Here is a 133,917-nt window from a genome sequence, read left to right on the forward strand (position 1 = left end):
CTCACCATCACTTTGACAAGATGTTACATGTGGACATCTGTTCCCACCTTTTCTCTCCAGGGTTTTTCTGTGTCAGTAGTGCATGAACAGAGTAGCAGGGACTGGACTTGTAGATGACACAAGATTTTTTTATTCCCCTCATTCACTACTATAACTGCTTACACGTGGCCATAGGAAATTACTATGTACTATTTGTTAGTCACTTTGGTAAAAGTGCATGAAGAAAAACATGTATTATTTAGTATTGAAGTATTGAACAGAATCCATTCTCTGTCCTAATTTAATTAGCTATTAGGAATTGATTGGCTGATGGAAGTTACTGTATTACAACAAACAGGCATATACTGTAGGTTGTTGCCAGCCTCTATAGAGTTTAAAAATCAGTTTAGAAATTTTTTAATGGATCCAACAGTCTACAAATGTCAATCAGAGAAGGGCACATAGCCTGGAAGGGGTTACCAATTCAGGACTTGTATCTTCAATCAAAGGCATTTGGGAGGACAACACAAAGAATACTTACTTGCAGTCCTTGAACTCAGATAAAACTGAACCTGCAAATTGTTATCCAAATTTTAATTATGTATGGTAGAGATGATTAAGGGAGCAATAAAGACAGAGTGAGTTATCTTCACTGAGACTGAAAGACTTGTGATAACTCCCAGAAACATATTTCACCATCACACCATTTTATTGACAAAAATACAACATCAAAAACAATAATGTAAATACAATACATAAATAATTTAATTGTAAGTAAATGGCATTTCATTTATTGAGAAGGGCTCCTTCAGTTACTGTATGTGAGTAGCAACCCTATCACAGTGAGGATGCTCTTATTTTAAGTCTGTGGAGAGAGCGCACCCCGCTAGTGGAAATGCCATCGAAGTGGGTGGGCACACTTCCCTCATCCCCACTGCAGTATAAGTATGGAAACGATACTTTCCTACCGGAGTTGATTTTAGGAGAGATGAACGTACGGATAATGAAATCACATCCAGCAATGAAACTGTTTGTGGTGAGTAACTTTGGACGATGCTTAGTTTGTTTTCTCTTGGGAAAACAGTTGCTGCCCTTACGCTACAGTAGGAGTTGGGTTATTACTTGTGAATGCCTTCTTTTTGTGGACAATTTCGGCAAGTGAACTATTGAACAGTATGAATTTCGGTCGTGGATTAAACTGTATCAAAGAATTATCCATGTTTACTATAAAATATTGTCTATTCCCGTAAGGAGCCAGGTACATTAGGCTAGCCTGTCGTTTTCAATTATAAGCGATGTATTTATTTATGACCAAGATGCTTACCAATCGTGCGTGATTATTCTGAGCTGCTGTCCCAACGTACATCGGTTTACAATATCACTGATTCACTGAGTTATAGCCTATAGTTGTAATAGTAGTTTAGATGTTCTATGTAATGTTGATAATTTGCATTATAGCCTAATTCACTTTACATTTTGAGCAACTTTATTAGTTAAATTTAATTAACTAATCAAAATACATTATGTACCTGATTGATATGATGTTGTGTTATCTTTTTGACTTCATTTTTATGATGTAATGTAAATTTTAAAGGCATATGACCCCGGTAAAATTCCTAGATTCAGGTGTGTCTTACTTTAAAGTGCCACAACCTGTGTTTGCTGAATTGGAGCCTTTGGATACCAGTTACTTCCAGGTCTGATGTGTTTTGCATGGCCTCCGGTCACACCATTTGCATATGTGATGTTTTGTGTTGAGATGTGAATCAGAGTAGAAACTGAGCTTAGACTATGTGAGAGGAACAGTTTTACCTTTCTGAACATAGATAAAGAGAGATGTTTTTGTGTGTGTGTGTGTGTGTCTGTGTGCATGTGTGTGTGTGTGAGCCTCATTTGACGTGAGGCTAAAAGTGAGAGTGTACACAGGCATCCTCCCACAATAGAGTCATTTCAGCTTGCTTGATGTAAATAATGTATCAGAGTCTGTTATCTCTAAGTTCTTTATCTTTATGCCCTATGTTCCAGGATGGCAGTTAAGTCTAACTTCCCTAAAAAAAGCCGCTCTCACAGAGATCAGAGTAGAGTATCAAAGGGTCACATACTGTATATCTGCACAACCCGATGCCCTGTTTATTAAAAAAGGAACACTCCTGAAAAGAAATTGAAGTCTAGCTTCCCCTTTTCAACTGCTTGAGATTAAGTGCTGGTCAGCGTAGTCTTTCCATCTACAGCAATACTAATACCAAGGTGTGCAGGTGTGTAGAGAAAGAGATGGAAAGAGGGATAAAGAGATAGAGATAAAGTCCTATGTCACCTCTGCGTGGGAGTTGCTGTGAAAATGTATTAGCATGGCCAATGCAATGCAAATGACCAAAGAGGAATTTTATCAACTTGGTCAAATGGAAAGGAATTTAATCAAATTATGTTGCATTGCATTGGCTGTAATGTTCCAGCGTAAACAGATAAAACACAAAAACATTTTCCTAGTAGTTCTTTTAGTTATTTGTTTATTTGTACACACAAGCAGTCATAAATTGAATGGTTACTGAAAGAAAAAGCGTGAATCTAAATCTAATCTCTTTAGCAGTGATGTTTATTTAATCTTACAAGGCAAACCTGTAGTAGCAGAGGTTTGAGAGTATTACAGGTAGAGATAAGGAGGAGGACTAAGAGGCTGTTGGTTATTGGATAGTAACGTTTTGGAATGGTGCTATTTACCATATCCATGGTAAATAGCACAGTGATTCTTGGACACAATATGGGTCCTGATTGAACAGTTATGTGGGCTATACCTGAGGGTGGGTGTGTGATATTGTAAGATCTACAACATCTTGTGACCCCAGGAACTTCACCATAGATGTGTCCAAGAGCATTAAGACTCATTAACATAACACAAGCTGTTATGTCATGAGGCTTGTGTATGTACAGTTTAGCTGTATCTTCCTTTTTTAGAAAGGACTGCAGTGCTGGGTGATGCTGGGTTTCCCGTGTGATTGTACTGAACAGGTGGCTTCGTTATAGGAAAACCAATAGCGCACAGGTGGTATCTGTAAGTGTGTGTTTGTGTGTGTGGGTGGAGGGGGGGGGGGTCTGCATGCACATGTGCCTGTAACTGTTCTTGTGTGTGCGTCCATACCTGCTATGGTATTATGCTCTTATCTTGCTAGATTAATTATCTGCAATCAACAGTCAGCACTTCAAATCCCACACAGCGAATGGTTTAAAAACTGGGAGTCAGATGGCTGAGCGGTGAGGGAGTTGGGCTAGTAATTAGAAGGTTGCTGGATCGATTCCCTGCCATGCCAAATGACGTTGTGTCCTTGGGCAAGGCACTTCACCCTACTTGCCTCGGGGGGAATGTCCCTGTACTTACTGTAAGTCACTCTGGATAAGAGCGTCTGCTAAATGACTAAATGTAAATGTAAAACACTGAGTTTCTCTGAAGTAGGCTGGAGTCTTGACAGAGCGCAAAGTGTTACTATCAGTGGATTGAGATTATGGATTGAGTTGTATAAAGTTCTGTTTAGGTGGTAAATCACACCCTAAACCCTGTCCTGTGAAGTTCATATAATTAGGGCTCTGAATGCTAACAAACTCAATAGCATCTCCCAGAGCTCTGGGTAAAGAATCAATCAGTTCAGTGAGATTGAGGGAATGTCCTGTGTTTCAGCATACTTTGAAATCAAACATTCCTCTCCAGGCTGGCTACAGGCCACTGAGACATCCTCTGTAACTTTCCCTCAGATCGTTGGAACGGTGCAATTATGGTTGTTTGATGCCCAGTAGCAGCATGTAATTTTGGTTTGCAGCCATCGACAGATGCTAACTTCTAAGGAAACACTGAAAAGTGAAAAGTTCAACATCTTATTTACTGCTTGATGATTTTCTTTTGCATTCATGAATGATGAATCAATAGGACTTAAATACTTCATTCACCTGTAGGGATGAAATAATTCACATGATAATGAGAGGACTTGATTGGTCAGGCCTGCTTAAAGTTTGATGTGGAGAGCAACAGAGTGGTCGAGTTAACAGGGAAACTGATGTGGAGACAGTGGTCATGTATTCTACAGGACGGGGGTCTCTGGGAAATCCCAGTAACCTTTCCTTTGGCTTTGGGTGAAGGGCAGGGCATATATAGAGAAGTGAGGAAAACTGTGTTCTCAATGGCTTTTGCACACATGGTGGTTTGTGTGTGTTGGAGGGGGGATGGGGAGGGAGAAGTCCACACATCAAATTGTTTTCAACGATGTGCCGCCGCCACATATAGACCCCCTGCAACAGACCTGGCTTCTGACTTTTTGGCAACAGTATGGGGAGTCAACAGGATTTTTCAGGGTCCGGATGTTATTTGTTGGTTTTTGGGGCTTCAGACTTGCATGCAAGTCTTTTTTTTTGGTTCTATTTACATGTGTATTTCACACTTTTGAAAAGAAAGTATTGAACTGCCATGATTCTGTACTTAAGAAAGGTGTTTGGTGTAAGTTTTTTCCATTTGAAAATGATTTGGCTGTATCCTTCAGAATCTTGAGCCATGTTGTCAGTGACATAACTAGAATGACACATTGTAAAAACATGCCGTTAAATGCTGATGTCCTTCTGTCTCATCTCTTCCTCCTCTCCCTTCTCTTCCCCCCTTCTCTCACTCTCTATCCTACACTCCACCCCCTCCCCCTTTCCTGTCCTCTCCTCCCCCACTCCCCCCTCCTCCCCCCTCCTCTTCCCCTCCTCTCACAGTTCTTCACAGCATCCCTCTCTTGGGCATTCCAGCCGGCACCACGCCCCAAGTATTCTCACCTTGACCCCCTGACCTCTGAACTCCTCCAGTGTGACCAGTGTCCTCCCGGCACAGCTGTCTGGCACCACTGCACCGCAGACGAGCCCACTATCTGTATGCTGTGCCCTGAGCGCCGGTTCTCAGACGACTGGCACTGGGGCGAGTCGTGTCAGCGCTGCACGTCTGTTTGCAAGGAGAGACAGCTGGTGAAGAGGGAGTGTAATAGCACCCATGACCAGCTGTGTGAGTGTGGACCTGGGTTCCACCTTGTGGTAGAGTTCTGCATCAAACACAGCACCTGTGCACCTGGAAATGGAGCCGTCATTCTGGGTATGTTTGTCTGCGAACTGTCCATCCCGTTTTTTGTGATTTTGTATCATCTTCTTTCATCTATGTTTCATGTGTGTATGAAGCTCACTTACACTAGTTACTAACTTTAGTTTGTTGTCTTTTGCCTAATTCAGTCACCCAAAAGTGTGGTTACTGTTCACTGTATGTAACTTCATATTAAAGTGGTTAGGTAAGTTATGAGTTAGCTTGTTTGATTCTGATCATACTGTTTCAATGGGCCCAAGTTGTAATTAGTTCCTTCTTAGAGGGGATGTGTGTATGTGTGTGTAACTGACACCTTCTAATTAGGAAGAATAACACTGCCTGCTGATATTCAGAAAAAATTGACATCCTGTTCTGCATGTGTTCTCACAACCTTACCTCTATAAGATGATTCTGCTGCAACCTTAAAACTCTATAGCTGCAACAGTATCATCTTGACTTTGTAGTCCTGATGGGTAGTCTCTTATTCTTCTTGTGTATTAATCCCAAACTTCATCCCATTATGTTCTAGTCTGAGAGTTGGGCTAGAGTTGGACTTCCAACTTTCACAAGTGACTGTTCTTTGGGTCAAAGAACTGTATTTTTTGTACAATACACGATGATTGGAGATTTTCAGGTCACTAAGTAGACATTTCTTCTCTCTGTCTGTCACATCAATTCCCAGAGGGAAGAGTTTTAAAGTATACATATCTAAGTCCTTCAATTACATTACCAGAAAATAAACCCTACATTTAGGCTTCCAAATGTAAAACATTCATCCTGTATACTGCAAATACCTTGTAACCAAAGTTGGACTGTTTCTCTCTCAAACTTTGGGTGTGGTTAAATTGTTATACCTTTTTCCAGGAGAGGGCAATGTAGTCATTTCCATTGAAAGGTCTTGGCTGTGTTGTGTTTTTGATTCAGGTCATGGCATTGTACTGAATAATTTAGAAACAAAGTTGTGGAAATATTGACAGAGAGAGAGAGTTGAAGGCAGCATGCATACAATGCAACTTTGTCATAAAGTCATGGCTTGAACTGGGACTGGTTCGTAGTGCTCCTCTGTCATACCTTCTCCATGGTTGATCCCTCTTGCATTGTGTATTGTGCTGTGAATACCCAAATAAGCAGTCTGGTTTGCCAACTGAGTAATGTTACCACATAGTATGTCTTAATGGCTGTATTAGTCATACTATGTTATGGCAGATTCTAAATCTTTGTCGGCCATTCTAAATGGTAGTATGGGTATTGAGACACATCACATAACTTGTATCTGGATGTGAATGACTGGAAACAACAGTTTAGGTCCTTCCTCACATCTCACAGAGGAACGTTTGGCTTGCTCTGGCATCATCATCTTAGATTTATTGTGGCTTTGAGACTAAAAGACTGCTAACCAGAAACATCCTTCCATCCCTGGCTCAATCCTTTCTCCTCTAGATTGCATATATATACAGGGTCTGCCCATCTGTGGAGAAAGGAAGTTTAATATGATGTATTCATATAACAATGACCATTGTAACTCGAATGTCCAATTACATACAGCAAATGGATCTCAGGGAAATCTTCAGTGGTTTAGTGCTAGATTGAAGCTTCCCAAATATTTAGGACACTCAACCCCCCCACCTGTTTCATAAAGGTCAAACCCAATGCATGAAGAACTGACATCTCTTCTGTCAAGTAAAAAAAGAAGGAAGATGTGGTTATTGCCTCTTCTGAAAAGGGATCTGTGAATAGTAACTAGAGAAATGACACATTTGAAAACAGGATATAGAAATGTCTAAAAAAAGAATTGTGTCAGAGTGTGTACCAAACAGTATGTTTGTTAGCAGATAGTATGAACCAACTTGGTTTCTGTCAGAAGCTTTGTATCCCTGTAAGATGACCTTCCCGGCAACAGACGTGACTGCATCATGACAGACTGGAAAGCTAAGAAACTGCTCACTGCTGTATTTACACAACCAAAATGTGACACAACCCTTTTTGATGTTTTATCAGCGGTTCTCAAGTTAATTGTCCTGAATGGTTTGTATTTATGTTGCAGGCACTCCACAGAGTGACACCGTGTGTGAACCTTGTCCCCAGGGCTACTTCTCCAGTGTGGCCTCACCCACAGAGCCCTGTGTTCCCCACACAAACTGCAGTGAGCTGGGCATGAGGAGCCTGCGGGCTGGAAGCACCTCCCAGGACAGCCAGTGTGACAACCAAGCCAAGAGTACAGACCTGGAGTGCTCCAGACAACACACGCTCTGCCAGACAGGTGAGTCTTCCTCACCCTACAAGTACACATAATTAAAGCTAATGCTAACTAAACCTATTCGGAATAGCAACACTGACAGGACATTAGGAATTGGAAATCAGAATCTGTGAGCCAAATCAAGTGTACAGAATAGTTTGTAGAAATGTTGGGATTGGACGTGAACTGCCCAACAATTTGTCCATGAAGTGGAGATTCACATGAACAACACAACACTGACTAACCACTGGCATAATTGACCTCCCGAGAACATAGAATCTGAGCAGTGTCTCTTCACAAAAACTGTTGCTCCAAACTTCTTTCAGTTTCAGTTATTAGATTATTTGCAATGAATTCTATATTCATCTTGAAATTAAATGTAAAATTTAAAGCAGCTAAAAGTTTTGACCCAATGAGTAGACAAGATTTGGGAAATGTGGGTTTCTTGATGTCTGTCTGATTTAGAGTACATGCAGGAAATGGGCCAGTTAGCCTTTTGTGTAGAAGATACACACAACAACTCATAGTTCAAACATTACTCAGTATTCCAGAACATGCTATGGCACAACGTGTGATTCTTCCGCAAGATTAAACAAAGTCATGAGAGGAGTAATCTGTCAACTGTTATATGCAAGCCAGTCAGTCAAGTCTTAGTTCTTAATTTTCCCTCCCTCCCTGCAGACGTCACTCTGTGTGAGGAGGCCATCTTCCAGTCTCTGGCGTCCTTGCGTCTGTCTTCGGTTCCCCTGGAGCGCCTGCTAGACAGTTTACCAGGACGCAAGGTAGACCGGAAGAGCCTGGAGAAGCTTAAGAAGGCATGTAGCCCACAGCAGCTTCTACTGCAGCTACTGCTTCTGTGGAAGGAGCAGAACAAAGACCAGGACAAACTCTATGGCATCATACAAGGTCAGACTTAAATAAACATATTCAAAAAGGGCACCTCTTTCAAACAATTATAATTTTGTGAACGTGGAGCAAAAATATTATGTGTCTTATGAAAAGAGGAGAGAACTGTAGAGTAAATTGTAAATACTATTTTCAAAGCTTTCTTAGGATATTTGCATTTCAATGTGCGCTGATGTTAATCGGATTCTCTCCTTTTTCAACCAGGTGTCAAACACTGCGAGAGGAGGGTGTCCCGCTGTACGGAGCTGAAGAACCTGACCCTGAATGACCTCATGGTCATCAGCAACAGCTTACCTGGGGTCAAAGTGTGCAAGGAGGATGTGCATGCAGTGGTCACTTCCTGTTCTTCCCAACAGTACATCCTACAACTACTTCACCTATGGAAGAGACAGAATGCAGGGGTGGAGCTGGCCAAGGGTCTGTCCCACTGTCTGAGGACTCTACGGGGCCAGGGCTCTCCGCGACACCTTCTCAAGAGCATCAAGAGGATCAGCCGCATCATCAGCAGCTCGTCCATACACAAAATGTACGAGAAAATGTTCCTCAGCATGGTTCAAGATAGCTCCTGCTTCAAAACCAAGCCTTTCAATGAATAGTAGTTAACCACAGGACTGGGTTGCGTGAAGTTCATTATTTACCTGATGTAAATACTCTGGATAAGAGGAATGAAGGGAAGGGAGGTTATCTTGCTTCTCACTGTTTAACTTGGAAGGAGTTCCTTTCATAATGAAATGTATCCCTCCGCTATTTTGTTTTTGGACTGCTGACATTGAAACTGTTTTCACTTTTTATAGGATGTCAGCTTCTTATGAATGTACAAAGGAGTGCAATTATTTTCTATTTAAAATGTTCTACTTGGCTGAAATTGTTAAAGCTTGTTTTTATACATGATAACAAAACTGGATACTAAAGGCTACAAGTTACATGTTTGACATTGTGTGTTTGTGTTTCATGTTGTGTAAACATCTTTACTGTGCATTTGCTGTGTGACTTTGTGAACACTACGCCAAACTATCGCCAAACTATCAGAATAAAAATGTTCTTAGAATAGTTGTACCCTCTACAATGTTATAGCTTGACTGATACTAGTATATTCACTGACTATTTTACTGCAAGCTTGACTCAACATGTAAGTGCCACTGTATTTGTCATTGGGTTATATTTACACATGAACCAATACTTCCACATTCACAAGTATAGGATAACTCCTAGACTGGAGTCTGTCTCCCATATCTTTTTCTCTTTTTGAGAGTACAAATGTGTGGGCTTATCCCGCAGTGACTCTAATTAAAACTGTGATTATCTTTGTCCTAAGAAATAATCTGCGATAGTTGACAGTGTAGAGAAGTATGCATCTCATTTACAATTTTTTAATAATTATTTTAGATTTTCTTCATGTGCATACCACATATGGAATTATATGTAAATAGAAATAGAATTGTCCCAAATATTTCATTTTTTTTAATTTCTAACTTGTATGACACATTTGTAATATGACACATTTGATCTCTACCACACCTTATCCTAAACAAAATAGTATTAGAAGGAAGTATCGCTACATCCTCTTGGTTGCATTTCAATTTGTTGTATGTGCACACAGACAACACCAGCTTTCACTTTCCCCTATCCAAGGAAGTGATTTGACCTTTTGGATAGATATCATCCCTTTCACTTCTCTAAATGTGTATTTCCATTTGGCCCTGGCCTATAAAAACAAAGATGCATCTTAGTCAAACACATCAGAAGTCACTGTGGAGGACATCCTGCATACCACTCACATAAACATGGTGAGTTGAAGATATGGCTTTTCTGAAAAAGGGAGAATTTGCTGAAAGCATAAATGCAATGACATTGCACAATAAATTAGTCTACCAATGATGCAATTTATCATTAGTTGATCTATGATGATTTCTATTTGTGGACGACTGAATTCAACTTTACATTTGAATAATATAGTATAAATAATAGTATTGTAGTAATATATTATTGAATTATTTATATTGTTAATTTGAACAATTTATCCTCAGTGGTTTCTCATTGTGCTGATGTTTACCTTTATGGAGTACATCGGTGGGACTACGAGCTATGAGCACCTAGACCCTGTCACCGGGCAATCAATCACCTGTAATCGTTGTCCAGCTGGATATCACATGTCTGCTCACTGTACCGCAACCTCACAGACAGAGTGCCACAGGTGTCCACCTAACCACTACACAGAGTACTGGAATTACCTGCCCAAATGTCTGTACTGCAGTACGTTTTGTGTACATAATCAGTTTATAAAGGAGGACTGCTCATCAACCCACGACAGGGTGTGTGAGTGCAACGAGGGCTACTACTGGTTCGCAGGCATGTGTATCAAACACTCAGAGTGTCCCGCTGGCTACGGTGTCAAAAGGAGAGGTACATAAGATAGATCTATGTCAAATACTTGAATGTAATAGATGCGTTCACCGGTTTAATTGAAATCAAGTTTACCTCAACTTGAGGTCCTCAAGTATTTAACATTGCATAACAATTACGCATATGTGCTGATTTCTCGAACCATGGCTCAATGTGTCAACACCACTGTGAATAACCCAAATACAAGTTCAGAGTGTTTTTTTGAAATAATTAGTTGAGTTATATTACACTTAAATTACGTTACCAATCCAGGTAAACAATGTACATTTCTCCTCAAAGGTACCACAAATTTGGACACCGAGTGTGAGCGGTGCCAAAAAGGCTTCTTCTCCTCTGTCTCATCCTCGCACTTGGAGTGTAAAAATCACACTGATTGCGCTTCTCGTGAACTCAAAACCATATTCAGAGGCACAAGCAGGCATGATAATACTTGTGCTTCTTGTGAAAATTCTACAGATGGAGGTAAGCTTCACAAAGATAGCAATTTTGAATTATTGATTGTAACGCAATGTTTATATGGCGTTATCAGGGGGTTTGAGTTGTTTGCAAGATGTCTCTCTTCCTCTCAAAATAGACTTTACACTTTTTCCCCCCTGGGCAGGTGACAGGACACATACCCGAACTATCCTTCTTCACTTCTTCTCTCATCAAAGAATTCACCGACCTAAGATGAAAGAGCTGCTCTGGAGGTTCTTGCTCCCACATACCAATCAGCAGGTCCAGATACAGTTGGACAAACACTTTTCCAGACAGAAAGAGCCAATCCTCAATCTGATCAGACAAGCTCCAGAAGAAGACCTCAAGAGACTCCCTGAATGGCTGAGGAAATCCAATCAAAAGCACATAGCTCAACAACTAGAGAGAAGGATTAGAATTATGGACCAGCATTGTCAGTAAATCTAGTCTCAGCAGTAAAATGTGGCAAGACTTTGTGTTATTACTCTTACTGTTGTAACCTGATCAAAGGACCATGTTGACATCCTAACTATATGTTGAATATTGGATACCAATTTTCCTTAAATAGCAGTCTGGTTTGATTGATCACAAGTACAATGAATGTCTTGTGTTTGTTTAGTCTCTCTAAATAAGAATTTAACATTAAAATACCACCCATGACAAAGTATGGAATACATTATAACATGTACATGTAGTCATAGAAACAACAAGTCACTCCAGTTCCTTTTCCGTACTCCTTATGCCAATGCCTCATCCATATTTAACATCTTCATTTCTGGTTATTTTCCAGGCTACAGCATTACTCTAACCCATAGGTTAAAGGCTCCACTGCAAACCGCCATAGCCTGCTAACCCAAAACTCCAATTTGAGCTTATCCCACAACATCGATATGTCAGGTGTTCCATCCCTAAACTACTTTCAAACGTATGTTCTTTAGACCAAGTTCTCTTCTGGTGAGACTAAACTACCTACCCTGACCTTTGAAACTAAACTCCAAGCAGGGCATTAAAGCTTGCTTTCATTCAACGTCACGCCAAGTGAATCCAGATTGCATTACGGCACAGAGGCAAAGCAGGGAAACCACAACATAAACCGTAATGCTTTAGCTGGAAGAGGAAGAAAAAATATCTATGCAGACATCATTGGGAAATCAAGGTTGAAGGCCCAACCTTATGAGAAAAAGGCCTATGATAGATAGTATTTGTGTCCAGCGATTTAAGTAATTTCTGTGTGTCACATGATGGTGGATCTCTAATTCTGAGTTACTTATAGAACCTCCCCCAGTTTTTTTTAACACAAACATCATAATTGCTTCAAAATCTATTTAAAGATAGACAAAAAAATAAGCAGATTAATTAGGGAGAACTGAAACAATTTATTTCAATGGCAGGACTTTCCCCTGGTCAGGAAATGGAGGGATGTGAAAGCCCCTGAGGATGCCAGGCTACAGTGGGCCACTGCTGTTTTGACCAACACAAATTTGTTTCCTGGTTATTTTTGACTCCCATCTGCTATGGCACAATCACACTGGTAGCATCTGGTAGCCTTCTTCCTGTGCCAGGAACACTGTCACCAACATATTTCCAAAATGTTGTTGTTGGTGTGACTTGTTTTTCGGACAAATCATAAGGCTTGATGAATCTGCCAAAAATAGGGTACAAACAATACTTGCACTGCTATGAGATAAGGAGCCAACTAAAGATAATTTACAGTAAGCAACACATATTTAACAATAAGGTGTAAAAGCAGATCTAATCCTAGCATATTTTTTTGTCTGTCTTTGAACAGTTCCCCATGCCCCTTAAAAAAGGTCAACTCACATGCTTTAGGCCCTTCCATTTACAGCCACTTCCATTTACAGTACACTGTCTGGAATATTGTAAAACAAGCCAAGGACAAACAATCACTGCATAGTGTAGAGGTAAATATATACAGATAAAGTTATCAAAAGCTATGCACAAAAACTAGTATTTTTAAGAATGGGGTGTATCTGTAAAATACAGTAAATATGAATTTTCCAATTCCAATAACAATCTTTCAACCTGAAATGGACAGACAATCAAGGCAAATAACAGTGTCAGCTTTGATCCAGGCTTAAGATCATGTAAGATTATAATCATACAAATGATATTGGCTTTTAAAATATATAAGGGCTATTGCTTCACTATATATCAATACATACATGTGTTATTGCTACTATACATGTTGACTAATTATTACCAATAAACAAAAGATAAACATCGTAAGTTAAGTCCATTAAGGCCTGCCATATTTGCTTAATGGTAAGCGATTACAAATACATTCTTTATAAGAATTTAAATGTTTACATTTACAAAATACTACATGCAGAGGGATACTTTGCAGTGTAAATCTTGTTTTCGAGACCATAAATGAAGTATTCAAAGTCTTTTCCATTGTATGCATAGAATGCATGAGTCAGGGGCACCAGTTCAATGCTTTGACGCTGCAAAACAAAAGACAAACAAAGATTGCTGGACAAATTCCAAATTCTTGTTCACCATGATCAATCAGCAATTGGATTCCAAGACCATACTCCAATTGTAAAACTGGGATCAAATCATAAAGATTAAGTAGGTACACGTAATTGTGTAAAAGCTACTGAATGAAAGGTTTGGTGGGATTTTAAACTAGCTTGTATTTATCCATTTACTCAAGATTAAATCACCTAAAGGCCTTAAGAAAGAGGAGCAGTGGTTGAGGTAACAGCAGGCACTGACATCTATTGGCCATTAAAGGCAATTGCATTTTGGGTGCAGATCAAATAAAAAAAAATTGTATAGCCCTTTTTACACGCAAGCATGTCACAGAGGGCTTCACATACGCCCATAGAACTGCCCCTCAACCAACCGAAACCCTCAAGGAAGACAAGGAAAAACTCCCAGAAAAACTCCCAACGGGAGAAAAAATGGAAGAAACCTTGGGAGGAGCACAGGGTGCACATTCCAGTGTTAAAGAAAATGTGAGTAGTTCCATTTGTTAGATATGCTCCATAGGTTAGCTATAATGCTCCATTTGTTAGCAAGCCAATGTTTGTGTGGCACAGACTGTGCATAGGGCAGGGACTGTGTGATCAAGAATGTGTACTTTGTGTGGAGTGCATGTGTGTGTGTGTTTGTGTGTATGATGAGTTTGCATCTGACCTGCTGTAGAATCCGGCTGACAGAGGAGAATTTGCTGAAGTGTTCCTGGGTTGCTATCCTGGACTGTTCACAGATGTCCTGGTCAGGAAAACCCACAATGGGGTACACCTGAGAAGAGAAGCATTGCTAGTACTGGCCAGTACATACTGAATAGACATGAGACATGAATAGACTGAATAGACACAGACAATTTTACTGATATTAAAACAAAGTGAATTAAAATGAAAAGACTAGACTATAATGCAATATGACATGAAAAGTAACAACAAGACAACATGGGATCAAAATTAAGGAAAGAATAGATGAGGAAAGGGAAGAGAAGACCGCTCTTTACCAGGAGGTTTTCATCCACAAAGAACGGATCCGCGGTCACCTTTTCAAACTTCTTGAGAGGGAACTCTGGCAGGCGGTCAGGTATGAACTCAAACACATGGTTCTTCCTGTGACAAACATAAAGCAGGAGGGCAGTAGTAAAGTAGTAGTAAACCACACTTAAATACACTTTTCTAGTTATCGTGATTCAATTAGTATTTCAGTCAACCAATGGTTTACGCAGTGAAATTATTTGTTAGAACAATGTCTGTGTTCATCTTTGGTGGTGTGGTTCTACTTTAGGAAGCCATTTGACCAAGAATACAGAGAAAACTTCACATGATGTGGAATCTTATCCATCATTAAGGGGCATATATATCCAGGGATGCAAACACATGTATGGTCAAAAAAGAGAGAAGTAATTATAGCCCTCGCCCCGCAGCAAATATCCATATCCTTACTTTGCCACCAACCCCCTGACATCCCTGGCCCACCCCTACATGCACATTGAGTAAAATGACATTCTAAAGATCAAAATACACCAACACTTATTTGGAACATTCTATTTCATTTTTTATTCCGATACATAAACTCTTATTAAACTATCTAGCACTTCTTCTGGTTTTACTCCTTCCTCTTCTTCCTGGCCACCAAAGGGCACTAAATGTTGATGATCCAAGCCAACTCCTTCAGCTGAGTAGCCTGGGAATGGCCCCTCACCACAGGATCAATGGAGGACAAGGCCTGTAGGGTCTTACTTTTGAGAGGTAGTTTATTCTACTTGCCACAAGCTGTGTATGGTCACCCCAATAAAATCCATGACAGTAGGCGATTTCTTTAAGACTGCAAGGGAAACTCGGCTTCCCCTAAAATGTCAAAAAAATGTATGGTCAAATATTTACTATTGTGTTAACATTTTGAATTAGAACACGTTCATCTCGAAGACGAGTTCGTTCAGAATCAGATACATTATAGTAGCAGGTCGACTGACTCGATTTCCTTCTTATACTTTCCCATAGCGTCACAGTGCATTTCTCTGTTGAAGCCCAGTATCCAGGGACTTGAATGGGGCTGCTTTGAACAGTTTTTTTGGTGCTTCAAAACTATACGGTCACTGGATAAATGCTGCAATTATCTCCCGGAAATGAGTTTCTGCATTTCGGGATGTCTGGATTTTGTACTATAAAAAGTCGCCGAAGCTATTCGAGCTCAGTCCTATTAGCGGATTTTGCAAGTGTAGTCAAAAGACAAACTGCTGCAACCTATTTCTTGGTATTTGTTGACGAAATTGCTAGCCATTGCTAGCCAAATTGATGAGCCTGCGTTGTTGCCAATGACACACACGACCTGCATGACCCACAAAGTTTGCGGCCAATGTTGAGTGAGTGAATTGTCATGGTGATTACAGTTATTACAGCTCCTGATGGAGCTTTAGATTGGACACGCACCAATGAAAACTTGCTTGTATTGCGTCTAGGTCCGGATCTGCCTATTGAGTCACCTCGCCATAGACAGTAAAAGATACGCAGCAAGAAGACACACGAGTAGGCTTGCGCACATACTGCTGATTTGCTTATTTCCTATTTACTTGTTTGGTGGAGGCAATCCAGAATTACTGTTGGTGCAATTATAATCAGACCCCCCCCCCCCCCCCCTTAAAAAAAACTTCGGATCTGCACGATTCACACAAGTCACCCAAACTGACGTGAAAAAAGCGGGAGGCGCCGAAAAGCGCGCCGTTTGCATCCCTGTATATCGATACTATTGGACCTAAGGTTAGCGCTGGGATGGAAGCAGCAACCAAACCAGCATGATGAGATAGCAAACCCACATCTTGATGGGAAGAAAGCAGAGGCAGATGCAGTAAACTCTAATCAACTACAGCAGTGTTGGGTGCCTGTGTGGGAATTTCTAGTCTTTTAAATAGACCATATGTCCAGGCACAGGGCCTGTAATTGTTGTATCATACTGAGGATGCAGCCAGTTTATTGTCAGGTGATGCCAACAAATGACTTTGGCTTTGAGAGTTTTCTACTCAAGCTTGTATTTCATGTTCACATCATCTTTAATGTTGTCTTGGATAAGTAAAGACTGTATTTTGTGACTTTTGGGTGTACCACTAATATAACCTTTTTGCATTAGTAATTTGTGCAACTTAATTTATTAATTCAAAGCCACTGCTGTTTATCTTCACTTGATACACAAAGTAAAATCAGGTTCAATCTTGATGAATGTGCTCTTGCAGGACCTATATAATTTTAAACATTTACATGTATTCATTTAGCAGACGCTTTTATCCGAAGCGACTTCAAAGAGAGCTTTACAAAGTGCGTAGGTCACTGATAATAACAACAAGATAGCCCCAAAACATTGCGGGTAGCCAAAACATGAAGCACATATTGTGAACAACCAAAAATAAGTGCCAAAGGGAAGAACCATAAGAGCATGTAGTGAAGCAAGTTACAATTAAACAACATGAATCGCTATAAGTGCAAGTGTACCCAGGGACGTGCACAGGAATTTTGAAGGGCAGTTGCTCTGGCCTGAAAAAAGGGCATCCCCCCTCTTGTTGCCCATAGGCTTATCGATTGGAAGTGAATAAGGCTACTTTGTAAAATGTTTTGGCTGGCAATTTTTAAAATCTAAGTCTAATTCTGCAGCTGTTTAAAGTGACTATTATTTATTCATTTTCCTCAGAGGGGCACTTTGACTCGAGGAGGGCAAACGGGCAGTTGCCCGGGCAACCTTAGCCATAGCCTGTGCACGTCCCTGAGTGTACCTGTAGAAAAGCAACAGTAAAAAATAAGATAAAATAAAATAAAATGTTAACGCACCATGTTACAGTCAGCTGGATGTAGTTGAGGAGGTACTTTTTGCCAGCACAGGATTGGCAATTTCTGTTGCCTTTTCCATGACAGAATACGCACCTGGGAGAACAACAGGTTAGGCCACGGAGATGGCAGCACTGTCGGCAGGGCTGGATTAACAAATTCTGGGATCCTGGGCACAAAGGCATAATGGGCCCCTCCCACCCCTCCTATCAACTCAACCACAGCTAGTTATATATGTAAAACTATGTTGGTTACAAAATTCAATTGATTGCAGCCAGCAGCGAACATAATAGCATGTAATAATACATGAATAAGCCTCTTCAAGGCTCAACATTAAGGCTTGTCCATTTGTCCGGGACAATTGGATTTTTTTGTAGGGCAAGTGGAAGAGAAATGTACTTGCTTTATTTACTTATATTTACTCTTTTTATATGGCTCTGACCTAACTATAATTTCCGGAAATGTCCATGTGGTGCCGACATGCTGAAAAAAGTTAGAAAGGAAACCAACCCGGATAGCACACATATGTCTTGCCGACGTTAGTTAGCCGATAGTTTTTGAAAAACTATAAACAGTATTTTCATACGCATTCTCAATGTTTATTGAAACCAACATTTGATAGCTTTAAGGTGTAAGTGTTTACATGCTAACTGGTATATTTGTTTTTAATGTATTGCTAGTCGTCGTCAGCATGGGCGTATCTAGCCCTATAAGTTTCATTAGCCCCCCCAAAAAAATAATAATCTTTTATTTTACATCTAAATGTGTTAATTTCTCTTCTAAAACCCACTAGAGGACACTATTTAAAAGGATATTTTCAAAAATGTATACTGTGGAACATGCCCCCAGACCCCCCTAGTTTTGCTGGGTCACAGGAAAAATAATAGGTTTTATCTAGGGGCTTAGCCCCCCCCAAAAGTGGGAACCTAGATTCGTCCCTGGTCGTTAGTTATTGCGCTAAGAAAAGGACATGGACCTGAAAATTCCGGTGCCATATTTTCAGGCGGCGTTGTTAGCTACATTAAGACCGCGTTCTTGACTTATTTTATTTTTTTAAAGCGCTGCCGTCAGCGCCTTTTTACATGCAACCCTATAGGAAAACAAAAAAGGCTGACACCTTTTTTTAAAAGCGCTCAGCCCGACGCCTTTTTGAGTTCAGTTTTTCAACTTTTCAGAAAAGCGCTGGGTGACGTCAAGCGCCTATTTGACAGCTGACCAGTCAGGACGAGGAGAGTAGGGACGAGTGTACCTTCCCTAGTAACCTTCTACCTTAGTTACCAGGCTATGGCTAAGGCTATGACCCCTCAAACACCAAAGCTAAAGCAAGTAATTGGATGCATTGCATTTTATTGGCCATAGTAGCTAGCTGTCGATAAGGAACCAACGGATAATAATGTATCACATTGTATTGTATAAAATATATGATTCCCATTCAGGTTACAAAATTCTCGTCAGAAAGGCACTTGACGTCACCCAGCGCTTTTCTGGAAAGGCTAAAAAGGCTAAAAAGGGGCTCAAAAGGTGCTTTTGTCTGACAAAATAAGCCAAGTGTGAACGCGGCCTTAGGCTGCTTTCTGAAAGTTTGATGCGTTTGCTACCTGCGTTCCAGAACAATTGACAGTTGCCTTGGCCAAAAATGACACGTTCTACTGTCCACCCTAGTAGAGTCAAGAAAAATCACCCTCATTGCTAACATTAAGAGACGAGCTAGCACTAAGAACAGGTGCCTCCTTTGACGAGCAACCAGCAACCTCCTTTTTAAAAAAAAGCAGTCGATAGAAAGCACACTTTGTAAAAGCGCTGCTCTGCTCGCTCTGTTTCTCCTTTTTTTGCTTTCACTACATGCAGGGCCGGCGTTTGCTATAGGCGAACTAGGCAGGCGCCTAGGGGGCTGATATGATAAAGGGTATGTCATCTGGTATTCACACAATTTAATTGGTCAATTTATCACCCTTAAACAGTGAGTGTTTAAACACCCCTTACAAAAAAGAAGTATACTTCAAGTTTATTTTGTAAGTATACTTAGTATAAGTATACTATTATCATGTTACTTAAAATATACTAGCAGTGTACTTATTTATATACTATTTTCGTACTAAGTAAACTGAATTGGCCTACTTTTTAGGTAATTTAGTACACTTTAAAGTACAAGGTTTTCAAGGTTTATATTTTAATACTGTAAAGTAGCCTGAGTAGTGCACTTTCAGTTCATCAAGTATACTTCCTAAAGTACTTCAAAGTATACCTTGGAATACTCTAAAGTAACATCTGTAGTGCATTTTCAGTTCATAAAGTATACTTCCTAAAGTACTTAAAAGTATACCTTGGAATAGTCTAAAGTAACCTGTGTAGTGCACTTTCAGTTCATGAAGTATACTTCCTAAAGCGCTTCAAAGTATGCTTATGCATACTCAAGTGCACTTTCAATTCATGTAAGTATTTCAAGTAAACGTAATAAATTTAATTTTTCTATTACTTACTGATATATTATAATGTTTAGGAGCCCTCCAACGCCTCAGATTATAAGTCACTTAACGAGAACGGGGGCCCTTGCAAAGTTACACTGCAGATTCTTAGCTGAAAGATGCTATTCACTGTGCAAGTGTTAATGTTACAAGAATCCAGCTCTTATGAAACGTAACAGTCATTTAACTCATGGTTACAATGGTAAACCACCACAACAATGACCACACAACAAAACACTACATTCTAAGCAGACACATTTAAAAAACGAAATTCATGAAGTTACATTTGCATTTCGAACAAACAGCAAACTTATCAGCAAATTTTAACACTATTGATGCCTTGCATCATGGGAATTGACCAGCCAATGAGCCACACTATCTTAATTTGTTCACGTCGTTATTTCGTTCTTCAGTCAGTTTGACAGTATAACCTTCAAATGCATAATGCAACCCTTCTGTCTGCTTCTTTCTCAAGTAACTTTTTTGTTTTTTCCGTTAATACTCCAATTGATAATTATTATTATTATTATTATATGGCAACAACGGTACGAGCTTTCTGATTGGCTAATGGGTAATCATGCCAGACGCGTATTGCCCTCCTCAGCGGTCAATACAGCTCCGTATTGCCCTCTGACATCATCTTCAAAATGAGCCACGAGTCAGCTGCTGAGTTTTACTATCCAGATGATGCTGAAAAGATTTGTAATCGAAAGTGAGGATGAAGACTAGACTCTTTTAATCACTTGTATCGTTATTTTGTGTTGAAATTAAAGCCATTTTAGCAGAACCATGTTGTCCGCTTTCTATCAAAAGTAATGAGTTGCTAGGCAACACATGAAACACAGCGTGAGAAGACTTGAAAGCTAGCTACAATTAGCCTAGAGGTACCATTTATTTTCGTTTACAAAATGAAAAGAAGCTAAAAATGCCATATAATAAAGGTTACAGCTTCAGTACCAAAAAAGATTCAATATGCAATGAATAATAGATTTTCATAGACATGAATAATTAGAATGAGATGAATCTAAAAAATGTAACCCCTAATGTACTTTAAAATTATTTTGACTGTTTTTGCTGTATAATAATCGAAAACGTACATCCTACTCCAGAAGAAATGTATACCATTTTCTGTTTCCAAGCATACTTCTTAAAAGTATATAAAAAGTGAACTATTTTCAAAGCATACTTAAAAGTATATCAAAAGTGAACTATTTTCTAAGTATACTTCTTACAAAAGTGAACTATTTTCAGCCCTCTGTGACATGCTTGCGTGTAAACCACCACAACAATGACCACACAACAAAACACTACATTCTAAGCAGACACATTTAAAAAACGAAATTCATGAAGTTACATTTGCATTTCGAACAAACAGCAAACTTATCAGCAAATTTTAACACTATTGATGCCTTGCATCATGGGAATTGACCAGCCAATGAGCCACACTATCTTAATTTTTTCACGTCGTTATTTCGTTCTTCAGTCAGTTTGACAGTATAACCTTCAAATGCATAATGCAACCCTTCTGTCTGCTTCTTTCTCAAGTAACTTTTTTGTTTTTTCCGTTAATACTCCAATTGATAATTATTATTATTATTATATGGCAACGACGGTAGGAGCTTTCTGATTGGCTAATGGGTAATCATGCCAGACGCGTATTGCCCTCCTCAGCGGTCAATACAGCTCCGTATTGCCCTCTGACATCATCTTCAAAATGAGCCACGAGTCAGCTGCTGAGTTTTACTATCCAGATGATGCTGAAAAGATTTGTAATCGAAAGTGAGGATGAAGACTCTTTTAATCACTTGTATCGTTATTTTGTGTTGAAATTAAAGCCATTTTAGCAGAACCATGTTGTCCGCTTTCTATCAAAAGTAATGAGTTGCTAGGCAACACATGAAACACAGCGTGAGAAGACTTGAGAGCTAGCTACAATTAGCCTAGAGGTACCATTTATTTTCGTTAACAAAATGAAAAGAAGCTAAAAATGCCATATAATAAAGGTTACAGCTTCAGTACCAAAAAAGATTCAATATGCAATGAATAATAGATTTTCATAGACATGAATAATTAGAATGAGATTAATCTAAAAAATGTAACCCCTAATGTACTTTAAAATTATTTTGACTGTTTTTGCTGTATAATAATCGAAAACGTACATCCTACTCCAGAAGAAATGTATACCATTTTCTGTTTCCAAGCATACTTCTTAAAAGTATATAAAAAGTGAACTATTTTCAAAGCATACATAAAAGTATATCAAAAGTGAACTATTTTCTAAGTATACTTCTTACAAAAGTGAACTATTTTCAGCCCTCTGTGACATGCTTGCGTGTAAAAAGGGCTATACAAATACATTTGATTTGATTTTCAAAGAATACTTAATCAATACTTATATCAAAAGTGTACCATTTTCTAAGTATACTTCTTAAAAGTAAATCAAAAGTGAACTAAAAGTGTACTATCCATATTTTAGTATACTTATAGTAAACTTTAATATACTTCTTTTTTGTAAGAGATCGGACAGTTGTCTTGCTCATTTTAATTTATTTCAGTTACACAACATGTCGTTGAGGGCCCCCTGGTTACCCCCTGGTTGCAATTTTTTGGTCAAGTTTTATTGTCAGGAGCACAGAACAACACAATGTCAGACTGGGCACTGAAATTCTTGGGACAAGACAACGCACGCAACCTAGCATTACATAACAGCAACCTAGCATAACATTACAACACACCAGATTTTGATTTCTTATTAATTAAAGCAATTTTCATGTGTTTTGGCTAGTGGTGGGCCGTTATCGGCGTTAACGTGCTGCGTTAACGTGAGACTCTCATCGGGCGATAAAAAAACATGTCGCCGTTAATCTATTCTCAAAGTTGGGTCGGGAGCTGGGTCTATACTACGCAAGCTATGATGACTTTCACCCTGATATTTTACCGTGGATGTATACCTAGCCAAATTGCACTGTAGGGGGCGAGAACGAGACTTCGAACCTGTGTGGATGCATTGTGGATGAAATTACCACATCAAACGTAACGTGCTAACATGCATGCAGTTATGAAGCCGCTGGGTTTGCTTCAGGGAAAATGTTTTTTTAAGAACCTTCCCAATGGAAACCCCGACAAGATTAAAGTTGTTTGCACCTTGTGTAATGCGAAATTAGTTTACTGTACGAGTTCTTCCAGTCTCAAATACCACCTAAACGCAAAGCATCCCTTAGCTAATGCGGACGATGCCGGGCCAAGCACTGATGTAGCGCAGGGGAAGAGTCGTCGTCAAACTAGTAGGCTATGTTTGAGTGCAACCGAGGCAAGGCCGTCAGCACAGCTTTGTCAACCAAGCTAACTAATCTCCTCGCTCACCTGGTTTGAGAAACCCATTCTCAAAGACTTTTAGTCATTATTTGGGTAGCACACATTCTGAATGCCTTCGGCGGAATTCAAATGAGCCATTTTAATCTAGATTAATTCCAAGATTACAGTGACATTAATCTAGATTTAAAAAATCTGCCCAGCACTAGTTTTGGCACGTTTGCAAAAGAGTAAGTATTGTCTACAATTGGGCACAATAACTACATACACATGGATGCTGTTCAAAACTGATGAGTGGATTCTCAGTGGCATTGTCACACTATTCACAACTTTCAAAACATTATTTCATTGTGTGAGCCATTACATGTAAAATTATTAATTCAATAGTTAAATAATTCACCTTTTTCTTTCATTTAAGAAAAGTTGAGAAGGGCGATTTTTGCTAAAATTGGAAGAGAAGATAGGCTGATAGGCTGCAGAGAATATCTTTTAGAAAGAAATGCATTTGTGAATCTAAGCACGTCAGGAAAGTTCCCAAAATCCACACACAAATGCAGGGATTTGTAACTCGTGTTTGTCCGATTTGTAACTCGTATTCTTCGATTTGTAACTCGTGTTCTCCGATTTGTAACTTGTGTTCGTCAGGTTGCAAAAAAATGTAATGGGGTAATTCATTTGTGAATCGCGTTACATTTATTTGTGAATCATGAAATACATTTGTGAATCGCGTTACATTTATTTGTTAATCATGAAATACATTTGTGAATCGTGTTACGTTTTTTTGTGATTTATGAAACTAATCTAACTCCATAGTTCCTCAGTAAAAATTGTCCTTCTCAACTTTTTTTTTTATTAAAGAAAAAAAATGCAGTGGTCTCTCAATGTTTTCCAGAGCTATATGTCTGACAGATTATGTTAATTGAATTAATAATTTTGCAGGTGATGGCTCAAAAAATGAAAGAATGTTTAGAAGATGTGAAGAGTATGACAATGCCCTTACTGTCCTCCAGGTGTGTTTCTTAACACATGTCGACAGCCAGCCTAACTCTTTTCATATAGACGCAAAGTCAGGATGTAGCTTCCAAGCTCCAGGTTTTTTTTTATGAAACAGAGTAAAACTGAAAGTATACAAAAAACATGTTTTACAATTATGATATTCAATTACAATCCAATTTGCCAGAATAAAGGTATAATAGTCTCTTGAGGTCTTTGGTGCCATTTCGTTGAAATAGCTTAGTATGCTAGCACATTTCATGGCAGCAGGAAAAGTGATATACAGATAATCAGAGAAATAACTGAAATTACTAAGATCTATCATACTGTAGCGCCCCGCACAGACAGATGTGTGTGGCATGTTGGACTGTTGTGTTTTGTGGTCATTGTTCAGTGTTCGCTGGGTCTGACATGCCAATCAACCTGCTATCTGCCAATCACAGGAATTCACAGAATGTTCGGTTGCAGCAGGGCATCCTGATGGTTGGTGGAGGGGCATGGGGGGGGGGGGGGGTTGGGCTGAAGGGATGGGACATTGTTAGGACCAGGGGCCTGTACTACGAATCAAGATCAGTTACCCGGCTACGCGAAGCCTAACAATCACGATATGCGGTGCTACGACGGCAGTTATCAACTCTCTAACTCAACCCAGATCTTTCCAATCTAGAGACGTGCGCGTTCACATAAAGGGGCGGTGTTTGCATCGTATGTCCAATTGCAAACATGGACAAAACAAGAGCCATGCATAGGCCATGTGTTGTTTTTAGTTAGGCATTTTAGATAAGTAGATTCATGTCTCTTGTATGTAATGTTTCTGTGTATGGGCAATTGCGCCTGAAATAAACATTAAATAAATAAAATATAATACAGGCAAAATTCAACAAAGTCGCAGCTGCCAAGCTGTCAGAAAATAGCATATGCTGTATATGCGTAAGCTACATGATTTATTGAAGATGTGACCATAATTACACGTGTGCATTCCACAACGTTAAACTTTTATTGCTGTATTATTTTAGTTTCAACCCTGCAGTGGCAAACGATCGTAGGAGCAAATACAAAATAAATATAAAAACATAATTCAAAACGGTAAGTAGCAGTAGGCAATACTTGCACATATTTTAAGGCCAACAAGTACAACGCTAAATTGCCTGAATTAGTCCCTTTTGTAGGATATTGTATAGCTACAAAAGGCCTATAGAGGAATGAAATTGCCTGCAGCCAACAGGAAGAAAAAATAGGCAATGGGGGGAGGGGGGTGACTTCATTGACTTCATTCCTGCTCCAGCTATCAGGGTCACCCCATGATGGAAGGAGTGGAAGGGGGCATTTCTTCAGACCCTGGTGGCAGCAGGTTGGAAGCCCAGTTATATGTATATTTCAAGTAATCTATGTGACTATGTTCATTCAACAATTATTTATGAATATTGTAGCAGTGAAATGTATTACTGTTCTCTGCAGTGACAGGAAATACAGTGGTGTTGCTGCCACCACCCACTGTCGTCCCACTGTGCCATACAGAGGTAACAGTGAAAATAGTAGTCATACGCCAGTATGTATGCCGTATGTGGTAGCTGAATATTGATCAAATATACCATTTACTTTCTCAAGTGGAAGTCCTACATGATCAGGAAACTGTGTCTGCCTGCTCATTTTGGGGGTACACTTTTGAGTTTTATTTACCACTTGCAACACAGATGGTGAGAGTGTGTGAATGTGTGGCTGTGATTGAAGTGTCTGTAATGACTTACTAATGGTGGTGGTCTCAACATAAGACATAAGTCCTTAAAGTGCTCATTTCAAATATGACTCAATTGATTGAATTGCTATGGTGTTAAACTCAGCAGGAAGAGGAACTTCTTCCTCCCCCTGAGCATAGGGCCTCCACTTCAAGGCCAAGACAAAGACACAAGGTATAAGCAATGAACCACAGTTGTCAAATGGACACCTTCAACTTTCTCCAAGTGTGCCTTGCAAAGGGACAATGTTCTTCATTTGTTTCAGGTTGGAGCAGACAATGTGAGGGCCCTGTATAAAAGAACCTTGGAGCTCAATTATAAGAGGCTTTTAATAAAAAAAAACAAGCTGGAAACTAACCCTAACTGGAATATGAGAAGAGATAGTACATGACTGAATGAAAGAAACTTAACGTAGTTACACTGACATATTTGTCTGTGTTCCTAGGGGAGGGAGAACACATGAGGATGTATTTGTTAAACTTTTGTCTACGTTTTGATCTTTTTATACCTTTTTGTGGATTATTTGTTGTGCCTTTTGAATCTTTTGTGGGGATTTTCACCACTTCTCTATTTCAATGTCCTATTTATTAATTTTGAAAAATGCTATTAAAGTGAATGAAACATCAAAATTCAATGAAAGTAGTGAAATGATCATGTATGTATCACTTGTGAATAGCTTTGTACAGATACTCATAGTTCTTTTTGGTTTGAAAGGTTTTGGTTGAAAGAAACCCCAATTTCTGAAATGGAAATTATTAGGAAATGGGTCAAAGCAACCCAAGGACAAAAGGGTTAAGGGGAGACACCCCAGTGAATAGGGACATATCAACATGAAACCTCCCCAGTTGATAACTAATAGTAGGTCAAATAATGTTTTCATTACTAGTTTCCTGTAAATGTAGGCCTATGTTTAAATGAGCAAATGATTAAGTTGTCAAATATGATATCATTTGCATACATTTCCTGAATGGAAATCAGAACATAGAGTGAAAAACCTAGTTTCATTTTGTCAACATATTAGAGTCCAAAGTTTTTACAAAGGGCACTTTGGATATCTCGTTTTCATCACTCCATTAATCAGAATATGGTGGCAACAGCCATTAAAGAAAATCTGTTTTTCTTTGCGCAGCAGACCGTGTTCTTGCTCAGGTTCTCCGCATCACTCACACTATAAAACTACCCATAGCGAAATAACGAAACGCTATGCATTCAGTCTGTGTGGGACTGAGTGCACAGCTTCAATGAGTTGCATTGGCAACATACGGCTCAAGAAGCTGGCAATATACGTAATTCCCTCTGCTAAGAATCTATGTCTTTCAGAAAGATACTCATGAGGGAATGCGAAAGGGTTTTGTCGGTCTCTAAATGTTCTGGCTCTTCTGAGCACCTCTCACTATCCGCGCACCAAGCTCCACAGGATCTTCTATGAACGGTGACGACATGATCGTCAAGAATGAGTTAGTGGGCGGGGTTTTTATACCGATTGATCTCTGATCTCCAACTTAACCTGCTACCGACTAGGTTAGCCGTTCAGCATGTGTTACCATGGCGATCTACCCCGGTAACAAGTGATCAACCGTCATATTACAGAAAACCCTGGGTTGAACCTGAAGTTACCTCGCTAACACCACATCTTGATTCGTAGTACAGGCCCCAGGTTTAACCTTTTAGTTCTCTCTATTACACCTGGGTTTCAGAGAGCTGGTCGTGATTGTTCTGTGTGTGCTAGTACCATTCTGTTATTTGATTTGGCGTACAGTAGGCTACGGCCAAACAGCCTGTGTTACCGTGAATAAACGATTCAGATTCTCTAACGTCATCGCATGCCTGTTGCTTTCGGACCTAGGGTAGTCATTACAATACAATTATAAATATAGCTGCAAGCAGCGATGCGGGTTCCTCCGCAAAATGGCAAAATATTATAAACTTGTACACTGTCGAAGATCGAGACTTGGACAACAAGAGAGCAAAACTACTTCATGTTTGGCCAACAACAATAGGCTGAGCAGGGATTTGAACTCATGAGCATAAGGTTACAAGTCAGTGTCTCTAGCCTCTCTGCTACACACCAACCGCTGAGATTTTATGATTAGTAAGGGCTCATTATTAACTTTCCATAGGATATTGAAACTCTTCTTGAGTTGATCTCTTTCCAGACTCTCAGTCAATGCACAATTAACAATAGTCATGTGGGCAACTGGGCTAGGGGCAGAGCTCATATTCAACTCCTTGCGAGAATAGCCTGTGACAGGACAGCAGCCGACTCTCTGGTCACATTAAACTACACTACATGCACAATCAGGGTGACCAACAAGATTACATTAACTAACCAACAATAACATTACAAACATCTAACTGAACAAACACAACAACTGAAATCCCTCGCAAGGCTGTTGTAACCAAACTATTTTCCACAGGTCTTTGCGTTTTTGGACATGCCGCACTGCATGCTGGGTACCCAAGGGTGCTGACGCTGATTATCTAGCTGTGCTCCAACTGCGTGATATGAGTATTAGTTTTTTGCCAGCTTTGGGACAAAGGTTAAGAAAATTTGACATTTCAAGGTTAAATTACATAAAATTGCCCATGGTATTTCAGAATGATGTCTGCCTGTTTAACTAAACAAGTAATCAAAATTATGACTGGCCAAAAGACTGTGCCTGAATTCAAACCAGTGACATTACACTTTGCAGGAAAACGTTTCAACCCATTGATTTCTGTCAAAAAAAAAGAAGCCGTATCTCCTGTAGCATGGCTTGTTCGATTCGGCCAAAGCTTAAACAGCTCTAATTCAATGATGTTTTGACATATCAAGGTGAAATTTGCGCATGGTACTTTAGAACGATGTCATCCTGTTTAACTAAACAGCATGTGAAAAATAAATTCTAATTTGGTGTGAACAAATACATTGTTCAGAGATTAGATTTCATTGTTTTGAAAAAAACGAATTCTCATTCAAGATTTGAGCGAAAGCAATTGAGAAAAACTGTAAACGTGACGATTACACTTAGAACAGTGTTTCTCAACTGGTCTAACCTCAGGACCCACATTTCTCCTTGGTCATACATAAGTCATGACCGGGAGGGGGGAAGGGGGGTGTTCAACTTTGTATAACTCCGGACGGCTATTAACTTGGTGTCTCACGGTGAATGCGTGAGACTTGGGCAAGTCTGGTAACTTAATATGCGTTAACTTTTTTTACGGAGCTGAAGTATACGTCCCATCAACTTGCGATCCAAAAGCTGAGAAACACTGATTTAGAGAATGTTATAAGATTGTTTCCAAAAATGAGCCAAAGCGATTGGAAAAAACTGTAAAGTGGTTTTCTATCCCACACACACAGGGGTGCTCATAGTTATCATACAGTTCTCAAGGGCGGAGAGAGAGAGAGAGATTCTCACCTTCTTCTGCCCCTCCCGTGACAGCTTCCACAACGTTTGTTTCTGGTGTACCTGGAGCCATGGCAAGCTGTACAGCGTTTCTTAGAAAAAAGGTTTATCCTACATCGATCTACTTTTCTCTTTCTTATCATCAGAAAAGGCATACTGACAAAAACATGAAAAGAAAGAGAGACAGAAACAGAGGAAGTGTGTGTGTTTTTAGTGTGTATGGGATATATACATCTGGGAGTGAATGTGAGAGAGGTGGGAGACAGAGCAAAACAAAGTAAAGTGAAGATACAGTGGAAAAGGTGTGTGTTACACACTTACCGATCCTTTCCCTTGACAGTGTTTGCAGCGCACTCTGCCAAAGCCGTGGCATCGGTGGCATGGCTGTAACACACGTTGACCATAGAAACATTTTCTGTCACACAACCTTTATTTGAGAAGGGGAGTCAGGAAGTAAGAACATATCCCAGGTTAAGAGTTGGGTACTATTGTCAGGAAGGGACTGTAGTGTACCTTAACAACGGAGGAGTGGGGCACACAGATTTTCTGGACCTCATCTTTGTATCTCTGTGGCGTTATCACAGGAATATCCCAAGGAGGCGGGCTCATGCCATATTGAGGCCCATCCACAACCTGGCCTGTAACAGATTGAGACAGATACTGTATGTATGTGTCTACGTATGTATTTATACAGTCTCTATATAGATATACCATATATAGATAGCTAGATAGCTATAGCTAGATAGAGAGAGGGAGAGAGAGAACATAATACCATTATATCAATTCATTTTATATTATATCTCTACATACCACCAGTAAATGGTTGACACTCCCAGGTACTAGATCTAGTCTCTGTGTATGTTTCCAACCGGTACTGCAAAAAAAGAGCATTGCTGCCACTACCAGAGAAACAGGTCATATTCACCCCATCATACAAATGATACAAAGAGTATAATACTTTGAAATTGATGTGGGAAGATCAGTGGTGGATATGTTTGGTTTCCTACCCTGTAGACTGTGAGAGGCTTCAGGTTTTTGAAGACCAGGTTCCTAGCAGGCTTGCTACTGTAGCACCACTTTGAGGCCACAAACTTGAGCAGGGCTTCTCTTGCCATATCCTCAGATACTGTGGGTACCCTAGGTCAACATAAACACAATACTTTTAGAGAGTTCCTTCCAACGTCATAGACTTAAATCAGCTTTTACTGCAGAACAATTCTTCTGAAGTAACAGTCATTGGAATTTAAGCTGAAATAAATTTTATTATTACAGTAATTTAGTAGAGAAATAGTTGCAAATATTTATATAATTGCAAATACATATATGCGTGATGGAAAAAAAGTGTTTTCATTTCCTTATTCCGAACCAGAGCAAGGTCTACCTTGAGGCAGCTCTAACCTGACAATGGGAACAGAGGCATTCCTGTCATTTTCAGGCTGGGGGTTGTAGGCAGGTGGAGGGGGGTACAGCTGATCTGCAGCATCTGGGGAGAGAGGACAAGGCACTGTTTTCAGCCACAATGTACACACAGAAGGGACAAAAACAGGTAAGGAAGGGAGGAAGCAAGGAAGAAGGCAAGGCCAGATAGGTTGTTGGGATGTCTTATTGGTACAGTATGCAATAAAATAGATAGTCATCATACAGTGAGATACAACAACAAATAACTGGATAATCTGCCTCACCCTCTCCTTTAGGCTCCTCATAACCTGTCACACAGTCCAGCCAGCCAGGAGGAGGGGATGTGGGACCCTCTTCTGGAATGTTGGGATCAAACTCTCCTAAAGGTGATGGGGTAAATTGATAGACAACCTTCAGCTCAGTTTCAATGGAAACAAGTGGTTTACACATATAATTTTAATGATAAACAGCGCTGCTCTTGATTAAGTATTTTTCCTCTTCATTAATGGAGTGACAAAGTTCAGTTGAATTCTGGATTTTATGAGTATTATCAATCTGCAGATTGGGAGAGAAAACCAGAACTCTGACAATAAATGAAAACACAACACCAGGCTTAGGTCTCGATCATTTCTCTGTCAGCTCTGAAGGCCGGAGGACTCTGTGTAAACACAGATAGTGACGGTCAGGCAGTAATGATGTTACAACAGTCTAAAAGAAAGAAATTCACAGCTCCCAGCCCATGACCACTCTCAGGACAGAGACATCATAGATGGCAGCCTCCCCATATACCCCCATTTGCCAAAAAGATAATAATAATAACAATGCATTTGATTGAGTGTGCCCTTCATTGTCAAGGCATTCTCGAGGCAAAATAGGTTTGACATTTTTTTAAGCAATCAAGCAGTAATTGGCCAGAACCTCTGTGTTGAGAGCGGGCTTCTTGAGGAGGAGGTTGATGACTGCAGTTTGTCTTAAGAGACTGAGCTAAAGGAGAGGTACTGGTTAAGAGATACTGTAAGTCACCAAAAAACTGATGGCTGATCCTGAGCAGCCCTAGTGTACATTGTTAGTGTACATTGATTCATACAGTATAGGGACCTTTCAAAGAATGCATTTATATAAAATACATATACTTTCTTTGTTTTGTAATTTGCCATATATACAATAATTTATAATATATATGATCAAATCATATATATATAATATTTGTTGTTTTATTACTTTACATTTCTGTACCATATTGCAATATTTGGGTAAACATACTTATCTAGATTAAAGCAAAAAAAAATGCTTGACATATCAGTGAAAAAGTATTATTAAAGAGCCTCCTTCATGTACGTTTAGTCACAAAGTATGCATGTAGTATTTACATAAAAATACTATTTGGATTACAATGTTGGCCAACATTTAGAGGTCGATCTTTTAAGGCACAGGTGACTTTGGGACGTGGGGTGGGTGACTTAGATTCTAAATAGTCCAGGCTGTGTTGCAACTTAAAACTGTCAACTTACAGTATTATCCATTCAGGAGATGTTCTGTGTTGTTCTATGCACTGTAGGACAAAGGCCTAATATGTAATTCTGCAACACAACTACAAAGTGCATAACTACCAATTTAAACTTTAAATGTCTTGTTAAACAGAACAACGTAGTAATAAACTAACAACAATGTAATATGTTAGACCTGACTATTCATTCAATTATGTGTATAAATAACAATGTCAGGATAAATAACAAAAAGAAATACCAAGATCTTGATTATGGTAGACCAAGTCACGCCTGTGCGTCATTTGCTACACAGAGCACCTAAATTATTCCCAAGGGTGCTTTCCATCTAATTGTTTTTTTAAAAGTAACAAAGTTAAAGGCCATAAAACACTGGTTAGACAATACCTATAATGGAAGATATAAATATTGTAGCAACAGTTTCCCTGAATAACAGATGTGGAACACGATGGGCAGACTGTAAAAAAGAGAGCTGTAGAAAAGGGGAAACCAGCATTGATTACAACTCAGACAATGCACCCAAAATACACCATGGCATTCAGCAAGTGGACACTGAATCAGCAGCAAATAGCTAAATCTACAGTCGAAAATATCCCTGCAACAAGAAGAATGGATACCCATTAAAGTAATCAAATGTATTTCATGGACCTTTGTAACATGACATTGTCTTATTTAAGAGGTTGGTTAATCAGAAACAAACGTTCCTAATTTCTCTCATAATAAGAAAAAACGTGACTATGAACCACAAGTGAACGTGTGTCTTGTGACAACATTTGACAAACTGTAAGACCAAGAGAGACAGGCGGGATTCACATATATAGCCTAGTAATTACTTGATATCAGTATAGAGATGTTTGAAGCAGAATTGTTAAATAAAGTAAATCATGCATGTGGGGCATTTTGGGTGTCTTTGTCTAAAACTACCACACATACAACCGGTGGAGAAACAGGAATCATTAGGGAATCCCATTCCTCCGTTGTCTATTGCAAAGCCTCGGCGAATCCTTTGAAGCCCCTGGATCTGGGGACTGTGAGGCTGTCTGGCAGGCTGTCTAAATTCAATATCTTGTGGTACAATCAAATACAGTATATTATAGTGTATAAAGCAGGCGTTTAACGCCATGCAGTTTTGAGAAAACAGCACAGATATGAAAACTCACCCAATTCTTCGTCCTTTTCGTCCATGGTTTGATCAGTATTAACTTGCAATGTTCAGCTTTTGAAAAGCTAAAAAAACTACATAATCGTCAAGTCTTCCAACCACGCCCAATAAAATACAATCAGAAGAATATTAATATAGTTTAGTCAATAAATAAGAAATATCAGATCACTTGTTTAATGTTAAACTGGACTTCTTTTTTTTATCGCGGGAAACTTCTAATGTAGGAGGGCCATGGCCTACGTCCAGAGAATGTCAGGCTCTGCTACGTCTTTAGGTGTGTTCGACTTCATGTAGCGCCGGCGGCGCCAGTCGGCTGCAGCTGGCTGACTTGATGCAGTGAATGTCATTGGCTGCTTCAAGTCAGCCGGCTGCAGACGGCTGTCGACGCCGCCGGCGCTGCATGAAGTCAAACGTAGGTTACCTTTTGGAATGTTCCTGCCAAGCGGCGTGACACGCTTTCAAAACATGCTTTTAACGAAGTATAGTCAGAGCCTGTTTAAGGAGAGCCTGCCCACTCCCTATTAAGCCCCATTGTACCGAATTTTGTTGCAGTTCCACGAGAGTTCCACTGGGGGTGATCGCGAGCGAGTGCATGTGTGTATTTTTTTTTGCCTCCCCTTTCGAATTCAGAATTCAAATTACTAGACAAAAAATTATATCCTGAAAAAAAGATTGAGGGGTATAGCTCCATAGACCTCCATTCATTCTGCACTCAACCGTGAGCGCACTCATATGGAACTTCAGTGGAACTGCAACCAGTTCAGAACCCGGAAGTTACCCGAGAGTGGGAGTTCTCCCTTCATTAGACCAGAGAATGTCTAATCAGAGAATGTCTAATATAGAGAGAACTGCCACTATCGGGAAACTTCCGGGTTCTGAACTGGTTGAAATTCCATGTGAGGGCGCTAACGAGCGAGTGCAGAATGAATGGAGGTCTATGGAGCGGTACCCCTCAAAATCCACTTTTCTCAGGATATAATTTTTTGTCCAGTAATTTGAATTCTGAATTCGAAAGAGAAGGCCAAAAAAATACACTCTGCCGGGTTTTAGATTTTTTGAAAGTCGCCTTTCTGTTCTAAAAAGCTTTTGAAAATGTCATTGACGTCATACTGCTTTACGGCAAGCTCTGGTCACTTACTTTTTTCTCTCAGGGCATCGACAACACAGCTGACAGGTTAGGCTCTCCCTGTCAATACACATGCTTGAAAGAGTTTTGGCTTGCTAATGTTGTTGCTAATGTTGCTAATGCTCCGACATTCTGATTCCGCTTTGGATGCCATCAAGCGGGAGCTCTGGTCGTATCAGTCCTTTACTAACCAATCAGCATTCAGTAGCAGAATGCTAGCGTGTTATGGGCAACAACGACTCACCATGTAAGAAATCAAAAGGACATAAGTACTCGTTCATTCAATTTTCTACCTATAATCCATGTTGAACATGCACAAACTACAATCAAATCTGAGATTTTTCAACGACAATCAGGCGAGAGACAAATTTAGCCGTTTAGCTCCATAGACTCCCATTCAACATGCACTCGCTCGCGATCACCCCCAGTGGAACTCTGGTGGAACTGCAGCCAAATTCGGTACAATGGGGTTTAATAGGGAGTGGCAAGGCTCTCCTTAAACAGGCTCTGGTGGCAGTTCTCTCTAGACATAATGGACATTCTCTGATATTACGTTGTTCTGATTGGTTGTAGGTCTATCCAATTGAGCGTAGAGGCATTCGTTTTATGAGTTCGGTTGAAAAACGCCCCCTTGTCACAGCCCAACGGAGTTTTCAGACTCATATTCTGACTAAAATTATGAGTATGACAACGTCAGGCTAAGCAAGGGAAACGGACAGAAAACGTAAAATTACAGGTAGAGAGACCATTTTTTAGCTTTGTTATCTAGTTTTTGTAGTTAGTTAGTCAGGGTTATCATAATGCTGTGAGTCCAGGAAATCCCGAACCATCTCAATTCATTCTCCGTCCTTGCAAGACCATTCTCGAAAGGACGCTTGCAAGAACGTTCTTCAAAAGAATGTACGTGCGTTCTCAGAGTTCTTCAAGTTGATAAACAGACATTCTCTGGTATAGTTGTAGCCTACAGTGAAAATGTGTTTGCCACTAGATGGCAGAAAAATCAAATGTTTCTCACTTGATCAGAAATTACACCGTTTGAGAAAAACATGAGACCACTTTGATCAGACTAACAGACAAGGCTGCCTGACTGTCATTAGGCCTACAAAAAAAAAAAGCAATCGCTCTTGTTGTATAGGATTTGTATCTGGTCTCATACATACACAAACATAAAATAAACAATGAAGCAGGCCTATTGCTTTATTATTTTGTTAATGTGACTTTCTCTTAATAATTACGTTGACTAGGCCTAGGCTACGTGTCATGGGTGAATACTTTTAAATATATATTTTCACGGCCAACCAACAATGGGCTACAACTTGATCTGATCTGGTACATTTGTGTACCACAGTTAATATTAGTATTTTTGTTTTTAAACGCATGGTAGAATTTTTTTTTTTTATCTTGTCAAGAGATTGGAGCCCCGGCTACGCTCCTTTGACGTCAGAAATGAATGCGGTTGATGATGCTCCTACCAGAGCCCAACCTATGGTTTCTGGGAGGAGAACGAGTTCGATGAGAGGGCTGCAGCTAATGTTGCACGCCGTGTTTCATTGATGAAATATGGGAATTGTAATCACGTTATACAATGCCGTGGTAAACTGACTGTTTTACATTTTCAGGTACAACTTTCAAGGCTGCCTGGACTAAAACACACTATTCTGCCATCATCGGGGCAGCCACGGACTTGAGCTTGATGTTTACTGGAGAGAGAGGGTGGTAAGTCCGACTATCAAGTTAGTGTGGTGGGCTAGCTTATGTTAGCCAGCTAAGATTGTTTGTGGCCGCACTCACACTAGTTACCATGAAATCTAATCAATGGTCTTTTTATTGCAACTTGCTTGATAACGTGTCACTGCGATGTTGTGACTCATTTGGTGAAATCATGTAGCTCTAGGCTAGGTACATTGAGCTATTTAGCTTGTTGGCTAGTCGTTAGTTCACCAGGCAGGAGCTGATCTACTACTGTAGGCTAGGAAGTAGCTAGCTAACTTGGCTACAGTATATATCTAAGCTAGTGCTACACGCTCTACCTATAACGAATAAAATCGTTTCGTTGTGACTGGGCGGTCTGGCTATGTAGCTACGTGGTTTTCAAGTGTACTAATCCAGTGTTGTATTGGTATTTTAATCGACGTGCCGAGCCTGTGAGTTGATCACTCGGAACGCCATCTGCTAAGTACAGGCCTTACTCGATTTTCTGACATTATTTGTTAGTGGCAAGCTAGCCTAGTTATATTAGCTACACAATGTCGAGGTGATTGTGTAGCTAACCACGTTAAATAACGTTGGCCAATCCAACTAACGTTTTGACAGCAGAACGGCCTCCATAACTAGCTAGATAGCCACAGTCCTTGTCCAATATAGGATATTCAACTTACTGTAGTCTGCAGTTGGGACGGACAACTAGCTACCAACGTTGTTTTTCCATTTGGATGCGAAGACGACACGCACTAGGCAAGAGAAAATTGCATTGAAGGAATAATTACAAATCTACCAATGCCTTGTTATTATTCAAACTGGCCAAGGCTTCAGTGAAATCTCAGGGATGCATTGATACATACATTTGCTAACTAGCCAATTGGAAATGTACTGGTCACATCTTTAGTCTTCACAGCCACTTGACTTGAATGAGTGCCGTCTCCATGTTTAAGATTCTTGTCTGCATTGAGACCTCAAATCCCAGCCCTAACATTGAAAAATTAGACCATGTAGGCCATTCTCTTTCTTGTCTGTGTTGTTGCCCCTCATTTGGTTAACTTTCTGTTATTCTCTCCCTGTGACTTTTACGCAGCTGGCACCATGGGCACGACAGCAGCTACCTGTGATGTACTAAAGTGATACTGGATCCACAAGACTCAACCCGACCTTCTCCAGCACAGGGGGCCTCCCCTGCCCCTGCAGCCATGGCAGGCTTCAAGCGTGGATACGATGGGAAGATCGCTGGCCTGTACGACCTGGACAAGACGCTGGGCCGGGGCCACTTTGCCGTGGTCAAGTTGGCACGTCACGTATTCACCGGCGAAAAAGTGGCGGTGAAAGTCATCGACAAGACCAAACTTGACACGGTTGCCACTGGCCACCTGTTCCAGGAGGTGCGCTGCATGAAGCTGGTGCAGCACCCTAACATTGTGCGTCTGTACGAGGTGATTGACACGCAGACCAAGCTCTACCTCATCCTGGAACTGGGAGACGGAGGGGACATGTTTGATTACATCATGAAACACGAGGAAGGCCTCAACGAGGAGCTGGCTAAGAAGTACTTTGCCCAGATAGTCCATGCCATCTCATACTGTCACCGGCTTCACGTGGTCCATCGCGACCTGAAGCCAGAGAATGTGGTATTCTTTGAGAAACAGGGCCTGGTGAAGCTCACTGACTTTGGCTTCAGCAACAAGTTCCAGCCTGGCAAGAAGCTGACCACCAGCTGTGGTTCGTTGGCCTACTCTGCCCCAGAGATCCTGCTTGGGGACGAGTACGATGCCCCCGCCGTGGGTAAGACCTGGAGCTGGCAGGCATGACTGGCGCTCTGTGTTTATTAGATGACTGGGCTGTCTGGGTTCACTGTGTGTTTGCTGTGATTGCTTGAGAGAGACAATGAGAGAGAGAGAAAAGGGTGCAGAAGAGTTAGAATCAAGCCACTTTTGAAATGTGTTCCATTGTCAAGAGCAGTGAGACATGAAAGGTCACCCACATGGCATTTGCACGTACATGCAAGAGACTAGGAGCTATCACCATGTCAACCAGGGGCCCTGTGTTGTCGAATGTGAATTAGTATAAATCATCAGAGAGAAGGGCAAATTTGGAAGATGATACAGAAATGGGGTTTTGCTTTTTACAGCACAGGATGCTTATGTAATATTGGCAGTCATTGCACTCTGAGGCTTGGCCTAATATTTTGACAAATGCTTAGTGCATAGAAGACCTTTGTCTCATACTGTCATAGTCCCATCGTGTCAGATTAAATGATGTGGACAAGGAGGCATTTCTTTTGAATTCAAGGTTATTGGTCCAATTCTGGATTGCAGTCAACAACTATGCTGTCACAAAATCATTGCTTGGAAAAATCAAACTTTCCCCCATCTAACCTCTTTTCTCTGTCCACCCCCTTACTTTCTCATTTTCTCTCTCACGCTCACTTGATCAGAAACACAGGGCTGTCTGCATCAGTCAAGCAACACTATACTTTTTAGTTTCAGTCCCTCAACATCTGTTACCCTTCATGTCATTCTCCAAAGTAGTTGTATGCATCCCCCCAGCGCACCAATTAGCATGATATGTTCCCAGAATTACTGCCATGGCCGTGGCACTGTGTGTTGCCTAAAATTCATTTTAAGTCCTCACTTTTCAGTGCTTGTCTGTCACTCACCCTGTAGTAGTGTGTCTAACTACCCAGCAAGTTCTGAGTGTGCATTATGCACAAACCTTGAACTGTTTGTAACCTCTGACCTAGCTTCTCTTCTTTGTTCTGAAACTGGGTTGAAGGATGGCTTCTTGCTCTTTCTAAGCTACCAGGCTAGTCTTAAAGCCTTTTCAGGCTTGTGACACTCTGGATGACATGTTGTGACAGTCCCACTCATCATGCATGCACATATTCTGCCGCTGGGGACGGCTGGATCATTTGCACATTGGAGACACGTGTGAGGAGATGGGAAGAGGCACCATGGAACTACATCCATCGTTTCATCTTGGAATTTCAAAGGATGTCACATCTTTCTCAGTTCTGCATCCTCCCTTTTTGCACGCACAAGCACGCACAAGCACAGAGAGCCCTTGAGATAAGACAGACTGAGAGCAGGGAGAGGAACTCCCTGTGGTAATGATTGTAGTTTCAGAACGTAGCCGAGCTTACACTGTCATTTTTTCTTTACTTGCATTGCAAGTAAAGAAAAGGTCAGTAGCATAACTGGCCTCTCTGCTCTTATCAGGCTCAGAAATGGGAGGTCCATTTACTGACTAAAATGTTCAACCCAAAAACAGATAAACAAGAACCTGTGAGAATTCCCACTAGGCTTTGCTTGACCAAGCTTTAGACAGGCAGCCTAAAGAGTAAAAGTCAACAACTTTTGCCCAGCAAAACTACTGAAAGGAGAGCTGGGCAAACTGCAATTTTTCTGACAACCAAATGTCAAACCCTGTGCCCAGGCAGGCACTGTGAGGAGAGGTGCTAACTGCAATTCCTGAGACAGGCTTAGGCGAAGGGCGAACAGATGGCACCAGAGACAGTGAGGAGAGGCCTTGTGTTCCAGGCTAGCAGTCTGTGACTGACAGTAAGTGTGTGTGTGTGTGCGTGTGTGCATGTGTGTACTGTGTAGGGTAGCCTGCTGCTGGAGACTTGGAACTGTCATCTGCAGAGACCTGCTGAGCAGTGGGGGAGCAGTATTGAATAGTAGTTAAGTGGAGTTAAGAGGTCTCATGGTTGACAGTATGCATGTGTCCCTGACAATAAGGTGCTGACTTGAGAGAAAAAAGGGTGTGTGTGTAGTGGTGTGTGTGTGTGTGTTAACTAGCTAAGCTAAACTAAATCTGCGTGCCAAAATCTAAATACTGGGCTGGTTTCTGTGGGTATCATTCCATGCAGGTATCCTCGCTTTAAGGATCTTGTTTTCACGTTGTGCAAAACAGTGGAATCTTTACTGGCTATTTTGTAAACTCTAGACCAGTCCCATATTATCAGAGCTACAGATGTGATGCGATTGGAACATCAAGCTCCCTGTTTATTAGTTTCCATGGCCTGATATCATTGGGCTAGCTGAAATGATGCTGGGTTATTTCTGGACTGGGCTTGGACTGGTTTAACTGGGTCAGCCTCTGCCTGGAAATATTCTCTTTTTGATGGTAGGGAATTTGGTTCTGTGTGCCATGATGTGAAAGGAAGGTTGTAGAATATGGTGTCCGTTATATTTTTTTCCACTTAGCAAGAAAAATATTCTGCAGATCAAGAACCACACTTTAAATCACACAACAATTCCAAAAAGGAGATTTTATCTTGTTCATTATCATAGCATAGCTGTGTAAGTCTCCTCTGACCCCCCCACCTCCTGGGCTGATAAGCCCCAGCAGCTGCCTGCATGAACCAACAGCAGCGTCTGATCTGCAATTTGTCGACGCGACACGAGGCGCAATTAGAACACTCGTGTTCCTTGTTATCGTGTGGCGTTGCTGACCTTTCCATGTTGAAGGAGTTAGCAACATGAGGTGAGGCCTTCACTGGTAGGGCAGGCTGCAGACCTGAATACCTCCTTATGAAGGTGCACAGCCTGGTAATGCACAGTTACAGCAAGTACTGCAGTCTAATCCTAACTACATTCTCATCCTGTGTGCAGCATCATCCTATCGACAACATTACCCTATCTGCAGCCTCATCTTATCTGCAGCTTCATCCTATCTGCAGCCTCATCCTATCTGCAGCCTCATCCTATCAGCAGCCTCATCATATCTACTGGCTCTGTCACAAATCAAACCCATGGTCTTACCCTCCATGCACTTAGCCTATGTGTCTACCAGCTGCTGTTCTGCTGCAGACTAGACATACATTTACAAGCAAAGACTGCAGTGCATTCTAACAATCCATGTCAATGTCGAGAACCTCCGCTTTACTATTAAATTACTTTGACCTATCCCCCCACTGTAGTTACTAGAGGGTCTGAGTCTAGTCTTGTCTCAGATGGTTGGCTTTCCTTGTTGCCTCAAGGGAATATTGTCCTAACAAGCTGAGGATTAAAGATGTTAATACGGTATGCACGTTCTTGATTCACTGCTCAAAAATCAAGGTGCAAATCTTTTTTTTTTTTTTTTTTTTTTTGTATTAAGACTTGCAGGCATGTAGGAGCCTGCGGAAATGAGGTGTCTCTATATAATGGAAATGTATTTCTCTCCCAGATAATGGTCTGTGTTGACTTGTTAATGTTAGAGGGCATATCTCACTCTCACACACTTGATTTAACCCATGGTGAAGAATGTGTTTGCTGTGTGTCTGGAGAGCGAGTTGACATGCTTTAGAGTTGCTGTGCAGGGTGACAGGTTGGCCTTCTGGAACAGACACACACACACATTCATGGCACAGTGTGTGTTCCTGTCTCCTGAGTTGAAAGGAACCACAGAACAGGATTACACAAAGTGCTCAGGGACTGACAATGTTTTTAACTATCGCTGTCGCAGACCAATGTTTACATTCTCTGTCTCTCGCTCATGCTCTGCCTGTCTTGACATTTCCTTCTGTAGATATCTGGAGTCTTGGGGTGATCCTGTTCATGCTGGTGTGCGGACAGCCTCCCTTCCAGGAGGCCAACGACAGCGAGACCCTTACCATGATCATGGACTGCAAATACACTGTGCCCACTCATGTCTCCAACGCCTGCAAAGAGTGAGTCGAACACACACACGCACACACACACACTCAACATGGTCATGCACACATAGCCTCGTTCACTTTTGGAATTCACTGTCCAAACAAATTTCATATTGTCATGTCATCAAACATGTCAAATCTTGCCAGGCTTTTCCAGCCTCCCAATTTATCAGTGCTACTTTGCAGTGTCTCATAGTACAGACTTTTTGGAGTGCTTAAGGTGCTTTAGTCCGACAGACAGTCTGGTTGTAATCAGACATAAGCAAAGCCCTGACATTCCAGACAGCATCCCGTATGTCCATCAAAGCGTTTGACTGATGGTGTTATTATAAGTCCAGGAACACCTCGCTCTCGTACGTCTTCCTCTCTATTTCTTTTATTTAAAGGAGCATCCATCCTCTCAGGGTATATCTTGGGTATCTTGATTCAATCTTTTAACCAAATTAAATAGACTGGGCTCATTGCTGGCTTGCCTAGTCGGACGGCAGTCTAGGCGGCTAACTCCAAACAGAGTTAATACTGTTGTTTTGGTTGATGTCTGCTGTGGTGTCTAATTGGACTGGGATATCTTGTTTGTTTTGACTCCCTTGACTGGGCAGGGAGTAGAGTTGAAGTAGGATGCTACCTTATCCTCCTTGGGATCCCTGGATTGGAGACATTTCTCGTTGGTTGTCTGTTGTTGCTCAGATGGTTTGGCGAGACAGTAAAGGAAATTCAGCATCATGAGGCCTTAATATAGTATAGTAGAACAAGGCACATCCCACTAAGCAAGTGTGTTTGAACAGTTAGAAGTTCATCAATTAATCTCCTGAAACCCAGTGTATTGTATGAAGAGCTGTTTGGCTTTTAAATACTTTGGGTAACTCTTTAAATTAAGGTTACTTTAACAACCATGTAAGTACATAACAATATCCCTGGTAACCATTCTAGTTGCTACCACTGCTATGTAGTCCCATGGTAGTTAAAGCAACCCTAATGTAACGTTTGTGGTAATTGCATTACTTTGTAATATGACCTGGTGGTAAGCCTAGCTACGAACACATTTCCTGTTTCTGCAGGGAGGAGTTACTGTGGTAATATCCCAGTGCGGTTAATATCAGCAAATCAACAGAACATCAACCATCCAACTGCTGACTGACAGCTCAGACTGTCAAAGCAGAAAAAAAAAGCAGAGTCACTGCTGACTAATTACCGGCTAGCCTCACTGTTAGCATTCAGCTAATTAGCTATTGGCAAGTGTTTGACCTTTTCCCCTGTGTGACTACTCCCGTGTGGAAGCTGCAGAGGAGCAGTTTGCTCAGCCAAAGCTCTGAGGATACCACCACTGGTGTGGACCCTGGCTGACCCAGAGCTTCATATTTTATGAGCACCTGTATTGTCTTTTCAACTCCGGCACAACTCCCCATGCAGAAGGCTTTGGGCCGACCCAGCCAGTCAGTTCAGGGGCCAGGGACAGGGCACCATGGACCTATGTATCCAGACAACGCCAGTTATCAGACTAGGCTGCCTTCCCTGTGACTGAGTACTCAGGATGGATACTAAGTAGGTGACCATCGGGCACTGGATCCCTCAAGCTGTCTTCTCCCTGCAGATAAGCGCTCCACCAGGGATATCAAGACTTGAGTGCCAAGCCCTTGGATTAGCTTTCGCTAACAACCCTCACTTTATTACCATATCAAAACTCTCGTTTCGAGTGCTGCCAAAACTCATTTACTTGCCACAATTAATAATTCACCAAGTCGTTAACTTTCCCGTAGAGTCCCCCCCATCCACCCCTCACTCCCTCATTTTTTTGTCTCAAATTGCAATAAATATGCTAATTGCAAGAGGATTGTAGTGTTTCTTCTTTCTCAAAGTGACACAACATTGTTGGTATGCTCTTTGTATTCAGCCAAACACATAGGACAGAACATTGTGTACTCTGGGCCATTTCCTTTTCAATGGCGGCTATTGTGTGGAGGCTTTGACCTCTAGTTCTACACAACTACCTCCCTGCTATTATTATCTCTTATCCCTGGACTCTAAGTCTTTAAGGATTCTAAAGGAAAAAAGGTTGAGACTAATAGATGCTCCACTGTCAATTGGATCTGTTGTTTTTAGTGTCTTTACCTCACTTTCACTTGCATCACACTCAAGCACTGTTTCCCAACCTAAAATCTCTTTCCACATCTCCATCTATCAGGACAATATGATTGTTTGTCTGTCTCTGTCTCTGTCTCTCTCTCTCTCTCTTTGTCTGTCTCTTTCTCTCTCTGTCTCTCTTTGTCTGTCTGTGTCTCTCTCTGTCTCCGTCTCTGTGTCTGTCTCTGTCTCTCTCTCTGTCTGTGTCTGTGTCTCTCAGACAAGAAATAGTCTTGTTCTCTGTTATCCAGCTGTTGTGAGAGCCTAGATTCTGTGCTGGAGAAAATTCTGCAGCATGCTGAGCTTCCTATAAATATCCCCCTAGCAGCTTCCTGACTGTCCCTTGAGACAGGGCAAATAAAGAGAGAGATGATGCAGGAACGGTCACACACACACACACACACACACATGGGTATGGAAAGACTTGCACGTACAAAGCCGTCATTTAACTACAGTCAAGCCCAAGCTTGACTGTTTAAGAAGCAGAAACACAGGGAATACAGTGTTTCCCCTATGTTCATTTTGTCGTGGCGGCCCGCCATGGCAACATTTCTGCCGCCACGGTATCAGAAATAGGGCTGTACAAGATTTTAGGCCGTCTATCAGCAGTGATTGTTAGAGTGCATGTCGGAGAATAGGAAGGACACGCGCTTCACAGCGCAGTTGAGATTGTGTGTGTGCGTCTTTGAGAACTGTAAGTCGTATAACTTATATGTTTTCAGTTCATTAAAGCCTGTTATTGTATTAGTCTACAGTTATTGCAAATTGCGGACAGACCTGCCCCCACTGCTAAAAAAAATCATAGGGGAAACTCTGGAATATCCTGGGACTGCCCCGTACCGGAGAAAGCGACAGAAGTAGACCAGATGTGTACTGTATATGTATACGTGTGTGTATATACACACATATATACATATATATACGTGGGTGCACTGTGTGTGTTTGCTTCTCATCGGTCATGCCAACAGACAGAGCAGGGAGAGGGATTAAAGCCAGTGTGTGGTTATTAAAGCTATGGAGACGTGTGTTATCAGAGAGCTGCCAGTCTGCCGTGGGTTGGGGCGGGGAGGGGGTAGAGAGTCCAGCTCTCACTAATCCCCCACTGGGCCCACTGACCTACTGATGGGCTGCTAGGTTTTTGCTACGCTACGAATGCTAGCGTTGCCAGGATCTCCTCTGCCCAGGAACATGGCTTTTTTGCCTGTGCATAGGAAGTTTAGGATAGCTAGCTAAATCTGGTGCATTGAATGGAACCACCATGCCTACTATGAACTAGTGCAGTACAACTAATCGAAGATAGCTATTTAACTTGGTGTTTTGTGGATGGACATGGATGTCTTTCTACGTAGGCATGTACGTGTTGGATTATAGCTAGGTCTGTAAAGACTGCAGGTAGGGGTGGGCGATATGGCCAAAATCTCCTATCACGGTATGAATAATTTTATATCACGGTTATGGTATACATCACGGTATAGTAATTGATATAGTAAATTCAATTAAGAAATGGTACAAAATAACCATACCGTACTTCATCATCACACTTGATTATTTAAAAACAACTGCCTCACATGAGACAACACTTCAGTTAAAAACAAAAGACTCAAAAAAGTTATGAGTACGAGCGTTCCGATTGGCTGATGCGCAGTCCCATCCGACGTAATGCCCTCAGACAAACGGGGGGGGGGGGTCAAAATAATTCCTTCGTTAATAATTTGTTACACAGAACTTTATTATATTAAATATTCATCCAAAATGATTCACACCTTCACAAAATCAACCTCAAACAAATATTTTCTGCATATGCAGGTAGCAACGCTAGTGCTAAATAACTATTTAACTGGTCGGCTCCATGACGCTGGGAAAGTAGCTAGCTCCCGAGACTTCTCACCATTAGAACGAAGGGGAACCTTCGATTAAGACATGTTCGTAGATACCTAGCGAAAAGTAGCCTGAACTTTCCTAGATCTCTAGCTACGGCAGTAAAGCTGAATGCTCGCTGTTATAGCTGTCTGTCTTACTCGAATGGTGTATGTATGCATCGTTGCTAACGTGTGCTGAAGTTGTGACTATGTATGTGAGAAAGACGCGTAAGTGACAGAGACGGAGGGAGAGCAGGGAAAGGATATGCAGCGGGCAACTGTTTTGCTGAGGTTCGGAGTTTTTTGGATTTGCTGAGGAGTCTATGGACCAGAATTCCATGTGTGACCAGGGGAACCGGTGGATGGAGAGATCGACGGAGGATAACAGGATGGAAATAACTACTGTACCGTGCAAAAGTCTATTCCAAAAATCCAAGGATTTTTACATGAATATAAGTATGTATTGTTTTGTTTTCTGTAGTATCAAAGTGCAACGTTGGGAACAATTTAGTTTAGACCTTTCATTTATTAATTTGTTATAGCATTTTTGCATTACTTTTTTATTTTATTTTTTATCTTAGACTTTTTCACAACAATGTAGATGTCCAAATAGGCTGGAGGGTCGTTGCCAATCTGCTCCATCACTGTGGTTCTCAACTTGTCTTTTTCTTCCTTCTCTCCTCTCTTGTTCTTTCTCTCCCCTCCAGTCTGATAGACCGCATGCTACAGAGAGACCCCAAGCGTCGGGCGTCGCTGGAGGAGATCGAGGGCCACCCCTGGCTCCAGGGGGTCGACCCCTCCCCCGCCACCAAGTTCACCACCCCACTGGTGTCCCACAAGAACCTGTCGGACGAGGAGCACAACAGCATTATCCAGCGCATGGTCCTGGGGGACATCGCGGACAGGGAGGCTATCGTGGAGTAAGTCCTTAACAAACACACACACACAGACTGCAGTTAGTGTTGCACCGCTGCTGTAGAGTATCATTAGCCCTTTCTGTACACACAAACACACATTTTTAAACCTATCTAGACATAAAATGGTTTACTTTGTCAAACGTGAAAACACAGGTGACGTGACATGTCTTCTTGTATCTTTTTCTCATTGCGAGTGGTAACCTTAAGTAACCTACTCAACCTGTTTGCTTACAGAGGCTAACAATTGGTAGTAGATTCAAATACACACCCACACACGCACACGACACCTTTTAATAAGTAACCTACTCAACCTGTTAGCTTACAGAGGCTAACCTTTGGTAGTAGATTCAAATACACACCCACACGCGCACGCAACACCTTTTAATAAGAACTTGTCGTCTGTGATACTGCTGTAATGCAAGATCCACACACATACATACTTCTACATGCCAGTCTCAAGCCTTCATCTACATCTCATCTCCAGTACAACAGCAGTCTCTGTATCGCTAAACTTTCTCTCTCGCTATTGCTTTCGCGCAGAAATACATCAGATCCCTGTGTGCGTGTGCGCATCTAAACTGTGACTTTGTAACCGGATGCAGTCCCAGCTAGCCAGGCGCCGTCTGGAAATAAATCATGGATGGGATTCAGAACACATGAAGTTTAGAGAGAGCGTGGCTCACAGCCAGGCACACATAGGAGGGGAGATGGGGGGGAGGGAAGAAGGAGGGAGGTGGTGAGGGAAGGAAGAATGGATGGAGGGAAAGAGATCGCAGAGAGAATCACCAGAGAACCTCTGACCTTTTTCCTTATCCAAGTCTGCTAGGCTGGCATTCACTAATGTGGACAGGCTACAGTCAGGTTCATGTCAGTAGGTTGAAAGGAAATGTACACAGTCAGTTTCTCAGATCGGAACAGGCCATATGAGGAAGAAAGCAAGGACATGTGCCAAGAACTTGAGTTTTCCCTCCAGTCATTCAGGAGATTATTCAGGTGCTAATGTGTAGGGAACAACCACACAGGCAGACTAACAATGATAATACACTCTCACTAGCTCTAAACAACCACACACAAACCCCTTTATGTGCTTGCATGCCTGATGACATGAGGTAAAGTATTTCTTTGTTGACATGGTGTTATTCTCTAGTGGCAGTGGTTACTGAGGGATCATGGGAAATGCGGCATCTTCCACAGAGAGGTCGGAGGTCATGTCAGGGTTAGAGCTTGTTCCTCCGTGCGTGTATGTGTGTGAGCATGTTTGTAATCCCGATTCATCACAAGAGTGACTGTTGGAATGGAACGCCGGTCGACTTCTAATCGTTTAGCCCTGAAGCGAGAGGTTCCCAGTCAGTCAACATACCAAACAGTGCAGATATAAATACCACCACGCCCTATGAGACGACAGAGGAAATTACAAGGGAATAGTTGATTAAAACCTAACCACTCATGCCTGGATAGAGTTATACACTGTCACTTATGTGGACCATCACATATGTCTGTCGGGTGGATGCATTGTGTTCAACCCAGCACACTTCTGTGGTCAGTATGGGTATGAACTGGGCTGTATCTTGTTCTCCCAGCTCACCTCTCCTCGTCTCCTGTGTTGTTGCCGCAGAGCGCTGGAGACCAACAAGTACAACCACATCACAGCCACATACTTTCTGCTGGCCGAGAGGATCCTGAGGGAGAAGCAGGAGAAGGAGGTGCAGACACGCTCCTCAAGCCCCAGTAACATCAAGGCCCACTTCAGGTAATGCACACTCATGCATTCAGACACACACACTCAGATACACACATGCAGACACGCATTTGATCACACAAACACACACACAAACTTCCAGTTTTCTAAAGACTATTAAATAGGGCTGCAACTAACAATTATTTTAGTAATCGATTAATCTGTCGATTCTTTTTTCGATTAATCGATTAATCGGATAAAAAAACAAAAAAGCATTAATTTCCAACCCTTTATTCAAAAACAGAACTGACAGTGCAAATTCACAGTGCAAAACATCTTCAGAATGTGCACAAACAGGCACACCATTTTTAAAAAGTTATTAATATTAGCGTGGATTTAATGCCATTTTCAAAGATGAGCAATTTATTTGAGTTTTGTTTAAAACATTTTTGAAAATTGAAAGGTTGTGGAAGTAGGCCAGACGTTAATAAAATAATCTGGTGTATATGTATGATTTTTTGACACAATTTTGAAAAAAGTTAAAGGTCACATGACATGCTGTTTTTGGATGCTTTTATATAGGAATTAGTGGTCCCCTAATACTGTATCTGAAGTCTCTTTCCCGAAATTCAGCCTTGGTTCAGAATTGTAGCCACCACAAGTAGTCCCACAATGAGCTTTCCTCAGAACGTGCTGTTTCTGTGCCTGTAGCTTTAAATGCTAAATGAGGAGGAGAGGCGGCACCATGCGCTAATGTTTAACGTGGATGTATCGCAATGGCTCGTAGACCTGTTGCTGTAAGATGCCTCGAATTTGCCCATTCTCATCTGATAACCCTGGTTTGCAGAGCTGCACACTCAGTCATTTCAATGTGGGGAAACGCGGATATCGTGCGTGCCATAACACCAACAGCAGAACGTTATCCACATAACAACAAAGCGTACAACACTGCGTTACAGAATGTGTATTCACACAAATACTTGATGCTGACTACCTTTACATTAGCAACAGTACCTCAGCTGATGGCTGCAGAGCTAATGTTACAGCCAGATTCTAAGGGTAGCTAGCTAGGTAACCATATTGCAAGCAACAAAATGATATAGCGTTAGTTGACTTACTTGTCCGAGGTTTGTAGCTGGACCAAGGAGTAGGCTACTGATCCAGAATTTAATTTCAGACGGTCAGCAAGGCCAACTTTGTATTGGCTCAAGTTAAGGAAACAGTGGTGGCTGAAATGTTTGCCGCAGACATGCAAAACTTTGAGAGGTTGTGTCGGCGCATTTCCAGCGAAAATATGTGCAGAGGCTCCTTGTGACGTCAAAAGGAGCAGATTTTCAAACGGAGCGTTTGAGCCTTCATTTTCTCCAAGGCGGATAAGAACACCCAGGGCTTAGTTTACACCTATCGAAAATTCTAGCCACTGGGGGAGCAAAAGCAGGCTAGGGGAACTCATATTAATGTTAAATAACCTCAGAAATTGAAGGTTTTATGTCATGTGACCTTTAAGATTGGCGAGTATTAAACTATTTTCAAAGATCAGTGATTTTCTTTCATTTAATTTGAAACTTAATTGAAAACGTAAAGGCTGTGAAAGTCTACCAAACATTGTTAAGATACTCTGGTGTCTGTCTGAGGTTTTATATTCATAAAAATATTTACATACATTTTTCAAAATGGTATGGGTAGTTTTCACCCGGTCCCTAGCGCGACGCTGAAGTAACTTCCAAATGGGAGATGAAAGTCGAATATGAAACTAACTTCACCCTCGTCAATTAACACACCTTTTCGAAGTATTTAGTGTGAAATGCTCCCACACCTTGGATGACTTAGGTCGTACTGATTTCTCCGCCATATGTTTCAGAACAACGTTACTCAACAACGTCTCTCCGATGGTCTTTCCTCTCCCTCCGCTTTGCTCCGTGCTCAACTAAACCTTTTAAAAAAAATACTCAAACATCTCCACGACTTATTGAGTGGTGTAATAATCGCGCGACACAACAAATCGATAATGAAATTCGTTGCCAACGCTTTTAATAATCGATTTTAATCGATTTAATCGATTTGTTGTTGCAGCCCTACTATTAAACAGCAGAGTATTAGTTGTAATTGTTGTTAGGACAAACTTCAGAGCTGCTGGGTGTTTGTCCTGGCATCAGGAATCCCCTCCTCCCACTAGGCACACACACGCACAGGCCTCGTTGGTCTATCTCCAGCTCTACCCAGTCATGTGATGATCCCCCCCCAGTGCAAGATGACAAATGTGTTTGAAGGGAGCAAGCGGTAATTGGATGTGAGTGACCTAGAAACAGTACAAGTGTTCCTCTTCAAAGAAAGAAAGCTTGAGAGAAAGTGAGAGAAATTGTAAGAGCAGTGAAGCCAGCCAGACCCAGGCCCACAGCTTCTGCTAAGATCAATAGCAGGCTGCAGTGTGAAATCTGCTCTGGACCTGTAAGTAGTACATCCTTGTCTAAAATGCAGGCTTAGCCTTATCCCTAGCCCCAGTCCTTGGCCTCATTCCCGTTCCCAGCCCCAGTCCTGGCCTCATCTTCAGCTTTGTCTTGGCCTCAGCTTTAACCTCTTCAGTCTTAGGCCGAATCCCAATACTCCCCCTTCCCTTAGTTTACCCATAGCCCTCGGCCCTCAAAACTGAGGGAGACGCCACTTGGTTACAGGTACGTCATCTAGCGCGTATCAGTATCTCCAAAGCAAGTCGTGTTATGCACTGATATTAAACGAAATTCGCTGCTAATGGAGTTTACTTAAAACTGTAGACATGCTAGTCAGAGAAATGCAGGACTGTTGTGCAATTCAGCACTGTAACATTAGCGTACCAAACTAGCGATTTTTAGAAATCAATTAGGAAAATGGTTGCAAATATATATGTTCAAGACTGAGTATAACACAAAACAAGACTGTCATAATTTTTTTATCAATTAATTAAGCCGAAAATATTTAATTTATCGGACTCTCTGGATGATCTGGCCGCCATTGTTGCCGGTGTTGTATCACCCGATGCATGACTCTCTGAATTAGCACCCCCTCGCGGGAGCGCACGTGATTCAAAGAGTGAAGAATTTCGTCTTGATATCGCATCCAAAAGAAAGGGAGACCGAAGTCTCATCAGTGGCGTAACTATAGGGAGTGCAGGGAGTGCAGCTGCACTAGGGCCCGTGGCGAAAGGGGACAGTTCTCAAGTGAGAACTCTACCTGAAGAACTGACCGGGCCCCTCGCTCCGCGTAAATCACAGAAAGGTTAATAACATATGATCCAGTCCGATCAATTCGCAAACATTTCTCAATTATGGTGTCAGTTATTCTCAATTCTGCCCAATAAACATTTTAACAATAGTCAATCTTAACAACAGCAAATAATTCATTTAGCCTCATTTGCCTTTTGCTGAATGAAACTAATCTTGTTTTTATTAAGTGATATTGTCTGGGTAATATGTTGTCAAAGATCCCACCCACACGTTGTGATCGTTTACCATCCTGTTGTGTTGCATTGCGTTTCGTGTTGAGTAATTGCGGTAAGTAGGCTACCCCATGCCCTTCATTCAAACACAAAAGTAGCTGCAGGAAGCGGCACGAACCCAAAGAGCAGGATGAAAGGGTGGCAAAGCTGGCAAAATTATCTTCATTTGGATTTGTGGCGAGGTGTTCAAGAAGACGCTACGTCTGACCCCCAGCCCAACAGCAATGAGTGAAACTCAGCCACCAGGGTAGGCTAACGTTTACTGTCTGGTATAGCCTATTGAATGCATTTAGACATGGCTATTAAACAACATTAAATGCACATATAGGCATAAGGCAGCAGCCAGGCTAGATATTGAAAACAATGTGCAGGATGTTGTTGGAAAATAGCTAGCTAAAGCTAGATAGGCTAAACGTTAAGCTAGCATATCTAGCTAACAAAAATAAAATCAAACATTCACCAATCAATTCACAATGTGTATTGTAATAAGCAGTGTTGGGAAAATTCACTTTCTACATTAACTAGTTCAGTTCATTGTTCATAATTCAAAATTTTGAAATAAGTTCAAAGCTCCAAATAATGAACTAACTCTAGGTTAGTTCAGTTCTTTTTTTCAATATGTGGCTGCCGTCTGCAATACCGCTCTCTGCCTCTACGCAATTAGGCGTTCTCACACTTGCCAGGCATAGACATATGGAACGCCGAGTTAGTCAAAATTAAATCAATAAATAAATAGGTAAATGAATAGATAAATACATACATAAATAAATACGGCTATGAAATAAACTCTGAAATAAAAAAAGAGGGTAACAAATATAACATTATATAATTATATAGCTGAATCCATTTACCGACATCAATAAATAAATACATTTATTTATTTAAAAATGACGTTTTTGTAAACACAACATGTATTTAATTCATGTGCTGTATTGGCACATATGAACAGCCTAACCCGTTTTGTCACTGAATGGTCATTAAAACGAGTCCAGTGGTAGTGGTTTGATTTAATATTGAATAATTCCACACTACCTGTACATCTTGCACACGAACAGTGCTCGATAAGTCTGAAACTATTTAAGACTTCAATATCTATGTTCTGTAGAGCACTTATCCGCCCAAGTACCTCTACAAAATCTACTATCTGTGCCAAAATAATATATCCTGACAAGCCATGCCGTTCGGCAGTGCGATTCCACTGTCACCCCCATACAGGTAGCATAGCTATCTGCTGCGTTGGTCTGACGATAACCACGCCCCTCTCGTTTGCATGTGAGATTTGAAATAAATACAGCACAGAAATAAATGTAGTGTGGAAATAAATGTGGCGTGGAAATACATGTGGAAATAAATGTGGCGTGTAAAAGTCCCATGAAATAAATAAATGTTGTCTTTACAAAAACGTCATTTTGAAATAAATAAATGTATTTATTTATTGATGTCGGTAAATGGATTCATCTATGTAATTATATAATGCTATATTTATATATTTATTGCCATCTTTTTAATTTCAGAATTTATTCCATAGCCATATTTATTTATGTATGTATTTATTTACCTATTTATTTATTGATTTAATTTTGACTAACTCAGCGTTCCATATAGACAGTAGAAGAAAGAATGAAAAAAAGAAAGAAAGAGACAAAGAAAGAGCATACGCAGCGATTGACAGGTTGGGCAACCCTGGACACAAGACTGTTAACAGTGTGTTTTTAGCCGGGAAGTCTCTAGAAATCTGGCAACTTATTAAACGAAATTAAAAAGAGTGAACGTGCCATTGATAGACACCCGAATGTATGCGTCCACTGCACAGTATCGTTCATCAGGCAGTAATAGGCCCTACAGTAGGCTACGTTCAGTTCACGTTCACCAAAATTATGAACGAGTTCATGAACGTGTTCAGACGCAACACTGATATTAAGTAGCTACATTTCCATGCGCCTCGCTAAGCTCAACACTCAATAATTTCGCCTGACGATAGGTCGGTTAAGGGGCCCGTTGGTGAGATCTGCACTCGGGCCCGCCAAGTCATTGTTACGCCGCTGAGTCTCACATTATACCGTCTTTGTTGTTGAATTCAAGAGAAGGATGTCTTATCTGTGTAAATATCAGATGCTATTTTCAACACAAAATCCTTAACATTTGTCATTCAAACGGTATAGTAACGAACGCGAACCAACATTCTTGCTCCACGACATCGCATTCTAAGGAAATATACCCCAGTATGATCATGATTATTGCTGGTTCAAAGTATTTCACATGGCATGGCTCTTCATACTAATGTATAGGTTCAAAGGCATGCGATTTTAATGCAGTTAGCCTGTGCGTATAGGGTGGGTTACTCAGACAGGTCGAAAACAACAGCTTTCTGATCCAGAGAATCAGCTGTCCTGAAAAGGGACCAAAGGTTCACATGCCTAGCCTACAAAAGACAAGTACTAAAAACAATGTATCAACCATGTATCAACATCAAAAGAACCATCAAATCCATTTTTAAGATAGGAAATATTATTCTTATTGTTTAAGTCAATGAAATAAATGAAAAAATAAAACATAATAATCCCTCACCTACCATGGACTATTCAGTTTTCAGACCTGTCCACCCTTTAGATACACGTGTATTGGTATTCAATTTATGCTATTAAATGTACATAATGCTGGCGTAGAAGGATATAAACGTATGCGGGGGGAGAGCATTTCATGGCAGGTTTTCCATTAGATGTAAGTGCAATGCACCCCCTGCTAACACTGCCTGAAACTTACTGTGGTTACTCATACTAGTGCCCTCAGTGTACAGTAAGAATCATTTGATGCTGGGATATACAGAACAGACAATAGAGGGGGGTGCATCTCACAACAGGCTTGTATTCCTTCTTGTCACAAAATGCACCCCCCGCTAACCCTGACTAGGAAAGTGTCACATGCCTGAAACTTACTGTGCTTACTTATACTAGTGCCCTCAGTGTACAGTAAGAATCATTTGATGCTGGGATATACAGAACAGACAATAGAGGGGGGGTGCATCTCACGACAGGCTTGTTGTATTCCTTCTTTTCACGAAATGCCTGAATTGGCCTCCTCGACCTTTTTGTTCTTTTTAAATCTAACTATTTGTAATATCCGTGTGGTCCTTTTGCTATTTAAAATGCTATTGTTTCCCGGTTTTTTTTCCGCACATCCCGAATGTTTACAAACAAATAATTGGTCTATTGGGATTCGGCCTTAGTCTCTGTCCCCTGTCCCTCTCCTGCCCCTGTCCCTGTCCCTGTCCTGTCCCCAGTCCCTCTCCTGCCCCTAGCCTCAGTCTCTCAGTAGCACACCCCAGCCTTATCCATCTAATCAGACCCTTCCGGATTTCACAAAGAGGTAGCTCTAGTGGAAATTTGGAGGCGAGTAATTTGTCCAAGGGATATTCCACTCAAATGTATAACACTGATTTGTTTATTTCATACCTGGAAGATTTAGCAGTATCACAGGTATAGTAGGCGATGTAAAATGGCCAAGTAGCTGCAAGTGTATTCTTTTGTCATGTGTGTTCATCATTGCTAGCCTGACTCAGATCCTGATTAGGTAGATTACAGCCAAGGTTGTTTGTGGTGTGTGTCACACTTGTGCCTGTGTACATGCACCTGTGTATGAATGGAGTTGCTGTGTCACCAAGCTGAGGGCCTATTTTGTGTGTCAGAGATATTCCAATGTGGCTAAGCTTTAAAAGCTTGGCTGAGTTCAATTGGATGTGAGTTTGGCAGCACAAAGGTCTCCAAGCCAGACGTGTGTGTATGTGTGTCTACTTTGTGTGTGTACATACTGATTGCCTAGCTGTACTCATTCACAGACATGCCTGTGTTTGTACATTTGTGCATGTTCAACCAACGGGTGGACTACCATGCGATTTATAGCTTCATTACCACAAAGGGGACTGTGGTTTGAGAGAGAACTTTGTCTCTGTGTTTGTTTTTTATCTGCACCATATCAGCAGAAACCTGTACTACAGAGCTGGGTCTATGACATTCAGAATTATAAGCCTACATGAACGTGTTCAGATATTGGAATGCAGCCTTTGTATGGACGGTATGGAAAATGACGATGAAACAGGGTGTCAGATGGCTGAGCGGTTACGGAATCGGGCTATTACTCAGAAAGTTGCCAGTTCGATTCTTGGCCGTACTAAATTATGTTGTGTCCTTGGGCAAGGCACTTCACCCTACTTGCCTCGGGGAGAATGTCCCTGTACTTACTGTAAGTCGCTCTGGATAAGTGTGTCTGCTAAATGTAAATGTAATTTGAGTAGGCATGTCACATGAATATTCTCAACAAAAATAAAGATCAATGAGAAGTAAGACATAATAATGGCAATTATTATTTTGAATGATCGGAATGAATGGTCCAATGAACTGGTCCCCTGCACTAGAGAAAGTTAGTTAACTTTCAAGGTTAACCATGAGTGGACCTAACATGAAGACTGTAATCAGATTTATTTTTTACCAGGGAGACTGAATTTGGTCACAGTCACTACTCTTAGAATCCCTTGGGAAAACTACCTGGCAGTTGAAATTATTCAGAATGAAAAGACAAAATGGACATTTGAAAGCTCTAAACTACAATACTTAACTGTTAAGCGGATCAGGAAAGGTTGTTAATCTTACAAAGAAGGCACCGTGACTGGCTGGTATTACGTTGTCAACAGGAAGCAGTTTTTCTGATCCTTCGTATCGGCCTTTTTATACTATTCCTAAACTAAGTCAGTGTAAATCTGTTCTCCTGTCCTCAATCTTTCTCCGTCTCTCGTCCCTCCACAGGCAGTCTTGGCCTACAAAGATGGACATGCACCAGGACATAGAAGACAGTCTTGCCGCCTCTTCCATCTCCCACGCAGGAGGGCCGCAGTCCCCGGCCCGCAGCACCGACAACCTGCTCAACGGCCACCGCAGCAAGGCTCTCCTGGAGCTGTCCCGCCGCGACGAGGACCCCCAGGGGGCCACAGGCTCCACTCCCGGGGGCCTCAGGGCAGGAACCTCCACCCCCTCCTCCTCCTCGGGCTCTGCCAAGCAGCGCACCTGCCTGTTCCGGGTGGAGGAGGACGAGGAGGAGGAGGAGGAGCAAGAGGCGTCCCAGGTGCCCACACAGGTCATCCTGCGGCGCAAGCCCCCCTCCATCACCAGCCGGCTAACCTCACGCAAAAGCGCCCCCGTGCTCAACCAGATATATGAGGAGGAAGGCGAGTCGGACGATGACTTTGACCTGGAGGAGGGGTTACCGCCCAAGCTCAGCCGCCTCAAGATGAATATGGCCACTGCCTCTGCATCCCCGGGAAGCAGCCAGAAGCGCTACCACCGCCGCAAGTCACAGGGCCGCGGCTCGTCTTGCTCCAGCTCAGAGACCAGCGACGACGATTCGGAGAGCCACCGGCGGCGCCTGGATAAGGACGCGGGCTTCGGCTACAGCTGGAACCGGCGGGACAGCAGCGAGGGACCCCCAGGGAGCTCCGGGGGCAACGGAGGGGGGAGTGGCGGCGGTGGGGGACAGAGCAGACCCCCCGGGGAGAGCAGTGACGGGGCCGACAGAGACAGTCCTCCCGGAGGGGAGGGAGGTGGCGGGGGTAATGGGGGAGGTGGAGGAGGAGGAGGAGGAGGGGGGAGTAAAGGACAAGGCAGCCCCTCCAGCTGTTCCAACAGCAGCTCCAATCAATCGTCCTTGGGAGGCCCCGGGGTGTCGTGCCGGTCTCGGGGCTCGACGAACCGGAGCGCCGGGGACCTGGTGGAAAGCCTGAGGCTGATGAGCCTTTGTCTGAACTCCCATCTGCAGCAACAAAAGGATGGGCGGGGCACGGGCCCCGCAGGGGCGGTGGGTAAGTTCCTCATGGACCCCCTGGGTCTGTCCAGTGTCAGCATTCAGGAGAAGTCCTCCTGGAAGATGTGTGTGGGCTCGACAGGGAGCCTGGACACCCTGACACTGCCCACCACCATCCTGGGAAGTGCAGGGGGCTACCCACACCACAGGGCCGCCTCCCTGGGATGCCTAGGAGGCTGCTTGGACTCCACACCCCTCTCCGTGGAACACCCAGGGGACTACCCGGACCACAGGGCTGCCTCTAAGGGCCACCCCAGGGGCTCCACAGACTCCAGGGCTGCCTCCGCAGAGCGACCTAAGGGCTACTCAGACCCCAGGGCCCTTCCCCGGCCCGGGATTGGTGGCAGCATGAGGCTGAAGAACGGCCTGCTCCAGCTACCTCTGTGCGAGAAGACGATCTCTGTGAACATCCAGCGCAGCTCCAGGGAAGGCCTGCTCTGTGCCTCGACTCAGGCCAGTTGCTGCCAGGTCATATGACAGACACACGCAGCCTTTCCCCTAACCCTCCCCTTTCCCTGACCCACATGTCCACAGCACCCCTCAGTCACATGACCAAGCCCCTACCACCCCAGGTCATGTGCTATAAGCCCCCACCCCCTACCCAGGTTAACACAAAGCTCATGACTTAAGCATCCCCACCCACCAGTTTCTTGCAACACTAGCCCCCCCCCGCCCCCCCCGTCAAAGCCTCTGATTACTGTAGCAGAAGCCTGTAATCACAGCAACTTCACTGATTCACCTGCCTTCTCCTGTTGACCCTCTCCTCCCCTGTGGGATGTCTGTCCATCTCGGTCTGTCTGTTACGTTGTTGGTTTCATCTAGAAGGTACATGCTAGTTTGTCTTGGTTCTGTATATGTCTTGTCCTGTTACTAATACTTTTGCTTTTTCTTTATCCCCGAAAAAAGGTAATGTTTAGCGATTCTTCCTCCGGGAGCAAGGGTTGGTTAAAGCTAGGGGACAAAGGGAGGGGTTGGATTTGACTTTGTTTGGATGAAAGTAAAAAGACCAAATGTTTATTAGTGGTGAGTAGTCCAGCGTGGCTGAAAGGGCAAGCACTTAAATCAGGCTGAAGTTCTACTAGAATCAAGCCCTGGAGTTACAACCCTCAAACAGGGATTTTGGGGCAGTTGAAAGAGGTGGGTGTTGGAGTGGCCATGGATGTCCAGGGGTGGGTTCAATACCATCAAGTTGTACCTTCCCATGTTCCCTGATCCCCCCCACACACACACACACACACAGTCTTAAACCCAGCCACCAGTAACCATGGTGATCTGGACTATTAAAGGCATTTTATTCATGTATGTTTTTGTTTTTTTCTCCCTTTGTCTGTTTTTATTCATCATTTTTAACAAACACAAGACTGCTGTTGGCATACACAGGTGTTTTTTGAACTTCAAATTGGTTTTGGAATTGAAGGTTGATTTTTAACTAGCCATACAGCTCTCACTGAATTGATTCCCACAATTTACTGTCCCAAGCACTTTGTTGGACCTGCAGGTGCGTCACCCACTGAGCAGACGGGAACTCAGCTTCCTTCACAAGAAGTTTCTTCCACTCTTTCTTCCACTTCTTTTTGGCAGGAAAAAAATATACCAGTACAGGTTCTATCCTTACTCAAATTTAAAAAGCAAGTCAAATACTGTCCATACACTGTATACAACATAGAGATTGAGGCATGGATGAAGTCCAAAATGGCTTTACGGCTACAGCATGCATTTACAAATTGGATGAACTGAACTCATTAATCTTTTATTTAAATTACCAAAAGAAAACACCAGAAAAAAACGAAAAAGAACACTGATGTAACATTTGAATGTAAGATACAAGCAAATAAACTGGTGTCAATCACTTATGTGATGGACCTGACCGGCTGATAGGCTCCCTCCGGTGTAGTGTAGGTTAGATTTGGTAATGTTCACGTTCTTGTTCTTCTCTTACTGTTGGTTTCAATCCTCTCGCATGAGAACTACTAAATTGTACTGAAGTGTTCTGAAGACCAGGAGAGAGAACGTCCTGATTGATCAGAGATGACTGTATTTGGTCTTTTAGTTCAAGTGGGCTTTGTGTTGGCACCCACGTTTCTGCTTGTTTCAATGTTTGATCTTTATACATGTTACGTTTCAAACTAGCCTTCAGGCAGGTTGTTTCAAAGGGTGTTTGTTCCGTATGTATATATGTTTAAAAAAGTTTATTTTTAGACTTGGACTTTTGAAAGATCTGCTGTTTTAAAAGCTGTGTTGATGCGGGCCCCGGAGTCTTGCGTTGGAGAACAACAACGATTAGTGTGTGTGTGTGTGTGTGTGTGTTTTTCTGGCCATCTTAGTTGACACTACAGGCAGAGGATGAAAGTGAGATTTGACCATCTAAATCAGTGGGTATGTATATTTTGCCTGCTGTGGTCGCACAGTTGGGCTGAGTATTCCCTTTCTGGACTACTACAGTGGTCCAAAGGCATAGCTCCATTCCCAACAGGCTACCCAGGGATGTAAAACATGCAGACTCCCTGCAGCAGCTCTCACATGTTGCTCATGTAGAAGCTTTAAAGGACCTGGCCAAGAAGAGAGAGAGTGTGTGGATATATAGGATTGTGGATATATTTTAAGGGCATTGGCAATAAGCTATATGTTGCAGCTACCTGTAAATAATTATTTTGTTTCGTATTTTAAACCTGTGCAGCCTTAGAACGGCACATTGAAAAGAAAAAAAGGAGAATCAAATCTTGTGTATAATTTTTTTTCCTTCATTTTCTTTTTCAAACTGAAATGTTTGTACATACAGGTGTAAATATGGTGCTCTCTTTGCTTAGAACAGCTGGGTGAACCATTTGGTGCAGAAGCTGTATTATAGCCTTATTAGTCATGGGTGTCTCTAAGAAAACGACCATGTGAAAATACATTATTCTAGTCATACTGTCAGTCTTTTGACTGTTGTCTTACCCAGCCGTAAACAGGTGAATGACGTGCATGTGTTCAATGTTTGACATTATCGATCCAAGGACATCTAGGAGAAAACACTGAATATGTAACTGGACCAAACCATGTACTGACTAAAAGAGGGGAAAAAATTAAAAAGTTGAAACTGACAGAATTATTAAATGTATTATTCTGTAGTGATACCTGTTGTCAAACGTTACATATAGCTATAGTAATATCCCAAATAAAAAAAATGTTGTGAAAAACAAATTTGTTTGTGAGGTGTTTGTTTCAAGGTGTCAAGAAATGTTGGCAAATACTTTTCAGTGCACTTAGTTCAAATTACATTACAAATGATGAAAGGAACCTTGCATTAAAGTCTGTTGAATCTCACTTCCTGGTTTCAAATAAAGTGGGATTTGATCTGTCCATATCCTGGGTAAATAGATGGGGTTTAACATCCCTCCCAACTGCTGCTCGCCGGTCTCCCAGCATGCGCAACCCGCCCTCGCCTACATCAAGTCTCTCCTGCAGCCTTACACCCCCACCCGCCACCTACGGTCTTCTTCAGACAACCGTCTGGTGGTCCCACCGCTCAAGACCGCCCGGTTCCAACACAACCTCTTCTCCTGCCTGGCCCCCCAGTGGTGGAATCAACTCCCCACCTCCATCAGAGACACAGACTGTCTCTCCACCTTCGAGAAGGCTCAAGACGCACTTGTTCCGGGAGTACAGAGGTACTTAGGGATGGTTTGCTGAACCCAATGCTAGTTTCCTCAAGGATCACAATGACTCTTGCTTAGAGACTTGTTGCTCTTGTTGGTTAGTGGCAACTGATTTAAACTGTTGTATTTGCTGCAAAATATTATATTTTAGTTAATCTTATTTTTATTTTTACTGCTGCTGCTTTTTCTACAGGTACACTTGCACTTAGAGATTCATGTTGTTTAAATTGTAACTTGCTTAACTACATGCTCTTATGGTTCTTCCCTTTGGCACTTATTTTTTGGTTGTTCACAATGTGTGCTTCTTGTTTTTGGCTACCCGCAATGCTTTGGGGCTATCTTGTTGTTATTATCAGTGACCTATGCACTTTGTAAAGCTCTCTCTTGGAAGTCGCTTTGGATAAAAGTGTCTGCTAAATGAATAAATGTAATGTCTCTGGAAATACCAAACCAGTGCTTGGTTAAGCCCCTAGTTACTTGCTTGGTTCCCCGTAAATAGACCAATATTACTTTGACCAAGTGCCACCTCCCTGGAAACACAGCCCTGCATAGGTAAAGTAACCACATTAAGATTCACATTATAAATAAACAGGAATGTTCTTTTTCAGCCCAATTTAAAGTTTATTTGAGCAAAGGCCTACAGTACTTCAATAACGCTGATAAAGATGGTAATATTGCAAACAGTGCTGTATATTGTGTGTATATAAATTGAGTACATATTATACATTTCTATATAAAACAAAGATCGATATAACATATCACATTAAGAGGCACTGTTTTAATGAGGACATGGTCTAAGTTTCCAAATAACTTAGAAAACAATGCACAAACTATGCAAAAAGTTGATAGCCATCTTTGAAATAAAATAAATCCAATGTCACTTGTACTGTAGGTGCGGCTTCAATTTGAATACCATACTGGATCATCATTTAATGCTGATCACTTATCTTACATGCTACTCTTTTGATGTAAAGTATTTCAAGATTCCATTGGATTCTCAGTGAGTGCATGACATGAGTGCAATACCAGAGGCTAATTTCAACCCCCCATTTCAAAACCAATTCAGCATACATGCTGCAGCAGTTTGTGAGAACTTTAAAAGTGATTTCAGTTTCTGGTAAGCTAATAAATATGTCAACAGTCGTGAATGTATCATGAACAAGTTATCTGGGTTTAGAATACTGTAATATTCCTATAAAGGCCCTAAGACCGGCCACATAGCGACAGTAATGTGCGAGATAAGAAAACACCTATTAGGCCACACTTTACCAATTTGAGATTAGCCAAATTCAAATGAAGATACAACACTTATGTTAAGAAGTTCACCCGCATACCACATATGCAGCCGACTCTGCTATTCCTCCATAGGTAGGACATAACAGAGTTGATTTATATAACTATACAGTTTGCAACCATTAATATTACAGTAATACCCATCCATACAATCATAGGCCCTACATTTAATGATATACAACAGCCAACTTAATCATTTGGTTTGTAGCTATGCTTTTACAACAGTAATTTACCAACCAGCCCCCCTTCAGTACCCCCTCTTCAGTTACCAGTGGTGTAAACTAGTTGTGGCAGCCCCCAGGACAGCAGCATGTCCTCGCCTAGTCAGTATCTGTGGTGGCGGCCTCTCTTCTCCTCCTCACTGGACTGTCTTTGTGATCCCCGTGGCTTCCAGCATTTTCTAAAATAAAACACATGGAATTAAGATTTCCGTCAATAAATCAACTTAGTTTTTTCCAATTGCTTAAGCACAATTTTGAAAACAGGGCTCACTTTGTCAAAACATAACACGGGACACACAACCAGACACACAAGTAGCAGAACACCTCCAATCTTTTGCAAAATGAAACACTTCGTTCAAAACTATACAATCATGTATAAAAACCCAATTCTGTCACCGTATGCCACACACATGGTTCATAAAATGTGACTGTTTGAACCAGTTACACACAGTTGTGCACAATTTAAAACACTTTTACACTAACTATTCTTTAGTATGTAAAAGTACATGAATATGTTGACCAAACACAACACACAAGACCAGTACTGCACACTGATGAAAATATGTACTGTACTCTCTACATTGTCTACGTAAAAGTTGCATTTTGTGCAGAAGATCAGAACATCCTTGAGTCACCACCTTACCGCGGTGGAGGGGTTTGCGTGTCCTAGTGATCCTGGAAGCTATGTTGTCGGGGCCTTTATGCCCCTGGTAGGGTCACCCAAGGCAAACAGGTTCCAGGTGAAAGACCAGACAAAGCGTGGCTCAAAATAAAACAACCATGAAGAAAAACATAAATGGTTCTCAGTTGCCCCTGCCCGGAAGCGGGTCACCAGGGCCCCCCCCTGGAGCCAGGCCTGGGGGTGGGGCTCGATGGCGAGCGCCTGGTGGCCGGGCCTTTTCCCATGGGGCCCGGTCGGGCACAGCCCGAAAAGACAACGTGGGACTCTCTTCCAGTGGGCTCACCATCCGCAGGAGGGGTCATGGGGGTCGGGTGCAGTGTGAGACGGGCGGCGGCCGAAGGCGGGGGCCTTGGCGGTCCGATCCTCGGCTGCAGGAGCTAGCTTTAGGGACGTGGAATGTCACCTCGCTGGCGGGAAAGGAGCCTGAGCTGGTGCGCGAGGTAGAGAGTTTCCGGCTAGATATAGTCGGCCTCGCCTCGACGCACAGCATAGGCTCCGGAACCAGTCTCCTTGAGAGGGGCTGGACTCTCTTCCACTCTGGAGTTGCCCTTGGTGAGAGGCGTCGATACTTGTTTCCCCTCGGTTCGGCGCATGTACATTGGGGTTCACCCCGGTGGACGAGAGGGTAGCCTCCCTCCGCCTTCGGGTGGGGGGATGGGTCCTCACTGTCGTTTGTGCTTATGCACCAAACGGCAGCTCAGAGTACCCACCCTTTTTGGAGTCTCTGGGGGGGGTGCTGGAAAGCGCTCCTCCCGGGGATTCCCTCGTCCTCCTGGGGGACTTCAATGCTCATGTGGGCAATGACAGTGAGACCTGGAGGGGCGTGATTGGGAGGAACGGCCCCCCCAATCTGAACCCGAGTGGTGTCTTGTTGTTGGACTTCTGTGCTAGACACGGCTTGTCCATAACGAACACCATGTTCAAGCATAAGGGTGTTCATATGTGCACCTGGCACCAGGACCCGAGGTCTCAGTTCGATGATCGACTTTGTAGTCGTGTCGTCGGACTTGGGGCCGCATGTCTTGGACACTCGGGTGAAGAGAGGGGCGGAGCTGTCAACTGATCACCACCTGGTGGTGAGTTGGCTTCGATGGTGGGGGAAGACGCCGGTCAGGCCTGGCAGGCCCAAACGTAATGTGGCGGCTGGCGGAACCCTCTGTCAGAAGGAGCTTCAACTCCCACCTCCGGGAGAGCTTCGATCATGTCTCGGGGGGGCCGGGGACATTGAGTCCGAATGGGCCATGTTCCGGGCCTCCATTGTTGAAGCGGCTGACCGGAGAAGGCGGTCGGTGCATGTCGCGGCGGTAACCCTCGGACCCGGTGGTGGACTCCGGAGGTGAGGGATGCCGTCAAGCTGAAGAAGGAGGCCTATCGGACTTTATTGGCTGGTAGGACTCCTGAGGCAGCTGATGTGTACCGGCAGGCCAAGCGGTATGCGGCTTTGGAGGTCGCGGAGGCAAAAACCTGGGCATGGGAGGAGTTCGGCGAGGCCATGGAGAATGACGGCTTCAAAAAGGTTCTGGACCACCATCCGGCGGCTCAGGAGGGGGAAGCAGTGTTCTGTCAACACTGTATACGGTGCGGATGGTGCGCTGCTGACCTCGACAGGGGACGTCCTGGATCGGTGGAAGGAATACTTCGAAGACCTCCTTAATTCCACCAACACGCTTTCCGACGTGGAGGCAGAGTCTGAGGACATCGGGGGGGGCCCTTCTATCTCTGGGGCTGAGGTCGCCGAGGTGGTTAAAAAGCTCCGCGGTGGCAGGGCCCCTGGGGCGGATGAGGTCCGCCCGGAGTTCCTTAAGGCTCTGGATGTTGTAGGGCTGTCTTGGCTGACACGACTCTGCAACATCGCGTGGACATCGGGGACAGTGCCTCTGGACTGGCAGACCGGGGTGGTGGTTCCCCTCTTTAAAAAGGGGGACCGGAGGGTGTGGTCCAACTTTAGGGGGATCACACTCCTCAGCCTCCCTGGGAAAGTCTATTCAGGGGTCCTGGAGAGGAGGGTCCATCGGATTGTCGAACCTCGGATTCAAGAGGAGCAATGTGGTTTTCTTCCTGGCCGTGGAACAGTGGACCAGCTCTATACCCTCCGCGGAGTCCTGGAGGGTACATGGGAGTTCGCCCAACCAGTCTACACATGTTTTGTGGATTTGGAAAAGGCGTTCGACCGTGTCCCTCGGGGGCTCATGTGGGGGGTGCTCTGAGAGTATGGGGTACCGGATTCCCTGATCGGGGCTGTCCGGTCCCTGTACGACCGGTGCCAGAGTTTGGTCCGCATTGCCGGTAGTAAGTCGAACTTGTTTCCGGTGAGGGTTGGACTCCGCCAGGGCTGCCCTATGTCACCGATTCTGTTCATTACCTATATGGACAGAATTTCTAGGCGTAGCCAGGGTGTTGAGGGGGTCCGGTTTGGTGACCTCAGGATCGGGTCGCTGCTTTTTGCAGATGATGTGGTCCTGTTGGCTTCATCGGGCCGTGACCTTCAACTCTCTCTCACTGGAGCGGTTCGCAACCAAATGTGAAGCGGCTGGGATGCGAATCAGCACCTCCAAATCTGAGGCCATGGTAATCGACCGGAAAAGGGTGGAGTGCCATCTCCGGGTCGGGGAGGAGATCCTGAACCAAGCGGAGGAGTTCAAGTATCTCGGGGTCTTGTTCACGAGTGAGGGAAGAATGGAGCGCGAGGTCGACAGGCGGATCGGTGCGGCGTCCGCAGTGATGCGGGCTCTGCATCGGTCCGTCGTGGTGAAGAAGGAGCTGAGTCGAAAGGCGAAGCTCTCTATTTACCAGTCGCTCTACGTTCCTACCCTCACCTATGGTCACGAACTATGGGTAGTGACCGAAAGACCGAGATCGCGAATACAAGCGGCCAAAATGAGCTTTCTCCGCAGGGTGTCCGGGCTCTCCCTTAGAGATAGGGTGAGAAGCTCGGTCATCCGGGAGGGGCTCAGAGTAGAACCGCTGCTCCTCCGCGTCGAGAGGAGCCAGCTGAAGTGGCTCGGGCATCTGATTAGGATGCCTCCTGGACGCCTCCCCGGTGAGGTGTTCCGGGCACGTCCCACTGGGAAGAGGCCCCGGGGAAGACCCAGGACACGCTGGAGGGACTATGTCTCTCGGCTGGCCTGGGAACGCCTCGGGGTCCCTCAGGAAGAGCTGGTGGAAGTGGCCGGGGAGAGGGAAGTCTGGGCCTCCCTGCTTAGGTCGCTGCCCCCGCGACCCGATCCCTGGACAAGCGGCAGATGATGGATGGATGGATGGAGATCAGAACATATTTTAAATCAACTACTGTAGTAGGCTACATACTGTAAACACAGCAAATACATTTGTGGAGACAAAAGAAAGCATATAGCAAATTAAATACATTACATTGTTTCCATCATGGACTGCAGTGAATGGGTAAAAAACTAATACTGAGTGCATATAGTAGGCCATATTTTACTGTACTGTGCTGGGACAGTAGAGAAAAGTAGTTTTCACCTGTGCTCTTGTCAAAATGTCAAAATGACTGTTGCAACAGTATATCTGCTGAGGTTGGGCTGAACTCTCTGTCCAGCCTCTCTTGATGTTGCCCCATGGTTCACAACATGGTCAACCAATGTTATTTGAATTTCATTAGATACTGTAAATTTGGCCTTATTCTTCCAGGGCCTCCAGGTTTACCTCTCCCTACCACTGGCTCCCCCTCTCATCTTCCCTCTCCTTGCAATATTGCCTTCCGTTTTTGATGAGGACAGGTACACTGACCTGTTGCCTTTTTATAGTGCTTACACCTGATTGGTATGTTTACAATTAAGCACTTTAGTGCTTGTACACCTGACGCCCATGTTTTATCCATTCGTTTTACAAGGCAGTGTCTTGAAAAGGCCATTCAGTGACATAATCTTATAGTTCTGTGTCTAATGTAGAAAAGTTTGTTTAATGATTTGCAAAACACTGTGGGCCTCATGTACTAACGCTTTAGCACCCACTTCAGGCGTATTTGTTTCGCAATTTGCGCGTAAAAGCATGGCGAGGTATGTACAAACATGCCGTACTGATGAAAAAGCGCAGACTGCCTGTCGTGGTAACTGAAAATGGCAAATTGCGCTTTTGCAAGTCATGCACATGCATTCATGGGAGGGTCAAGGGGAAAGTGGGAGTTCCCATAAAGAGATGGGAGGAGATGCGTAAAGTGCGCCTAATTATGTATTCCGCGGTGTGTACAGAAACTGCCCGTGAAAGCGTGCTTCCATTTTGCGGTGAAAATGATCCGCCTTTTAAAAGAAGGCGTAAACCAGGATGCGCATATGCCTCCTGGTGAAATGGCAGCCGTAACCCGAGCAAGACGAAGACATAGGCCAAAGGATTTTTGCCACAAGGATCACACTTTTTGAGTTGACACAAAATAATTTCGCATCACAGATTAAGCAGCCATGCAATCTGGAAGAAATCAGCAATCTGTTAGCCATGGCGCTAATAACGTTACATTTGCGAATGTACGTACGAGGCCCACTGTGTAGTATTTAGCAAATAGTGTGAGGCTGAGAATGTACTTATTAGCCTGGCTGCCAGCCCAATTTCGCCCCGCCCACAAAAAAATTTGGTCGGGAAGTTGGGTCTGGAGGGTCTTGTATTGGGAACAACTATATAAAACCAGGATCTGGGCGGACCAATGAAATTGCCAGGGCGGGCTTTATACGATGATGGACAGATGATCAACAGTAACGTAACCAACAACGTCACGAGAGAGCCCTTGGGTTGAATTTGTTTTCAACAAACAACATATTACGTTGCTCTGATTGGTTGTAGGTCTATCCAATAGAGTGAGGAGGCATTTGTTTTACGAGTTCGGTTGAAACACGCCCCATAGTCACAGCCCAACGGAGAGTTTTCAGACTCATATTCTGACAAGAATTATGAGTATGACAACGTCAGGCTATGTACTTATAATTGTTTTGCTCTTGAGTGTCAGGTTTCACTAACTATGTGTATTTGCGTCCAAGCAATCGGAAAAAAACTTTAAGAGTTCTGTGCAATGCTTCTTTACAAAGTTATTTTAAGGGAGTCCCAGAACTCCCAGGAGAAAAGTAGGAGTGCATAATTTAGGCTCCGACTCAACAAGGCAAGTTCTCTCGTTAACTTTAAGGAAGACACAGTTCCCTTGATCTTAACAAAAACTGTGCCCGCTACCATGCCATTTTGCCAGAAATTACATTCAAGTCGGTTAAGACAGGAAACCAGGGCTTTAAAATAGCATCACATCTCCGTTATGAGAGAGGATCTGGATGTCGGGCCGGACCTGGAGTTTTTCACTGAGATTGGGTTATTTAGATATTAAGCGAGTTTGTACATCACAGAGACCTCGTCCCCAGGCTCCAATCTGGGTCTGAGTTACATTTTAATCAATTCATTCCACTGCCTCTGGCGCACAGCGGAAAATTACTTTCTGGGTTCAAATGTGTTACGTGCAATTAAGGTTTCAGTCCAGAGGGCTGATCAATAAAGGGTGAGAGATCTGCTGATGTGAGCCTTCTGTATTCTGGGTCTGTTTAGTGATGGGGAGGGAGGGTTTGGGGCTGGTCAATTTATATGGCCTCCCACAGGAATAGAGTTTGGCAGATCCGACCCAACGTCAAGCCAATCTGGCAGGCGGAACCACTGATTTCCTTAATCTACAGAGGGTGGATGGAGAGTCTGATCGACTCAGATAATACATAAATCCATGTGGATCATGACTGACGTTGTGTTATCTACTAGATCCTGGTGGAAACACTGTCTTCATCTCCCTTTGGGTGGCAGTTAAGAGAAGCAAGCAAGCAGACAGACTCATAGACTAGTTCTGTGGACTCAAGCTAATTTGATAGGATTAAGGATACAATAGCCAGACTCAAGGTTTGACAGACAGATTCACTCATTTGTGTATTGCCTAGCCGCAGTATTAGGCTGAGAGACATAGTCCAAGCTGCCTTCAGTTGTCAGTGGCACATGCTGGGGACTAATACTCTGGTTTACCAGCAGCCGCACTGGCCATGTTGCTCTAATTATCTTGACAAGTTAGTATTGATCATGGAGCAGAGCGCCATTGCAGTACCAGGCTCAAAAACGTATGTCATCATCACAAACACCAAGGGCTTTCAGAAACACAGACACCCACACACACGGTTGGAAAGATAAGTGGATGGATGGAACAACAGTTTTTGGGGGGTTGTTGGATATACACAGAGAACTGTTTGAAGTAGGCTGTAATGCTAAGCACACCCGCTGGGCTGAAAGACTTTCCATCTATCACTAAGGGCTTATAAGTTATATGCACACAAGCCTCTACACTGAAAGCCTGCAGGCTCAAAGTTAACCCTTCCAATTTATGTTGACACAAATAGTTGAAATTATAATAATTATGCTTTGAAAACAATAAAACACTGACGCAGAAGTACAGTTTTACTGATATTTCAGATTAATTTTGAGGCACTTTCCTTTCTATTCTGTGGTTTTCTCAAGTGTTTTAAGGGTTTGACTCACTGCTCTCCTCTTATCGGGTGACTCTGGCTGCTCTGAGAGGCTTCTGTGTGAAGGGCAGCCAGACAAGTTCACTGGGTACAGGGGATTTCCACTGTCCAAAACACCTGCTCTTCTCAGTACTGCACGGCACCATGTGATTGATCAGGTCAGATGCGGGGCACAAGTGCCACAGTCAAAATGGCCACCCTGCTCGGCCCAGCTCTTTTTCTCACCCACACCTATCCTGGAACACAGGTCTTCTTACCGGTTCTCCTTACCATCATCAACTGCATGTCTTGTCTTTCTGCCCTTCAGCCTGCCTGTCTATCTTCCTGCCTACTAGACCTTCTGTCCATTTATCCGAGATCACTGGCCAGGAGGGGACAGAGCGAAGGCGGAGTCAGGGGGGGGTAAGACCTATCGTAGAACATGTCCCGCCTGATTAACAAAAGGTCATGCCATTTTGGGACTATAAAAATAACCACTGTTGTTATGGTGGATGAGGGGATTAAAGAGATGATATAGAATCAGCAAACAATTGTGTGAGGTACCCTCAAACATAGAACACAACACAACGCATTGACTCAAACAGGCAAGGCAATACATGTAGCCATTACATATATTAACATTCTCACAGGCGGCAGTAAGATGATATTCAGCATCTTGTCTGTTTAAAGTTATGTATTACGGTAAAAATTGTCATTCAATATTGCATGTGTGGGATTATTGCAGACCATTCCACAGCAACGGTTTTCACCGAGCCTTATCAACTTACCGTCGTGGAACCTGGCTCTGCACAAACCAAGAAATCACAATCCTAATTAAAATTAAAACGCGGCTGAGTTCAACGCTTGCTGACACAAGAAGCAACTGCATTACCAATCAAAATGAAACATTTATTTTACCCCGCCCCTTCTTTGAGAAATGATAGGTTGGGCTAATTAGAGTAGCACACAACTGTCCCGCCCCTATCTGGGAAAATGGCTTACAATGTCAAGACCAAAACCAGGCCATCAATACTGTTAAGTACAAACCCATTTATCTTAAGTACTGAGAGCTCTCAGAGAAGCAATGAGGGCCTGCATACACAATGTGTCAGAGTTAACTGCAGTGCTCTTTGCTTTTGACATCATGCTTCCTAAAAGCTCCTTCTCATACTTCAGTACTTTATTAGCTGTTGCATGCTAATGTTTTATTCCAGAACATTACTTTAGATGTGCAGGAATGACGAGTGATCGACATTGTATGTCCTTTCAGGCTGGAACACTGTGTGTGTGTCCTACTTCTGAGGTATGTAAAAGGGGGTGAACATCTGCCAAAATAGCAGAAAGCCCTTGTAAGACAGTACAATAAGCCCCCCCCCTCCCTTCCCACCCCCAACCAACACACTTCAACCCCAGCCGTGTCTCACCTTTTTCTTGAGGGCCTCCAGAGATTCAAACTCCAGCCTAGAAAGTTTGATCTGGATCTGCTTGGGGACATCAGGAATGACAAATGTCAGGATGAACTTGAGGGCGAGGAGGGAATGCTGCAACACACATGCACAGGATTGTGTCAATGAAGACATATAAGGATGTACTCGATGTGATACCAGGACATCATTAAAATGCATTGTTTTATGCATTCCCCTCCCCCTCCCCTCCTGGCATACCCTCTTCATGTTTCCTTTGTCCTGTTTACTGACCATCTGGAAAATGGACGTTACACAACATGAGAATGACCCAAACCGTAGAGAACTGACACAAAACAACAACACACCCAGTGTGACATTATGTAAACGCCCCAGTAGGACCAAAACCAATATCTATAGCGTACATTCACCTCATTTAATGGCATATGTTTATCTGAGATTGTATTGGTCAATGTTTAAATATGAAAACTGCAATATGTTTAAGTTAATGTGTTTTTATTATATGCCCATGGGAAAGGGACCAGGCGACTGCATTGTAGCTGGACACCTGCCAGCCAGTATCCACAGCACCTCCATTACTCCCAGTCTGAGTGTCTACATCGCACCACTTGATTAAGCCAGCTGTCTCCTCTGGGTGAAAAAACCATTCATACGTGTTAGCCGTTACAAATACTGCTGTATTTGATCCGAACACAGATCAAAGAGAACGATTAGTCCTCTATGATGTGCTTCTCCGTTAAGTAGCTTGGAGGTTGATGAAATGGGTGCCTTGAACTTGATCATGACATTACTTCAGAACACGACAAGAAGCTGGGACTTGGCTTCCACCTCTACTGACAGTCGTTATTACTCTGATGAGCTTTGGGTAATTGAACAACAATAAAAGCATGAGGACAGGATCCACTAGTTTCGGCGTTGACTGAGGCTTGTCATATGGATTCAAATACAACTCTAAACACCTGATGGGTAATGCCATTTATCATAGGGCTATACCGTATGCTCTGCATTCAGGTGACACATGGACAACATGGCTTAAGTATAAAACCCATGAAGAGGAACGATGGGACTCTTTATGATGAGTAAGGGAAGGCTGCAAATGGTGTCCTCTTCCATCATGAAAAGGCTGAAATGTGTTTATTAAACCACATCTTTAGTTTGACAGTAAATGACGTGTTGTGTTTTGTTCGATGCAAAAACTATAGTATAGACTCTACTACTGTAATTCTAGCATTTCCATAAGTTAAGCAAGAAAACTATTGGAGTTGGCTTACTTTAAGTGAAGTTAATCTTAAGCAGGATACATGTATACATTTATTCATTTAGCAGACGCTTTTATCCAAAGCGACTTCCAAAAGAGAGCTTTACAAAGTGCATAGGTCACTGATAATAACAAGATAGCCCCAAAAACATTGCGAGTAGCATAGAGTTGTTAAAAAAAAATATAATAATAACTTTAAAACTGTTGACATTCTTTATAATAATCTTAACAGTGCCATCAGCTCAGTATTCACCAAAAACAGACTGTTGCGCAGTTCCCTGTCGTAAAGCGGGACACTTTCGGAATACCTGCCCACTTCGGCTGACTGGATCAGAACAGCCGGTACGTGTGAGTACGCTACGCTGTCCTAACATTACTCAGCACCAATGTCTTTTACCTGTCATTGTCTATGGGAGTGTGAGTCATGCAACCGTTTCAGCCTTGATAGACTCTGGGTCTGCAGGAAACTTCATAAGTAAACGCCTGGTTCAAAAACTTCAACTGTCTACGTCACCCTGTTCTCCACCACTACCGATTACATCCATTGACAACCAGCCCCTTGGTTCTGGCTTCATTACTCAGGCTACAGTCCCGGTAACTCTGGTTCCAGTGCATCCTGGGTTTCCAACCAGCTCTTCCCATGGTCTGGGGAACCTTTGGATATCTTGGCAGTGGATGACTGGTATAGACGGAGTAAGGCGGTCTGGGATGTTGCTCACGTTCAGCTACAACAGGCCGTCCGACGTCAGAAGATGAAAGCAGATCGACACAGACGTGTGGCACCTCGGCTCCAACCCGGTCAGGAAGTCTGGCTCTCCACGCGGAACATCCGTCTCTGCCTCCCTTCCAAGAAGCTAAGTCCTCGTTTTATTGGCCCATTCAAGATTGTCAATGTGGTGTCGTATCGGTTACTGTTGCCCTCTCACTACAGGATCAATCCAACTTTCCATGTCTCCTTGCTCAAACCTGTTGTCAGACCCCAAGATGGCGCAGACTGAACCTCAGGGCCTGACTGGCCACCACCCCCTTTGCTTTTGGGTGATGGCATGGCATATACGGTCAGGTCTCTGCTTGACTTCCGTCGTCGCCGGACTGGTCTTCAATACCTCGTGGACTGGGAGGGTTATGGGCCGGAAGAAAGGTCCTAGGTTCCAGCCTCGGACGTTCTCGACCCTTCCCTCATGGCTGACTTCCATCTGGCCCATCCCGAGTGTCCTGGCCCTCGCCCCCGTGGTAGACCGCCACGTGGAAGTCGGTCTTCGGCTTCAGGAGCCGCCCGTGGAGGGGGGGGGGGGGTTCTGTCACGATCCAACGCTCCTTTTCCCCTGAATTCTGAGGCCTTCAAATCTGGACCCCAAATCCCCCCCTGTTTACCGTCTAGTTGGTTTGTTCCATTCTGTTTCTGTTGTGCATGCCCACTCCTTGGATTGAGTTTCCCACTTATCCCTACACACCCGTGTCTGGTTACCCATCAAGCTGGTCTGTCTGTATATATATAACCGATTCCCTTGTGTTCCTTGCGAAGTCTTGTGTAGTTTACCGTCACATTCTGAGCGTTTATCGTATTTCCTGTTGGCCTCTTGTTGACAATCCTTGTTTGTTCCAGACCTCGTTCCCTCCTGTCGGATCCTTGTCGGTACCTTTGCTTCTCTACCTGCTTCTGGATTTTGACCTCCTGCCTGAATACTGGATACGACAAGCCTACTCCCTCTTGTACCTTTGCTAAATAAATCTGCGCTTGGGTCTACTCCTGTGATGCGTTACAATAGCCCTACAGATAGAATAAATAATAGAGCAAAAGGGTGATAATAGACAGACAAGAGGGGAGGGGGGAAAGTTTAGCATAACGAATCAAGAAAGGACACTAACTGTTTTGAGCCCAATCCCAACCCTTAACGTACTGATTGCTGTAGGCAGGCTCAGTGTAAAACTTCTCTTCGGAGATCCTCATTTCCTTAGGGGAAACAAGGTAGGGAGAAGCCATTCTACATGTGTGCACGCATACCTTATTAGGGAGGAGAAACACAATTCAGTTTCTAAATCAGGTTAGGAAGATGGAATAGATAAGGGACTGGACTGGGGGCATGGAGCTTTACTACAAAGGCTTGGATATGCGTGTGTGTGTGTGAGCCACAGCTGGCTGTAGGGGGCTCAGCCTGTCAGAGCTAGTCTCTGAGTCAAAACACACTGCCCTGTCCTTTACACCAGACACAACCCACTGTGACTGAGGCAGGACTGTCAGAAGCAGCGCTAACAGGTAGAAAACTAGCCTGATGACTAAGAATGGGATGTTAATGACTGGCTGTGGAGGGTAGGCACCAGCAAAGCACATACTCACCTACATTTTTTGAACACCACCCTTTTTCCTGTTTTTACTCAAATTCAAGCCATTTGAGTCTTGTTAATAACTTGGAATGGTACAAAGGCAAGTGGTAACCTGCCAAACATTAAAAGAAATGTTCCCAATAAGGCAAAAAAGGCCCATTTCAGGGAAAAGGTAATCCAGTTTCTTTCAACATCCAAAGGCACTTGGAAACTGGAGGAAACTTTGTCAGGAAATGATTCTGACTGACCTAAAGACCCAACAGAATCAGAAGAGAAGTTCAGAGTCAACATCTTGAGTAATAGGTGGGTCACAGGAGAACAACTTCAGGCACAGTTTAACACAGGTTGAAGTAAGCAAAGTTTCAATTGTGAAGACTTGGAGCAGCAGGTTCGACAGGCCTGGATCATGATGCACAACCAGTGAACTACTGAAAACTGGACCAATTAATCAAAATTTGTTAATATGGGAGATTAGCTTTTTGCAAGGCAAGGCTATCTTGCCTTGAAGAGGACTCAACCTCTTCATGCACACCAGAGCATTTGAACCCCATTTTTCATAATTGGACTGTTGTGTGCTGAATCCAAATATGGACACATCACAGTGTTTCTGGATAAAAAAATGTAAATAGTAAGAAGACTTAAAAAAAAAATCCTTATGAGCCAAAAGTTTGTGACTCTGGTGTGTGTGATCTGCGAGGGAAATGTTATCAATTAGTTATCAACAAAAGACAACTGTATTCTCAGACAGTGCTTAAGACATAACAGCCAGAGAGCAAGGGATATGACGCCATAACGCCACTTTGGTCACAGAAGACTTAAGCCTGTCACAATACTCGAAAACAGCTTCATTCCTTCACTAAAAATCCCTGATCTGAGACCAGTGCAACCATAAGGATCTGACACCAACGCCACACTTAAAAATCATTAAAGGGGTCATTGATTGCAAAACCGATTTTAGTTTGGTGGGTAAAATGGACATACAGTGAACCTCAAAGTCCATTGACACCTCTTTCCTATCTAAATCTCACAACTTGAAATTGCATACTGTATAACGATCAGTTTTGAAAAAGCTGTATTTGTAACGTCACAAATATAGCATCACCTTTGTCACGCCCCGACATTTACATGAAGACCAGACCTCTGGTGTTCTGGCCCAGGATCTCAGACACTAGATTAGCTGTGCGCTGCTCTGTGTACTTCCATGCAAACAACAATGGAGAAAGTTTGAACGTTTTTAAAGTATATTGAAAATGGACCATCGTAAATGCAGTGTTCCAGGCTGTACTGGAAATGCTGACACTTTTCATAATCTTCCCAAAGAACCAGACACTCGACGGAAGTTCAACACATTTATTCATTTGCTTGAACCATTTCACCAAAGACCGTTTTAAATGAAAACCTTGGACAATTTAAAGAGGGATTTTCTAAGCCGCTGTTGCTGAAAAGAGGTGCTGTTCCAACCGTATGCTCATCACAAACGCAAGCTCTAAGTATGATTTTGTCGCTAACAGTTAATCTATTAGCAATGCTAACGTCTCCTGTATCTACCTTAGGTAGAATGCTAAATAAGTTTCAAAATACATCAACATACCTACTCATCACCTACTTAGCAAACTTAGATTATCTATTTGAAAGAACTGGAGAAAGGCAGGTGCTAGATACAGGATACGTTAGCATTGCTTAAACTGTTACCGACAAAATCATACTACAGCTTGCGGTTGTGATGAACATAAAGTCGGAATGCACCTCTTTTCAGCAACAGCTTCATAGCAAATCCTGCTTTATATTGTCCCAGGTTTTCAAAACCGTCCTTGGTGAAATGGTTCGAGCAAATGTGTAATTGAGGGTCAAACTGCACAGGGATCTTCTACGCTACGGTATAGACAAACATCAGCCATGCCTGTCGAGTCAATATTAGCTAGACTCTAGCTCATCTGCTTTTTATTAACACTGATTTGCAAGGAATGCAAGAACAGCTAGATTTCAAAAACCCCTAGACTGTAAGCATGTAAACTAGTTTAGCTTGCTTAACGCAAGAGCATAGGTAGAATGTCCATAACATGGAACATTCCATAAAAGGAGAAAACCTTGCGTTTTTTCCTGGGACAATTTCACAGGAAGCACCAGGGGGCATACAACAGCACACGGGCCATTTTCAGCCCAACCAATGTTACATACCCTATTCAGAGACCTTAAGGAACAGTGTGAAAAACCCCCAAAACCCAGTCAATCACCCTTTTAACAGACCTAATAAAGTATCTGTTTAAGTGGATATTGTATGCTCCTTGCTTTTACAGTGACAGAGGCACAGAGCGAACAGATAGGTACACAGAATTACAAACTTGTTAAAGCCTGAGGCAGGCCAGAGAATCCGGATGGAGCATGGTGAGGTGAGGCCTGTTGGATTAAAATCTGATTATCTGCAAACCGGCGTAATGGGATTTCTCTTTTGCTACTGAAAATAACCTTGGAGAAAATGACAAACCAAAGATCTGGACAACAACGTAGATCTGTATGTTGGTTTAAATGTCTCAGATTTGACTGCAACAAACCAAATGTTATCATTTTCATTACTACTATTACACCTCTGTAGTCTACCAAGACTATAACCCATGAGGGTGAGCTTGACGTATGATAAACAAACCTACAATCAGAGAAGTAAATTAAAATTTGAATTGAATACTTAATTTACTGGCGGACCGGCGCCAAAGTTTGACAATCACAGCGGATTCTAAGTCTTCTTCTGTATCTGTCTATCTGTGAGTGGCTGGTCTGTTGCCTGGTTACTGCTTGTTGAAGCGTGTCTCATAGCGGGTACTGTAATTACCCAGGTATCATAGCAGGACAAATGAGGAGCAGGAGCTGGGACACAACAATCGGATAGGGAGAAAAAGTGAGAGAGAGTGAAAAGAGAAGAATTCTGTTCCTGCAGTATTCCATACAACTCAGTACAAAATTAATCAAGACGAAGAGAGATGAACAGATAATACATGTTATGATCAACAAAATATTCAGAACGCGTGCATGTGTATACTTTGCATACTGGGTATCTCCTCTTCCTATTCTTGTCCGTCTGTAATAGCCTGGCTTCTAGGCAAAGGCAGACAAGGGCAGCAGAAGAGTTGATGGGGTGTGTGTGTGCTGGCTGGCTGGCTGCAGAGAAATGTGCCTGGGTGTCCAATCAGCTGCTGAGTCAGGTTCATCTCTCTGCACTTCCCTCTTTCTCTCTCGATATCTCTCTTTTCCTCTGTCACTTTGACTGCATCTCTGTCATCCGCCTCTCTTCACTTCTACCCATCGCTTGTTATCTGTCTTTATCTCTCTTTCATGATCGGTCTCTTTTCCTTCTTCCTCCATCACTATCAAACTTGCCTTTTTTCAGTAGACACACGCAGACACACATCCACAACTTCCAACACGCACGTCATGTGCAGCATGCTGTGGTAGAACACACGGTCAGACAACCAGTAAGGTCACACTGGCAGGCAGCTAGACACAGGTACCCAGGCAGTCAGCCAAGACAGTCAGCCAGACACAGTATGCCAGACACAGCAAGCCAGACAGTCAGTCAGACACAGAGAGAGAGCAATTTACTCAACCTCCTGACCTGGAGCTCCTCAGCACCACACTCCAGCAACGCTGACCTAGGCTGGGAGACAAGTAGGTATTTTCCAGGCCCCTGCCCTGTACTGCCTACAGCCCTACACACATATAGGGTCAAATCCCTGTTGCACTACAACAGATACGCTTTACCGTAGATTACTATTATGTAGTCATCGTAAACATACTTTATATACTCCCTATTAATTCAATATGGGAGTCAATCCAATTAATATATACTGTATATCTCTACACCCAGCCTACATTTAGCTTCTATATAGCTTCAACTGTATAGTCTCTCGATAGCTTCTACGTAGCCTCTAAACTGCTGTAAAGAAGCATACACAGGGTAGCCCATTTTGTTACTGTATGGTTGTTATTGTACTGTCTGTCTATTTATTTGTATTAGATACAGATATCAGCTACAGGTCTGCAGTGTACTCCGAATAGATATTTAATCAAACATGCAGTGAATCAATACGACCTAGTTTCATATCAGAAAGACAAGAGCTCCATGGGGGTAGTGTGTGTACAGTGAGACTATGAGATAGAGACCACACATTGTCAGGTTCCCCTGAGGAGCCCATTAACATAGCAGAACAAACACGAAAAAACAATTCTCAAAAATATGGACGTGTTGTGGGCTTGTTGTTTTGAGTTTTACTCCGGAGGCTGCAGGCTGAAATGCTCCTGTTGAGAAAGAGTAGCAATAATGTTAGCCAGCGCCAACTGGAACCGCTGGGACGAAGTCTGGCTAGGAAGGTCTGGCAGAGATGTTTTCTCTCCTCTGCCGACTCCTGTTCTCCTGCTCTCCCTATACTCACAATCAGACAGAGTCTACAATACTGACCTACTGTCGTTCCAGTGCCGTGACCACCATCACCAACACCCTCCTAATCATAATCTTAGTTCTCTCGCATGACTACATATGGTGCTCCAGTCACCTTGCCGTGTCTCTGGCGCCCCCTGCTGTGTAACTCTGGCTTGCTTCCACAACCAAATAATTTACAGGCGAAAGAGCTAACAGACTCAGAGGTGAGCCACTGTGCAGGTATCTGCAGCTGGGTTAGAGAGTTGACCCGGACAGCTGGAGGGGGGGATGGAGTCTCGTACCTCGATGGCCACCACCCAGAGTATGAGCTGAGCATCAGAGTCGGGGAAGTAAGCCTTGACCTGCGAGGACATGCCGATCAGGGTGCAGTTGGTCACTACGGCGATCACGCTCATCGCCTCAAAGGCAAGCTGAGGGGGGGGAAGAGAAGTATATTATCATAATATTTATTTTCTTGTTATTATTATTTTTACAAATGTAAGTTAAAAATGCACATATTTTGTTCAATCTTAAATGGCTTCGGCAACAATGCTCACTCATTCATGTAAATAAACCATTATTGAGCTGAGAGAGAGAGAGAGAGAGAGAGAGAGAGAGAGAGAGAGAGAGAGAGATGAAAAATATTCATATTCATATCAATCCCAATATTCAGTACTGAGGATGATAAAAATGTAAGATTAAACCACAGACATTTTTGAAGCTACCCATCTTACTCAGGTCCAATTCACCAACATTTCTGTTCTATCGTGTGCCTTGGACTGGTCTCTGTCTCACCTGCCAGACTCCTATGTTTGAGGCAGGGTCGGAGAATGGCCGTTTGAACACCTGGCACATCTTAAAGGCGTCGGAATAGACCTCCGTGGCATTGTTGAGCACCACGAGCACTGCAGCCAGCGGGTACACGCAGGAGAACAGGCTGACGTAGCCAAACAGGAGGAAGAGCTCCAAGTAGTCGTCGAATGTCCCCTGACATGTCGACACACAGACACTACGTCACAAGCAAACACAGACAGCTGCTCCGGCACATTTCTCAGTTGATTTAGCATGGTTTAGAATTATTTATTCTGAAAATACAGACCAATACATTTGTCTTTTTTAACAGTTACTGCCGCAACTTGTTGGTGCTGTTTGGAGGTAACATACATAAGTTAAGTCCTGATGTAACGGGTCCCCCTCCCCAACTCACCAGGTAGGTGCTCATGTCGGCCTCAAGTTTGACCTGTTCGGCCAGGGGCAGCTCCTGCTCCACCAAGGTCCTCTTCTTCACCCGGTGCTGCATCTTCTTATTACGCCTCCTCTGGAGCCAGTAGGGCAGGAAGGCCTCCATGATCTGGTTGAGGATCTGGGATGTGATCAGGAGAGTGGCCAGACTCTGGAACAAAGACACTACGTGTATTACTGAATAGGACGGATGGAAACTCTAATTAGTACTCCAGCCACATGACATAGAACTTACATATACTTACTGAACTTACTAGAAAACATGTTTGTCTTGCATCTGAGTTACATTTGAACCTTCCAGAAGACAAACTGCTGTATATTAAATCATAGTATATTGTTACAGGAAGTACCTCGCACAAAGCATGACCTAGTCCTAACCTTTCAGCTACCATATAGTGTTTCTAAACGGACCCACCTGTCTGAGTAGCACCATGTCTTGCATGGCAAAGGCTATGTAGAACAGCGAGGCAAAACAGTTGAAGAAGTTGAACTGAGGAAAAGAGGTGAGGCAAAGGTGAATAAACAGAGACTGCAGCGACAGCAGACGAAACAGAGACTGCAGAGATTGAATGTAGATTGACTGCATTCAATCATGTTAATTTAAAATAACCATCTGACCAGTTTTAAATCTAAGACTCACCACCAACACTTTAAGGACCAGATGATTTTGATATGACGATTCCAGTCTGTGGTTTTCTATGTGAAATGGAACAGTTTGGCTTGATCATAAAGTTAACATCTCTTAATAGTTAATCTCCACACAAAACCACAAAAACTATTTGGAGGGCCATGTTCAATGAAATCAATGAAACACTACCAAAAGTACAATTCCAAGATAAAAGTAAACACACCAAACACCAAATATTTGTTTACCCACCAAAAAAACCTGTATTTAATCTTTAATATTGACCGCATGCCCCTCGGGGCAGGACATAGCGCTCCCCCTCAGAGACTCACCCCACTCCGTGAGGTACTCGGCGACGTAGCGGTACAGCAGATTCATGATCTCAATGACCACAGCGTAGATGACGCTGGGGACAAACAGTAGCACGCCACTCCAGAACCCCGGGTTGTGGTCGTGGAATCCGAGGGCCCAGCCCTCCATCTGGAAGTAGATCATCATGACGTAGAGCGACATATATAGACAGAGCAGCACGAAAGGCAGCGACACCAGGTAGATCCTCAGCAGACGCTTAGTGTTGGGGTACAGCGGCTCCTCACGACCAGTCACCGGGTTGAAGCCCAGCGGGCCGTGGAAGCCCGGCCGGGGCTCCTCAAAGGCTTTCTTCCTGCTTAGGGTGCCCCAGCCATATGCCAGCGAGGCGCTGCAGCGCTTCCACAGCTCCAGCAGCACGGTGCACCACACCAGATTGAAGACGGCAAACACCACATACTTGTCGTAGTCCTCCCAGTCAAACAGGTAGTAGGGGATGCCGATCAAGGCCATCGGTAGAAGAGCTAAGGTGAAGTACTCCAGGAAACCAAAGTACAGAGCCAGGCCTTCGCCGAAATAGTGTCTGATGTCATCTGGAATATATACACACACAGTGAAGTGTCATGAATAGTTATATGCCATGCAGTCAATTCCAGATTTAGCACTCAAAGTATAAACAGTCATAGCATTTAGCCATTTCATGATCCATAAATGTATTTACATGTAAATGTATTTAAATGTATTATGTAGTATGGATATTCCACATTGTTATTTCATACATAATTACCAAGTGGTTGAAAGGACAGCTTGATCTTTCTGTACCAGGTGAACGAGAGCCTTTTCAGTTCCTCCTTGTCATGGAGGGGAAAAACCTGGACCAGAACTCCCTTAGACTGCAGTCTGCGGACTAGGAGAGGAAGACAGAACCCATTCGTCTGTTCTATAACTGTATGACAAATGACAATTTTCTACTTTTGGCTTGTTTATGAGGTTTGTTCTGAAAATCATCAGTATTTCTGAAACTAATTGAATATAATAGCTATAGTGAGAGTGCGTGTGAGAGAGAGAGAGAGAGAGAGAGAGAGAGAGAGAGAGAGAGAGAGAGAGAGAGAGAGAGAGAGAGAGAGACAGAGAGACAGAGAAAGAGACAGAGAAGAGAGAGAGAGAGAGAGAGAGAGAGAGAGAGAGAGAGAGAGAGAGAGAGAGACAGAGAGACAGACAGACAGACAGACAGACAGACAGACAGACAGAGAAACCAATAGAGAAAGAGAGAGAGAAACAAACAAACAATCTTACTGAGAGACTTTCCAGGGTAGAGTTTCATCTTAGGATAGCCTGGTACATGGGTCTCCTCCTTGGCTCTCAGGGTATCCAGCTCATGCTTGACAATGTACTGGCACTCTGCCATGCTGAGGAAGCCGTCTCCATCACCTGCAGAGACAAAACCAGGAAACACTCACACAGTGAGAGGACAGTGACATAACAGCAATTACACACTTAAAAAGTATCTTCTGTGTAAATAAAGTATATCATAACGACATATGCACATATTCTACCTATACTGACTAATACCTTGAAAGTCTGTGAAGTTGTGTTTGTTAGCACAAGTGAAGCCTCTCATGGAGCCGTCGTTGAACTCTTTGAACAGGCCCACATCCTCAGCCCCAGACAGCAGTCTTGACAACAGCGCTCCCACCAGGTACACATTGGGATTGTCCTTCTCATCCCCGTTGCCACTCGGACATAGCTGCTGCACCAGCAATTCTGCCCCTGGACACAGAATACATATAGCAGAGTAGGGTTAGTTAAGACTTTTCTGCTCTCAGCTGTGAACTCCCAACATTGGAAAGGCCAGTAGAAATGTGTACTATACAGTGCATCTCAGTAGCAACAGTACCTCCATTTTGCTGCTTGTCCTTGATTCTGGTCAGCAGCCATGAAATGGCCTCATCCTTGGTATCAGAAGACAGCTCCAACACCAACAGTGGAGCAAACAAACAGCCATCACCGTCAGACACCGACAGCCCTTTCAGCATCTTCCTCTACTGCTCCTTGCCCTTGACAGCTGCGAGGAAGCACATATGATACAGGTAACTAAAACCTCTGGCACACGATTCCAATAGATACTACACAAGAGCAAACAGGGGAACAGCACTTTTGGTTGCACAGACCAAGGGCTTATTTGACAGTTAAGTGTTTTACATACTTTACAGTTGAATTAGCACTTTGGAAAGGGTTTTTATGCCACATTCAAATGTTGTGAGAAAGTAAGCAAATTGTTGAGGTGTTATTATGCTAAATAGCCAGGTATCTTAAAATACATAAATGTTTATGAAAATAATTCATTAAATAATAATAAATAATACATTGTAATGTTAATATTTACAGACATATTGTTGATGAACAAGCAAATTATAAAGCAAGTGGCATGTTTAGACTGAGTCAAGACCTTGTATAAACACCTAATTCCATTGGGAACAGAGTAGGTAGGTCACTGTACTGAATGTGTTACATTTTCTAAGGATTACAAGGTATGTCATTGTGCAAGTTGTGGTTTTAAAATGACACTGTCTTTAGAGTGATATTCAGTCAACCAGCCAAACTTGGAGACAGATTTACCACCTACTAAAGCATAAGCCTTATCTGAAATGTAAGTACTGACAGTGACAGCTGAAGCTTTCTGGTATCAGAGGGAGGGGCTATAGAAGTTCAAAATAGACAGTAGAAAGTTTACACACTCGTGGTTGCTTTAACTGAATTAAAATAAGCATTGCAACCACAACATCAATATGATGAAGTAATGACACACAAAATGTAATGTACAATGTTGTATGTTCACTCACCAAGACCCTCGAATTGCTAGGTACTGTCTTCAGAAGAAGAAGAAGCAGGCTGCTTTCAGGGTTAGAATTTCACCAGAGTAAGTCGATAATGAAATCCTATGAATTTTGTCTCTGTAATCACGAGCAAGTTCCACGTCACACATCAGCCCAAAGTTATCAAACACACTCATAACACTTGAGGCCGCTGTGTGTACATATAGGATTGGCTCGCTAATTGAATCAGTAAAGGACTTCGGCCTCATTCCTATTGGAAAATTGTATCGTAGAATACCCCTTTGCTACAGCACTGAGCTGTCTTAGTTAGTAGCCCCACTGAGCTGCCTTAGCCCCAAATAAGTGTTGTAAATACGAATTGCACACATATATAGACATACAGAAAATGGTTGCCAAACACGGACCGTTTTATACAGATAATAACTGTAACAGTGTCACAGAAAAAAATAACTAAGTTTATTTACCAGTGCTCATCTGTGGCGTGCAGATTGAGGTTTCCCCTCTTCCGCATTGCTTGACGTCCCACAGAACGTCCAATCAATGAGTACGTCAGGGCAAAGGTTCAGGTTCAAGAATGGCCGAGCCAGTTGTAGCCACTCCGAGAGGGTGAGTGCTTCATTTTACTAGCTATGCACTCCCTGTCCATGTTCAACGTCGAATCATACTCTTAAGATGAGAGAAAATACTAATGTCATTGTCTCTTACATTTTTTTTTAGTTTGCTTGCTAACTGACGCCAATGTAGCTTTGCTAGCAAGCTAGCACTAGGCTAGCAGCAGCAGCATTTTGTGACACGCCGTAGTAGTTCTGGCGTATCACAGCCAGGATCAGAAACTAGTTAGCCTACTGTAAAATGCTTACTTTGATCATATACATTCAAACAGCGGATACAATTATAAGGACCTATGGCTCAACTAAGATAATCATCTCATGTCTTTAGTTATAAAGCTAATCTCCCGAACACTTAATAAACTGACTCGTCCATGCATTATCTTATTGATGGCTTGTGTAGGTCAGTAATAAGTGTCTAGCAGGAAGAAGCTACATGTATACATTTGAATGATTCCGTTTTCCCGTGGTAGTTCATTTAGTTTGTTTTATCGTGATCTCGAGCTATTTGTCACTGTCTCGAAATAACAAGAAGAATGCATTCATTGAGATTGATAATCCCAGAAAAAGAAACGCAGTATCCCAATCAACACTTGTAAATCAACGCAGTTTAACCAAAAAAAAAACAAATTTATTTGTGCCTGCAGAATATCATGTCCGCACGCTCTTCTGTGCTATAATAGCCCCTGCAGCGCCCACACACAAGTACAGGTGTCGGCACGCAAGTCAGAATTGAGGTAGGCTAAGAAAACGTCACAAAACTAAAGAGTTTCTAAATAATAGGCCAACCATCTTATTTAGACTCAAACATAATGACAACACAATCAACATATATTACATGATACCGGTAACGGGATTTGCACTCAAGTTATAGCGAAATAAATTGGCTTGCGCGCTCGCATTAACAATTTTTGTCCCTACAAAAGCTGATATCAAACTTACATCCCTGAGCTGTACGTATAATGAGCAGGGGATACAAGCTTTATATCTAGCAACGCGTCTGACAAACGCTGTAACTCGTTATCATGGGAAAACAGAGTAAACCAAACAAATGAATGTATGGCCTCTTAGGGCTTCCTTACCATGCAATACCTTGCTATATAATATCACTTGTCCCCATCTCCTTTTTGTCTTTCTGTGGCTTCAGACCACTCCAGCGAATACTGATGTTGCTGGGCATTCAGAGCCTATTTGGCAGTTTGTTGATGTTCCTGGACAGGACTCTGAGGTACTGTTATCAACGTGATGCTTCTGTCATCATCTAACATGCACATCAATCTAACTCCACCTGTATGTCCTCGTGTGCTCAGTGGATGACAGAAATTGTGTATGCCTTGTAGAAATTATGAGACAAACAGAATATTTAATGAGAATTGAAATCTGTTCAGTGTAAAGTGGATTCAATAGGAAATATGCAAGTTCACATGCTGAACTGCTGCAAAATTGACCTTCAGTCGCTTGACTGAACTAAATGTTGAGCATAATTGTATTCAGTTGAAGACACATAGCAACTGAAACTAGGTTTTAGTTGTGGACATTTGGAGATGCAAGCTTTCTCACTCTCTTTCTTTGATGTATCTGTGTGTGTTTCAGGTCCTGGGGGATACCCAGATGGCTACCCTCCTGGTGCCCCACCTCTCAGAGCCAGCTGCAGGCCGCTGAGGAGAAGATGTTGCAGTGTAAGGACATGCTGTGGCCTGCAGAGACACAGTGTAGTGAAACTTGCATCAGTCTGATTATCATAAATAGTTCTAGTCCTGACCCCACCACCCCCATCTCCAGGCATCACCACTAAGTTCCACCGGCAGTATGTGCCCATCTTGGACGGCAACATGCTTTGGACACTAGCCTTCAACAACAGCATCAAAGACAAGACCCCTATGGTTCTCCTCCATGGCTTCGGGGGCGGCGTGGGCCTGTGGGCCCTCAACCTGGAGGCCCTGTCCCAGCAGCGGCCCGTCTATGCTCTGGACCTGCTGGGCTTCGGCCAGAGCAGCCGGCCCCACTTCCCGCAGGACGCAGAGCAGACAGAAGCTCGCTTTGTGGACTCCGTTGAGCAGTGGAGGGCCAGGGTGGGCCTGGAGTCCATGATCCTGCTGGGGCACAATCTGGGAGGCTACCTGGCTGCCTCCTACTCACTCAAACACCCTGACAGGTAAACAGTTTACAGACTAACATTCCAAAGAGGTTGGAGACCTCTTTCATTTTGAGACGCAGTAGTCAAGCATGATGTGTTAGGTGTTAAGTTATCACATTTGTATCATGTTATATTTACTCGTCTCGTCTCGTCTCGTCATCTTCCGCTTGTCCGGGGATCGGGTCGCGGGGGCAACGACCTAAGCAGGGAGGCCCAGGCTTCCCTCTCCCCGGCCACTTCCACCACCTCTTCCTGGGGGACCCCGAGGCGTTCCCAGGCCAGCCGAGTGACATAGTCCCTCCAGCGTGTCCTGGGTCTTCCCCGGGGCCTCTTCCCAGTGGGACGTGCCCGGAACACCTCACCAGGGAGGCGTCCAGGAGGCATCCTAATCAGATGCCCGAGCCACCTCAGCTGGCTCCTCTCGACGCGGAGGAGCAGCGGTTCTACTCTGAGCCCCTCCCGGATGACCGAGCTTCTCACCCTATCTCTAAGGGAGAGCCCGGACACCCTGCGGAGAAAGCTCATTTCGGCCGCTTGTATTCGCGATCTCGTTCTTTCGGTCACTACCCATAGTTCGTGACCATAGGTGAGGGTAGGAACGTAGATCGACTGGTAAATAGAGAGCTTCGCCTTTCGACTCAGCTCCTTCTTCACCACGACGGACCGATGCAGAGCCCGCATCACTGCGGACGCCGCACCGATCCGCCTGTCGACCTCGCGCTCCATTCTTCCCTCACTCGTGAACAAGACCCCGAGATACTTGAACTCCTCCACTTGGTTCAGGATCTCCTCCCCGACCCGGAGATGGCACTCCACCCTTTTCCGGTCGATAACCATGGCCTCAGATTTGGAGGTGCTGATTCGCATCCCAGCCGCTTCACATTCGGTTGCGAACCGCTCCAGTGAGAGCTGAAGGTCACGGCCCGATGAAGCCAACAGGACCACATCATCTGCAAAAAGCAGCGACCCGATCCTGAGGTCACCAAACCGGACCCCCTCAACACCCTGGCTGCGCCTAGAAATCCTGTCCATATAGGTAATGAACAGAATCGGTGACATAGGGCAGCCCTGGCGGAGTCCAACCCTCACCGGAAACAAGTTCGACTTACTACCGGCAATGCGGACCAAACTCTGGCACCGGTCGTACAGGGACCGGACAGCCCCGATCAGGGAATCCGGTACCCCGTACTCTCGGAGCACCCCCCACATGAGCCCCCGAGGGACACGGTCGAACGCCTTTTCCAAATCCACAAAACATGTGTAGACTGGTTGGGCGAACTCCCATGTACCCTCCAGGACTCCGCGGAGGGTATAGAGCTGGTCCACTGTTCCACGGCCAGGACGAAAACCACATTGCTCCTCCTGAATCCGAGGTTCGACAATCCGGCGGACCCTCCTCTCCAGGACCCCCGAATAGACTTTCCCAGGGAGGCTGAGGAGTGTGATCCCCCTAAAGTTGGAGCACACCCTCCGGTCCCCCTTTTTAAAGAGGGGAACCACCACCCCGGTCTGCCAGTCCAGAGGCACTGTCCCCGATGTCCACGCGATGTTGCAGAGTCGTGTCAACCAAGACAGCCCTACAACATCCAGAGCCTTAAGGAACTCCGGGCGGACCTCGTCCACCCCAGGGGCCCTGCCACCGCGGAGCTTTTCAACCACCTCGGCGACCTCGGCCCCAGAGATAGGAGGGCCCCCCCCGATGTCCCCAGACTCTGCCTCCACGTCGGAAAACGTGTTGGTGGAATTAAGGAGGTCTTCAAAGTATTCCTTCCACCGATCCAGGACGTCCCCCGTCGAAGTCAGCAGCGCACCGTCCCCACCGTATACAGTGTTGACAGAGCACTGCTTCCCCCTCCTGAGTCGCCGGATGGTGGTCCAGAACCTTTTTGAAGCCGTTCGGAAGTCATTCTCCATGGCCTCGCCGAACTCCTCCCATGCCCGGGTTTTTGCATCCGCGACCGCCAGAGCCGCGTTCCGCTTGGCCTGCCGGTACACATCAGCTGCCTCAGGAGTCCTACCAGCCAATAAAGCCCGATAGGCCTCCTTCTTCAGCTTGACGGCATCCCTCACCTCCGGAGTCCACCACCGGGTCCGAGGGTTACCGCCGCGACATGCACCGACCGCCTTGCGGCCGCAGCTCCGGTCAGCCGCTTCAACAATGGAGGCCCGGAACATGGCCCATTCGGACTCAATGTCCCCGGCCCCCCCCGAGACATGATCGAAGCTCTCCCGGAGGTGGGAGTTGAAGCTCCTTCTGACAGAGGGTTCCGCCAGCCGTTCCCAGCAGACCCTCACATTACGTTTGGGCCTGCCAGGCCTGACCGGCGTCCTCCCCCACCATCGGAGCCAACTCACCACCAGGTGGTGATCAGTTGACAGCTCCGCCCCTCTCCTCACCCGAGTGTCCAAGACATGCGGCCTCAAGTCCGACGACACGACTACGAAGTCGATCATCGAACTGAGACCTCGGGTGTCCTGGTGCCAGGTGCACATATGGACACCCTTATGCTTGAACATGGTGTTCGTTATGGACAAGCCGTGTTTAGCACAGAAGTCCAACAACAGAACACCACTCGGGTTCAGATCGGGGGGGCCGTTCCTCCCAATCACGCCCCTCCAGGTCTCACTGTCATTGCCCACATGAGCATTGAAGTCCCCCAGGAGGACGAGGGAATCCCCGGGAGGAGCGCTTTCCAGCACCCCCTCCAGAGACTCCAAAAAGGGTGGGTACTCTGAGCTGCCGTTTGGTGCATAAGCACAAACGACAGTGAGGACCCGTCCCCCCACCCGAAGGCGGAGGGAGGCTACCCTCTCATCCACCGGGGTGAACCCCAATGTACAGGCACCGAACCGAGGGGAAACAAGTATTCCCACCCCAGCTCGACGCCTCTCACCAAGGGCAACTCCAGAGTGGAAGAGAGTCCAGCCCCTCTCAAGGAGACTGGTTCCGGAGCCCGTGCTGTGCGTCGAGGCGAGGCCGACTATATCTAGCCGGAAACTCTCTACCTCGCGCACCAGCTCAGGCTCCTTTCCCGCCAGCGAGGTGACGTTCCACGTCCCTAAAGCTAGCTTCTGCAGCCGAGGATCAGACCGCCAAGGCCCCCGCCTTCGGCCGCCGCCCGTCTCACACTGCACCCGACCCCCATGACCCCTCCTGCGGATGGTGAGCCCACTGGAAGAGGGTCCCACGTTGTCTCTTCGGGCTGTGCCCGACCGGGCCCCATGGGAAAAGGCCCGGCCACCAGGCGCTCGCCATCGAGCCCCACCCCCGGGCCTGGCTCCAGGGGGGGGCCCCGGTGACCCGCTTCCGGGCAGGGGCAACTGGGAACCATTGTTGTGTTTCTTCATGGTTGGTTTTTTGAGCCACGCTTTGTCTGGTCTTTCACCTGGAACCTGTTTGCCTTGGGAGACCCTACCAGGGGCATAAAGCCCCCGACAACATAGCTTCCAGGATCACTAGGACACGCAAACCCCTCCACCGCGGTAAGGTGGTGACTCACGGAGGGTTATATTTACTAAATTAATATTTTTTATTATTATTATTCGGTTTACCAACTTTATCACCGACCTAATCTACTAATCCCAACTGTGTTATCCACTCATGACTCCCCTCCTTCCTCTGTGTTGGACTGTGTCCTCTCAGCCATATCTGGTAGTGTGGCTCACAACAGGGGGTGCCACCTTCAGATCTGTAGACAGTGTCTCCCTCACCATTCATGCTTGGAGGCATCCTGGCAGTCATCAATGGGTCAGTGGCCTTAAGAGGACTGACAGCACAGCACCTGGATTTACTTTCAAATCACTCTTTGGCTGTCCAAAAAAGGCAGGGATTCTGCGATAGTGATAGAGATGGCAGGGGATTGTGTTGGCAGGTGGTTTTAATGTAAATGCATGCTTGTTTGGGTTGACCTCTTCTTGTGGTCTTGCGCAGGGTGAAGCACATGGTTTTGGTGGAACCGTGGGGCTTCCCCGAGAGGCCCGACACGGCTGAGGAAAACCGGCCCATCCCAGTGTGGATTAAAGCCCTGGGGGCTGTGATCAGTCCCTTCAACCCCTTGGCCGGGCTCAGGCTGGTCGGCCCGCTCGGTAAGAGATCAGCACAATCTTCCAAAGACGTATCTAAACACCCAAAACTTGATTTTATTATTATTTTTTAGTTAAACCCCTATTCAGGCATGGCTAAGATCATCCATTCTGATACTGATTCCAGCAAATCTTTCTGCTTCTGGTGTAAAAAACGAAAGTGCTTTTTTGAGGTAGCTAGCCTGGTCCTAACCAGACTCTCGTACATTTCATTTGTACAGAGTCTGGGCTCGCTCCATTGACAAGCATTAATTTCCTTGAAGGCGGGTACTCTGTTGAAGTTTAAAACTATTGGATCCACCCAGAGTCACTCTGGATCTGCCATAACCAATCGCTAGCGTTCCACTTAGCCAACTCCTTCACCACTAACGGAGCTAGCTGGAAAATCAAACGAACCCTGTGGAGATCAAAGATTGTTTAACTTTAACTTCTGGATATGCGGCAGTGTTCAAACAATGGACCAAATGGCTTTCCTCGCATCTTTCTCCGCCGCCATTACGGAACTACAACTCAAACTAGCGCACAACATCAACGTCATCGTTCTCAGCCACTCCCTCTGTTTGCTAATTGGACCGGTAAAAAGTTTACTTGAGAAATCTGACTAATATACCTAAAGACCAGATGCAGTACAGAAGCAAACTGAAAATTGAGCAGAAGTACGTAGGAGGGCTGAGCCAGGATAACGTATCACAGGGAGGGGTTGTAAATGATAATTGTCCGTCTTCATTATCACTGCAATCTTTGGAGGAAGTCTGAGAATGAATATTCAAGAAAAATCTATTTTTATTAACAAGGGGTGGGCTATGGCTATGGTGTGTAGTTACTATTTCAGAAACACTTTCATATAGTGCGATTATAATTATATTATGGTTACATTAACTTTTATGGACGTACATAGCAGTACCTATAGTAAAAAAAATGTAGTTGCATAATAACTGCTATGTAGTTAGATTTCATGACAGATATTACACAAGTGAAACTTGTACGGAAGAGGTTGTGCTTTCCAGGGGTAAGTAAATGTTAGGCCGAATCCCAATACTACCCCTTGCCCTTAGTTTACCCCAAGCCCTTGGCCCTCGAAACTGAGGGGTAAGGGCTACATACCCCTAACAAATGTAATCTAGCACGTATTGATATCGCCAAAGCAAGTTGTGTTACGCAATGATATCAAACAAAATGCGGTGCTTATGGAGTTTAGTTAAACCTGTAGACATGCTAGTCCGAGAAATGCGGGACTGTTGTGCAAATCAGCAATGTAACCAGGGGCGCTGCCATGAATTTTGGGTCCCATGAAAAAAAAAAGTGATAATTTCTATTAGTTTCTTTATTTTTGTCAGTCAGGGGCCCTTGGAATTGTCCTAACCTTTCCCCCCTATACGGTGCCCCTGAATGTAACGTTAGCGTAGCAAACTAGCAAATAAAAAAAATGTTTCAATTAAGAACATGTTTGCAATTATGTGTACAGGACTGTGTATAGCACAAAACAAGACTAATTTTTAAATCAATTATTTAAGCTGAAAATATTACATTTATCGGACACTGTATGATCTGGCCGCCATTTTTGCCAGTCGCGCAGGATTCACATAGCCTACCCCTAGGTTTCAAGTAAGCTCCCGTTTTCACTTGGTTTAAGGGGTGTATACTAGAGGTGTGAATTGACACTGATCTCCCAATTTGATTAAAGCCATATAGGATATTTAACTTGACAGAATGCATTAAGATACTGTATAGTTCCATATAATACCGTTTTCTATATTACTAATTTCTATATTAATTATTGACAAACGCTGTGACGACATGCCACGCTTAAGCGACTAACATGCACAATTCATAACGATTTCATAAGGCAAAAGGCTAACATTTAAATCATAATAATCATAGTTTTGGCTCCAACAGTAATTTTTTCATCCAAAAATACAAGTACCTTGTAGTAAGATAAATAAATATTTAAATAAATAATCTTTATTATTTAACAAAGTCTGAATACAACAGACGGCATTATTAGCAGTATTGAAAAAAGAGTTGCATCAATCCTCTGAGTTTCTGGCCCAGAGTTTGCGTTTTCCACGGCAGGTGTTGTTGCTAGCAGCTCAGGATGGAAACGGCTAACGTGATTCCTAAAGTTGGTAGTGTTCCCAACGTATTAAATTTTGGTGTGACAGGCTTTGAATATTGCATGCGATGTATCCAGTTTGTGCTTCCCATACTGTTGGTAAAATCCGAAATTAAGTGCCATATCTCACCTTTTAAAACACTTGGGCTGTGTCTACTACCGCGCACTTTACGAAGTACACTGCAATACAGTGCACTGTTTTTACATATTCAGTGCACTTCGTTGCTGATAAGTGCTGTCTCAAATGGAACACTTGCGTTAAACACTTGGCGGAAGTGACGGACGCAAATCTGCTTGCGACACCCGCGAAACCTGACTAAATGAACGCGCTTCTCCACCCCAAGTGGAAAAAGCTGCCGGAAAGGGCTCCTCCTTTTCTGCTACTTAGCCAAGATGGCACCCGTTTAGGGCGAGTAGTGTCCATCGTTGTACACTGTTTTTTTGGACAGTTTGCAGTGCGCCATCCGGGTAATTTCAGTGCACTGAACTCTGTTGGTTTTGTGAGTGATGCGCCCTAAGCACTGAAAGTCAGTGCTCAAAGTGCACAAGTGCGCGGTAGTAGACACAGCTTTGGAGTTTGGTTGGTTTTTAAGGACCATCTCACAACCACACTCAGCCATTTTGCTGTGGCACATATGCGAATTGCGACGAATGAAGTCAGGTAAATGAGACCCAGATGAGACTAGAGCATATCATAGGTCTAGATGAAACGGGTCAGGCTACTGAGAATGTTATTTTTCATTTGAATGTTTATGCCGCGGCCTGAAAACTAACGAGCAACATCATTGCGCTATAATCTATTATGGTCGGCCACTGCATCGATGCAGCATCGTCCATGTCCGCATCGCGATGCATCGATTATTCGATTAATTTCAACACCTCTAGTGTATACCCCTTCGTCTTCGTCACTTGCTCTCACGTGAACGCACAAAACTAAGGGCTAGGGTTAAGGGGTAGGGGTAAGGGGTAGTATTGGGATTCGGCTGTAATCTTTATCTTGATCTTTCAGTTCCCCTTTACAACATCTTACCCTTCACACCCCAGCCCTCCTCCAAACTGTGCCTTTGAAAACTTTTGTATTAACGTATTCCTCTTAAATGGTACACTTAATACTGTGTCATTACATTGCAATTCCAATGTACCTACAATGTTTTTACGACAGCTAATGCTGTGTAGTTACATGGCAGTTTATGTTCCCTCTGTGTGTGCGTGCCTGTGTGTGTGTGTGTGTGTTTGTGTGTGTTTGTGCATGAGTATGTGTGTGCTTGTGTGCATGAGTATGTGTGTGTTTGTGTGCATCCGTATGTGTGTGTGTAACCCAGGTCCTACTCTGCTGCAAACTCTGAGACCAGACTTCAAGAAGAAGTTTTCATCCATGTTCAATGACAACACAGTCACAGAGTACATCTACCACCTCAATGTCCAGTCTCCCAGGTACCTCCCTCTTGCTCTCTCTCTCTCTTCCCCTCTAGCTTGCTCACTATCTCTCTATCTCTCTCTCTCTCTACTGCTTCAGTTGTTGTGTTGTTGATTCACATTGTTACTCAATTATTGTGCAGTGATCAGATGGATTTTGAATAAAAGCTTCATTGCCCCCCCCCCCCCCCCCCTAAAATGACTGCTAACATAATTCCACTAAGTCATGTCATCAGCACAGGGGAAAGTGTGAACTAGCCAAGGGAAATCACTCTTATCATTCTGATTGGATTTTAAGAGCAGATGAATTGCTGAAAAAGAATGTACTATTTGCATATATTTAACATTTTCGCCCAAAAAAGCTTTTAAAACCTTGGAAATGTGCATCCTTGTTTTCCAGTGTTCCATAGAAACGTGAAAAACAAATCCTCAAATACTGAACCAACAAACTGAAAAACACAACACTGCCAAAAACATATGACCACGACTGTATATCTATAAATTATCTCTGTACATCCAGTTTATAAATTGTAGGTTTATCTATCACAATTCAGTCGTTATGATGTGTCGCTGCAGTGGGGAGACGGCCTTCAAGAACATGACTGTTCCGTACAGCTGGGCAAAGAGGCCCATGCTGCAGAGGGTGGCCCGGATCCGGCCAGACGTCCCCATCACCGTCATCTATGGCACACGCTCCAGCATCGACGGCAACTCTGGCAGCACCATCAAGGAGTTGAGGCCAAACTCCCACGTGGAGGTCATGGTGAGCCCTTTACACGAGGAGAGATAGATATGATGAACCTGGTGAGATTACATAAGACTAACATGGATGTTGTGTGTGCGTGCATGCGTGCGTACGTGCGGCCCCTGTGTTTTCTCTACCCCTCCTCCAGTCCATCCGTGGAGCCGGCCACTATGTGTATGCAGACCAGCCAGAGGACTTCAATCACAAGGTGCTCCAGGTGTGCTCCAGGGTTGAATGAGGAGGAGAGGGAAGGGGATGGAGGAGGGGCTTACCTCAGTCAGACAGGTTCCCAACAGCCAGCTTCCTTTTACCCTAGTACTCACCGGAGAAGCAGGACATAAGATAAGACAGACCAGTGGTGCTTTTTAATGCCAGTTCAGGTTTTTAATACCAACAGTGCACTGTTGTCTCAAGGCCCCGTCACACCATAACGTTCTGGTCAACGTTCTATGACGTTAGAGGAAACGTTGGTAATCGTCCATGGTGGCTGATATAGCGCTGGTATAGCGCCAGAAGAGCGTTGTGTGGACGTTGGTGACGCTGGTAACCGTTGGTGATTGTCTGAGAAGTTTTGAACATGCACAAAAGTTCTCATGGAGACCAGCGTTCTTCAACGTTTAATTTTAAACGCAGGATAACTCTGATGAACGTTTGTGGAACGTTTGACTAACGTTGCACGCGTTTGGCTATCGTTAGTCAGTCGTTACCCTAGCGTTACTTGGTTGTTAGTCATCGTTTGCGAAAGCAAACTTCATTGTCATCGTTTGCTTTCATGACACGTCCTCACGCGCTAATAGTTTTCAGGTGTGTCTTACTTTGTCGCTGTTACACGCTCCTCATGCGTCCGTCCCACGCTAGTCATGCGTTATAGTCACACATTAGTCACACGCCAGATGTGTCCACCTCGCCTTAGAATGCTCAAAATTGAACGATTAGAACTTTCAGAGAACGCCAACCAGAACGTTATGGTGTGACGGAACCTTCACTTAACAGTACCTGCTAGAGATCAAAATATAAGAGGATTTTTTACTTGATTACCTGTTTTGCCTTGTTATTGTATGACACGGTAAACATTTATTTTACAGTGCTCCTTTAATTTATCCGGTCATTTTTACATTTTTGTGTGTGTGTGCCAGTGATTTTGAATACATTTATTCAACAGTTCTTTTTAGGATGATATGGCATTTATTGTAGTCAATTCCACCTTTGACCAGTTATTTGTATGTCCTTTGAACTCAGGCCAGTCAGACAATCTGAGCCTCTATATTGATGTTTAAAGATTAAAATAAACTACATCAATACACTTTATAAAGATAGTCTGACACTCGGGTAATATGGAATTGCATTCCATAATAACTGAATCTATGTTTCCTCTGTGCTGATATGGCTGACACTGTGTACAATGTCATTCTGAATAATCTCGACAGTATATGCTGTCTCTGCTTGGTCTTGCAGGCCTGGGTGGGTGTGTGTCTGTGTGTTGGTTGGTGGGTGGGTGGGTGGGTGGGTGCGTTGGTGTGTGTTTGTATGCGCTAATCTGTGCTCGTGTGTAATTTGGGTATTGATATTCTGGTACCCAAATTTCCTTATGTCATTTTATCTATTAACATATCACAGTTTCCATGACTTTGGCCATGAGATGACCCCAGAAATATCTTGGAATGCCTTTTGATTGAATCTCAGATCTACCTCACTCCACAGCACTGCCACAGTAAAATACCAAAGGGCTTTTCGGGTGTACCTGTTCATAGGGATACACAATATGTGGTTATCTAAACGGCATTTCAATAAACATGAAATTAGGTTTTTGTCAGATTGTAGACTGCGATAAGTTTGCTGATTGGGTATGTTGCTAGTTTAACTTGAGCTCTGCCTGCTCTGTGGACATCATGAGCCGAAGGCTGAGCTTCAAATGTCTCACTGAGATTTTTGGGTACTACCAATCACTGTTTGGAATGTTTATTGTTATTCTCTGCAATTGTGAAAAACCAGCTCATAAGTAAATAAATGAAGATATTAATTTGATAGCGTTTGTAGAAGTTATTTTATTTCCTCTTTCCAGCTTATCTCTGAAACAGCAATACATTTACAATACGTACTATACTATACATTACTATATATATATATATATATATATATATATATATATATAGTTTTTTAGCTTTCAGGAAGTTTGTGAACTTTGAGTGTCCCCTAGTGGTTGGCGAGTGGTATCACATACCATATTCTAAAATCACTCTGAAGCTGAGGGTTTTATTGTGAGCATATTTATATAAGTAATGATTGTAAAGGTATAGTATATATATATATATATATATATATATATATATATACTATACCTTTACAATCATTACTTATATAAATATGCTCACAATAAAACCCTCAGCTTCAGAGTGATTTTAGAATATGGTATGTGATACCACTCGCCAACCACTAGGGGACACTCAAAGTTCACAAACTTCCTGAAAGCTAAAAAACTAAGTGCTACACATTCAAGCAAGTCACTGAAGGTCACATTTACACCACTAAATCACCAAATAAAATAAGTATATGGACATTTGTAAGTATTAGAATGAATGATAAGTATTATATTGGCACTGAGAAACGGAAAGCATTGGCACACAGTGCTTTGGGGAGGTCTGTTGCCAGAAAATGAGGGCAAAACAGGACAGCATGTTCGAAAATTCTGTTGTCCATTCTGGGTGCCAGAGAAAGGATTGTGTTCTTCCCATAAACAGTCCTCAAATCCGGCCCATCTTTTTGCAAGTTTAAAAGTTTAATAGAGAGATACTCGCTTTCTGACATCCTGTATTACTAGCTTATCACCACAGGATCAATAAGAAAATCTGCAACCTCATGTGAAGGTGTTCCAGACTCATAAAATGCCTGGATGGATTTTGTTTCTGTTTCCTCCAACCTGCAAGACAGTATAAGTTCTGTGATTTTAATTACCCTTTTTAGTTCAGCCAAAGCTGCTGGTTGCTGAGCAACATTGGGGCCTATTGTAGGTGTAAGATGGTTTGGACATTTGTGTTTTACGGTGATTTACTGCTTTCCGATTTAGCTGGATCAAAGTCTTCATTGTTTACCTGAGCGGACATTCCTTCTGCTTCATAAAAAATGTGTTGATATTAGGGCTGTCAAGGAATTACCATATTTATTCGCGATTAATCGCATTATTTCATTTAATTCATCGTGATTAATCGCAAAATTATTCAATCTATTTAATCTGTTAAAATGTTACCCCAACACCCGTCGCCCTGACCTCTGTGGTAATGAAGTCTTTTGAGCGCCTTGTGCTGGCACACCTCAAATCCATCACAGACCCCTTCCTGGACCCACTGCAGTTTGCCTACAGAGCCAACAGGTCTGTGGATGATGCCGTTAACATGGCCCTCCACTTCACCCTACAGCATCTGGACTCCCCAGCATCCTACGCCAAGATCCTGTTTGTGGACATCAGCTCTGCCTTCAACACCATCATCCCCGCCCTGCTACAGGACAAGCTCTCCCAGCTGAACGTGCCCAACTCCACCTGCAGGTGGAACACAGCCCCACTCACCCCCATCACCCTGAGTGACTCCCCAGTCAGCGCTGTGGAGTCCTTCCGCTTCCTGGGCTAACCCTAACTGAACATCAGCTCCCTCACCAAAAAAGCACTACAGAGGATGTACTTCCTACGGCAGCTAAAGAAATTCCACCTGCCAAAGACAATGATGGTGCACTTCTACACAGCCATCATTGAGTCCATCCTCACTTCTTCTATCACCATCTGGTACGCTGCTGCCACTGTCAAGGACAGGAGCAGACTGCAGCGTATCATCCGCACTGCTGAGAAGGTGATCGGCTGCAATCTGCCTTCCCTCGAGGATCTGCACACTTCGAGGTCCCTGAGGCGAGCGAGGAAGATTGTGGCCGACCCCTCCCACCCTGGACACTCCCTGTTTCAGCTACTCCCTTCCGGCAGAAGGCTGCGGTCCATCAAGACCAAAACCTCACGCCACAAACAACAGTTTCTTCCCATCCGCTGTTGGCCACTTTAACAAGGCCAAGGACTCTCACTGACTTTTAATCACAAGCTGCACAATGACACCCTGCACATTGTAATTTGCGCTATTGTATCGTTCTCTTGCACTATCATTTTTTTAGGTTAAATTGTAAATTATGATTATTTATATTTTATTTGATTCCCCTTAGTATTAGCTAGACCCCCCTTAGTATTAGCTAGACTTTGCTCCTTTTGTATAGTTCACATATTTAAGTTTTAATATTCCTATGTTTAATGTATGCACCTCCCTGCCAAAGTAAATTCCTTGTTTTTAGTGGAAATAACATTAAAGGGGTGTACTTACAAACTTCAAATAGGCCTAACTGGATGATAATGTCTATAAAACAAGTTCAGATCGAACACAACTGCTGTTTAAAAAACATCCACAAAATTAGACTTGTTCTCGACAAACCTGCCAACTCTCACAGTTTCGCCGTGTGACACGCATTTCAACCATTTCTCACGCTCTCACGCCACACCTTGTGTATCTCACGCTGAAAAGGCAATGCCAAACAAGTAGCCAAGCTAACGTTGTAAACAGTAACGGACGACGCGCAGGTTAACGGAGTGAAGCAACATTGGCGCGCAAATTCGCCTTGTGGGGGGGGGGGGGGGGGGGGGGAGTTTTGCGAGTTTTGTATGCCACATTACCGGAGCGAACGCTGCTACTGCTAACGCTGCTGCTGCTAGCTGTGTGCTTTGCTTGCATGTGATAGTTTAGTCTGGAAGTACTCCGGTGATAACTCAACTCAGCCTGACAATCAGTACACACAGCCTAACGGCCAATTTAAAGGGGCAATTTACTGGGTTTTGGGGTATTTCACACTGTTCCTTAAGGTCTCCGAATAGGGTATGTAACATTGGTTGGGTTGAAAATGGCCCGGGTGCTCTTCTATGCCCCCTGATAGATCCTCTGAAATGTTCCCGGGAAAAAACACGAGCTTTTCTCCTTTTATGCTATGCTCATTAATATTTAGATGAGCTGCGCGCCGATTGGTTGGTTTTCAACGAGTGAAGCTGGGGAGCAAAAACAACACGGCCAACAGCAGCACTCACTGAAACACCGAAGGTGGAGACTTGAAATAAAAACGCGCAAATAAATGTATTATGTCTACACAACACTGTTTTCAACAGATTGACTACATATCATTTGAAATGATAACATTACTTGTTTCCACTCCTGTTGTTGAAGCAAACTGGATTGACTTGGGTGGGTAGAACGTTAGGCTTAGCAACCAAACCATATTGTGATTCAACTCGGCTTCAGTTAGCTAGCTAGCTCGAGATATCTTGCTGAAAAATAACCTGACAAAGATCTGGACAAACATGCATCTTTAATTGTAGATTTACATGACACGGGTTATTTATTTGAATGAAACACAGTCAGCAACATGAAACAACGTTAGCCCCATTGCCAATAAACTGCTAAATGATCACACATTCTACCTATGCTCTTGCGTTAGCAAGCTAAATTAGTTTACATGCCTACTACAGTCTAGGTGTTACTAGTAACAGTTAACTACTAGCAATGCTAATGTATCCTGTATCTAGCACCTGCCTTTCTTCAGTTCTTTCAAATAGATTATCTAGACAGGCGTTAGCAATAAGCCAGACTGCTGTTCGTTTTCTGGCTATGTTTTCGGAAGCTTCCCTTCTAATGCCGACTACAGCTAGTCTAGCTAGAGTCATTTGATGTGTGTAGAAACGTAGCTTATTTAGCATTCTACCTATGCTATTTAAGCAATAAGGTACGAGAGGCAGTACTTTATCGCCAATAAAGTACGTGTTCAAGGGTGTACCTTATTAAACCCTGGAACACGTACTTTATTGGCGATAAAGTACTGCCTCGAGTACCTTATTGCTTTTATAATACGGTTGCCAGCGAAATTATGAATAGTAAATAAATAGTAAGCTGCCTTTCAGCACAAAATAGTTATAGCCAACAAACATTGTGTATTGCATTTCAGTAGCCGGGAGAAAATAGTCCCTGTAAACAGTGGCTGTTGCTATGCAACGGACAAACAGCATTGTGAACTTCACGTTTGTTAGCCTAGCTAGATCTTGCACCATCTCATTCATTCTCAATGCTAATTTTATAAAAGTTGCCTTTAAAATACCAACGACAATGGGACACTTTCAATAAAATAATATTTAATTTAAACATTAGGCCTAAACATTCTAAATCAATCATAAATGTTTCGTAGGCACTGGGTATATGCTAGCCTACATATGCTGTAAACTAGTTACGAGTGACTTGGGACTCGATAGACTAACATTAGGCTGTTGTTAAGGTTAGCTTATGTTGATTTGGATATCTCCATTAATGTGGAAAACGTCGTTTTAAGAAACCAAGACCAGGTCATGTAATACGTGGCTACGAAGCTAAAATGAAAGAAGTGGATATCTACTAGTAGTTACGGTACTGTAGCAACTAATGGCTAGACCTGAGCTTCCGTCCAACGTTTCAGTAGCTAGACCAGCTAGTTAACACTGATAGCACGGGACAATCCAATATTATTGCTCAAAAATTAACCGAATGTTGCTAGTCTAGCTTGTTAACCAGTAAACGGCTGCACACCAGTACTAGTAGACAGTCGTTTTTCTTCGGCAACCTTTTAGTTATTTTGAGTGCGCACTAATATGGAACGCTCCCCTTTTAAGGCAAATGTAAAAAGTCGTACAGTACTTTATGCTCAATAAAGCACACCCCGTGACTCACTCTCAACCAATCAGAATGCTTGATTTAAACCACCCGTATTATAAATACAGGACACGTTAGCATTGCTAATAACTGTTAGCACAACATCATACTGTCCTTACAGCTTGCGGTTGCAATGAGCATACGGTCGGAACAGCACCTCTTTCCAGGTTCAGCTTCCGAGCAAATCCTGCTTGAAATTGTCCAAGGTTGTCAAAATTGTCTTAGATGAAATTATCAGAGAATGTCGAACTTCGCCGGGATCTTCTCATAGACAACAACAGCCATGCCTGGCGAATATTTGGCTCCTTGGGAAGACTGTGAGTGTTAGCCTTCCCTGTACAGCCTGGAACACAGCATTTACGACCGTGGTCCATTTTCAATATCCTTGTTATAATTCAAAACGTTCTTCTTTGTAATTCCTTATAAGTAGCCTACACAGAGCAGCGCGCAGCTAAACTAGTATCGGAGATAGACGCTACCTTGGGCTGGTCTGGTACATTTTGGGGCGTGACAAAGATACAGACCAGAGCCAAAAAGGGCGGTCCCCGGTCCTACGTCACACCGGTGGCTTTGTTGAAAAGCTAGCGTTTTACAGCCAAGATTTTACTTTTTGAGATTTGCATAGGAAAGAGGTGTCAATAGACTTTGATATTCACTGTATGTTCATGTTACCCACCGAACTGTCGTTATTCAACTATGACAAGGCAAAATCGGTTTTGCAATCAATTGCCCCTTTAAGGCCGATATATGCTTCTGCGTTTTTTGAAAAACGGACACTTGGGAACGCCCTCGTCTCCGTGGAACGCCCTCTACCAGCTCTCCGTCAGCCCTTGGGAGAGCCTCGGAGAGCTTGACGTGCACCTCCTGAATTTTCTAACTATCCATCGTAGCTACGGAGAGCTACGGAGACCCCCTTGGCTGTGATTGGTTAGTATTAAGTACCGCTTGCTTCAGGGGCGGGGGTTGGGTTGCCGTGATAACAGGACGAACAGAATCCTTTGACCGCCATTGGTTGTAAAGTTTTTACAATTCATATTTCAGCTAAACAGGACATTTAAATCAGCACCTGAATTAAAATGTGACGAGAAATGGGCAGTTTAATTGCTGAAAATGTGCGTATTTTATTGATGAAACGGCTCATTTGTAAATTGACTCAGACTTTTCGGTAACCTAGGTAGATAAACACTCAACGACATCTAAACAAAAAAACGTTGCGCCACCTACTCTTCTGGCGGTGAATTGTTTTCAGCACCCACAGCCTACGGAGAACCATAAACGCAGTCTATCCGTCCATATCCGTGCGTATCCGTGCGCCCGCCCATCCGTAAAGGGAGATGCAGAAGCATATTTCGGCCTTTATACTTCTGCGTTTTTACGGACACGCACCAAGGGAACGCCCTCTCCGTCAAGGAACTCCCTCTCCGTGCCCTCTCCGAACCCCTCGGAGAGCTCTACGTGCACCTCCTGATTTTCGTGACTATTCGTCCGTCATTTTACGGATACCCCTTGGCTGTGATTGGTCCGTATTAAGAACCGCTTGCATCAGGGGCGGGGGCGTGGTTGCCGTGACCAACAAGAGAACAGAATCCTTTGACCGCCATTGTTGTAAGTTTTTACAATTCATATTTCATTCATGTTTGCTTCACCAGCTCCAATCATGCTAGTGTGAATGGAGCTAGGAGTTTTGTGTGTGTATTTAGTCTGTGTGGGTTTTCAGCCTGACACAAGGCCACCAGAGGACCTCTATAGGCCAGACAGGGCTCGGTGGCGTTGCTAGGAAACCAGCCAGTCTGTTGTATTAGATCAAATGTATTAAATTCTGCCTTTTGCCTCCCGGATCTGTTTCTATATCTTTATGCTAGCCTACTTCTTAAACCAGCAATGTCTTGCCCTTCTCTCCCCCCCCCACCTCTCTCTCTAGTTTTTTCCCTCTCTTTCATCTGTCTTATTGTCTTACCTCCTTCCCTTTACCTCTTGCATTAATTCGTCCTACACCTCTCCACACTTCTCCTCTTCTCTCAACACCTCCACACAGAGAAGGAAAGAGAGTAAGAAAGAAAGACAGAGAGAAATTATCCATCTGTAACTTATGCCTCATCAGGATGATGATTGCTGATTGACACTCATTTGAGATCAGCAGAGGTTCCAGCCAATTAAAGGCCTCGATTAGACAACCGTTTGGGAAAAAGCTATCTATCTATCAAGATTCTCAGAGTAGGGGTGCTGATCTAGGATCCATCCAAGTACATAACAGAATAATGAACCAGTTCTCCTATCCTGAGAGACTTGATAATTGACTGAAGATCTAGACATGCTTTCATAGCTATTGTCCATATACAGTGAAGTTTTAACCTCAGTGTTTTGTTTAGAAGGTATTCTCTGTGTGTCTGTGTACCTCTGTTACACCACTGCTCCTATATTTACTGGGGACAGTCAGACCCCGAAACAGAGATTAAAGCAGATGAGGATGACTCATCTGTGGAGTCATCCAACACTGCACTCTAATGCCAGGAAGACAATTGACCCATCTTGAGTCCTTCTTGAGTCATTGAGGGTTTTCCAATGACTTCAATGTTTGATATCTGTCATGTCTATATCTATGTGTGTGTGCATGTTTGTGTCTATGTGACTGTGTTTATGTAGGGTTGAAGTGTGAGTGGGGGGTGGGCTGGATCATTGTTAGCTTGCTGAACCAAAAGTCTGGAAGAAAGCCAAAGTAAGGAGGAGATATGTGGATCATTACTGCCCAGGTGAACAAAACCTTCTGTTCTTCATACAAAAGAGTTCCCTGCTGCAGCTGAGTTACTGGGACTTGACATCTTGATTAATGTATGGGGTCACAGGGCACATACCCCAAACGCTTTGTGTTCAAACCCCTCTAAACTCACAGTTTTATTCTCCACTGTTTTATGTGAGGTGAGAATGGTCACTATCAAACTTTCCCCCCTAAGTCTAGAAGACAGTCCTAGCAAACAGTTTGTTGGGGAAGCTCAAATACAGTCCCTGCATTAATTTGCATTAGAATCCGTGTTCAAAGGTTCATTGGTCGAAAGTGGAAAGATAGAGATGTACAGTTTATGTTCCACAGGGAGAGTGCAAGCAAAGCCTACTCTGAAGGGAAATGAAAAGGTGTTGATAAACATTGGTTGGGACGGAGAGTGTGGTTCAGGGAGAAAACAGTGTTAGAATATATAATAGTGTTTTCAGCCCTGCAGATGTGCCTCAGCCTCTGGTCCTCCTACACAAGGGGAATCCATGCTTTCCACTTGAACATGCAACTTATCAAATACACACACACACAGATGTGCTTACATGCTGATCACAGCTCATAGACTGCAGGTCCCAGGTTCTGTGACTCACACCAGGGAATGACAGAGGGTGAAATAGAAGAGAAAGGAAGTGGCAAAAAAGTATAAATACAGATTGTTATGGTCTCTCTCTCTGGGGAGATGGGCTGGTTGTTTCTCTCCTTCTCCTGTCTGATACCTCTCATGGGGGGGGGGGGGGGGTTGGTAGGTAGGTAGGTAGGTAGGTAAGAGCTTTGTTTGAGCAAGCAGTAGCTTTGTTTGAGCAAGCAGTACAAGCTTTGTATTATTGACTATTATTGAGAGATTCGTAAAAGCTTTGTTGATATACGTCTGTGGAGTAGGCAAGGTAAGACACCCTGGGGTTTATACATATCAGTTGGTAACTCATTGTTGAATACATCAGGTTAGAAGCTAGTGGCTTTCACCCTGTGTATTGTAGCAGTGAGGTAAGTTGTAGTTTAGTTGGTGTCAGGCAGGAGTAGAGGGGTAGGGAAGCTCAGGGTCCTTTTGTATTATTTCTTTGATTTGACAGACTGCTGGCACTGCCTTACTCCTAACCCTTTGCCTGTTGTCTTCCCTCCCCATTGTTGTTTGAGTTTATGTATATGAGTCTGTGTACTTATTCAAACCCGTGTGCACAGCATTTTGGTTGTGGCAGACAATTATTGGCACTACCCTCCTGTTTCCTTCACCACTGTGGCCTTGGGCAGTTACGTGCTCCTCCTTTCCCGAGCCATTGGAGGGGGCGTAACACAGATGGAGAGCAGCAAAAATAGAGAAAGAGGGTGGCGACCTAAAGGTAAAGCTAGATGGAGGGAGGAAAGAGAGAGAGAAATCAATCTGCCACGCAGGTCTCGCTGTGTCAGGTTCTCCGGAAGAAACAGAACAGATATGCCTAAAAATACTGAAGCACGCCTGGAAATGACAGAGGGTGGAGTGTCAAACAAAGAGAAGGGGGGAAAAATCCATAAAACATGGTGCCACAGCGTCGGTGAGAGCGTGTGAGGGAGTTTGTGCGTATGTGTGTTTCTGTGAATGCAGGTATCTCCCAGATGGCTCAGAAAGTGAAGTGTGTGCATGTGTGTGGGTATCACTGACAAATGCAGGTCTGTGTGGTGATGGGGCCATCAACAGGGCTGGGCGTCGGCACATCTCACATCACCCGTCTGCTGGGGCCGGTCAGGTGAGAGAACAGTGCTTTGGTCGTTTTCATGGTGACAGGTAAACCCTGGGCGGGGAGGATGGCTAATTCTTGATATGCTGACTAAGAGCCCCCCCATCCACCCAGAACTCTGCAACGGTTGGCTTTGAACCCATTACCAAAGCTATCACTCGAAGGGTTGCATAATGTGTTGTGCTCATCTGCAGTAACGTCTCTAGATACAGCTTATATATAATTATAACATTAATATTATATATTTACCTTAAAGCAGGTCTTCCTGTCTGTCTGTGCCTGGCTGTTTATTAATAGCCAGCTATTGTCTGTGTCGTAAGCCCCCGGCACAGCACGGTATTGAAAAGTGACTCAGTGGCGACATTCTCTACGCAGAGATTAATCAGGCGTGGGTGTCGCAGCACATTCAACTTGAAAAAGCTCAGTGCCCCGTGTGAACATAGTCTAAACAAAGCATTAGCAAGGACATGATGCTGCAGCTAAACAACTTGACCCTGGGTTTTCACACACACATGAAATACACTAGTACGTAAACACACAAACTTTGACACAGAACGTTGTTTTGAAGGAAGAGCTAAACAAAGACACAATGCTCCAGGTAAGCAGTTGAAACCTCCGTTTTACTTAGCACACACACTGGGAACACACACTTTAAACACATGCACACACACATTCCCCCATATACAGCACTCTGACATTCTCACACACAGCATCTCCTGCCAGCTGGGAGTTAATTGGTGGGGAGGATTAGGAGGCGCAGTCGGCGGTTTTCCCTGGACCGTAGACCCCCCCACCCCCACCCCACACCCACACATACACCCATCTCACCACACCCTCCCAAGTCCTGCTGACCCCTCCAGACTGGACTCTTCTGGACTGCTGAGCACACCTTTGGACTTGGCTCTTGTTTCCATTGCTCTGGCAGGGTGGGTGTGCACGCACACAAACACTCCATCACCACCAGCAATGGTTGCTGCTCCTTCCCCATAAATACATGAGTGTGTGCTTGTGTGTGCGTTCCTGCCAGGCCTGCACTAATAGGCCTAATGCTTCCTGAGGAGCAGCCCAGAGCTGCATTAGGACTGGATGGACGATTGATTTAAAGTAAAGAGCCCATCCTGGCCCAGCCCCTCTACTGTACATGGGCTCGCTTCCTGTCACTAACCCACAGGGTTATCTCATAAATGCAATTAAGGTGCTTCAAAGTGCATTTTCAGGAAGACAATGCAGGCTTAATGAGAGAAGAGGAGGGTCGGGATCCCTCCCTGTCTGAGTGGGAGACCCCTTGCTGGTCCATCAAGAAATGGACACATTACTTTGTAGAGGAAATGAAAGTGTTGTGCGTGGATATGTGATAGCGGGGGAAGATAGCGAGGGCTCTGGGTGTGTCTAAGGAGAGGAAGTTACCCAGTGAGAAAAACCATTGCCCTGGTTGAAAAAACATTAATGAACAGATGATTTTGGCCACTACGGGGTTAACAAGTTGATTATGTCGGGCACTCTTGTTCTCGCTGCCTGTTATGCAATTCTGCGACAAGGCAATTGAGTTTTAGCATCCAACACTCTGGGTGGGGTCTGACGGGTCCTGGCTGCCCTTAACAGGAGCAACCAGACACACAATGACATATACTGCATGATAACATTTACAGTTGCCTTTAAGCGTTAGTTTGTGAAATTTCCCTTGCCATGTCTCACAGAGAGATAAATAATTTTGCTCCATTACACCTGAGCGAGAGAGAGATAGAGACCGATAGGGAGAGAGAAACGAGCGAGCAAGCTTGATGTCCTTGGGCCCCAATGAATCCTTATGGGCTTTCAGAAGACGGAAGAACCGACATTTACATTTTATTGGTTGAAAATAAAGATGGATATAACAGAGTGAGAAGACAGGAAGGTAAGCAGAAAAGAAAGGCAAGGAGATGAGATGGGAGGAGAGGAGTGGAAGATGAAAGCTAGAGAAGGGAAAAAAGGAGAGAAGAAAGAAAAGGGATAGAATAGGAATAATACACAAATAATTATGAGGAAGAGAAGGGTTGATGTCCAGATATACGATAGTAGTTGGTTGCCTCCTGCAAGACTCCACAGTTGCTGCAATCAATAACCTCATAATTTCACCCAAATACCCAAACATGGTTTATCCATCCATCCAAAGAGCTGGTACTCTAGTCATCTGAATCTGAACAACAAAAATGCACTGTGAATGATAATCTGGAAAAAGAAACAAATGTGTTTTATGAACAGTGACAAAGGAGTTGTCCATTAGCTGCTGTTGCTGCTGTAGCAACCAGCGACAATCCCTGGTCATTTGTTGTAGATTTATAGATCATGTTTGATCACCTTGTGGGCATAGCTTTTTTCCCAATGCAAGTCTAATATTTGCAGTGCTGTACTATTATACCAAGTCGTCATAATGGTAACTACGATCTTTAATATAATACTAGTTGACCATTGTTCACATCTGACAGGAGGGGGAAAATAAATATTAGCTTACAACACGTTATGTCGGGTAGATTTTCTTCAAATGCAGCCATTTTCCCACTCAGTACTAGCGACAGAGACACACCATCTCGTCCCCCTGTTTTCTGTGATTTGTGCAGTAATGTACAGGGAGATAATTTATGTAGTGAAATATTCATGTATGCAGGTGAGCCAGGGCTGTGCGTTTACACCTACACAGAGGCTGTGACAGCTAGACAGTTTGTTTTACAATGAGCTCTTTCCCTGTAGAGCTCTACTAAAGGCTGGAATTTAAATCTGAAAAAGCAACATTGAGGAGCCGTTTTTCCCGTCTCTCTCTGCAGGATATGAGGAGACTGTGATTGAAGGCTGGGAGGGCAGGGATGCTTGACTGCTGTAGGTTGCCAGGCCAAAGGCAAATGAGTATAAGACAGGAGCTGAAGTATAGCATGGGTTATGATGAGGTGTCAGAAAAGCACATCACCAGCAGGGACTCTGTCCCCCTCTGTCTCTTTCTCTCTCTGTCTCTCTCTGTCTCTTCCTCTCTCACATACTGTACTCTCTCTCCTGTCACTATTTCTCTCTACTGTATTTTATTCACTCAAACATGCACACTAATCTTTCTTTCTTTCTCTTGTATCTCTCTTTCTCTTGGTTTTACTGTTTCAGCTAAAAAGATTGCTGATGAACGTTAGTTTTGAGTAATAGCGGATCGTTTTTATCGTTTTCAAGTCATTTAATGTGAATATGGCTTCCAAGAGTAAAAGTACGTCTGGTACTATATTTCTATAACTAACAAACATTTATAGGTAAACACACTGATACTGTGTTCATTAAAAAATAAAGTGGTTTGGCTATAATTATTTTAAAATGCACTCCACAGCAATTGTCAGTTTATGACTTCTAACGTAATACGAATACCGTACTTCACAGCCTTTTTCACTACAAAAAGTACTTAGTTCCTTAACAATTCTGTCCAAAATTGTGAACAAATAAATCTGAACGAGAAAAAAAATGTCCATGGCGATGAGACACTGGACTAACATTCAAAACGAATTAAGGTCAAATTAAATGTTGACTTTCAATAGCCAATGTCTAAATGTATACAGAAAACGGCACATGTGTTATCTCTTTAACAAGTGTTTGGCGCAGTCAGCATTCGGGAATTGTTTTACATGCAAGGCAGTGATGAAGGTAGGTAACCCGAGGAGATGAGAAGCTCCTACCGGAGCCCTGACAAGCCGGTGTCGGACTTGATGCGGGAGCACTGGTGTTGTTGCATAACATCTCCTGGGTAGGCAGCAGTGATCATCCGAAAAAGCCGGGAAGTGTCAGGGAGTTTCATCCTGTCGACTGGTTAATGCGTCCATAAGGGCAGAAACGAGTAACAACGACCCTGAGGATGTTTCTTTTTTTTTTTTTTTACAGCTTTCAGATCGCTGTTTTTTTTTCCTACCACTAAGCATGTTATGTAACTGCTGATGGTTTGCCATAAATGGCATACTCAAACAATATATATTTTCTAAATCCGAGTGATTCATGTGCTTTTCGTTTTATTTCTTAGAATACTTGCAAATACCATTTGTTTGTTATTACTATTTCAAATTCCTCACTATTATTAATTCAATTCCGTCGTTGTCTGCTGTTTGATTTATTGTATTAGCCCAATAAGTCTCTTGTTATCACGTATATTTCCTGCTTTCTCGCTATTTAAGCTCCATTGACCATGATATTGACTAATTGTTGATTGAATGGAACCATGAAAGTCGATTAAAACCCCTTTATAGCCCCTACTGTATAAGTGTAATTTAAAATGTGTGTTATAAAGCAGAAACTATGTGTATTAGTAACAATTCATGCAAAATGTTGTAGACTATAACTAAGATCGAGGTTTGAGATTACACATATTCAGAACATTCTGCATTCACGTTCCAAATTGGGATTCCAACTGAGAGCAATCAGAAGAATTGACTGCTCATTATGTTTGCGTGTGTGCGTGCTTTGCTTAAAAATCTTATTCTGATGTCATGTTTTTATAGCCTACACGTAGTATAGAGAAAGTTTCCTCATAATCATCAAAACGGTACCTTTGAAACATTTGACAAAAGTTCGTTACAGAATGAAGTAATTCCAGATCGTTTTAGAACAATGGTTTTGTCTGTCTATAATTTATTTTGCATGTGTTTCTGCAACAAATGGTTTTAACTTTCTTTTTTAGAGCATATATGCGGCCTGGGCTCTCTCTCTTCCCTGCCAATCAGCCACGTGGGCTTGGCTCACAGACAAGGTCTGGTGATTCAGCCTTTTCTCAGTGCCAGGCCCATAGCCGTGTGCTCACTTCTGTCAAAGACAACAGCGACATACATTCAGACAGACCACAGATACACACACACTTGCATACACACAAATACACACACACACATGATCAAAGAATGACTTGTTTGTTACTTGCACACAATAATGTTTGATCATACAAGTCATACACATCCTTATTCTTAAATAAGTAATGGAATATTACAGTACAGCAGCTAACTCAAATTCAGCTATGAGCAATTATAACTGTGTATATGACTTTTTGACAGTTGATGTGGTAAGGCTGGGTGTCAACCTGCCCCCGCCTCTCATATGCTAAAATCTGGAGTAGCTCGACAGGGTCTCAACTTGATGGCTCTCACACCACATTGTGTAACTTACTGTAGCATTGCTAGTCATATGTTAATAAGTAAAGGTCAAGGTTTGGTTTGATTGGTTGTTCTTGTGTATAAAAGGAATTGTGAAGCATTGTTCTGTGGATTCTTGATCTCCTGAGTGAGATCTCCTCACTCCTTAGTGAAACAGCCCAATAGTCAATTGAATCTGAGTCAGACACATTCTGTAGTTCAAGGACACATGCAGCAGATTATGAAAATGTGAGACATTGTCAGCCAGGACTGGCAGAGAAATGGCAGAAATATGATTCATTTACCTTCTTAGAGTAATGAGTGATGCTGAATCTGGAGTGTGTCTTTGGAATTGGGTCTGTGTATGTGTGTGAGTGTGTGTGTTTGCAAATGACAGCAACCCTGAGTAACAGACCTGGTGATGTGGTATGAAGTCATGACTAGCTGTGTCACTTGCATGCTTGGCTGCCTGCCATATACATAATGACATAAACATGGTGTTAGTGTTAATCTAAATCAGCTGTCCAAATCTACAAACAGAATCCTTAATAATTCCATATTTCAGTTGTCTGCTGTCCATGGAATACTTACAGTTGTGCTATCAGGCTATCCCAGCAGGGAGCCAACTATAACCCCTAACTAGACTATGTTGCACCTCTCTTCCACAGGCCTCTCTATCCCAACTCACGCGCACACATGCACACACTGAAAGTGGCTACTACAAGTGAAGAGATTCTATTCCTGTCACCACCGAGAGCAATTTAGCTTGTTGTTCTCCAAGGCTGAGACATGAGTAGAGACTGGCTGCCCATGAGATGCTTTAGATTACCTTGATGTGTCTCTTTATACATACAATTTGGGGCTGTATACTTTACTTGAATCTCTGGGTCTGCATTCAGTGTCTGACTAGCTAAAACAAGCACTTCCTCATTATGACCCAGGTAAACAGTGCCAAATTTCTAGGAAAAAACAAAAACAAATATGTCATGATACATAGGTCCTGTCGATTGAATCTTCTCTCTCGTTCCCTGCTTCAGCACCTTGTTTAGGCATGCTAATTTAACCACCTAGATATTACCTTAACATGGCAGAAAAGAGTATGTCTGAATTACTTCTTCAAATGGCCTCCCTTAAAATACTTTGACCAATAAACGTCCCAGGCAAGACAGAACACTCACAACAGTACACTGATCAGTTAATGGATGCTCGTTCAAGATAGCCCAATGTAAGTGTATGTAGCTATGACACATAGCTTTTCCTTTTGTCATTCAGTCTTCTTTTTTTTTTTTATCGATAATAGGTGTTCTTGTTTGTTATTGCTGGCTGTGGCTGCATATTTAATCCTCCCCATTCTCTGTTTGCAACTTTTGTTGTCTACGTAGTCTATTGTGTAAATTCACTTTTTTTCTTGATCTCCCCTCACTATCAAACCTTCTAAAAAAAGTATCTCTGTTTGCCTTTTGTATATTGTTACAACTAAGGTTTTGTTCAGAGCAATGAGACAGTTGTAGAGCCTGTTGTCTCTCTATGGCTACCCAAGGCTACCTCTTCACACCAGTAGATGTACTTACAACAGCAAAGCAGAACATGTCAATGGGATGAATCATACATCATTTATTCCGACAAAATGTCTCCATGAGAGATGAGACATATAGGAACAGCATACAATATATGTGTGTGTGTTTGTATATGTGTGTCCATGTGAGTGTGTGTGTTAAGCATGTGTGAATAAATACTTGCTAAATGAAAATGACAGAAGACATAGGCATGTGAAACACTCCATGCTGTTACAGGCACAGCATATTCTGTGCACAAAGGAAATCACATAGCAATGTACACACCCCCAGTGTAGCGCATGCGCACTGTTCAGAATGTTTACGCACACACACACACACAAACAGTTTTGCAGATTCAGGTAACAGTGTATGAGTGCCTTTTTTAATGTACAGAATGTGCATATATGTGTATGTACGTGTTGGAGTGTGTATGTGAGAGAGTAGCATAAGGCAGCAGTCAGGCATGCAGACACTCCTGCTTTGTTGGGGGCAGGGAGCAGACAAGCCTTCAGCCACCATCTAATACATGTCTGCTACATCCTCAGAAGCACACACAGATGCATACACACATACAGTACATACCACACACATGCATACATACAGTGCACACACACACATATACACACACACATATGCACACACAAACACACAAGGAGGCGTTCAGAGTGCACGCTGACACACTCCAGAGGCTGTCCAAGTGCTGGGATGGAGAGGATGCAGACTGGAGGAGAGAGACCCCCCTCCCTGCTCTCTGCCTCATTCAGCCCAGACAAAGATGAGGCTGGGAGCCAGCAGTGTAAGGGAATGCGCATAGAATGGATGCAGCTCCATCTGCAGATTCATACATGCGCACACGCACGCACACACTACACACACACAGTTGTAATACATTTCTCCATGTTTATTCCTATTACCCACAGAAAAATATGTGCATGTGAAGCCGCAAGCTCAGCCTTGCAGCTTCCTTTGTGTGGCTGTCAGTCATCCAGGCTGTCGATATGGGACCCGGCGACCATTAGAATCTCCATATGGTGCTGGGAGGAGCGGGGGAAGGAGGAGAAGGAGGTGGAAGGGGGAGGGTTCTGCCCATCACTAGATGAGCCTATGGAACAGAAATGTATGTAAGCATATACTTTTTTCATGGTCTATCAGGCAGAGAAAACAGATGCCCTACTTAGGCAGGACTGTTATGGTAATGGAATATACAACTCTGATGCCTACAACATTTTGAACAAATGAGCTCTCTTTACAAAACTTGAGTCTTCATACAACAGTACTCGCTTCATACATATATTCCTACAGTACATACTGCATACCTACTTGTGACTATGGACTGTTTTTATTGTAGATGTTTCTGCTCTAAGCCCATCTGAAACTTCATTTCAGATGGGAAAACAAAACTAATTGACACACAGATGGGTGGGTTATTGGGGTATTTAAAATGTCTGTCTCCTCTTTCCTAAGGGTAGGCCATAGTTGGTATGGTTGGTCTCCATTTGTACAATACCGTACATGCTCCATTATTGAGTCAACCCATAGGCATTTAAAAATGTAGCACTGTAGGCTACATTGCTAGATTTTGTGGCAGGATACATTGTTTTGCCATGACAAGATTACTCATCTAACAGGATTGGTGTGAAAATATTACATTCACATTTAGTCATTTGGGAGATTTACGACTTACAAGAAAGAGCTTTACAAAAGGTGCCAAGGTCAATCATCATAAACAACCAGATATCCCCAAAAACAATGTGGGTAGCCAAAACATGAAGCATACATTGTGAAAAGCAAATAAGAGCCAATGGGTAGAACCAGAAGAGCATGTAGTTAAACAAATTACAATTAAACATTTACATTTATGCATTTAGCAGACCCTTTTACCCAGAACGACTTCAAAGAGAGAGCTTTACAAAAGAGCATAGGTCACTGATCATAACAATGAGATAGCCCCAAACATTGCGAACAGCCAAAATATTAAGCATACATTGTGAAAAAACAAACAAGTGCCAAAGGGAAGAACCATAAGAGCATGCAGTTAAACAAGTTACAACTAGAGAGGGTACAATTTCTGGGGAAATTGTAGGGTGTGCTCGCTTGCGTCGGTTGCAGGTGGGTCCGTCCCCTCAAGTTTTTCCCTTCTAATGATATTTTCAAGCATTTAGTATACTCATAATTCATTAAGAACTCCCTTTAAAACAAGCAAACCCCCTTTGAAACAAGCTACTGTAACAACGTTGTCACCGGCAGTATTTCAAGATGGAATCGCGATTCAAACAGTACCGTCTGATTCAAAAGAATGTGTTACTAGCCAAACGTCACTGAGGGGATTGTTCATAGACATATAACCTATATATGTCTGTGGGATTGTTTGAAAGCACCAGAAATTAGAATGTTTCTTTTGACATAAAGTTTAGGCTGTGGCATTGAAGACAGCGACAAACCACACAAGGTTGAGTTTAAATACACTATTTAATGTGACATTACTTACTGTACATGCAAGTCTTGATTTGCTTGAATGTACATGTGCTGCTAGTACTCCATGGCACGATACTGGCTGTGCAACAGCACATCTACGTTGTATCCATGTGTCGTTGCTTACGTGTGCTGACGTAGTGACGTAGCTAGCACTGAGTACCCTTCGTTGACTAAAGGCACTTTTTGCCAAAATAACGTTGTAACCTCCCAAACCGTGCAACGGAACGTAAATCCTAATAGAAGCAACGCAATCGTGACCAAGACCAACATTTTGACAGCGACGTTGTCTATGTAGTCCAAATATTGACTGATCCTTAGAGGTGCGAAAATAAACAATAATAAATATATATTCACCAATATCTTCCTAAATTATTTCTTAAATTTGTTCTTAAGAAGGTTTCTAAGAAAAATCTACATGTGATTCATGAAGCGTTCTTAAACAGCAGAATTGTTCGCAGGTGTGTTCTTAGAATGATGAATCCCAATATTTCGTAAGTCAAAACCTCGTGCCCCGTTGCTCCTATTTAGCATAGGTAAACGCCCTGTTAATTCCCATAAAAGGACATGATATGGCAGGGCTGTGTGCACACTCAGAGAAATGAAACAACGTGGTAAAGACGGTGGAGGCCTCGACAAAAGACCGAAAAACTAGGGCTGTGAAAAATAACGCGTTAACGCGTTAGGATTAAAATACAGGATTAATTCATCATTTTTGTTTAATGCATTTAACGTAATATTGCAACTTCTGGATGAGAAGTTTGCGTTCCAAAAAAACTAAGATGGAACATCCAATAAAACCAAAGTGATATGCACACTCTAGTCTGCGGGAAGACGTTATCACTCTGGATAAGAGTGTCTGCTAAATGACTGAATGCTAAATGACTGAATGTTATCGTTTCACCGAAGCAATACCAGCCTAAAGTAACCTAAACCACCTCAATGCGAAGCATGCGTTGGTCGGCGAGGGGAGTTCAAGTAGAATGCGCCAAACCACCCTCACTGAACAGCGTAGGGCCCTCACTAAGTCTGCCTGTGACAAGGTGACGAGCACAGTTGCCAAATGTATTGCAAAAAGCTGTAGACCGATTGATATTGTTGAGGACGAGGGGTTCACCAAAGTTTTGCGAGTGGCAACGGGTGACTCGAACATCAAGGTACCGCAAAATCAAAGACGCACACTAATGACAAAAATGCGCAAAATCGGTAATATGTAATTAATCATGATGAATCCACAGAAACCTGTGATTAATTTGATTACAATTTTTAATCATTTCACAGCCCTAGAAAATATATTACATGAAAAACAAAAATCTAAAACACTTTTCACCAGGGGGGGCGGCGCCCTAGCGCCCTCTATTGACCATCCCAACCTCCAGAGACTCATTTCAGGGAAGTGGCTTCACCACCCCACCCTGGGACACAATCCAGACACATGATGTCGTATCCCCGCAACCAGCATGTACCCCCCCCCCCCCCCCCGACACAATCAGCGGTCTTTGCACGCTATGCTGCTGTCTCTACCAGAAATGACCTTAAGTCTCTCGCTCGCTCTAAATAGCTCTAAATACAAAATCTCTGATTTCCGGGAGATTGTATAGCATTTGCGGACGCCAGGGAGCTGCTATTGAAATGCGGGAGACTTGGGATGTCTGTATTACACAATTTATGTTGCAAGTGATACGAGCAGACAAACGGAAACTTAGTGGGGGTTTTTTAATTCAGCGCCTTCAGCCAGGGACGCAAATCCTCAACTTTGGTTGGACGTCGGTGCCTGGACCTCTTCTTTCGATGCTCAAAACAATGATAAGACAGAGTCAGATGACGTTTTCTCCAGTTGTTATGGCAGCCACAAACTGCACAGTTTACGCTGGCGGCTGGCCATCTTTTACCCTTGATTTAGTACCGTTATAAATCAGGAAGTAATTAAACCGGAAATTAGATTACGTGGAGGGCCGTGTCCATCGTGATTTCCGGAATAAGGTGAATAATGCAACATTGTTGATGAATAAAAACGAGACGAAATGTGGTTTACAAAATAAAGATGAGACAAAATGTTATAACGTTATTTTGTTTCGTTTAGTCACGTTATTATCATTAGCCAACTCATGAGGCTATGGTTAATGTGTATCATTTTAAAGTTAGCTTTAGACGTTAGCTTTAAACGTTAGCCACTGGAAATGAAAACGACAGACAAACGCGTGTGACTAGCGTGGGTGTGTTTATTTGTGAGAGAGTGTAAAGTGGGTTAACATGTGTGACTACTGTGTGTACAGTGTGTGTGTGTTTGTATGAGAGGGTGTAAAGTGGGTTCTTAGTTCCTACCTGACTGACTGCATGTGTAATAAGCATCACTTGTTGGCCAAATACTGAACTGAATTTGGCATCAACAACATGACTTTGAACACCTTATTTAGACCAATACATACATTAAAACAAATGGTTTTGGCATTAACATGCCTCCCGAGATTACACCTTATTCTACTTCTACTACTTCGTTTGTATTAAAAAGAGACAAAAATACAATTTTCATTGACTTAAACTAGACTAAATGTCATCAGTTTTTGTCTACTAAATCTAGACTAAAATCTTATCAGTTTTCATTGACTAAAACTAGACAAAAATAGTCATGGATTAGTCTGACTAAAATAAGACTAAAATGCCCAGACTTTTAGTCGACTGAAACTTGACTAGACTAAAAAGTGTATGAACGTGACTAAAACTAATGTTAAGAACTAAAATGACAGCTTGACACAAAGACTAGACTAAAACTAAAATTAAAACAGGCTGCCAAAAACAACACTAATCTGATCCAAGAAATCTTTCTTAAGTACCATTGTACTCCAGGAACAAGTGTGTATTTAGCCTTTTCTTGAAGGTGGAGAAACAGTCAGTATGTCTGATGGAGGTGGGGAGATGATTCCACCGTTGGGGGGCCAGACAGGAGAACGGGTTGGGAGAGGGCGCTCTTGAGATTACATTTAATGCAAATATTATTAAGGCGTGTTACTGGCAATTTGGTACCAACAGTTTCTTGTCAAATAAAATGAGTTTGTTTGTTGTTTTATTTGTGGACCCCTTTTCACAAGCAATGTCACAAAGGACTTCACAGACCAACTCAACTGAATCCTCAGAAAAATCTATTGTTGGTGGGTGCCTTAGGTAATATTATGATGTCAAGGACCATGGGAAGCAAGACTACAAGGCTGTTAAATGGCGAAGACCATCATGATCAGAGGAGAGAGGAAGACATGCCTCTCTTCTGGGTCCGGCTGCTGGCAGTCAGACTTATCTTCACCACCTTCCCTCATGGATCACTGGCACTCTCATCTGCATGAGAAATCCCACTTGTCCGTTTTAGCATATCCTGCCACGTCCAGCCAGCCCTTCGGAGAGCAGACAGCACTGTCTGAACATGGAGAACCGAGGTCTCAGAGGTAATGCAGCAATCCTACATGGCTTTGTTGGTTTCAGGTGGTGCTTTCACTATGAAGGTTGTGAATTCAAATCTCATACTACATGACCCTACTGACGATAAATCTTTTGTCTGTTCTGTTTATGAAGCTGTGGAAGAAATTAGATTTCCTATGTACCGTCATAATAACTGGTCATTGCATAAAAGATGAGTCAGCAAAACGGCTCACATGGTGTTGTACTGTGTGATCGAGAAGGGGTGGTGTGACAGTTTGGTGCAGTGAGGGAGATGAGAACTCACAGTGAGGCTATCAGCTGGTCAGCCACCCCAGGCGTGATATGAGGAGACGGCCTTCTCGTCGTCTCACAAACAACTGTCTCTCTCTCTCTCTCTCCCACACACACAAACACACACATAAACACCCACCCATTCAAACTGTAATCCAATGAGATCAAAAACACAGTTTCATTCACATACTGTATGTGGTTCTCCCTATGTAGAGTATATGACTGAAGCCATTAACCTTGTGTGCCATTTCCAACACTCTCTGAACCAGCTCGAAGGCATCTTTTTTATTTCTCCTGTCTTCTGTATTTATTCCTCTATCACCTTCCCTCATTCTATTTCTCTCTCTCTCTCTCTCTCTCTCTCTCTCTCTCTCTCTCTCTCTCTCTCTCTCTCTCTCTCTCTCTCTGCATCCACCTCAATTTCTTTATTTCTATCTCCAACACATTCTCTTTCGGCCTTCCTTCCTTCCTTTCAGATTTCTTGAATGTTAATGAGGCGAGGCATCCCCTCCAATAACAGCGGGGGATAAGAGGAAGAGACCACTGCGTGCCAGACAGAGGGATTCTCCCAAGGTAAGGCTGGAGAGAGGCGTGCCGTCAGCCTTGCCCCCACCAGCCACCCCCCCATGCACGCTCTCTGCCTCTCCTCAGTGGTACGACCTAGCGGATTACAAAACTCTCCCCGTGTGCGTGTGTCTGTTCTCGGAGTCCGGGACCAGGCGAGCCACATGATGCTCTACCGGCACAAGGGAGAGGCCGAGGGGAGAGAGAGAGACATAGAGTACACAAGGAGAAGTAAGAGGGAGAAAGACCCTTTAGCAGAAGGAACAGGCAGCGTGTGACTGTTGAAACATTGCATTCAGGCAAAGCCTGGAGGAGTAGAAGAACCATCGTCTGTGCCCAGCACTGCAGGGAGTGTGTGTGTGTGTGTTCCGCCCTCGGGGAAAGCCAGGGGTAAGTCTCACTCTGTGTCTATTCTTTTTCCTCCTCCTCGTCTGCTGTCACTTTTCCCCTTCTCATCCTCGCGATCTCTCGTTCTATACTTTGAAACCTGCCTACTACCCACAGACAATACCCTTGTGGAAATATAACTATAGGAAGCAGGTAGAAAATCTAAACCTTTAAGGACAAGAGTTTAGAGAACAGAGGATTTACTTGACCAGCAGCAGAAGTTAGGTCTTTCTCCTAAACGTTTGGCCAGTGATTGTGACTTTGTCTTTGTTCTCTCAGCATGAGACTTGATGAGAGGATAAGCATCTCTTTTAATAAGCTGTCCGCAAACGGATGACACACAGTGAGAGACGAGCCGACACTGCATGGAATCAATTTAATGTAATGTCTAACATGCTGTCATGGAATCATTATGCATTCCCCCTGAGACAAAGAGTCCCTTTAAGGTGACAGAGGAATCTCTGTATGTGAGCTCCATTCACAGAGCTATTGGGATCAATGCAGACACACACACAGGCATACCCATGAAGGCGTTCAGACATGCGCTTGTACACACATCCGTGTGCAGACGTGTACAAGCACCCACAAACACACACACATGCACCCACAAACACACACACTCCAAAACACACATGCACACACATATATCTAGGCAATCAGACTCAGTCAGTACCACACACTTTCGCGCACACACCTCACTCTGAAAATATCCATCCAATTTGCCAAGCGCTGCCTTAAACCAGTTATGGAAGTCATCTGAAGAATTTTGGAGCGGTGCAGCCCACAGCCAAACAGGCAGGGAGACAGACGGAAGGTACTTCTAGAGGACAGAGAGACTTGACCCCAAAGAGCCAGGGCATGATGCTTTTGTAATGGGTTGAGCAGAATAAACTGTTCACAGAATCTTTCAAATTAACAAACCCTTAACTAACCAATGTAGATCATGAAATAACTAAGAACAAAATAATGTGAAAATCATTATAAATTATTTTTAATTAGTGAATAATTTATATACAAACAGTTTTTCTGAGGATAATGCAAGTTAAGTGTCACAGGCTTACCAAAGACCAAATGTATTTGATGGGTCAAGCTCCAAGAAATGAGAGTGAGAGAAAGATAAAGAGAAAAAGATAAAGAAAGAGGGAAACAGGTAGAGAGAGAACATAGGGGGGAAAAGAAAACGATGGATAAAGCGGGAGAGAGAAACATGGCTCCCCTAGGACGGTCTTAGTGGCCCATGGGGGTTGGGCCTCGGCTATGGTTTCCATGGCAGCCATGATGGTGAGGTGGGGGTTGTTGGTGAAAGGTTTTCAGCTGTGGTGACGTTCATGGACACCGGGGAGTGGGGTTGTCAAAGAGAGGGTCTTTGAGGCTGAGGGGGCGTGGCTGACAGAGTTTACCTGTGTGGAGGTGAATGCTGGCCACACTATTTTAGCCCTCGTAATGTGTGTGTGCAGATGTGTGTGTCTTTATGTTAGGTGTTTTTAGCAGTGTGTATGAGCGTGTGTGTGTTCGCTCACGTTTGTGTGTGTTTATGTGTGTGTGCAAATGTGTAAACATGTCTGTGTTTGTGTGTGTTTATGTGTGTGCATGTACATGGGTGCGTGTACATGGGTGTGCGTGTACGTGTGTGTGTGTTTGTGTAGATCATTAGGAGCCTCAGTGAGAGCAGTGTGCCACCAGCTCCGCCTCTACAGGTTGCCATGGAGGGAAGTCAGATGTTACATTTTCAGGAGCACCCTGCTAGCCTTTCACTTCCAAGCATAATACCTCACACACACACACACACACATACACCCACACACTCACACTCCTCACCTTTCTCTTATCTGTAAGTTTTCAAATGTTTTTTCTCAGCCATGCTGCTCTTTACCAATCACACAGAGGAATTGAAGATGTTGTTATAGTTTTCATGTTTTATGCTCTGAAGTTGTTCATGATACAGTTGAGAAGGAACAGGACATATGAATACATTTCAGTACCCGCAGTCTGCTAAAGACCACTTAAATTCATTTCTCATTCATGCAACTGAAGAGATTATGCACCCCTTACGGCTGCAAACACTTACTTCAAATCCACAATTAATCCATGTGGATTTTGTGTCAAACTAAATCGGAGTGCAAATGCCTTGAGAAGGAAATGTATTAGTCTAGGCATACACAAACTATGTCATTTTATTGTGATTGAAATATGTACCTCGCATACCTAATTTCCCTTTATCACTTTTCACAATATTTGCACAGATTTTTTTTACTATTACATATTGTAATACATAAATACTTATTTTTGTGTATATTTGATATCATTTGAACTAACACGTTATTTTGACTATTTGGCTATTCATTTGTGAAACAAGCTTGTGTATCTATCTTGAAGTGAAAATATATATACTACGTAAAGGGAAGGGCATGGGATGGACGATATTACAAAAGCAGAAAATTCTCTTTTGAAACACAAATATTTTTTGTTTTTGCTGTTTGATTTGCCATAAAAGAATTGTAGGTGTTTGGATGATTGTTATTCTTTCTTATTCTATACCGTAGTCTACAGTACAAATACCCTACTCGGTCTTGCACATGCATTTTCTTGCTAGAGGCAAGAGAGCCTGCACATACACTCCTGTTAAACATTTTTGTAAATCCAAGTTGGGGTGTGGTATTGGTCATGCCATTGCTGTCTTTTCATTCAATGTCCTCTCTTTTTACTGCAATAAAATGATTTTTACATACAATGTCACAACTAATATGTTAATGTATCATGATTAATTTACAACGATGTATTGACAAATACTGAGTGGCAAGTATTTGTGAACAATTGCTAAAAATGATCTTGGATATATTTTTTACCTTTTACACAAAACCACATTCAAACATAAATATTGTACTACAGATGCTGTGAGCAATACCTTAAAGGCAAAATAAAGATCCATAATTACTGTCAGAGTCTCAGCATTGATCCTATACATTGGAGCCTGCGCTGTGTGTGGGCATGTGTGTGAGTGTGTGTGTGCAACTAGAGTATGGAGCGGGTTTAGGTCCTTTGTTCTCCGTCAGAGAGTCGATAACAAAGGCAGTTAGGAACAAATTAATTATTTTTTTAATTAGAGAGATTGTACAAAATTCCTCAAATTCTGTCTTTATGATTCCAAAAATTGCCTTGGTGGACATTTTATCTTGTCTTAAAGCAGGAAACTGATTTGATTAATCTGTATTGTGTGATTGAACCTTCTTTGTCATGCATTTCATTTCTGGAAGAAAAAAAATTCTAACAACAAATTATTTTCATTTTACTCAAATTACTTGTTTCTTTGTAATGTTATAATGTAGTTTTATAATAATATTTTATTTTAAAATAGTAATTGATAGAAATCATCAAATCGACAACAGAGCAAACTGTAACAGTAAAATGTTACTGTGTCTGCTTAGGGACTCAATGCCCTGCAAACATACTGTTTAGCCTTGGTGCATTGTCATCATTCCTTACGGTTGTACATAATCACCACACTATCACTGTGCTAGGCAGACACAGCAGCAGCAAGCCATGGCATACAAGAGACAGAGATAGCAGGCAGATAGCTAGCTGGCCTTGTTGTGGAGATTGGCTACTTAAGACATTCACTTGACTGTGTGCACTGTACAGTGTGCATAGGTGTCGGTGTCGGTGTGTGTGTGTATGTGTATGTGTATGTGGAGGGTCAGTCCAGTCAGCAGAACCAGTCAGCCAGGCCTTCAAGGCTCCTCAGCCCTTTTCATGTTAAAACAGCTAAGGCCTCCGCACTCTCGTCTAATGGAACCATTAACATCTATCAATAATGCAAGGTAGAGTGTGTGTGTGTGTGGGGGTGGGGGGGGGTAAGTATGTCGGGTGCTTTGCCCCTGGGCAGTGGGGGAGGGGAAGCATGCTCCCAACGGCTAATCACTGTTGAGGTTTTGTATGTGTGTGTTGCTTGGGTGGTTCTAAAGACTCCTGTTGGATTTTGCTATCATCGAGTCTACATACAAGAATGCACACAAATACATTTGTGCATGCATGCACACAAATACACACTCAAATAACCATGTATACACTTATCAGTTTTTCCATTTGTTTAAGTGTGCCTGTCAGTGATTAACTATGTGGATGTTTGTGTATGTGCACAGGATTCTTGACTTGAGGTTGGCTGTCGCTCCTACACAGTATTTTCATTCAGATGTGTGTTTGTGTGTGCGCATTTGTGTATGTGCATGCGCATTTACGTGTTGTTGTGTGTTTGTGGTATGGGTCACGTGAACAATTATGGGCTTGCATTGATGTGCAGATACAGTGGTGTGTATCTCTGTGTGTGTCAAGACATGACTGTATAAAAGTCTGAAGGCTTGTGTTTTGGTAGTGTCTCTCAATTGGCCATATCAAGAAGGAAGGTAAGAAAGTATTTTTTTACAATGCTCTAATGGTTACGACACTATAGTAATTGTAAGAGATTGGTCTTCTCTTCAGAATGCCACATCCTCGTCTCAAGTCATTTGTGTCATGTGTCACTATCACATGCAGATTGTTTTGGGCCTCGACATGCTTTTGAAGACATGTGTCTCTCAGTCCCAATTTGTCTGAACATGTTAAAGTCCGTTCCCTCAGGACACTCTCATTGTCTTCCCACGCTCAGAGCACACTCGTGTAGAAGATACCGTGACTTCTTTCATACATTTCCATATCAAAGATATTGTGGTAACCAAGCAGCCGTGATGGACTGTAAATGCTCTGGTGTGATGGTGACTTCTCGGCGTGGGCTAATATTTAGCTCCTAGTCAGCATCGAGTGACATCTGAAAGATGGAAGCCGTCTGACGGACAGGGAGGGAGAGACAGAGAGAGACAGACAGACAGACAGACAGACAGGGAAACAAAAAGAAAGAAACAGATAATTAGCGTGTCTGCGTGCACGTAAAACTGGAGGGAAATAGAGGTCTATTTCCGCACGCTTCGCTGCTTTCTGTCGACGGCTCCCCCTCTCCGTGCTCCATCCTCTTCCCCCCTCAGTATGGATGTGTGGCGTTGAGGGGCCTTTGTTTTACATACACAGCCACACAATGCAGCTCTGACTGCCTCAGACATGAGCCTTGGCACAGCTGCAGCTGGACATTGGAAAGGCTTATCTGAATCCTTATAGAGACTTTTAATCATACCATAATTGGACTCTGTGTGATCTACTTGTATACTGTAAATTTGCAAAAGGCCTAGTCAGTTTGCCATGGTCGCCAAAGAGCGATATTGACTAACTTATCACGGTGAAGACTTTCTCCACATTAACAATATAATGTCCTTTTTAATGCAGGGTCAAGAGTTTGCCATCAAAATGACGACCTCAGCCTGCTTTGATGACCCTCAAGTGGCTTATGATGAGAAGCTCAAAACGTTTCTCTTTTAAGACAGATTAACCTTTGTTTCCATTGTTCTTGTCAGGTACCAGCAGACGTTCTCTCCATCTTCAGTGGCAGAATAAGAAACAAGAAGACCACCTTTCTTGTTACCATGAACAAAAGAGGGAGAGACTGAGAGAGAAAGAGAGAGGGGGAGGGAGAGAAGAACTGGGATAGGGAAAAAAGACTGAAAGTACCATACGTTTTTTTTTTACACCTATGGGCAAGTCTTTGGAAGGGATCTTTTCTGTGAGATGAAGCTTTCTGCTGGAATCTGTCATAAATGGATTTCACACCCAACTCCACACAGGGGATTTGCTGCTTCTGGGCAAGTGAGCAAAATCGGCTATGAAATGTCAGCACTTTCCAATCCGCCATTTGAGGAATCATGCCAACGTTGTGGCATGAGATACTGGAGCTAGTTTTAATATCATTAACTCCAGTTTATCATGCCATACCAGTATTTTAAAAGATTGAAAAGAAGAAATATAGGGAATAGTTCATAAAGAAAAAATTGTAATGCTGCAAAATGTAATCCAACCCACACTTAGCTTTACTCTGAAAGTGAGAGAAAGGGAGAAAGACAGAGTAGAGGCATGGATCTTTAATTCCATGCTGATGCTGGCAGGTATGTGCATGGCAGATAAAAAGGGCCATTAATTGAGTGACAGCTCAGCTAGTAGGTTTTATCGGGAGTGTGTGTGCGTGTGTGCATACATGAGTGTTGAGTGTTTCAGTGAGTGTTTCAGTGTGTCGGAGTGTCAGGGGATGTGATCTGCTCTGTATTGATGCATTGTGTGTGAGATTGCGCTATGTTTCATTTTCACCGTATTCAGTGCAGTTGTTTGTCACTGTGGAAACTGTGAGGAAATTCAGGGAGCTAAGGACTAAGATTTTATCAACCTAATTTGCATAAGATATTCACAGCACAGCTTCTTGGCATCATTTGGATAGAACATTGTTGCCCTCAATAGCTTGTTTACCTTTAGACAGTACCTCTCTGGCTCTGATTTGTTTCATCCCCATTTACACACACATTTCAAATGTTTACACACTTACTCAAGCCCCAAGCAAGTCAGAGGTGCCAGAATGTTATAATAATACACATAATAGTAGGTTTGCTATTCAGGCCTTTCATTATTGCAGAAATAATTTCATTACTAGGGATTTTTTAACAGTAGCTGTAGACTTGGGAAGCAGGACATAAATATCTAGCCACTAGGGATGTTCATCTGCATCACTGAGGCACATGTAATATACATCTTGATGTTGTGCCAACCATCGAATACATTAAAGAGACATATTTAGAAGCAACTACTAATGCGATATGATGCGATTCACCTATTTTTCAATGCAGAACAATTCAACCAGATTTGAGTCAACACAATGCGATTCAAGGCGAAACGATACAATGCATGAGAATATAATGCCATGCAATTCAATATGGAACAAAATTATAGTTTGATTTTGTTTCTTTGGTTCTTCTTAAGCTTACGGCATATTCCCATATTTATTTCAAGAGAATTGCAACATGGGTCTTGGGTCTTTTGTCTGGCTATTTGTCACTTACAGTTCAGTGCAATGTAATTATTTACTGTGATAATTACAAGTCGGTGTGATTGTAAATGACCATTTAAAATCATACAAACTCTCATGATGTATAATGTTGAATGCAGAAAGTGTTCTCTCCCCAAATATGATCTGCCTCCACAATAATTATCAGCAGATCATTTTAATTCAACTGTACTAGACTCATACCCGAAGACACAGTCAGTAACGAAAACAAGTTATTCATTTACCCCTCAACTTGTTCTTCAGGTACAAGTCTTTACATAGTGTTGAGTTACACAGTACTGTCAGGTGAAAAATGAACGAAAGCGCCATACCTGAAGACCCAGTCAAGTGATGAATTAATCATGTCTGTTTCCTCTACTCAGCATATACAACAGTCACAATGAGTAGCCTTAAGAAAATCATTCTCAGAGACTACTCATTACACCAGAGTCGTACTAAAGATTTGTTCAAAATGAACAAGACGTCACTAGACAGCAGTGGAGATGAGAGAACATGCTTGAAAAAGTGTTTAGAGAGGAGGAATCAATCTACTTACAAAAGTATTGGTAACAATTTATTGGTCAAAATTCTAAATAATAAAGGCCTGGGGTCTCTTCACATAATTGTATCCAAATAAATCGAATTTTTCTGCAACAGAAGAAAAGGTACAGTAGCTAATATCAGATGTGCATTATTCTGCTTTTAGAGTCATATCACATTGGATATACTTTGAAAGAAGTAGACTGTTGTAAATTTGAACTGGACCCAAGAGCATTGTCACTTTTCTATTTCCGTTTTGTAGACCTGCCCTGATTTCATATCCTAATTTCTTAAGTGGGTTAAAACGTTCTATTGTCGACATTTCACGCTATCTATACTCTATATACTTTATGTCTGTATGAGGGGTTGTGAGGGACTGTTGAAGCTTAATTAACTCTTGTTGACTCTTAAGTAGATGAAGTTGACATTTCAACTGTAGTTCTGATATAATTCTGAGACATAGCTGTCACTGCCCATACCGCAATTCATGAAGATACTTTTTTCCACATGGCAGCAAATACAAATACAAAGTGTTATTCTTGATTATTGTACGTTTTTCTTTTTTTTCAAGCTCAATTTTGTTGGTCTTCAAGCTTTAATCAATGACTCAATTAATAAACAATCACACCCCGACAAGCAGGGACTTGATTGGCTTGCGCAGCGGCCAACTGGGCTTAATCAATGGGTAAATCATCGCAGACCTTACTGTTCTGATGTGGAGAGCAGAGAGGAAAGGCGACCCAAGAGCGGGTGCATGATTAATGGTCTTATTAGAAACTCAGAGCAGAGCAGTCCACCCCAACACGAAGGCTGCTTGCCAGTGGGCCACAATTGCTTTAACTGTTTGAAATAATTATACAATATGTGTGGGCTTATGTGTGTGAGGAGAAGAGGTGAGGAAGAATCAATATGGTGTCAGCTGAATGAAGACAGCATGTCTGCTTGAAACACTTATGCAAACATGCCAAACTCACGCAAAAGCATACGCTGACAGATTTTTTCCCCCCGACGAATTTACAATTGTAATTACAAAAAAGTCTGTCTGATTAGTTTTATTAGTGGTTTTCAGAGTTGATTTTTCATCTGCTGTGTTTAAACAAAGCCCCCCCCCCACACACACACACAAACACCCACCCACCGCCCCTAATCCCAACCCTTTTTAGAAAATGCCTGCCTTTTCCAAATAGTTTCCTAGGATATCTTCCCGAATGGATGTGTGCCCCACTCATGCTGGTAGATTTACTAAAGCACCTTCTGGTCGAAGATGGAACTGGCAAGAAATGCCAACAGAGGCAGTGATGACTCTGTTCCATTCCCCATTTTCCTATTCTAATTCCAATAACACAACAGCAGCATCACAATGTAACACCTATTCAGAGGTGGTGGTTCTCTGCTGTGTATCTGTCCCTAAACAGCTGGTTGAGGGTGGTTGATCAGGGCTGCAGAAATAGCAACCAACATTGTGCTCACTGTGTCTAACAGAGTTGAGTTTATTTTAAAGGACCCATTTGAAAGATTAAGGTAAGAAAACAAGTTTGGCAACCAAGCAGCTTGGCCAGGATCAACCAGACATTAAGAGAATAACACAGCCAACACAGAACATAGAGAAAACCTTGGGACACCATAGGGAAGATCTAAAACAAGAGAATAAAACATGGCTATGGGGTTTATGAGAAAGAAACTGTCATGTCCTTTTCATATTTATGGGTGAGTAATCTATATTTAGATGTTGCTTTAGTTTATCATGGGTGGCTCTTTATCGCGCATCTTTCAAATGTGTTGGCTACTGCGGTGGTATGTGGGCTGCTGGCTGGAATGTTCACAGATATGTACTGTGTGTTCTTTAATATGATAATAATAATTATTTATAAAATAAGTCTTGAATGTACTTAATTTTTTGAACAACAATATCAAAAGTGGGCGTGGCCAAGGGTCAATATCAAAAGTATTTATGACCATGGGTCGCTACTGGTCAGGAATCAAGTACATTGTTGAAAATCTTAAAACAGTCGAAATATATATATACCATATTCCTTCGAATAAACGCCGCCCTTGAATAAACGCCGCCCTCGAAAAAACGCCCACCCAAAAAATCTGAAAATGATTATTTAATTGGTTAAATTCAACCCCAGTATTTATTACACATGTACATAACTTTCTGCACAGCTTTCTGTTTGAAAGCTAACGTGTATGAACGTTTCGGCTTGCTGCTTCAGATTTCTACACAATGTAGAACACTTGTATTTAGACAGTTGTACTACCAACGCACACCTAATTGATAGCCAATGACAAAGGGAGTTACATTTACAGCGAGTTGCCGCACTTGATTTTGATTTTATTCGGATCCCCATTAGCTGATGCCAAAGACACCAGCTACTCTTCCTGGGGTCCACTCATAGACAAACAAAGAATAGACAAGGAGGTCAGGGCAGTAAATCAAACCTGCGTTTTTAACTGCATTTGTCACAATGACAGCAACTAAGTTGTCTATGGCTGCACTGCAGCTACAATTCAAGAAATCTCTCTTACTAATTAAACACCGCCAAAAACGTTATTTAATAAACGCTGCAGCATTTATTCGAAGAAATACGGTATAAAAAAATTGCTCTTTGTTTGAATATTCAAGATAATTAACAACCTGCAAATTAATAGATAAAGAGAGTGGTAAGGGTTCAATTAAAAGGATATTGAAATGAATATGAACAGTTGAATAGGACAATCACTACAAATCATCTCAAATAATATCACATAATTAAGTCCACTGGTTATTCCTTTCGAATCAATACGCTGATAGAAAAGGGATTCCAGGGATTCATTTATCTCAGTCATTCACCACAAGTGGCCATTCTAACACACAGACCTCAGCCGAATGGTTCAAGGGAATGGCTTTGATCTGGGCCCCTGTGTGCTGTGATAATGGACTGGTCGCGTGGCCTTTGTGTGGCCCTCTTAAGTGTGGAGTATCAGGGCAGATTCCCCTTGTCAGTGTATCCTTTCAGTAATCCCAGCTACACATTGGTGGTACATTGCCTCTCTCTCTCTCTCTCTCTTCCTGCCTGCCTGCCTGCCTGCCACTCACCCAATCATTGCCAACCCGGCCCGCTTCACTCTCCCTCAGGCAATTGGGCAACCATCCCACTCTTCAGTTTACTGGTGTGGCTAAAACCAACCATTATCCATCATTACTGTACAATCCCTGCAATGTAAATGGAGGATTCATTATTTTTTTAACTAGCTTTGAACATATCCAATAAATAGAATATACATTTATATAAATGATCGTTTCTCATATTTAAAATATGAGCCTAAACTAAACATATCTAGAAAAGAGATGTATGTAATTACAATGAAAAGTACCAGCAATATGATTGAACAATACTGCAATACATTGATCGATCAATGCTTTCAAATATGCTAAGAATTTTTAGAGAAAATTATACATCTGGATGCTGTCGGCTAGGCTCTCATTGGCGAGTGTCTCCATTCAGATGACAGATGCAGGGGGAAATGGGATATTGAGTTTTAGCATGGTATAATGACTGTCTGATTGATTGATTGATTGATTGAGTGACTGACTGATGGATTGACTGATTTACTGAATGACTTACAGAAAAGCAATATGGGGAAGGAAATTCTCCCTTGTCCATTCTTCTGTTTGTCTTTGTCTATCTGTCTGTCTGTCTCTATCTGTCAGCTGTCTGTCTTTCTGTCTGTTTGTCTCTCTGTCTATCTCCTTAGCTGTTTATCCATCCGTCCGTCACGTGTGTGAGGACCAGCTGCTTCAGCAGTGCGGCAGAAAGCCACACCTGCTGACCTCAGAGTCAAACAGCAGCACGACAGTATGTTGTATACCTCTCCCCTCTCCTCCTCATGCTCTCTGCCCTCTATGGCCGCTCTCTCTCTCCTTTGTCCTCCCTCTTCATCTGCTCCTCCCGTCCTCTACACATTTCCTTCTTCCCACCCTCCTCTCTGCACTCTCTCCTTCATTGTCCCAAGTCTCTACCTTTCACATTCACTCCTGTCTAGAGAGATTGTGTCTGCTCCATACTGTGCTCTCTTTACTCTCCCCTCTATACCTTCTGCTATCTAAATGTGTATTATCTGCGTTGCGACTTTCTGCAGTACAATAAGAAATGTTGCAATGTTACATTGTATGGCTCCTTTAATAATCATTGTGTTACACAATTGAATTGATGCTTCACTGTGGTAGCTAGAGACAGATACAACTGATTATAACGAGCTGAGAGGCTCAGGTTAGTGTTGAATGAAGCTACAGGGGAGCTAATTCTGGAGAGGAGGGCTGTACTGAGAGATGACCCAAACCTTTGGAAGGAGAGAGGGACCAAACAGATAACAGACACGGTCAACTAGACAGGAGTTAGAGCAGGCGCATCATAGAGGAGGCGAGTGACTGTTACTGCTGAGGGCCATGTGTTGTATGTGTGTGCTGGTCCAGGGTACTGTGTGTGTGTTTGTGTGTGTGTGTGTGTGTGTGTATGTGAGAGAGAGAGAGAGAGAGAGAGAGAGAGAGAGAGAGAGAGAGAGAGAGAGAGAGAGGGGCTGGATGTTGCCCTCATTTTAATCCTTAATGACACACAACCAGGGATGTTCCAAACACAGACCCAACCATACACCTCTCCAACTTCAGTGCAGAGATGGATCACCAGGAGCAGTCTTGCCAAAATCTGTTTGTCAGTTTGGAAGATTGATCAGCATTAGATGGAGGCTCCATTAGGAAACAAATGCTAGTTTTAATCCAGGAAGCAGAGATTATAACTCTCTCTCTCTCTGTCAGTCTCTCTCTCGCTCACTCTTTCTCTCTCTCTCATTCAATCTTTCTCTCTCTTTCTCTTTCTGTCTTTATATCGCTCTTTCTTTCTCTTTCTGTTTCAATCTCTATCTTTCTCTTTTTCACGTTCTCTGTTCTGCAATGTAAGCACAACTGTCTAAAGGCAGCTTGAGGGATGGAGGCATCAATCAGCATCAGCACAGATCCAGACAACACAGACCAAAGAGGAGGGGCAATAGGCTGGGAGGACTAAATGTCTTGTCAAAGGGTCCTTAGAGGCTATGCGAGTTTGAGACCTGGGACAAAAAAAAAGGATTCATTAAGGCAATTGAGAGGTGTCAGGGGACTTTCTATCTGTTCCGAATGGAGAGGGTCTATCACTGATGGGTGTCAGCCCAGCGATTGCTTTGTCATGGGTGTGTGTTTAAGTTTGTGTGTTTGTGTTTGTGGTTGTGTGTAATCTATTAGCTTTTCTGTACGTTGGTCTGTCTTCCTCCCCAAACATCCATTTATGGACATCAAAGAACACCTGCCTATTTGTTCCTGTCTTATTGTGGCTGTGTCTCCACCAACCGCCCTCTCTAACACATTTCTCTCTCTAGGCCAGAGAATAAGTTCCTGATGCAGACACATGCTCGGTAGTGAAGTGATAGTCTCTTTTTCTGTTGTGACCATTATGTCCAGTGACATTCTTTTTCTGAAGGACACTGGCTGCCTTCCAGATGCCTCCGCTGGGCGCTCCAGCAGTTTAATTTAAAGCGAAAATAAGTTTCTGGCACAAAAGCCCTAATGTGGGCTTTGTTGCAATTAGATTGACCAGAAAAGGCAACTGAGCTGATAAAACTGGATTAGGAGAAATGTATTGCTTGAATATTATGTACTGCGTGACATGTTGAACTGTGGAAGAATTAGCCTGGATTGATCGTACAGGTTTAGTGAGGCAAAAGGGACACACATACACTTGATTAATTGGGTTCCTAAGTGAAACAAAGATAAAGTTGGCTGAGCATCAAATATCCACAGTTGTAACTCTTCACCTGAAGAGGATATAATTATATAACAGTGCTC

At 43.1% G+C, this 133,917-nt stretch overlaps 6 protein-coding genes across 14 annotated transcripts; 4 read left to right on the forward strand and 2 right to left on the reverse strand.

The window, feature by feature from the left end:
* Positions 1–893: 893 nt before the first annotated feature.
* LOC146300596 (tumor necrosis factor receptor superfamily member 11B-like) lies at positions 894–9,293 on the forward strand. Its single transcript, XM_084703934.1, has 5 exons — positions 894–1,015; positions 4,717–5,086; positions 7,116–7,331; positions 7,989–8,213; positions 8,418–9,293. Exons 1-5 carry the CDS (start codon positions 968–970, stop codon positions 8,807–8,809), a joined length of 1,251 nt encoding a protein of 416 aa, XP_084560060.1. The 5' UTR covers positions 894–967; the 3' UTR covers positions 8,810–9,293.
* Positions 9,294–9,964: 671 nt separating this feature from the next.
* LOC146300597 (tumor necrosis factor receptor superfamily member 11B-like) lies at positions 9,965–11,795 on the forward strand. Its single transcript, XM_084703939.1, has 4 exons — positions 9,965–10,000; positions 10,241–10,616; positions 10,896–11,078; positions 11,218–11,795. The coding sequence occupies exons 1-4, from the start codon at positions 9,998–10,000 to the stop codon at positions 11,511–11,513; spliced, it is 858 nt and encodes a 285-aa protein (XP_084560065.1). The 5' UTR covers positions 9,965–9,997; the 3' UTR covers positions 11,514–11,795.
* A 629-nt stretch (positions 11,796–12,424) lies between these two features.
* On the reverse strand, positions 12,425–33,601 carry LOC146300598 (protein SSUH2 homolog). 4 transcript variants are annotated; one of them, XR_014766409.1, is made up of 12 exons: positions 30,955–32,164; positions 30,671–30,755; positions 30,280–30,409; positions 30,083–30,146; positions 29,786–29,910; positions 29,594–29,656; positions 29,285–29,364; positions 17,381–17,473; positions 14,569–14,674; positions 14,235–14,342; positions 12,894–13,537; positions 12,425–12,714 (listed from the first exon to the last, which is right to left on the reverse strand). XR_014766409.1 is itself a non-coding variant. In XM_084703936.1 (12 exons), the coding sequence occupies exons 1-12, from the start codon at positions 33,358–33,360 to the stop codon at positions 13,403–13,405; spliced, it is 1,110 nt and encodes a 369-aa protein (XP_084560062.1). In that variant the 5' UTR covers positions 33,361–33,601; the 3' UTR covers positions 12,425–13,402. The 4 variants fall into 4 exon arrangements, 3 of the variants coding, with proteins under 3 accessions (XP_084560062.1, XP_084560061.1, XP_084560063.1); XM_084703936.1 differs by adding an exon at positions 33,336–33,601 and having other exon boundaries at positions 12,425–13,537; positions 30,955–31,050; XM_084703935.1 differs by having other exon boundaries at positions 12,425–13,537.
* Positions 33,602–35,901: 2,300 nt separating this feature from the next.
* Positions 35,902–60,891, forward strand: snrka (SNF related kinase a). Its single transcript, XM_084703933.1, has 6 exons — positions 35,902–36,179; positions 37,255–37,955; positions 41,685–41,826; positions 46,499–46,711; positions 48,324–48,458; positions 56,658–60,891. Exons 2-6 carry the CDS (start codon positions 37,367–37,369, stop codon positions 58,183–58,185), a joined length of 2,607 nt encoding a protein of 868 aa, XP_084560059.1. The 5' UTR covers positions 35,902–36,179; positions 37,255–37,366; the 3' UTR covers positions 58,186–60,891.
* Positions 60,892–61,943: 1,052 nt separating this feature from the next.
* ano10a (anoctamin 10a) lies at positions 61,944–85,028 on the reverse strand. Of its 6 annotated transcripts, none has more exons than XR_014766411.1 (15): positions 84,905–85,028; positions 84,447–84,557; positions 83,501–83,668; positions 83,176–83,373; positions 82,900–83,034; positions 82,391–82,510; positions 81,627–82,196; positions 81,310–81,365; positions 81,085–81,159; positions 80,635–80,820; positions 80,223–80,414; positions 79,730–79,858; positions 71,434–71,550; positions 70,301–70,391; positions 61,944–63,039 (listed from the first exon to the last, which is right to left on the reverse strand). XR_014766411.1 is itself a non-coding variant. In XM_084703940.1 (15 exons), the coding sequence occupies exons 3-15, from the start codon at positions 83,637–83,639 to the stop codon at positions 62,964–62,966; spliced, it is 2,010 nt and encodes a 669-aa protein (XP_084560066.1). In that variant the 5' UTR covers positions 83,640–83,668; positions 84,447–84,557; positions 84,905–85,028; the 3' UTR covers positions 61,944–62,963. The 6 variants fall into 6 exon arrangements, 4 of the variants coding, with proteins under 4 accessions (XP_084560066.1, XP_084560067.1, XP_084560068.1 ...); XR_014766410.1 differs by having other exon boundaries at positions 70,301–70,439; XM_084703940.1 differs by lacking the exon at positions 70,301–70,391 and adding an exon at positions 70,798–70,814.
* abhd5a (abhydrolase domain containing 5, lysophosphatidic acid acyltransferase a) lies at positions 84,977–97,020 on the forward strand. The gene is made up of 8 exons (XM_084703944.1): positions 84,977–85,046; positions 86,196–86,276; positions 86,642–86,727; positions 86,831–87,203; positions 91,117–91,271; positions 94,704–94,815; positions 95,374–95,560; positions 95,691–97,020. The coding sequence occupies exons 1-8, from the start codon at positions 85,015–85,017 to the stop codon at positions 95,778–95,780; spliced, it is 1,116 nt and encodes a 371-aa protein (XP_084560070.1). The 5' UTR covers positions 84,977–85,014; the 3' UTR covers positions 95,781–97,020.
* Positions 97,021–133,917: the final 36,897 nt, after the last annotated feature.

The sequence above is a fragment of the Hypomesus nipponensis genome, chromosome 2 (genome assembly GCF_054491055.1).
Source record: "Hypomesus nipponensis isolate SF chromosome 2, ASM5449105v1, whole genome shotgun sequence".
In the NCBI taxonomy this organism is placed as follows: Eukaryota; Metazoa; Chordata; class Actinopteri; order Osmeriformes; family Osmeridae; genus Hypomesus; species Hypomesus nipponensis.

Excerpts from the sequence above, each read along its gene's own strand:
- LOC146300596 (XM_084703934.1), top strand. The coding sequence starts at position 968 with ATGAACGTACGGATAATGAAATCACATCCAGCAATGAAACTGTTTGTG. Across the intron at positions 1,016-4,716 it reads CAGCAATGAAACTGTTTGTG|TTCTTCACAGCATCCCTCTC; the intron begins GTGAGTAACTTT and ends CTCCTCTCACAG. Across the intron at positions 7,332-7,988 it reads ACACACGCTCTGCCAGACAG|ACGTCACTCTGTGTGAGGAG; the intron begins GTGAGTCTTCCT and ends CCCTCCCTGCAG.
- LOC146300597 (XM_084703939.1), top strand. Across the intron at positions 10,617-10,895 it reads CTACGGTGTCAAAAGGAGAG|GTACCACAAATTTGGACACC; the intron begins GTACATAAGATA and ends TTCTCCTCAAAG. Across the intron at positions 11,079-11,217 it reads TGAAAATTCTACAGATGGAG|GTGACAGGACACATACCCGA; the intron begins GTAAGCTTCACA and ends CCCCCTGGGCAG.
- LOC146300598 (XM_084703935.1), bottom strand. The coding sequence starts at position 31,120 with ATGTGTAAACCACTTGTTTCCATTGAAACTGAGCTGAAGGTTGTCTAT. Across the intron at positions 30,147-30,279 it reads AGCCTCTCACAGTCTACAGG|TACCGGTTGGAAACATACAC; the intron begins GTAGGAAACCAA and ends CTTTTTTTGCAG. Across the intron at positions 14,343-14,568 it reads TTGTGGATGAAAACCTCCTG|GTGTACCCCATTGTGGGTTT; the intron begins GTAAAGAGCGGT and ends TTCTCTTCTCAG.
- snrka (XM_084703933.1), top strand. The coding sequence starts at position 37,367 with ATGGCAGGCTTCAAGCGTGGATACGATGGGAAGATCGCTGGCCTGTAC. Across the intron at positions 37,956-41,684 it reads GTACGATGCCCCCGCCGTGG|ATATCTGGAGTCTTGGGGTG; the intron begins GTAAGACCTGGA and ends TTCCTTCTGTAG. Across the intron at positions 46,712-48,323 it reads GACAGGGAGGCTATCGTGGA|AGCGCTGGAGACCAACAAGT; the intron begins GTAAGTCCTTAA and ends TTGTTGCCGCAG.
- ano10a (XM_084703940.1), bottom strand. The coding sequence starts at position 83,639 with ATGCTGAAAGGGCTGTCGGTGTCTGACGGTGATGGCTGTTTGTTTGCT. Across the intron at positions 82,511-82,899 it reads CTACCCTGGAAAGTCTCTCA|TCCGCAGACTGCAGTCTAAG; the intron begins GTAAGATTGTTT and ends TTCCTCTCCTAG. Across the intron at positions 79,859-80,222 it reads CAAACATAGGAGTCTGGCAG|CTTGCCTTTGAGGCGATGAG; the intron begins GTGAGACAGAGA and ends CCCCCCCCTCAG.
- abhd5a (XM_084703944.1), top strand. The coding sequence starts at position 85,015 with ATGGCCGAGCCAGTTGTAGCCACTCCGAGAGG. Across the intron at positions 91,272-94,703 it reads CAGGCTGGTCGGCCCGCTCG|GTCCTACTCTGCTGCAAACT; the intron begins GTAAGAGATCAG and ends TGTGTAACCCAG. Across the intron at positions 94,816-95,373 it reads CTCAATGTCCAGTCTCCCAG|TGGGGAGACGGCCTTCAAGA; the intron begins GTACCTCCCTCT and ends GTGTCGCTGCAG.